Here is a 101,348-nt window from a genome sequence, read left to right on the forward strand (position 1 = left end):
ACCCGCAATAACCAGGGCGTTCAGTGCTGGCACACAAGATTTTGAGACATTTTCCTTGTGCTGACTTGGAGTTCATTTGAGGGTATGAAAACCTGGCACAGTATGAAATAGAGTAATGCCACAACCTGAAGTAATTCTTCAAATTTAAGTTAGTCAGACAGGTGATAGCCATGGTTGGTCGGCAACCACACAACCTGAAAACTAAGTTCAAGTACATAATGACAGATGATATATATATGGGCTTTTATATTGCTCACTTTGATGCATTTTCAAATGCTGCCAACATTTTAAACTTGAGTAAATCTGATCACATCACTCGCTTCGAAGCTTTCTTTGTTTGTGTGTTTTATTGCAAAGGTAAAAGATTAAGAACTGAATCTAAGTTTTACGTTACAATGGTAATACTAACAAATTAAAAGCAACAAGATTAATGGTACTCGACACACAGAGATCAAACACATCCATACACTATGGTGAGGCCCAAAGCACATGTGCTGTTAATTCTCCAGCTTGGTTGAACACGATTAAAGAGGAAAACATAAAATTGCCTCTTTGAGGAAATAAATTCAGTCATAAAAACAAAGGAATTTGCTAATGGTAGAGGTTGATGTCGAAATGCTATCTTTGTATCAGTGAGAGGTTGGAGTTTAGGTTGATGGGGGCTGAGAAATGTGCAGAGACTTGATAGTTTATACTCAGATGCCAAACTATCATCTCATCCCAACCTTGCACCTAGGCTTAATGGAACTGACGACTTGTCTCGACCCTTACGAAGACCCTGAAGAATGACTATGCACTTAGCAAGGTGGTTTTGACTCACACGCAAAGTTGGAATAACCTTTTCTGCAGCAAAAATCTCAGCGTGCAGCGTTTGTTTAGATTCATATATGACTCTGGTATTTGGTAAAGAGAACTAAAAGAGTGAGGAAACTGGTTTTATTTTTCAGTTTTAAAAGATCAAGATTATTATTCAAAGGGTTAATATTTGAAGGGTTTTCAAAAGCTCAGTGGGGTTCCTGGCCCCCAGTCTTGTTCAGCGATCTGGCACCTCGTGTTACGTGCTCCTGTTTTCCCCATTTCTCCCCGCTAACTCCATGAGGGTCTTGTGTTGATTTATCTGAGTGTTAAGCACTTGAATGTTTATGCCTTGTACCCTGGATGACACCATCTGCTACTAATCTGTATTTCCGTCGTCGTCTGCACAGAGCAGCCCAGAACAGCTCGAGACAGAGTCAAGTACAAAGACATTGATTTCCCTGTCTGGCTCTTCCTGTGTGGCTCCATCTGGATATTTCACCAATATTTACCAGTCACTCTAAAAGCTTACCATTCATGTTCATCCTTTACAGTAACCTAGCACACTGTAGTCAGAAAGAGTCACTGTAAGAGTTACTGGGACATGTGGTGCATCATTCAATCCAAAAATATGACTGTGTAATTTGTTCACCACATAAGGAGAAACACAGGCTGGCTAACTCTTCAGCCATTTCTTAAAAACGTGAAAAAATTCACAAAGAAATGTACAGTAACATGAACATGTGTATGGTAAGAGGGGAAATGTTCCACATGCAGACGCAGGGAGAAAGTGTTTGCATATTTAGTGGTTCTTTTATGTCACTGTTACTGGTGTAGGCCTACATTGATGTGCATTACTGGTGTAGTGCACAGCTCTTTTCAAATATTCATGTTGGGTGCCACACTGACAGTATGGCTCAGCTTTTGTCTGCTGATGAAGTTAATGCAAGTGGCATTGCTTTCTTTGTTTAGTTTTAGTGGCTATTACCGCCCAAACTACTGGTTTACAAGCAAACTGCTGCTGCTGGAGCTATAACATGAGTGACAGGAAAAACAGACTTAAGTAAATGTACACAATATTTCAGCAGTAAAATGCACTTTATCAAAAGTAAAAGTACTCATTATATCCTAACATACAGCAAGCAAGCAAACTATGGCGAATGGAGTGCCAAATAATTTCCAAAGCAACGGTGTGCTGTTGCTCTAAAAAAAAGGTTTCAGGGTATATATAAGAGGGTTTTCAAACAAGCAAAATGCTGCTCAACCTGTCCACTGATGCATGGAAAAAAAGGTTAGGACATCATCAATGGGAAACATAAAAAACAATCTGGCTTGTTCATGTATCGTCCAGTTGGGACTAGGTGTCATAGTGAGAGGACCCTGTATAAATACCTTGTTTTCCCACACATTCATTTATTTGCGGAGGGCATCATTGTTCCAATTAACAGGATTAACAACATTACACCTGTGCTCCCGTCGGTCAACATCATGTAAAATTTTGTTAGTTGTTAAAAGAGGAGGTAAAAAATTGTCCCATGCTCATCTTTGGGACTGTTGGTACATTGTGAGTTACAATGCTGCCTCTGTGGACTTCCATGGGATAAAATGGGCAATTGTTGCATCCATTGCTCAATTTTGTTCCTGATGCCCCGAATAATGGTCTGTCATGACCTTTATTTGGCTGATGTCATGTCTGGTCACAGCATTGAGTTAACCTAGGTGTTTAAGACACCATGTCAAAGCTCTCATCAAATAGGTTGCCTATAAGCTGAATCATTGTTATGTTGTTCCAGTCCACAATAAAACCTGGCAAAACAAACATACTCATGTCAGTGTTACACTTTAATATCCTTTAGTCAGGTTACTTCTTTCTTTAAAATAATTCACAGAACATATGCTTTGCATGTCACGTGCACAAGTCACATTTATGACAGCAATTTTTGACATGTGCACAAATATTTCTCTCCCTTGACTATGAGTTGCACTGGGTTCATGAAAACAAAAGAGCAGAGATCTGCAGAGGTCCTCTGGGGATCATTAAAATGCACGTGCCTCATGATGTATATCTGGGTTTTCTTTATGTAAAGTGCTCATGAGGGAAATTGAAGCTATCAGAGCTCAGGCCACAGGCCAGAGAGCCAGTGAACCAGCAAAAACCCTTTACAGGCAATGTCCCAGTCATGCACAGTGTGTATTTGATTTGTAGATGATGCTGAGATGCAAAATGAATGTCTAGATTGTGAGTTCTCTTTTGTATCATCCCCCAGCTTAACACTTTGCTCTGTTCAGTGCTGTCATGTATATTATGTCCTAGTACTCTGCAAAGTTGGACGCAGACTAAGATCTTCTCTCTGTCAAATTCAACGACAAAGTATTGTGAAAGAGATCAAACTTTGGACCAGATTGCGGTAAGATGTGCGGGTGTGGCTAAACTTGAAATCCTTTTATTTGCAAGTATAAACACTTCATTCTTTACTGGTGAGATCAATGCAGGGAGTGCACCCAAAGCGACCTCACACAGACAAGGAATGTGCGCGATATATCAATTTAGTTTGTGAATGTGAGCTCACTGAATCTTAGTGGAGCAGGTTAATTCATTCAAGAGAAGATACTGACTCATAAACACACACAAATTCCAGCACATTAAAATTGATAAAGAACACGGTAACATAAATTTACTCAAGGCAATTTATCACGTTCTGTTCCAGTAGAAAGTCTCTTGAGCTTGCAGGAACACTAAAGCTCACCATGACAGGGCAGACTCGACTTTGCCAGCGCATACCTATCGTTGTGGCATATAAAAACACGCACATACACATATGCATTAAGTGGTGAATGACCAAAGTATAAAGGTACCACCTCATAAATCCTAAGCAGCCTCAGCTCTGCTTTCTTTAATGTTTCACATCAGTTTTTGTGATAGGAAACCTGGCAGCTGATATTGTGCAACTTCAAAGCTATATTTTATCTGACTAAGCCGAAGCCGGTGGTGCACTGAGAACAATCTTCACAGGCAGTCTGCCTCGGTATCAATTAAAGTACGCAGTCCAAAAAGACAGAGTAAATCAAATGCAGAATATTGGACAGAGGACAAGGCAGGGATGAGTCTTCTAAAAATTCACCTCTGTCTGAGGGAGTTGAGACAAGGCAGCCTATCAGTGGATTTATCATTCTATCATCAGCATCAGCGTCAGATAATGCGTCAAAAACAATATCTTTTCCTAATGGACGGAGGATGAGTGACGCTTGAAATTTCATTCCATTCCAGATAGGTAGACTTTTCCTACAGCCTCTCTTCAGACAGCTGTGGGTTAGACTATGTCGGCACTGATAATGGCAGCGTAGTAGGAAATAGTAGGAGTTGGGGTTTTTTTTCTGAGCAGGAAACGGAGAAAATCGTGTCTCGATCTATAAACATTTAAGAAAATAAAGTGGTTGCCAATGAAATGTCCTCAGTATTAATTTGTTTTTAAGTGTGGAATTGTACTCATTAAGATGAAAAAGTCTGAAAGCATACATGATGTAATCTCCAGTAGTTACTATCGCACATAAACTTTTTGGTTTTTGAGGTGATCCAAAAGAAAAAGATGAAGTGTCAGTTTATTGTATTTAATTAGTTAAATGTATAATTTTTAGGATAAATCCCTTTTATAATCTCATTTTTAAAAACATGTCCAAAAACTTTCACTCACAAGAACATACAAAGCAACACAAAAAATCAGAGAAACTATTATAGATGACATTAAGATTGGTTTAGAAAAAATTCCTAAGAAGTAAAGTTCATATCTTTAATGAAAGTTCTGAAGCATGTCTTTCTCTGACATTAAATTCAAAAGTAGGTCACAGATCACTGACACAGAACACAAATACCAAAATAAACTTTTATATAATATTGATACAATATATATAATATGATCAATGTGTGGTTTAAAAGTAGGTCCAGTGTCCATTCATGGAGAGATGGAGAGATGTAAAGTCGTTATAAACTAAAACCAGACATTTGGATTTGGAGTTGAGGTTCTGTCTCATAGAAAAGAACATTGTGTAAGACTTATAGATTTATTTTTAGTGAGTTAGCTAATGGCAAAGTTTATAGAGTATTAACTGTTAATTAAAAGTGACACAGCAAAATCTTTTAAATATGAAATATATAATGGTTTCATTGTGTACATCATAGTATAGAACAGTGTAATAGTAACTAATAACAATCAGGAAAAATAGGAGACCATAAATATAAATAGAAGTGGTCCGAAAGTTGTGCCTTGAGGCACACATCATTTACTTCCAACAGGCCTAAAAATCAGACGCACAGCTATTTACCACATATATCACCTAGAAAACAAATATTTTACATCAAATCATTTCAACAGACATGTAACAATGACATAACAGTTTTTTTTAAATAAGTGACATACATGTGGCCCCTTTTAATCTTAAATTTCACAGTGTCAGAGTCCTACTTTTTTTATTCCATTCTCTTACAATTGAATAGTTTATGCTAGCCGACATGTTGTTGTGACTGTGGGAGCAAAGACTAAATGTACAGCTCAAACAATGTGGACGGGTGTGTCAGTCTGAACAGTAGTAGCATCTGCGTGTCTGGCAGCCAGAGAGGTTGCACCCAGTTGATGTCATAGCTCTGTTTTCTGATCTGTTAAGTATTGGTCACAGCCAATGATATAGAAGTACATCTGTTCCACACACTGAACAAACAAAATCTAATGCTTGACCATCCAAAATATGGACAGATGGATGGGAATAACTGCCGATAAAATCGTTCTTGGCAAATAGAGCCATTATTATCTGTAATTGAGGACATATTGCATCGCAGTAATGTGGTTTAATGAACATGTTGAAAGATATTCAGTCAATCCGCTGATATCCCTTTGAATCTCAGTTAAAAGAAAAGCACGCTAATGATGTACATGCTGAAAGGAACAAAGATGAGCTGAAAAGGGTGGCTCCTTTTAACAATTTGAAACACAAAAGTAGAGGAACATAACAAGAAAAACAAAACCTCTTTAAACTTGAATCTATTTTTGATCTTTTTTTAACCAACAGCTGAAACCAAAACCTTTACTTTCTCCTTTCCTAGTAAAATCCTAGCCAGGGGGTTGGAACTGCTTTAATGAAACCTGCATGGTCATTTCAGCAGCCTGCTGTAATTACGCACTCATGCTGGGGACGCTATGCGCAGCAGCACTGGTGTCATGAGACAGACGGACCCCACTGCTAGACTGAAAGAGTCTCAGCTTCCCATCCAAGGTCCCAGTCAGCAGCTAGGAAAGACAAAATTACATCACATTCAGCTTTTACTCCCAAGAACTGTGTCACATATCACTGCTCTTTTACGACTCTCTATTTACAAGACCAAGTTACATAACAGCACACCTGTTTCCCAAAAGAAGATTAGCATCACCGAGGTCAAGATCCATACCATGTTTCATGTAAAAATTCTTGATTTTCCATACCTGCCCTATGTCACAAAAACATGAAGCCTCCTGGCCTGAACTCTGTTATATAACTTTGTTTAATAGAAGTGGAGATTGCCAGAGCTAGTTGTTGTGAGTCAACTGTTTACACATTAATACGGCACCCACATATCAATAAACTAACATCAACCCACACCCTGCACACCCATTTAAACAAACACATGTGCAAACAAACACACACACACACACACACACACACACACACACACACACACACACACACACACGCACACGCACACACGCACGCACGCACGCACGCACACAACACAAACCAACATGTGGATGCAGTACACAGACAAGCACATGTGTACATAATCACTTCTTTGCTATATTTCTTAGCAGGACAGGAGGATTATCTCATCGGTTTCTATCAGCCAGTAGAGCAGATGAGGGTGAGGGAGCATTACCTCAACACTCTGACAGCCAATCAGCAGCAATAGCAATAGGAAACCCTTCATTTGGGGTACAAAATGAGGCCCATGATACATATTCATATCAGCAGCTGCTCAAAGTAGAAAAAATGATATGATGGAACAATCATAATTCAAGACAGTTGTTCACAAATGGCTCAGTTTTCACTTCATTTTCAGGCATACGTGACGTGTAAGACCAGGACGTGTGACAAACCATTTTAAATCTATTTCATACCACTTCAAGCCAAGGTTATTAGTATAACACTTAATCCAATTTAAAGTCTTAAAGGGCTTTACAAATCCTGCACGATGAAAAAATAAATACATATACAAACAAACCAACAACTTGCAAACTACACAACTACATGGGAATGCTTGGATGAACGTCCAGATCTGCTGTGGAGCATCGATGTCATTTATGGTGATTTCAGAGATTTTTAGGTGCTTGTTAAGACAGAGTATCTTTTTAAAGTATACTAACAGCAGGAATCTTGGAAAACAACGATTTGCCAAGCAGTGATAAAAACCACATTTGCAACAACAATAGTCCAACATTTTTTCCCATGTACTAAAAGCTGTTTTATGCAGGAGAAATCATCTTTTACCAGCAAGCAGATGCCTGTGCTGGGAAAGGGAGTCTGAGGATGACTCAAGCAGACAATGACTAAACTGGGGTGGATTTAATCTTCTTTTGATGGGTGATCTTTGCAGCTCAATAGACACAGAGGATTTTCACGTGTGTGTGGAGCCCAAAAGACAAATGAATTTCAGCAAAAAGGCAGCCAAGTGAGCACAAACACATTACACCTACATAAGCATGTGTTGTACCGGTGTTTTTTTGCGTATAAAAATGTTTGAGGCTCTCCCACAAAACAGTTTGACAGCTCATTTAACTCTATTTTTCAAGAAGTCTCCTTTCTCCATGACCTTAATCGACAATAGCCAAGCTGTCTGGGTCCTGCCCCTGGGCTGCTAAAATAGCCACTTAAAACTTAAGAGGGTCAGGGAGCAGCTCCATTAGCAACCACAGCTCTCTTCATCAACTGCCAGCCAAAACTATTAGACTGTAATCGCCTGAGCATTGCAATCCTCCGCGTAAGCATACAGTGTAGAGCTGAGGCTAAATTACAGATTTTTTTTATAAAGGTGATAACAACATTAATGTCATTTTAACTTCATGCTTGCAGCAAACATTTGCAATCCAACACATTCCATCTCTGCAACCTTCAACCTTTGTTCAGCGAGGCTGAAACAAGTGAAGCTGATGAGGACTGAGGGGTTTGGGCGACCTTCAGGGTCAGAAGTCAGACGTTCTTGCGAGCTGATTCACCGTCAACATGTAGCATGGGGTCATGCCGGGCCATCACAAGTGAGTTATCTTTCCTCAACGTCCCTTCTAGGAAACAGTTTTCATAGGTTTCTCTGTTTAAAGATTTATTTTGAATGTCAGATGTCCTTATGCAATCCTGTCTCCACTGATAAATAGGTTTTGAAGTCATTTACAAGTACATGTTTTTCACATTAAATAAAAAAAACAAAAAAAACATTCGACCTTTAAGAGCCTCAAAGACAGGTCATGCATGAGCAATGCTGACAATGTGGGCTGTATAATGTTTTATGATCTTTTTGTTTATTTGTTTTTCTTTTTACTATATTGAAAGCTCATTGAAAACCTTTTAGGAAAACTGAGATCGTAAATCAGATTGGCAATTTGCATGGCGTGTCACGCACATTACATAATCTAAGTTACTGTCAGGCATACTGGCTCAATGCTATGGAAAAAAGACCACAAATCAATAGTTCAAAGCCAGAATAAAATATCGTGATTAAGACTGCAATGTGGGTTGGTTTTTCAGTGGTGAACACTGTGTGTTAAATATTGGCACTTGTGGAGATAGAAAGAGTCCAACTGCAGAAGCTGGTATGAACAATAACTGAAGCTTTGAAAATACAAGGAGCAATGTGTTTTTCCTCCCAAAGGATATCATTAATCAGCTGTAAAGGGCAGACTTCACAAATGCCAACACAACAGGGTGTTCTGTACTGTACATGCTGAGAGGAGGTGAAACATCCACATCAGAGAGGGGAAAATGAGCCACCAGTCAGCAGGGGCATCTGTTTGATGAGCTTTGAAGCACATGAATTGTCAGTGAAAGAAATATGATGTCTCTTGCTAGGGGTAATACTAAAGGCAGTGAATTAGGTAAATGATCTCATGGAGATCTTTTTACCTGTAGAATAAGCTTGCATTCATAGTATTAATATACAAAGTTCTATATAAACCTTCATTCCAGCTAAGTTTTATTTTTGTTGCTGTTAAGCCTCACTCCCTGAAGTTTATTATAATTATCTCTTATTTCTGTATTAACACTAGGGCTGCCCCTTGAAACTCAGAGATTCTTATCATCACTCGGAGACCCTCAGTCAACTAAGATTGCTTCAAGTTGTGCAGTCTTTCTTTCATTTTTTTCTGTACAGTGTACTTCTGGGGTAGTTTTTTAGTTCCCAGATTTTGCTGCTCTTGACTTTCATACTACTCTTTCATACAATGAGCTGTGGACATGCAGACAAAAGAGAAGAAGAGAGGAGAGACCTTCTGCTTAGAAGTTGTGAATTTACAGCTCACAGCAACTTAATATGATACAGCCTCTGGCTTTTGTTTGTTAGCTTGTGTCAGCAAAAAAATGTTGCACATTAACGGCCGGTTGGTAGTGCACTTAGCTTGTTTACCATATTACGTGAGTACCACTGTCACACTAAAATGTCCCCGGGAGCCCCATTCAAACTTAGAACTTTGTATGGACAACAAAACAAATGGTCAAATATTTGTATTTAACAGCCAAATGCAATTGGAATGGCATAAGTCTGAGTGCCCTGCCCTGATTAATACTCAGGGGACTGGTGGTAGTCAAAATTGGTATACAGTATTGGCATATTGGTAATATAATGTTGGCTTTTATCTGGTTTATTGCTACTGATGGCATTTAAAACTATCCAAATAATGGAATTAACAGTAGATTTATATCTATCAAGCTCAGACTTCCTCTCTGTTCATCCATCTGTCTCTGACAGTCTCAGTAGATCTCTAATTTACAAAGCTCCGGACAGGCCCATCTGGGTGAATGTTAGAAGGCAAAGAAACACAGATACAATCTGCCTCACAGCATTCCACGTGTTTGCTCCAGAAGCTGCATGTGGAATTTCTCTCTTGAAGAAAAATGCAGGGAACACTCAAAAAATAAAAAGAATAAAACGAATAGTGAATGTTTATTAAGGCTGACACAATTACAGAACAGTGTGTTATTCCAATATGACAGTGTTGGAGCATTAGCCCTGTCAATATCTTAGCAATTTTAAAAGTAGGTTTAAGGCCATCACAAAAACGGTTACATAATGAGTGGGAAATACTGCATTTCCAAGCTTACACAGTATTCTCTTGAATCCATGTTTTTACATTAAATTTCTCATATGGTAGCTTCTGGTTAGAAAAAAAAAACAACAACTTTGTTCTCTGTGTGTGAACAGTTTCACATTTTGGGCAATATGATTTTTTGCTTTTTTGGCATGAGTTAAATGAGAAGATTCTTAACTCTCTCAGGATACATATGTAGCTGGAGCAAGTTTACTGACAGATGGCCAGTTTGCTGACCTTAGCATAAGACAGGATCCAGGGGGAACAGCTAGTCTGGTACTCTCCAAAGGTAACAAAATCTTATCAACAAGTTATATCCCAGGTGTTAAATCCTAAATCCTACCCCCCTTTTCCCCCAAAAGAAGCACTCCAGCATTTGGGGAAATATAATTTTTTGTAAACAGATATCTGCAAATGTATGCAGAATCTGCAACAGTACAAAATTTAGAGGTTAGAAACTTGACCTGCACCTGCTGAAATGACCTGTGCATGAAAGAAAAAGTCTGGCCCAGATATCTACTGGCCACACCAGATCCCCCAAAATATTGTCAGTTGACCCCAGAGGCTTGTTATCGTCAGACTATGGGTTCTGAGACTGGGGAAGTACAGTACGCTTTTTTTGCTGTCTTACTCAAAGCAAGTTGAGAAACCAGACTCAGACGAGAATTCTTTAGTGCACCAAAATTGGCGACTAGCAAATGTATCAGAGTGGTGTCGTTAGCATATTTTATTCGATATCTATATTCTATATATTTTGTTTGCTCCCTTGTGATAATCTGGCAACCTGACTGAGGGATAATGAATACAACTGGCAGTCATGGTGTTAGTTGTTGTGAAACAAAAAAAATATGCTAAGATGGGTTATTGGTTGATAGAGAAAGGGAGCTTCAGGGTCCAGTTAACATGAAAAAAACTGCACTCTGCCATGTTTGCCATCAAAACTTTTATAAGTGATTTTTTAACTGATGCAAACTTTGCCCTCTGTACTGACAAGTCTGCTCTGCACTTGAGGTTTCTGGTTTCTTAGCCAGTGTTGTCTTGTTCCATTCCCCTGTTAATTTGTGTCTTTCACATTAGACAGCATTTTGCTTTCATATTAGTGCCATACAGACATTGCGGCCCTCAGAAGAAAAATGTAGCCTGTGGTGACATTGAAGATACAACTCAGTATAGTCAAGGTCAGACATTTTAGGGGACATAAACAGAAAAACACATTTAAAGTAGAGGGGGACTTTTAACATCCCTCTTGCGAATTTGCAAATGGACCCAAACTCTTTATTTCCATACTTCCTGTTCATTGCCTTCCAGCTGTGTTGAACGCAGGCCAGGTGGTTTCAGAGAGGCTGTCTCAGCTCAGTCTGTATCTCACTCTAATGTGACATTCTGGAGCAGACAGCAGAGTCCACCTCTTTATTTGCTGTCTGGCCACTACAGTAAGAACAGAGCATTTTGCTCTCTGGGGTCAGGCGAGGCGGAAACGAAAAGATAGAATATTTTTTTTAAAAAAAGGACAAAAGGGTGTGATTAGCTTTTTTATATGCCAAATGGTCACAAATAAAAAGATACAGTAAAAGGTCTTGTGGGACGCCAGCTGCATTTTTTGCCTGCCTGCAAAAAGCAAGGATGACACATGCTGACATATGGAGACAAGAGTAGCACTGAGTTTGAAAGCCAGAGAGATGATTCACTCATTGTTCATCTTCTTATTTGGGGAGGCAGAACATGTTAACTTTTAGAGACAGCTGCTTGTGTCACTGAGCGGTCACAGTCCTGCGCTAACTCCAACACATGAAGTGCAAATGAGGTCTAAAGTATTTTAGGGAAAGAGTTCAGAAACTGCTCACTTTAATCAAAAGATTGAAACTGAAAACATTGTTTAACATTTCTTATTTCATCCTGATCCTATTTTTTCCTATTTGCATGAGGCATTGTATCCTTGCTTTTGAACAAAAATAGTGCACTTACTTTTTAAACTCAGCTTTTTAACTTAGTTCTTTGGGTTTATTTAATTTTTAATCTAACCTTTCTTCTGATTTTATTGTTTTTGCGTAAAGAGAGACTGACAATTAAGAATTTCATTGTATTGTGTAAACCACCATGTTTTTACTGTGCATATGACAACAAAACTTATATATAAAAATCTTAAATAAAAATACTGAAGAGCATTGGATGCTGTTTCTTTTATAGCCCCTTCCAACAAACACACACATATGCATTTAAAACTTGACCAGATTTGTCAGAGGGCAGCAGTGTCTTTAGGACGGAGGGGGGTTTACTGACTTGCTCATGGATAGTTTTGCGAAACAAACACACTTGTTAAACGACAGGGAACCTTCTTCAGCATAATTTAAGTTGTTTTCAACCACAAGTACTTATTAATTAGATATTTTTATGCCCAAACCATTTTTTATTTAGTAGATTTTGTTGTTGTTTAAAATATAAAAACATGGAAAATCTTAGTTGTTTAATTGGTTCTTTTTGTCATTTTAGCCAGCATCTAGTCAACTGAAATTACATACTAAGATGATGACATATTGCAAATTCATGACCATTAACTGATTCAGCCAACACTGAAGCTCAAGTATGCTTAAAGCACTGCCTCAAACAAGCACACCTGGTTTAGGATTACTCAAATCAAAACCCTATTTTTATTTGATGGTTCTGGCTTGTAAAAATCTCTTACTGCACGTCCTGTTCATATCTAGCCTGTCTCCCACTGCTTAAAGTTACAACTTTTACAAATTTTCCAATTCCTACAGTATGAGTCAAGTCCATAAAAGGCTTACACAACATACAGAGACTTTTAAACCAATGTAAAGACTAGTTCTCTCTTTTCCCTTAAAGCCATTGTAACTTTTCATTACAGAGTAACTAAATTGTCTCCTCTTTTGTCACTTTTCATTAATATTCACTTGTTTTACAGTTTAGACCCTAGAACTTTTCTTTATGGTCTCCTAGTTTAAAAATCACTTCTTATTCTGGTCTAATGACAAAGGAAAAGGAGTCAATTACTTTTTTTCTCAGGTTTCACAGTAGTTTATAAAAAACTGAATAGACAGAGTAATTTCAGTTAAAAGGGGATATAAGTCAGCATTACTTTTTCCAAAAATTGCTAGCTGTGAAGTTTAAATGTCAAATGTCACCAATCAAAACTCTAAGGAATGAAGAAAAAATAATAATAAATGGAAAATGAATGTAAGTAACAACAGTAAGGGGTTTCAACAAATAAAAAATTCAATTTTCCAATCTAATTAAATTGTATTTATAAAGTCCAATATCAGAAATCACAATTTGCCTCAAAGGGCTTTACAGCGTACGACATTCCTCTGAGCAAGGACTCAGAGCAAATAAGGAAAAACCCTTTGAGGAAGAAAAAATATATATTTATATAATAGTTTTGTCAGTTTTGTCATCTCACTAAAAGAGAGGAACCTCCACTGCTCCTTAAGAAAACAATTTCATTATAAGCTCACCTTTGGAAAATACTACAAAGACATTTCCACCGCTGATGTGGAACAACATAATTGGAGCTATCTGCAACTTGGTATGATGCAGTACAGAAATCTAGGTAACCCAAATAGAGAACAGGCCCATGAAGTCTGTTTCTCTAGTCTGACCCAGTAACCTGCTTCTCTGAAATTACTGTTGATTCGCCTCTGGCTACAGCATTTTTCTTTACCTTTACCCACATGATCATAAAGCTTTAGAATTCCTAGAATCATCGGAGGAAGTAGCTTCAGATATAGTCTTGCCATTGTCTTGTTTCCTGCCGCTACTCACATTGAAAACAGTTTATTGTGTTTAACCAGCAAAGACAAAATCTTACAATACAACAATCTTAAAATAAAATACTTTGCATAAAAATACTTTGCAAGTAAAATTTGCAAGTCTGCTTTTATGGTAGCACATGTAGGTCCAACACAGGGGAGCTTACAAAACTTTACAGAGGTATGCCATGTGAAATCCCACAAGGTTTTACAAGACAACAAAGTGAAGCGACAGTAAAAGTTGGGATCTTTCATTACAGACTAAAGTACAGGAATAGTCCTGCGGGAATAAACCCTGGAGGTAGATCTGCCTGCATGATGGTCTTTTAAGTATTAGGATGGAAAACATGAGTGAAAAATGAGTGGAAAATATGCATTGCATTATCTGTCTGTGCCTTGCATCGGAGGGTTCTCACAGCAGTAAATATGGAGAACATCTGGCCCTCGAATGGGGCTAAGAAGTAAGGTGAGCACAGGTTGGGGACACTTTTTGCCAGTATTTTTTATGTCTTGCTAAGGACAAAGCACAGGCTCAGGAAATACAGCAAAGTTACCATTATGATATCTCCTGTCCTTGGTCGCAGTTAACTGTAAGACTAACCAGCCATTTCCAAGGACTTTTTGATCTTCTGATCATTTCTCATTTACAGATCTCTTTTTTGGCCACGAACAGAAAAAAAAGAAAGATAGATATGCATCTAGTCCATTTAGACTCTAGATCAACTGGATCAAGGTTAACTAGAAGCAGCCACACAAAGCTGAGCCAGGCACTCAATATATCAGCAGAAGTCAACTGTCTGAGGAATAGGAAAGAAACACATTTCAGTTAATGTGAAAAAAGAGCATTCTGCAACTCGTTGAACCATCAGTGTGCTTTATCTCAAGCTAACAGGACCATACCATGTTCAGCAACATAAATCTGCAGCAATGCACGACGCATTAACCAAGTTTCACTAGCTCTTTACTGTATTGTTCCCATTTAACAAATTTTCTAAACTAAGTCAACGAATTGGCAAATCTTCAAACCTGCACAATTTATCCTGCCCTGCTGATCCATTGTTCTTATATGTATTTCAGTTTTACAGGATGTCAAATTAATATTAAAATTGTAATTATAATCAAAATAATACATCTTGACCATTTGCACCGAGTAATTGAAGCTACCAGTTGTAATACCATTAATTAAACTATACAAATGTAATGACAATCATATAACTGCTATTAAAAGTGAAACAAAATGTTTATGGGAGGAGATTTTAAAGAATTTTGGTATAGATGTTATGTGTCAGAAGTAGAGATTTCTGTCTTAAAGCATTCCGTCTGCATGACAAGTGAGAAAACTGTAATAAATATTCTGGAAAATGCTATTAAATGGACCTTGAGATGGGATTGTTTTCTTAGACTCCTGTTTGTAAGGTAAAGACTGAGCAGAAGAATGAAGGATGGACTTCCAATCCTAAATTTAAGCACAGACAAGAAGTCATAAAAGTGCTATGGATGGACATTTACTCAGCTAACGTGAAAAGATCCATCACCATGACAACTGAGCAAACTCTCTTCACTACTGAAGACCATGTGATACAGCTGAAAGCTAATTCGTAGACCTCAGGTTGGGATTGTTTGTCAAACCATCCTGAAATTAACCTGACAAAGTTCTGTCTAAAACTAAGATTTATTTTTAGTCAGTACTGCATAGTTCCACTGTCGGTCTGAGTTTGATTGAGAGGGTTGCAGGAGGAACAGGGAAGCTGTCTCTCCCAATCCACTTGTATACTCTTTGTGGCTCTGCATATTTGTATGGTGGCAGGCATATGAAAATGAGGAAGCACATTCTCTAGTTTGAAAAATGGCCCAAGAGCCAGAAAATTCTAATTTATGCTAGGAGATAAACAGGGAGACCTTGGTTCTGGTAAGATGGAGGCAAGTTTACCATAGCTCATTTGCACATAGTACCAACATTGTTGTGATATAAAGCTGGTTAAAATCTGCCAAGTATCCCTTTTTCATGGGCACAGAATTTGAATCTTTCAATTTCATACAGTTTTATCTCAATTTGCTATGAATCTCAGAAGTCTTTCTTCCTCCATGAGCTCCTGAGAGTGATAAAATAGGCCGCGGTGAATGTTTTTTTTCCGTCACTGATCAAGAACAGCCCTTTCCCTTCGGGTGAACAGACAAAAAGGTAGCTGTGCAGTGGTGAATGCACATGCGTGTGCAGCTGTGTGCTAATTGCATTCAGAAAATTGCTTGACAAACACTGGAGCAGAAAGTTAATTCAATAAACTGCAGCAGTACTGCTTACTGGCTAGTGTGACAAGGCAAGTTTATTTCAAGGGCAACAATTTCTGTGCTTACAGTTAAAATTTGAATGAGTCAGACAACTACAGTTCCAAAGTAAACACAAAGCTTAAAGAAATAGGAAATGTATATTGAGACCCAGCCGCGGATAAGCGGAGGACAATGGATGGATGGATGGATGTATATTGAGAGCACGAGGTTCACTAAACTATCCTAAGGTTTTTTGGTTTTTATTTTGGGTGGGAGGTGGGGGGTGGGTGGTGGATGGGGGAGGGGTTGTAACGATTCAATGGCTCTCACTTTGTCAATATGTGTCAACACAACATAAATCCTATCCTTTTAGCATGGTTTGCTTTTCAGGAAAATTTCTCAGGGCTCTTTATTTAGCAGCAGACCCTTTGGAGCCCTCCATTTTTTTCATACATTTGTGAATTTTACGACCTCAATCTGGTCAAATCTTGGCAGGTTCACATTGTAGGTGATGGTTACTGACACAAAATAGAAACAAGTGATGTCCTGAATACTGAAAAAGATCTACTTGATACGTGATATTACTCTAAAGAGAAAAGAAATTAGACTGAAAGGAAGGTTTTGAAATTTGAACATTTTTAAAGAAATATGGCCAGATTTCCATGAGGAAATAATTTGTCAAAGTATTTTACTGCAACTAAGTGTTCACATTTGTGTCCTAATTTATCATTATAAAATTTCAATTTTATATAGCATTAACTTCAACAATCACTTAACACCTATTGTAGACAATACAAAAATGTTTCAGTCAATATTGCCAATGCATTTCTGCTTTGTCTGCATGTCCTATCAAACATAACAATTTGCAAAGGTTCGGATGGGAAGAAAGCAAGCTCTGACTGATGAAGTGTGTCTTTAAACTCTGCAGATTACTGTAATTCAGCCAGTAAATGGCCATGGATCAAACTTTCCACTTTCAAACCTGGAAATCTGAATGTATCATTGTGCTGCAAAAAGTTTAACTGAATAGGGTTACACAGATGGATATGCAGATTTAAGACATGGCCTCAAGTCCAAAAGACAGACAGCTAGAAGTCTCATGAGACGTCCAGCAGAGGTTATGATATTATATTTTAAAAAGGCTTCTTTTGCAAATCCATTTGCTTTGAACAGTTTCAAAGGAAAATCATTAAGTGGACCATAAAATATCTCCATAGGGAATGTTGGGCTGTTAGAAATGCTCTGGAGATTTTAAAAGGACACTGGTATAAAGTAGAGCTGTAAACCTTGATTTCTTCTTTTCCTGTAATGGCAATTCAAGATAGACAAATGTCTTTGTCTTCTATTAAGCTTTACTTTATGTAATTTTTGGCGAGAATCCTTACAGTCCCTGAATTTCTGGATATTTACCAGTTTAGGCTCAGACATATTTTTGCTTTGAACGTAGGTGGACATTTGCAAGCATGCGGACGCAGGTCTGTTTATAGTACAATTAATTGCCCTCACAAGCAGGTTGTAGGGCTCTGAGGAGAGCATACCATCCTTGAAGTGGCAACATCAGGTGAAATTGAAACTAAGAAGACCCTGCTGGGTTGAAAGTGAATGTCCATTGAATATCTAACTTAAATGTAACATGACCGCGGTGTGGCGGCTCTGCAGAATTTTGGACTGGATTAGTGTGTCGATAAACAGACTGGATTATCCGTAGTCAGTGCGCTCATTGTGAATATAGTCTGCACAGTCCAAATAATACATAGGGGTCCATGTTAGACATATAGGAGTCCATGCGGGCCCTTGAGAACTTTGGCAGAGGACAAGATTAACGTCACACGGACCAACGTGGACCCTCAGGGACATGCAGATGTGGAAACAATGAATTAGCCTTTAGATTGACAACAGACCAAGATCAAGATCAATCATTGTGGGTACAACATAAACAAAGGGGTCACAAACTGAAGCATTCAAATATTTCTACATAGGCGTTCACACAGTGCCATCAATAAAATTTGCAGTGCAACATTTTTTTGTTGCATAACATTAAACAACAATGGCTTCAGTTAGAATTTGTTTAAACAGTCAACAGAAGAGCTGGAAAGCAGCTCCTGGACTGAACAAGCGTAACCTTGTATATATCTTTTGTCAACTGTGGGACTGTGCAGCCAATCTGGAACAACCCTGCAGGCTGCCAGTCATAGACGAGGATCAGCACAGTGCACAAAGCAAGTCACCAGATCCCACAGGGTTATGGCACGATAGAGCAGTAGTCATTATCTGATTGGACTGTAAACTGGCCACCACTGGTTAAACCCACAGAGCGATTTGGGGGATATTCATTTTAAATGAAAATGGTATTGGTCCAGGAAGCTAACATTAACAAAAACACATTGTCTCGGTAGTGTTTGTAGATGCCAGTAGCATTTTTGGTTGGGGTTTATACACATTGAGAGTGTTTGTCAGCAACTTCCATATGGGGTCCTATAGGGTACTTAAAAACAAAGAAACACTCTCTGCAAAGCACATACACGATTACATACAAATGCTGATCCCAAAACTACAAAATGTTGAGCTTCTTATTATTTCAAGCTCAACCGTTATATTGAATTCTCTCCTGGCTACTAGTAGAAAATCTGTGATGTTACTGATATACAAGTTTACCTACCCTGAACTTTGGGATAGTCTCAATGAGCCCTGCTATGTGACCTCAGCCTGAGGATATCATTCCTTCATTACCATCTCTTGGAGTGCAGAGCAAGTAGAGATGGTATTATTTGTTGGAGATATTGGAGATGGAGATTTTTGTTAACGTTTAGAAAGTGCTCTGTGTATTTGTCCTGTATTCTGAATACTGTGCTCACTTTGGAAATCTGTATTTTACAACATTTCTCAGGTGAAATTAACTTAAAATACACATCTTCACTAAAACTCCTCGAATAAGACTTGAGAGTTGAAGCAATGTCTCAGACTCAAGATGACATGACCTTTGACTGACACTGCTTTTCACTGTGACCTCTTATCTTTACTTTAGAAACTGTTGTCTTCCACACCATTTCAAGATGCTTGAGATAAAGATTAAACTGATGTGCATACACAATAAGGAGAAGAATGGAGGATGAACACATATTAACACTGTTGCCTGTGTATGTGTGTCCCCTGGGGTGTTGCAGAGATAACACAGGTCAACATCTATAAAGTAAAAACAGTCTCTAGTTTTGCTTCAGCTGTCTAATATCTGATCTCAATAAGTCAAAGAAGAACATTTACTGAAACTGTGAGAAATATTTACTCTGTTTAATAGCTTACAGGGATGTAGAGAAATAATGCTTTATCTAAGGTGATGAGATCTTTCAGTTCTTGGGAGTCAGGGCAATGATTGCAACAACAGCACTACAAAGACAAAAGGAAAAAGCCAGTTCTTACCTCTGGTGTGGCAGGGTTGAAAATCACACTGAGCACCGTGTCTGAGTGTTTCTGAAGTTTGTGGAGGTACCTGCTGCTACGGACATCATACACATAGGCCTGAAATGAGTGAGATGGACTACATAAACAAAAGCAGGCATGAAATGTAAACAACATGACTGCAACAGACTGAATAAGATGCATACGTGGTACAACTGCATGGAGAGTCCATGAAAAGACACAAGCAGATGTGAACAGATGCAGATTTTCTTTAGGGATCGTTTCAAGTTCGAGGGAAAACTTTCTGCTAATCCTGACTGAGTGTGAGCTCACACACATGCAAATGTTGCTTAATTCATATGCAATCAGTGTGTGTGCTGCTTAAATTTAATACTGCCACATCCATTAGATTCTGGGGGGAATAATACTCAGTCTGGACACCTTCATTTTTCACATCATAGTTTTCTACAAATAATTTGATTGACATTTTCTAAATCATCACCAAAAGTTCAGAGTTTGAGACTGAGACAGTGAGACGTGGCTCTTGTTGGTATCAGTAATCAGACATGTAATACTGTGCCATAATCAGTTATCCCAGCTGCTGGACTAAAGATGTCCAACAGATGACTCCGGAGATTGGTTCAACCGTGTATCTAATAATGAATCTTTAAATAAATAAATAGAAAATAAATAAATAAAAAAACAGAGGCCAGGTTTTAAACTTTATACTTTCTGAGTGATAAATCAAAACAGTGAATATATATAATACATACGATAAGTATCTTAAGTTGCCATCAACTCAAATACTACAAATGCCTTTTTTGTTTTTCTTTGCTTGTTTTTCCGATGCTGTTTGGCTCATAACAGAGAGCCTGCTAACTACGACTGCTAATGCGAATATGTTAAAAGTCCTTTCTAGAGCCAGTGTTTGGTTTATCCGTTCAGGGCAGATTCGTGGACAATGAACCACTCCCTATGTAGATATAAACAGCTCATTCTAAGGTAACAAAAACACAACAATTTGTATTTTCATGGGGATTATACACTAAAGAAAATTACTGTATATCCCCCTAAATCATACAGACTGAACATCTAAGGCAACACTAAAAAGAAATGAGAGTTTTTCCCTTCACTTTCTTGCTGAAAGTCTTAAGTGAGTTGAATCCGGCACCCGGCATCACTGATGGGTGTGCTTAGAAGTTTGCTCTATTGCACCTGTAACCACACCCAACAATAATGCCATAATGTGCTGACACATCCTGGAGTACACTTCTACATTCCAGCAGCAAGGTGAGAAGTTCAACAACTGAAGAGCAAAAACAAGATCTTTTTAGCTCTTATCGTGTGGCTCTTTAAATGGTGAAAAAGATGGTACAAATAAAAAATCTAAAACATGAAAAAACACTCATAGCACTCAAATACTGAGCACCCTTTAAATCAAGTGGCCACTGAGACCGATTTACAATCCCAATGAACCCTTGTGGATAGAACTGTTATTCTCTGCTTTGAGTAAAAGCCTCACTTATCAGCCCTTTACCTGTGGTGTAGGTGTAGATTTTCCACTTGGTCTTGGGTACACAAAATGTCATTTGCATACTGCTTGTTAACATCTTCTAAAGATCCTAGAATCAACACTAAATTGAAATCTTATAATAGATATTCAATGTGTTATCAGCTTGTTAGCACAGTATTTTTCTCTACATACGATCAGTGAGTTTTAAGACCCATTTGTTTGCTTCAGTGCCATGAGCACAGATAAAAACAGATGTGGGGATGTTTGTTACCAGACGACAACTCATCAGATTCCTGCAGCTGTTTTGTATTAAGTTTCCCTGAAAAACGCTTCAAATAAGCTCTGTCAAATGGTCCACGGGTAGAGTGTCTCCTGTCCAAGGCATATGACGTGTGTGGTGCCTAACAGGGCATTAGATACTTGGAAGAAAGACGTTCTTTCAGGAATGCTTAAATATCACACGGATCTGCAGATATATCAGATTATATAAACTGTAACTGAAGCGCAGAGCAGATGCAATAGTGTCTGGGGTTTGAAAACTGAATCTAAATACTGAGCATAAGTCTTTTAAAAATGTAAAAAGGAATACTGTTATCTTCTAAATAATCAATTTCATGTCAGATGATAAGAGGGGAAATCAAAACTGGTGAAAATAATACATATTGTAACTGGACGTACAACAGGTTAATATTGACCACAGTGAAATCATATTCCACTTAGATTGTTTTTGGCCTTATGTTTTTGGAAAATGTGTAATATGATCTAGGGAGTCTTTTTAAAGTATTCAGATTCTTTTTTTCCATGATTGCTTTTTGATATATTAAGACAAGTACAAATGTGTCTGGCTTATGGAAGTCTCAGGGCAGCTACAAATAAATACTGTGAAGCTCACTACCATATACTCTCCCAATTTCCAAGAAGCGTTGGAAATGTCCGATCTCAACAGAGATGCTTTCAAATGTCCGTGCCGTGCTGAGTCCCCATAATTAATAATAACTAGCAGCATGCATATATTATTCCACTGCTTTCAACAAGCACGTACACCAGAAAAAAAGAGAGATGGATAAGGAAAAGGGAGGCAGTCTTCTGAAAACGTTTTGAAAGTGAGTATAAGGCACAGTCTGGAAAAGCAATTAAACAGTTCTGCCTCTACATGAATGTCGAATTTGACTTCTATGGAAAAAGGCTCAAGTCCAAATAAAAATCTCTGAGTCAACCACAAGCAGTCCTTAAGTCACCTTAAATGGAGGTGAAATGGATAAAGATATGCTGTTATTTTCATTGCTGTTTTGCCCTTCAACTTCACAAAGTCAAGCCAGATATTAACAATCTACAGTTTATATGAAATCATTTATTGCAGTAAGTCAGAACACTACATTCATGTCTGAATCATGCTCTGAACTTATTACAGTTTATAGGTGGCTTTGATAAGCAGACTTCTTTATTGTTTTATCTCATCATTTGATTTCACAGAAATGAAAAAATGGCTGATTATCATAGTAAGCTCATCAAATTAGAGAGAGAGAGACAGATGTACAAACACAGCATAAATAAAAGAGTAATAAAAGAGTATTTCAGAGTATTCCAACTTACACAGTTATCCTCTGAACCTGAGGCAATGAACCGGCCACATGGTGAGATGGCTGAAGAGCATGGATGGCAGCGGTTTACATGGTTCTCATAACGCCGTACACACCTGAGGATGAGATGCACACAATGGTAAGAAATAAATAAGGCTCATTAGCTGTGTTTACATTACAGGGCTTATGCTCAATTCCAATTATTTCCCTAGAGTGAACCAAAGTGAATCAAATATGACATCAGTGTAAATGGATCTCTGATCTGAAACATCTCACATGCAGCAACTTGCAAGCTAAACTTTATTTTTTCCCAATTATGTCATTATGTCACTTCAAATTTTGCGAAACAAGCATTTGTGGAAAAGTGGATGACATAGTGGTGCAAGCTTTATCTCCCAAATGATCACCATAGGAGGAAGGTCTGATACTTAGACGTGCTTCTGTTTGGGAGAGTGTGAGGCGAATTTTCGGAGAATGGACCTTCGGAGCAATGGGGATTTGTTTTGGGAAAAAAAGGGATTTCTGTGTCCACTAAAAAAAAAATTTAAAAAAATTGCTTGTAATGTGAACGCAACCATAAATGAACTCAAACCAACGTGATGTGAAGGAAAGACTGAATATTTGTCAGGTGATGTCATAATGCAATCTTAGTATTGCTGGGTCGCTGTGGGATTAAATCAATAATCACAATTTCTGTCTTATTTAATTGCAACGGTCATATTTAGAGCAAATAATATATTTACTTTATATAATACAATACAATTTATTCCATTGGAAATCATTTTACCTGAACCTTGCTAAGAATGTGAGATAGACAGGAACATCTTTATTATAAACAATATTATAATCTAAAAAACAATGCTTGAGAGGCGAGATATCTTTTGTATGGGCATGAACTGCATTTCATACACGAGTGCAGCCATTTTTTGTGATCTGTTGTGATGTTAGATGAAAATGCAAAACATTTTTGTATACAAAACTCTGATAGAAATAACTAAGGAACAGAATGCCACCCTTCATACCAACATATAAACCAGCCGAGGACAAGGACTTGAGCATGACTCAAGCAAAACACAAGAAAGAGAAGGCAGTAGATGACGAATGGCCCCCTCGTGCAACTCCTGTGCTGTTTCTTTTGGTTAGCAACAGCATGTAATGTCTTTACAATGCTACTAACAGCTAGCTCAGCCAGGTTTTCTATATGGGCTGGCATGTTGGCAAGGCTTTGACAGGATATGGTGAGAGCATGTCTTTGACATTCACATGCTAATGTCATTAAGCTGGACTGAAAGTAGGTCATATTCACTGGTGATCATAAAGACCTTTGGATATACAGTGAGCAGGTTCAGTAAAAGCAAGCAATAAAAACATACTTTACGAAGCATATGATGTTGATTTTTGTTAAGACTGTGTCAGAGAGGTGTTGATTCAACTCAGTGGCAAATGTAATGTATTCACTAGCATTACTGTATTTTCTGTAAGCTGTTTCTCTTTTTTTTCCCAGTATATTGTCATCTGACTGTCAGCTGACTACACTAACTGCCCATACAGCCCGCAGTAAAGTCACAAAGTCTTGTTGGCTGCAACTTAACACCTTGTGATATTTAGCTGGTTCAGCCAGCAACCTCGAGTGTTTTGACAATGCTGTAAAAGGGGCCACCTGAGGGAAAAGAAAAAAAAGAAAAACATTGCTGGAGGGGTCTGGATGCAAGACAACCCATAGCCTTGACTGTAGAGATGACTGACTTGTGTTAAAGGGACAGATCACCATAAAATCAAAACTACATATTTTTCCTCTCATTTGTAGTAATCTAGAATGTTTTGGTGTGAGTTGCTGAGTCATAGATTTTAATAATGCCTAGATACCGGACAAAAGATGGTGCTTATTTATTCCAACGGAGTTGCTCGCCTGGCGCATGTGCCAAAAAAAATTTTCTTGCCTCCTGGTTTACTTCTGCAGTATGCTGCCCACTGAAAATGCACAGTAGTGTTTCTCCCGCTGGGCCCACCTGCGAGTTCCTGCTTGGCTCATAGACTTCACATTGTGATGACATAAAAGACTTTTAAGTCGCTTTTCTCAAATCAAGGAAAGTTTTACAAATAAAAAACCACCACTGATCAAAAATTTTGAATAGAAGGTTTTATAACTGACCTTGTTTGCAGGTCGAGTTATCCTGACAACAGTTTTACAGATGTGTCTTTTATAACTGTAGGGAAAATGCTTTTTAGGCTGCTGGGGTTAGTACCATGAGTGGCCACAGGAAAAAATTGGCTGCAAGGCGGGTTTCCTGTAGGCCTGTGGCAAGTGTTGGAAATATGGGCCATAGAGATGTCTGCTTTCTCTTGAATTTAATGGAACTAGATGGCACTTGGATTGCGGTGCTCAAAGACATACATTTGAAAAAGTCGACCACAATGTGTCTTTCTAGAAATCATGACAAGGTTATTCAAGAAAATCCACAGATATTGTTGAGAGCAGTATTACTGTATGTAGGAACTATTTTCTTTTGATCTAACCTGCCAAGTCTTTTACCACTCAGAAGGAAGCATGTATCTACTGCTAGTTCACCTAGCAACACTGAGGTAGCTAACATTACGGCTCAGCCAAGAAGGATGCCATTAATGTTTAAATCTTGCACTGTCACAATCAAGATCATATCATCCATGAGTAGATGCACTCTTCTGTCTGAACTGTCATACAGTTGGCAGGTTTAGTTCTGTACAAAAAAAAACAGTTACTGCATGAAAATGCTCACAGCAAGGTCTGTGGATTATTATGGAGTGCCAAAGTCATGATTTCTGGTAAGAGACATTACTGTTGAGCTGTTTAAAAGAATTGTTTTGGCACTTTGTGGATCACAAGCCAAGTGCCATCTAGTTCCATTATATTAGAGAGAAAGCAGTCATCTCCACAGCTGATATCTCCAATGCTTGGCAACTCACACCAAAACAATCTAGACTGATAAATCGCACTAAAGTTAATAGGAAAATATGTATTTTTGATTGGGATGAACTTCTTTTAAGCCCTCTTCAAGAAGATACAAAACCTGAAAAAGTAAAAGGTTTTTGATGTTTCAAACAGTTAAATGTTGTAAATTTTTCTAAATTTGTCCAGGTTAATTTGAATTCTAGAGTAATATTTCAATGTATACTGAAATGGATGAGAATAATCTGTTTCTAAATCCCCTTCAGTACATCTGGACATTCTGCTCTTTGGCAGAGCTGACACAACCTGTCAATATCACACTGATAAGAAGCAGATTAACAAGTTAAAATAAACCCTCATCTGGTTTTCTAGGTCAGAATGTGGATTTAATGTTTTGACTGAAAGAGCGGAGATGCTTGGCTGAATCCCCCCCCCCACCCCCACCCACCCACACACACACACACACACACACGCACATTCTCTGTGTTGTGTGAGTGATGACTATCCGGCATTTGCCTGATGACTAACACAGACTGCACTGGAGGGTCTGATCTCCTTGAGTGGGAGCCTATACGGTTACTGAATCCACCTGGGTATTCAGTGTCAGTCATCAAGGTAATCAGCAGGCTAATCATAGCTCTCTATTTGCAGCCAACATATTTCACCCAATTTAACTGTGTCAGTGCAAACCAGGTGAAAGCATGCTTTTTTTGCACTATTTAATATAGTTTGATATACATGGATTATTGATCTATTTAGTCACAGCATTAATTTACCAGATGATTCCACATCTGTTGTGTCTATCTTTAAAATCAGTATCTGAGTTGTGCTGATTGTAAACTATGATAAATACTGCAGTGTAGACCCCTTAAGTCAAGCCTTGCACACTTAAACACATCATTTGGAAATACAAGGGGTGAGTGAAGAAATAAACTTTAAACCAACCCAGCGGCTGAAATTGCTTATAAAACTCTATCTTAAAGTGTTAAAAACTTTCATAAACCATGGCCCTCATTTAATATTTGTTGGATACACATGGGTATCAAGCGTGTTTGTGCTTCTGTCTGAAAAGGAAGGAAGGCGCAAAAAGTGCTGGGGATTCTCATATGACAGAGCAAATTAAGATTGAGTTTCAGAAGTTTCCACTGAGTGAAATGTACATTTCCCACTGTGGTTTTTCTGGGAGTTCTCTAGTTTGATTGAAGGCGGAATACAAAATTAACCCAGATTTTAACCCAACTTAGACTCCCTGTCAATGGAGATGTATGTCTAATAGGAACCAATAACTGCACTGTACATTGGCCATGACCATACAATTTAGCCATGGGTAAATAAAAAAACTTAAGATTTTACCCAGTCATTTATTAACAGTGTTTATGGACAAGCACGATAAAGTCATGAAATAACTTTGTTAATGACTCAGATTGTAAAACAATTTATTATATTTTTCTTGATAAAATGGCAGATGTCAAATTACACAAGACTGCTTCTTTAATCAGACAGGTTTTGTCAGAGAATGTCTGATCTCATTTGAATTTACTGTCTGCTTGCCAGCCACATTCCTTATATACTTATGTTTAACTTTAACTGAGGAAAAGGCATTACGTTACATTTCAACTCAGTTTGCCCCTAGTTGGATTCCATTCATTACAACAGCTAAAAATATCTTTATATATCTTTACATATCTCAACGTGTGTGTCCTGGAAGTTCATTAAGATATCTATTGATATGCCTGATAATACTGTGAGGAGATTCTGATGAAAATAAAAAAGACTTAACTACTTCCATTAGCTATAAGCCTCACTGAAAGCAAATTTTAAGTAATCAGTTCATTTTGAGGAGATGTAGCTCTTTTTGTGGTTATCTACAGAAATGGAGACATGAGGTTTATCAAAAGAGGAATATCAAATTAAAAGGGCCAACAAATTGAAAAACTGGTTCCACATTATTGTTTTCATACATGCATATGTTTCACCTCAAAGGAACTGCATCTGCTGAGGGCTGCTTAATGACAGCTCTAAGAACCAGAAGTTGACCTGGAAACCAGGCACAAATATTTATCAGATAGCAATAATGTTTTGATTGAGCCTGGGATGCGGAGTTAAACATGGGAGCAGTCTCAGACATGAAAGAATGAAATACTCAAAAATGCCTTCTAGCGAGCCAAAGAGAACATTTTGAAATCCAAGAGCCTTCTTGAATTATCTGCCTTATATGGATCTGCTAAGAAAGGGCCAAAGAAAAATATTCTCAGTTACGTACTTTGGAAATTGAACAATTGCAGATTCAATCAACTGAGGAATGTTTGTGTAAGAAAAAAATGTTGATGTAATTGGAATATAAGGTAATTTTGCACTCTCAGGAAAAGCAAAGAAAGCAATATTGGTTTCTTAAGCGTGCTTGAATGATTATTGCTTTTCAGTAATTTCAACAGATCTAATGAAGCAACCCTTTAGCCAGTGTGACACAAGAGTAAAGAGAGCATAAAAAATAAAGTTGGGAATATATGACATAACAGTTTTGTTAAACTACAGTTGGTTTCTTTTATGAAATAACTTTTTGTCATATTTGCTGACAATGTCCACACCATAATGCATGAAACAGATCTGTAAGAAAACATCTTGCTTCTCACCCTCGTAGTGCGTCTAATGGCCTGCACAAGAATCTTCCATAGCTCTTGAAAAACAATAAATCAGAGCCAAGGAGTCTCTAACACAGCTGTCAATCGTGTCAATCACTGTTGGTGAAGTGTAGTCAAACTGTCAAACTACGCAGAACTAAATGAGGGTAGTTATACGCACATCACATAGGTGTAAGGCTATCAAAAAGCAGCGTACATGAGGAAAAAGGTAACGACAGCACACTTATTCCATGCAACTCAAGTTCATTGAAGATGTTTCAATCCTACTTGGATCTTTGTCAGGTCAAATGTTTGAACTAAGCAGAACTGGTCAAATATGAATCAAGATTCAGTTACTGTTTTGCCTATTTCTTGCCTCAGATATTTTCAGAAACATTTCAGATTTGTGCTGTTTTGCTGTAAAATGAGAAGTTTGACGCGGTTGATTGGCAGTGTTTCTGAATACATTTGAGGTGAGAAATACAGGCAATGCAGCAACAGAATCTTGACTGATATTTAATCAGTGCTGCCTAGTTTGATATTTTGACTGCAATTCACAAGCAGTGATTCCAATGATTGTCAGCTGCAGTAGAGACTCCTCTGTTCTGATTGGTTGTTTTTGCTCTTGTACAGTGGATTCTTGCAAATGCCTTAAGAAGCACTTCAAGGAGGAGTCTCGTGTACTACTGTATGGATATGATGACAGTTTCAGCAAATAGGACAAAAAGATTTTTTTATAAAAGAAACCAACTACAGCTTTAAGGTCACACATTACAGTAAATGTAATAGGTTCAACTTTGTGTCAGAGGAAAAAAAAATACAGATATCACATGAACACCTTGATGCTGGCCTGTTATAGAGGTTTCATTCAGTTGTTAGAAATATCTAGTTGAATTCATGCCAAAACACTGTTATTTCAAAATGAAAAATGATGATGGATTTTAGAATTGTATGCCAGTTGTTCCAGATAGCACTATTAGCCAAGTGTCCAAAATGTCAAGAAAAGCTCTAATGTTGTTCTCAGGGGTTTTGAACATAATTTTCCTTATGAAAAGCTGGAAGAAACTGAACTAGGTCAGGAGTATTTTGTAAATGTGAATCTACGGACATGACAGCTTAAGTGCACTTTTCCTGCTTGATTTTCAAATCAAACACATTCACATAAACACTGATTAAAAATCCAATAGACTAGACGATATTCAACCAACCTCAGTGTGCGGAGGTCCCAAATCTTCACACCATCTGTGACTGCGCTGGTGAGGAAGAGGTTGTATGAATCTGGCGCTTGTGTGCTGAACATGGAGCCCTGTGAATTTTACACACACACACACACACACACACACACACACACACACACACACACACACACACACACACACACACACACACACACACACACACAAAAGACTAGTCAGCAAATGCTTGACTGAAATAGGTTGTAAATCAGCTTCTCTTATTGTCCAGTTCTGGAAAAGTTTGTTGCTGTATATCCTGTAACGGCAAATACTATTTGTATTATTATTCCAGGTAACATTATCACTGCCTAAAAGTATAAGGTGACATTTATAATCACAATGGGGATGGAGAGAAACCTGAAGTGGAAGCATTCTTGTAAATTTGTCTTGTGTGTCACTTTCCATCTTTTATGCACCACACCGCAGATATGCTTCAGTTATAAATATACAGTTTCCATTGCACATCTATGCATTCATTCCATATATGACTTTCACACTAAGTTATCATATGATACATAGTAGTGTGTGTGTGTGTGTGTGTGTGTGTGTGTGTGTGTGTGAGTGAGTGAGTGATAGAGTGAGAGTGAGAGAGAGAGAAAGAGAGAGAGAGAGAGCAGTGGTGGGGGTGTTTTTTGTTTAGATTTCCATTAACAGTGTGAGAACGGGAGTCTGAGAGGGCATTTCCAGTTCCATTTTCCGAGAAGTCCTCTGCTCTGATGAGTTCCAGGTGAATTTTGCAGAAGAGGCGATGGAAATTTGAAGTGGGAAAAGCTGCTTCACATGCTGCAGTTCCTGATGTTTAGTCCGCCTCGGGACGAGAAAGCGAGAGGGGAGGGAAGAGTGATGTTGTGTGTGCAGTCTCCAGGCAGGGGCAATCCCTCTGATCCGCAGGTATTAACCCTGCAGCATCCAAAGGCCTTTGGGCACCCAGACGGAGGACCCCACATTGACGCAATAGCCAAGCTGAAACAACACACCGCAGGCTTTCCACAGTGTATGGCACACAATAGCTGGCGTGACAAAGTCCAGGCACCTCTGGGTCGAAGGAATACAGTCAGCTGTGCGTAAGAGTTCTTCGCAGTTGAATGGGTTGATGCATTTAATCCATGCCACTAATGCAGTGTGTCCAACTAATCCAGGCTGGCCTGAGTGTCAAGTATGCATGGGTCAACAAGCAGAAAGTCAATACGCCAGAGTCACAGGGTACAAGCCTCTCTCTCCTGCACAAATACATACCCCTCTGTATCCCACAAGGTTATATAAGCCTCTGTAAGATCCCCATATTTATTATCAAAATTAATAGCTTTGTTGCTATTGCAAAGCTGGCAAACATTCATATGACTACATATAGTCATGGATGGATGCAAATGATGTATGTAGATGTTTGTAGCAAAACCAGGGCTTTCAATCAACTGTAAAAAGTAATGCAATAGCTGCACACAAATGTAAATAATATGCAGAAAAAACCCAGACTTAAATGCATGAATTTATGAACGATATTTAGAGTTTCACTTTGATTGATGCAGCATTACATTCCTCATAGCACTATAATGGATGTGAATACAGGCCCAAGCTGTCTACTTGTTAGACACCAGCAAATTGGGCCCACATTGGTCCAAGACAGAGATGTGGGAGTAAGGCCACATAAACCCAAACTGCATCATGGAACAGCATTACTTCAAGGCCGCCATCCAGCATGAAATCTCCTCTTGCCATCTCCTATGGCAGTCTTAATCCTGATGCACCAAGGATTTACATTCAAGCACTCAAGATGAATGATACCGATGATGGCACGTCCTGTCTGTCTGTCATGGAAACTTTTAGGTAACCATGACAATCTTTTTAACCATGACCTTCTTCGTTCACACCACAAACTAACACTTTTATTCCCTCAAAGACGATCTGTGCCTTATGTAACTCAGGCAACACTCATAGATGTCTTATGTAAGACGATAACAACTGCCAAATAGTAGACCCTTCAAGAGTAAGATGGAAGATCTACCAATTGATGCCAAGCCAAGCAAATTCTTTGCCGTGTGGGTCGGGTCTAAAGTCACTCAGTCTGCCTGTGGATTGATGAGATGCGTTTGCCTCTATCCATTCACAAAGGTTACTGGTTAGAGGCAAATTTGACAAAAACTCAAAAGCACAAGAAACTTAAATTTGTGACTCATAATAAAATAGAAGTTTGTCTTTCAATAATAAAATTTTTCAAAGAAAATGGCCTATTTTCAGGATGTGCATGGTTTAAGGCAACTTTTAGAGAATAAAATGAGGAAACAGTGAAACATACATTATGTTGTAATGCAATTAATATGAAATAATTTTGCATTTTAAGACTCACACACAATGAAATTGCTTATTTATGTTAAAGGTAAAAGCTGAAGTTGCAGACTGTGTCTAAAAACAATAGATATTTTGAATTTTAACCAAATATTTTTCGCATCAGTCACAATAGGGGTAAACCTTGCTCAGTGGTTCCTAGTTTTACTTTCCTCTCTCTTCTGAGAAATTTAGCATAGAGATCACATATTGAATAAATTTCAGATATGCTGTATTCATGTAATTCCCATGTGCTGCCTTCATATATCACTTCTTTATTAAAATGGTCCCATAGTCATTATTCAACTTGTTCAAGCTATTGGCTAATGCTTGAAGTGATGAATGTAAGTACTGAATTTGAGTAAAACTGCCTTTAGCTTTTGTGCTGCACACACTTGGAGCAAAACATAAAACTTAATAATTTAACCTATAAGTCATTTAAAACCATGAAAATGACTCCACTTTAGAATGCACCTGTAGTTGTTTGTTTCTTTTTTTGTTAAATAATTTCAGTTTTATTTGGTTTTAGCTGTGTTCCTAACATAATTTTAATAAGGGCATGCTCTCAATGATTCCCCATGATTTAAATAACGACTGAATTAATTATTGACTATAACATTATATTGCAAATAAAGATAACATACTGTAATATATACACAATGGAAATTTAAATACTCATTTGGGCAGTCAGAACATGTAAATGGCCTCACCTTGTTCTGTGTAATGCAGTGAACAGCTCTGCTGTGGGCGTCCGGCAGTGCTGAGGCAATTGTGCCCTTGTTCATGTCAAATACTTGAATGGACCGATCCGAACCACACACCAAAACGATGTCTGAGACAGCTTTTAAGAAAAGTTATGACATTTATTATGTACCTCCTGTACACGAACTGTGAGCTATCTAAGTATTATAATGTCAAGTGTTCAAAATCATTATTCTAGGACATTTTTCTATGGGGCAAGCATTCCAAGGTATAAAAAAAAAAAAACAGTATATACTAATGCAAAGAATGTCAACTGTCCGTCAATCTTCATGGACCAGCAGCACTAAAAGCTACTGCTGAGCTGAGTATGTGGCTAAATACATCAGTTTGCTTTCTTGCAAACAGCTTTTATCAATCCATGCCGTGATGCAAAAGTATGATGCTTTTAAATGTCAGAGGTTGTCTGGCAAGTTTGCCAAAGGTTGTATTTAGCCTTTTAGTCTCAGGTTCAAACGATATCTGACTCCACTCGGAGAAAAGATTTTTTGAAAGAAATGAGTAATATAAAATATATATTTACTGTATTTCATAACAAAATACATTTTCATAAAGTAATTCCTATTAATTTTATGTTAATGTTGTAGATTCTAGTATATCAATACCACTGAGAGAGAGTCTCCTTTAGAATGTTTACTTCTTAAAAAAATCTTAGTGTTGTCTTTCATGATACACCCTTAATTTCAATAGAAAATCCAGACTTGAAATTTCAAAACTTTTTTCTGCTGTAATTACTATCTATCTATTTTCCACTTTCAAGCTCTGTGGAGCAAAGTGTCTCCTGACAGGATCTCACTCATCTCGACGCAGCTCACTTGGTGGATTTATGGGACAGTAAATGCATTGTAAACCCTAAAAAGGGGCTGGAATGCAGACATGCCTGAAAAATTAAAGACACCTAAATGATTTACAGGTAAAGTCTACAGTGGAAGCCCTGGAGCAACACGTGTTCACTTTCCCCTCCACAGCATCAGTGCAGTCAGAGCACAAACTATAACACTTCTGCTGCAAGAGCAATAACAAGAAGAAAAAGGATACAAGAGAAGAAATCATTGACTGCAGACAGGGCAGTGATGTCTGTTGCTGATGTTGTCGTAAAGCATCTTGCCAATTTGACGACACTCCGTTGCTGATATCTAAAAAGAAAACAAGAAGCTGCATCATGTTCAAAACAAATTAAAGTAAAAATTTAACATAATCAAGTTGCACACCTTCATCTCTCTATAAGCTAAACAGCTGTAGGTGAGAATTCACTACCCTTTGCGACTGATTTTGGATTATGATTTTCGGAGGAAAAAGATGAAACTATGAAAGATGAATAAGCAGCATGCACAGTTAAAATAGGATATGGAGAGCCTTTATTGTGATTTCCCTGGCCTTCAGAATAAGCCCTGACAGCTCACAGTACACAGTCAGGCAATTTGAGTGGTAATTGTCAAAAGTGTGTGGTAGCAGCTAAATAAAGCCAGACCCTCAAAAAAATCAGTAACAAAGCTTAGCAACAAAGCCTGCTTCCTGACGTGTGTTAAATAAGATTAATGATTTGGTCTAAATTCCCATTTTCATCTGAAGTGCAATGTTGATACAACGGATTTATTTGCATCAGTAGTAGTATTATTACAGGAGCTGGGTGACTGGAGGTGAAAAGTGGGAGACGATTGGTTTAAATTTCTTAAAAATGTCCTGCAAGTGTTGGTAATGTTTTCCTCAGAAAGGCACTTAACCCTGCATGTGTCAGTGTAACTAACTGAAGGCCAACAAGAGTGTGTTTCTGTGCAGTTTTTAGATTTGACTTTATGCATTTGTGATTGTATAAGACAATTTGATATTTTTGCATGTTATGGTTCTTCTCTAACAAAAAAACTAAATAGAGAAACTGTAGTTGTCTGGTAACAATCTGCGAGGCCAGTATCATGCCCAGCAGTCAATATAGCAAATTGATATTACACAATTGTATTCCTTATCCCTTGTGTTTCTATAGTCTAAGAGTAAATTTTGAAATTCATGAACTAAAGTGTTAATACTGTGGGTCAATGACTGACTTGAGGCTTTGCCAATTAAGATTACTGATTCCCAGTTTCTACATTGTCAAAAAACACTAGGAAAATAAACTTAATTTCTGCTGTCAGGAGTGTTAGTTCAGTTCAGATTCAGCTTTGACACAAAAGAGAAAAATGAACCTTTGTCTTACTTTTCTTTAAATAGTGTAATACATTTTTGTAATGGAACAATAAATGACATGCATAAGTAAAACCAATTCAAAACCCATATATGCCTCATTAATGAGTGTGCATGCTAAACTGGTTTAGAATAATGCCTTGTAATTACCTTCTGATGTCATCACGTGTGGTGTCTACATGATAAAGGTACAAGTATAGAGACGGTCCAGATGCCAGAAGAAGAAATTTGTCGAGGTAGTAAAACTGAGCACTTCTTAAGGGTTTGGAGAACATACTGTCACCCTGAGGGAGGAAAGAAATAAAAATAATGCTGAATTTTACGCAATAAGAAGAATAACTAAAAATGATAAATGTTATCAATGTCTTTTCTTATGTATTTTTTTTAATTATTGGGAATATTATTGTACTCCATATTGCGTAAAAGTGATTTAAAGCAAAGTCACGGCTGAATTCTTAAAGCAATAAAAAGCTGTGCTGTGGTAGCATATGCTGTGCACCTCTATAACTTTTTAATTCACTAGCAATGATACATGCAACACCCTCAATTATGGAGAGATAATCTGAACATACCGTCCGTGTTATTCCATTACACCCAGAAACCCATCAATGGTAGACCATATAAGTATTGAATGTTTTCTCTCACAACAACCAACATCTCTTCATTTGTGTCACTTTCATAAAAAGTTTTTACATCACATGGAAAAGAGGTCTAAGAGAAGGAGGAAGGAGAGAGCTGACAACAAAAGCATCTATAGGGCATTTGCATTTCTGTCCTTCACTCCCAAACAGCATAATGAGAATCTATCAAGGTAAAAGACAACAAATGGGCAGACCGTATTTTCTTCTCTGTCACGGTTTGTAGATGAACTAATCAACCAACTGTCTGACCTCTTAAGACTTACATTGATAGTAAACTTTAAGAATACTACACGGTTATTTGAGGCTGTTTCTTTCTAGAGTTTTAAATTATAACTGTTCAAAGCTACTTGTAATTCTGGCTCACCCCAACAGAACTCTTGTCCCTGAAAAGACTTCCATTGGTTGCCAAGTTGTTTCACAAGAACACCAAGCAGTCAAAGGCTGCAGACCCGGCCAAGCTCAAAACAATCTCACTGAGTGGAGCAAAGCAGGGATGGTTAGCATCAACTACGGGGAGACCCCAGATTTTGTTTGCACTTGGCATCAGAGAGCGGACACACTTCTGACTGTCCCATTACATGTGATACCCGATGAAGTAAGTAAGGGTCTGCATATGATCAGACTTTTGGATGCTCTGAGTCCAGCAGATGCTTTGAATGACAAAGTCCCCGTGTTTGAGCCAAGAGACACACAGTTTCATCATCCCAATTAATTTCACTCTCTCTTTTTTAATTCCATGAGGATATTTCTAATAGAAAAGGAAAAAGTGAATTAAGCAAGTTTAATATCACTATGTCAAATGCACACTTTCAACATTACACAGAAATCCCCATACAGAAGCTCTGTTACAAAGGTGCGCCTGCCTCTGATGCGTAAGAGACAAAACAAATTTGAGAAATTCATCCTAGTATCTCGTACCTGCATTAGGCCTCTATGTAATACAGTGCACTCTTTCCATCACCCTTAATACACTATGCATCAATTAATACCCTATATAACTTAATCCCAGAATCTAAATCTGAGACATTATACCCTGAAAACATGCTCTTGAGAACAACATAATATGGACACAGTAGCTACTGTTTCACTGTCATTCAAGTGTGGCATTGTTGCCTCATTTCCAACCCTGCAATTACTGTAGGTGCAAAATCCTTTCAGCAATCACAGCCGTCTTTGAAGACAGGAGTGAGAGAGTAAAGTGTGTACAGCATGTGTCAGCTGTTATTGTGTTATAATTCTAAACCAATTTGAGTTTCAGACCTTCAAAGTGAGGACATTTTTGCAATATGAGGTCACTCTGGCTGGTCCTCATTTCACTGTTTTTCATGGTTAGGATTAAGAATAATGAGTGACTAAAGGTTTGGTTGGACTGAATGAAATCCATAAAAAAGCAAAACAATAAATAAATAAATAAAAACATGGTACAAGTGTGTGTTGGTGAATGCATGGGACATTTACCATGATAATGGCAGGCTCTGGGCTGCCATGGGTCCAGATTCGTAGCGACTGGTCCTCTGACGCACTCAACCACCACTGTCTGTTTAGGCTCCAGCTCAAACTGCTCACTGGCTTGTCATGCCCTGCTTATAAAAAGAGAGGTTTGAAATTAACCTGGAAACAGCGTGTGGCTGCAACATTTACTTTTATGGTACTGTTCAGAGAGACATGCAGAGGGAAGAGAAGAGACACTTGGTGACCTACTGGTCACCTCAACTTCTGTCCTCTTATCTCTGCTGCCCCCATGTGGAGGCTGTGTTCCCGCTGAAACAGAGGCTTGACGTGAATGGATATCCTTTCTTTGCCTGGGTGGCAGACAGAATCGCCAGCTCTGAGTAATACTTAAGTTTTCAATACTGTGTAAAACAGTGAGGAATTACATTAGTTCAAACCTAGTTGGTCTCAAAAGACAATGTGTCCTTTTCATCTTTCTTTTCCTGTCATCACCTCGGTTTTAACTGTCTGACAAAAACAGAGACAGCATGTACCAAACTCCTCTGTTGGAATATAACCAAACTATGCTTTTTCGGGTAAAAGACAACTCAAAATCAACAATTTTGACAGTGATGGCTGAGTAAGTGAATATTTGGATTTTCATGGAGTCTTTCATCTCAAGCCATGGATCCATTTCAAAGTATGTTAATAAGATAATAAATCCAAAAAAGATTACCTTAATCTGAGCTAAAGGTGAAGTTCTTAGTATTGACATCGTCCTTGTTTCTATAAAACATCAGGGGTAAGATCTTAACCTTGGATGGCTCTAAAATGTGAGCAGAACTTGTGAGGAGTCAATTAATAAAGCTGTATAATACAAAAAAAACCCACCAAGAATAGTGCAGAAAATGAATCATTCTTTTCCTGAAAGAACGCCAACATTTATATGCACTGCTGACAAAAACACTGAGGCAAATAATGTATGACCCAGAGGTTTTTAAGACATGGATACTACTTCACGCACCTGTATAGACAGAGGGACTGCCAGTAAGGGAGGACTTGTACAATAGCACTGAGCTGTCGCCAAGACCACACAGGATTTGTTTTCCGTCACCTGGGAGAGACAAGGACACACAATAATTTTATTAGGATTTTTCAGTCGACAGTCAATTTATTATTAACAAAAATAGGGGGTAACAGAGGGGGGTGGGGTTAGTCTAAAACAGGAACATGTATCCTAAATACAATATAATTCTCTTACAAAAACAATGAACTGATCTTAAGTTATTGCCAATCATACTTCATAAATGATTGTCTTCTTTCTAGTAGGGGGTCGACAAAACTAGATGCAGTGTATAACTCTTTTTCTGTTAGCTTTGCAGTGCTTCAAACTCTGTTACTGCTCATAAAATATTCAAAGTGAGGCTCCAACAGGTCTTTGCAATCCAGATAAATGTAAAAGGCCTTCATTCAATGTCCTCATGTTGTAGTATCATGGAGGACCCGCCTACAGTCCTAACACATTATCACGGGACGGAGCTGAGTGTACAACTGAGGGCTCACATGAATTTCAAGTTTACACAGACCTTATCAGGTTCTAGGACTTATTTAAATATATTATTATATAGTGTTTTATGGACAGTATTGCAGCAGCCAGATTGTCTCACCTGAATACTGAAGGCAGTGGACTGGTTTGTTAGCAATGCTCAGATGAATGTGTGCAACAGTAGGCGCTGCACTGTCTGCTGGATAATCTTTGAGGAGTAAACCTCTAAATGGCAAAAAAGTTTTTAATATCAACAATTACATTTTAAAACTTTCTCAGCATTTTATAATAAATGATGGCACAGCTTACCTATTTTTGTTGGCCTTTTTAGAAGAAGGATTCTTCTGGGTATTTGTTTTAGGAGAAAACATAATCCTTCTGAAAAGCAAAAACAAAACATCAGTCCTCATTTCATACTGATACTGATTTTGGATTTGGTTCATTGAACTTCATTTTTCTTAATAACAGAAAAAGGAAAAATAAACATTCCACTCACTTTCACATTAATGTTGCTATTTTCCCTCATCCAATTTTTGGACATGGCAATACATTGTAATTTGATTTTTTTATTCGGCAAAAACTTACTCTGTGAACTTACCTTGGGGCAGTGTTATATCCAGATGACTTCACTTTCGAGTGGAAGACCAGAGGCTGCTCCTTTATTCCTCCTTTGTAAAAAGATAAGGTCCATTAGACACAGACTGACAAACACTACTTGCAATATGAACAAGCATAAATAAACAGTATGTATGTCTGAAAGAAAGAAAAAAGATATTATTAAGACAGAGTCCTATTTACAAATGAGATGCTACAATATGAGTCAAAGGTTGAAAGATGAAAAGACTCTTGTTCATTATTTTCCATATTTAGGATACAGCTACTTATTATACTGCGGTTGCTTTTCGTGGATTATTCTAGGAAAGGAAGATACAATATTTTTGGGTGACCACTTTGTGCTGTGAGCATTAAGTGCATAAGCCACAAACTGTGGGATGGTTCATTCTGCTCCCTGTTCGCTGTCAGTGCCTTTACTATATTACAATGAGCTCACTTTTTCCACAACCATTAAAATGTGTGAGGCTTTCCAAAAGCTGTTCTCCTGTCAAATACAGGCAAAGCAAAAAAAAGTCACATAATCTCTGAGTGGCAATTTAGGACTTAAGTTGCATCAGAAAAAAATATACTGATTTGGTTTACAGTGTTGACTCTGACTCAACACTAGTTAATCATCTATGCAGAAATTTCCCCAAGACCTATTCATCAATGGATGTAGCTGACCACCAAAACTACAAACCACAAGTAAACATGGACAGGTTAACTGTGTCACTGAGCTGTTAAGATAAAGCTCTTTAATTTCTCTCCATTGATTTTGAAGATGAAGTTGAAAAGCGCAGATTTATTGGTACTGTAGTGCGATCCCGTCCTGCAGATCTTTGTTTACAGCAGTAGTTTATGTTATATGACATTTAAACTAATCTGCATAGCTTTTTGAAAAGGAAACTCCTGATGGGTGAATCCCTGATGACAGTCAATAACCACAAGCAAACCTACAGTTAATACCTTCATATCAAGTTAGAAATAGACAGTAGTTTTAATTTGCTAATACATCACAGCTAAACAGGCTCACTTCAGAGTCAGCATGTTTCCCAACACAATGATGAATTTAATACAAGAGAAACCAACCAGTAAAAATAAGAAGAAGCACATCTGGATTTCTTTTAAATCATCTCTTATCTTAGTGTGTTTCATCTTTGATCAGCAGTGCCAATGTTCACTCCAGTTTTGGCTTTAAGGGTATTTTCCTCTTAGGTACACTCGACAACCTCTGAACAATTAATCTGTTCCCTTCTCCTTGGAGTTTGAAGTGAAATGTGAGTTTGTTTAGGTACATGTTGTTTCTTTATCTATTCAGCCCCGAAGGATAATTCTGTTTTTGTCATGCAGTGTTGCTTTTGTGAAGGCAATAATCTCATGTCTTTACTTAGCTCAGTTTAAGATTTTTTCCATGAAGCTGCTTTCATTGTTAGATTAGCCTTTCCTGATGCATCTGTTGCTGCTGTTCTTTGTTCATTATTATTGTTTTTGCTATCTTTATGTATTGACTGTCTCATCTGGTTTTTGTAAAGTGTCCTTGGGTAACTTTAAAGGCACTTTTGAATAAAACACATCATTATTAAATGTATTATTGCAGCATGTGTTTATTAAATTTAAATGCAAGAGTTTTCGGTGAACTTGGTATTTGACTTAGGTTTAATTGGTATTGTATGCCATCAAGGGGTCATGCCCATGTTCCCTCAGCCCTATGTTCCCTCATTCTTAGGAAAGAAAAATCCATCCAAATAGGCCCTTTGTTCCCTCAGACTTTGTTCTTCCTCATAAATGTGAAAAGACGGATGAGCCAGAGATAGGAATATATTGTTTGTTGCTCTGATGGACATATGTCCTTTTTGATCTGTAACTTCTGGCAGAAAAGAAAAATGATGCGCAAAGTGGGAAATGTAGGCTTTGGGTGGGTATAACTGGACTACGGAAAGGCAAGCAACTGCTGACTATGGGCGCCCTAGGCCTACTTCTGGACTATGAATTAGCCTGTCCTGGCTCAGCGTATTATAGATTAGAGAAATCTTCTCTTTCTGATGGTTATTTGTTTGTCCTCAGTTTGGAGGAGTGCTTTGGATGGAGGCCTGAAAGGAGGGGAGGGGATTTTATTGGTTGCATATTTCAAAATTTTTTCCTACGTTTAATTAGGGTGGAAATGAGTCAGTTGTTCCTTGGCCCCATGACAAACCTAATGTCAAAGTTGTGTGAAACCGATGAGAAGTTATGCACCTTTTTGTGATAGACCTCACCCACTGCGATGCCCCCTTTTTGTCAGTCAGAGTGGAAAGTTAATCAGTTGTTCCTTTTCCCATAAAAAACTTTTTGTCAAAGTTTTGTGGCATAGCATGAAACTGATCAGAAGTTATGCACCTTTTTGTGATAGACCTCACCCACTGCGATGCCCCCTTTTTGTCAGTCAGAGTGGAAAGTTAATCAGTTGTTCCTTTTCCCATAAAAAACTTTTTGTCAAAGTTTTGTGGCATAGCATGAAACTGATCAGAAGTTATGCACCTTTTTGTGATAGACCTCACCCACTGCGATGCCCCCTTTTTGTCAGTCAGAGTGGAAAGTTAATCCCCCTCCCCTTTGGTCAATTTAGCACGTGACAAACTTTTACACAAAGTTTTTAGTAAATCTGTCCATAAATTTATGAAATATGTGACATGCCATGCCCATTGCCACTCTCCTTTTGGCAAATATGCGTGGAATTTTAATAAACAAAGACAGGGGCGAAACCACTGTTTAAGTGGAGGTACTGATCTGAGGGAACATAGGGCTAAGGGAACACCGGGACGGAGGGAACATAGGGTTGAGGAAACTTAGGGTGAGGAAACATAGGGCTGAAGGAGTATGGACATGCTTCTGCTATCAATAAGCAAAGACAGTATAAAAAAGTAACAAATGAGCAGTTGCTTTTTTAGCTTGAGAATCAAAGGTCTTGTGACAATGGTCACTCACGTGTAGCACCATGCCTCCACTGTGTTGTGTGTGAGGTGGCGTACTGCAAGTATTTTTTGATCCAGAACAGATTACATGCAGGAAACTCAGGCTTTTAGGGCCAGAAATCTAATTACCTGGCAACACAATTACTTGGCATTGCGCAAAAGCCCTATTAACCTCCTGCTGATATGTAATGGTCATTTCATTTAATGGGGCAGTAAAAATCTCATAATTTACGCTGACTTTACACTCAACACTATTGAAGCAAAGTGAGATTTAGACAAATTTCCAAGTCAAATCATTTCTGCATAAAATCACAGCGGTTCCTTTTACAGCTCTCATTATGTAAGACTTCAGCCTTAACTGTCTCAGCCATTACAGCACAATAGTTTCATAATATTGATATTCAACAGTCTAGCTCAAAACATTAGGATGTTTAGCTTCTGATGTAATGACCAAAGCAGCCATAAATTATTAATGTTACAGTTAAGTTTTATTTGCTCCATTCAGATCTGTACCTGTTGGACTTAAAAAAATAAGTGTTTGTGAGGATGTTAGGATTAACAAGGCTTAAAATACACATCACCTTTTTGGTTTCTATGACTTTAAGAAGTGACAGCGATAAGTTTTATTGTTTGGGTTGTCTGCATTAAAAGGGACAAAGCTCAGGCCAGGTCTGGAGTTTATTCTAAAATAAACCACTACCTCTTGTTCTTAGTCAGAGAACAGGGGATAGGAAAACTCAGACCTCCCTCTAAATTCACTGTTGAATGTGGCCCAAGAAAAAGAAATAATCTAAGCTTCTAAAAATGTAAAAACCATAGCAGGTAGGTATATACGTCTATAAGATATTGTTTTGACTGTAACCAGAGTCTCTGGTATGAGTTATTGCCTTACTGACCTGTGAAAAGTGGGTCACACAGTAGGAGAAAGGAGCCATAGTAGATGTACTGTAAAAAGGTATCAGAGGCATGGTAACTGAAGACCGAGAGAATTTAGGGATATGGAGCCAAACTAAGGGTCTGACAGCAATAGAAATCATGTAGCACCTGAAGAATATGCTGGCCATGTGGAACATGTGTGAAGCATACAGGGTGGAAATGTACAGAGAGGTCGAAGTATGAACTATTACATGTAGCAATGTGAATAAAATACTAACCACAATATTTAATAGAGAGCTAGATGTGAACTAAATTCAATTTAGCGACCGTTTTACTTTTGCATTCTTAGACTGCTAATTTATTTCTCTTCCATCTGCCATTCAGTCTTTAAATGCACACTAACTCTCAATTTCTTGCCATCATTGTCTGTGGCTGGTAATTGAACTGATTACATTTATTCAATTGCAAAGCCACACAACTTTTTGTTAGCCAATTATCTTACTGTTCTTTGAAAATTATCTTTTTGCATTTAGTACATTCATACTGCAGTTATGCACACCCTCCATCTTCCCATCACCACCTAGCCTTTGCAGATTCATCAGCCTCCAAGTCTTAGCAGAGTCACCAGCCGCCACCACCAGCATCTAAACTACATGGGAGCATTTAAATTGCTGCAGTGAAATGACAAAGTCTTCCTGTAGAGTCTAAGTACCAAGGTCTTTCTGTCAAATCTTAATCATTGCATATCATCTGTTAATCTGTACACCTGTAATCTGTATTAAACAGTTGTCTTTACTTAATTCACCTGTCTCTCCTAATCAAATAAATGTAAGGTGCCTTCTAATTGCAGTTTTAAGAAGTTCTATACAAATGCATTATGATTACTATTATTATTATTATCATTGATATTGGATTAGTCAAGGCCTCACAGTTCCCCCATGTATCACAGATTGCTTTGCCCATCTCTCTCTTCAAAGTGTCTCCCCTTTTCCCCCTTTTAAAATTTTTGACCTTGGTAACATCTCAAGTTTCAGAAAAAAATGAAATGTTCGTGTCAAATTCATCTGTATTTTTCCTGGATACTGTTATTACTGATTTATTTTGAGTAACTAAAACTGTCTTGATTCGATCGCTTTCTATGGAAAAGTGAGATACATTTAAAGTAAGTTCTGCACATGCAATCAAGGCCATTCATTGCCAATTGCTGCTTTAGTAGTCCCCTGATATCAAACTATAAAACAACCCAATCTGGGCAACAGCATTTGAGACAACTGACATCATGCACAATGTAATGGCAGCTGATTATCATCCTATCAAGAAGCCAAGAGTCCAGATTTCCTTCATGATTATGTATCGTGGCAGCGTCACGTGACAACAGATATCTAATCTGTGCTTAAAAAAAAAGCTCTGTCATACTTGTGCCAGACATACAATGGAAGAATATTTTCCTTTCCAAGAATCACAGAGGTTTATGGTGTAATTTGTACAGAATTGTGCAAATATCCTTAAGAATATAGAGATGCACGGCGGCAGCATGGTGGGTTGCACTGGTCCGTAAATGTCTGTGGTTTTCGGTCTGACGCTGCAGTCACGCAGCACCTCTGAACTCCCCTGAAGACCCCCTACATGGTCTGGCACTCAGCTCCCTTCACTCCAGCTGCGGGGAGCCCGGCTAATACTGGCTTTCTCAGCAGTAGCTCTCTGTGAGAGCAACATGGAAACCACAGTATACTGTACTGTAGGTCTGCAGCAGAATAGTTTCAAGTTGCCAGATCTTAATGATACACCAAAGAACCACAAAAAGGCTTACTTTACCTAGCAGTCCACTACTGCAAAAAGCAACCCGACAACACACTGAGATAATCAATTTATCCATCTAAATATGTTGAGTTCTTACTGCTACTGCTGCTTATTTGAAGAACCAGTCAACGTAAATGAAAAATGAAGGAAACTTAATCATGAATGCCACGTCCATGGGTGAATTATGAGGCAATGGGCCCCTGTGCAGAGAAGCAAAGGCCCAACCATGTCGCCTACAAAGACAAGACACAGAGAGTTTGTGGTAGTTTTTTGTCTTTTTGTGTCTCTTTGTAGTCGTTATATCTTTGGGATATTTTTGTGTCTTTTTTGTCATCATTTTGCGGGTTTTTTTGTGGGGGTTTTTTGTCTCTTTGTGGTCGTTTTGCCTCTTTTTGCCATTATTTTGTGTCTCTTTGCAGTTCATTTGCATCTTTTTGTGGTCATCTTGAGTCTCTCCTGGTCAGCACATGATAATTTCAGTGACATTTTGCAAATGGAGGACGGGGGGCTGGCACTTTGGGCCCCTGGGCCTGTGGTCCGTAGGCCAGTTCAGTAATCCATCCAAAGCCAAATCAGAAACTCCCACAATGCAAAGCAAGGAATCTTTTCCATCCTCTACACTTACAGATAATGAGGAGGTTCTCAGCAGCTTCTGTAACAGCCAAACAGACTTTCTGTAAACCTACAATAAGTACACTTAAAGAGAATTGTCTGCGTCCAAGCAAAATAGACAACGAGCCAGACATGGAGTGAACTATAAAATGGATCATACTTTTAAAGCCCAAAGTCATCAAACAGCAGTAGCACCCTTTTTATTTTATGTGTGTGAGCCTTAAGTGAGAGGGGAGTGTGTGTTCTGTTGCTGACCTTTCTTTTTGGGATGCTCTGGCTCCCTCCTCTTCAACTGAGCATTAAGAGGAGATTCATGCAGTGGAGGAGAACTAAAAACAAGGGAGGGGTGAGATGGGGAAAAGGAGTTACTGGAAATGAAGGAGGGAGGCATTTTCCAGCCTGTAGATTATTTGTCCTTCTAATTCTCAGTACCATGATACTGATGACTCATGAAAAACGAGATGGCAAAAATGGTTATAATATGCTTAGTTAATATGGAAATGCAAGCGTTAGAGGGAGTTACAGGCAGACACCAACTGAGAAAGAAACAACACTTATTCTATAAGAGAATCTCCTCTGGGAGAAAGCAACAAAAGTCTACGACTGCACTGTTTTTGAAAATTATAACAAGCCGACATGATTGTTCTCCGACTCATAAATTGTAAATTTGTTAAAGTAGAAAAACACATAATGTTGATGAAATTATCAGTATTTATTGGTGCTGGTGGATTTTGCTAAATAATCATTTATGATGGTACAGGTAATACCAGAATGAATTTCATTCCTTCCCCAGAGGCCAATTTTGAAATGTTGGCATTTGTAAAGCGGTGTTATTGTGGGAGTAATAAGTATGATTTTCTGGATTAAGGAGTACATCCAGTTCGGACAGCTTTATTAAAACGGATTTAAAAGCTTAGACATATAAAAAATGTTCACAGAGTTAAGTCATTCACTGAGCAGAGCAGTTCCTGGCTGGAACTAAATGATTACGTGAGCTACAGAAAAGCAGTTGTTACTTGTGCCTTTTGTGGATGCTTGCATTATATGGAGTGTACTACTGCCACTGAATAAACAAACGACAGAATAACTGAATAACGTTTACAATACAAGTAGTTGAGAAAATACCAATATGCACCACTGTAGTGTTACCAAATATTTTCCTTTAATTTTAAGTTTACCTTGGGAACACCAAAAAGCCTTCACCACAAGCCCAGGTCCTCCCAAGGTCACACAGAGGTAACTCCAACAAGACCACACACGGAGTAAACAAAGAGCTCACTAAAAACACCATCTGTGTAACAAGAAATTTGAGAATGAAATAATATAAAAACAATTATAAAATTCCATAATTACACAAAAAAGCCAAATAAAAAATAAACTTATATGAATAATGTTGAGGAAGCTGGAGATAATGGTAAAAAAGGGATTTTAAGCTGCATTGCATAACTGCTTTTCTGTAAGAACAGAAAAACTAGGCATTGTAAACTATTAACTAAAAATTGATATTGAAATTGGTTTTTTTTTGAGGATACAGTACCAAAACATATCATATTGTGATACTCAAGTCTATATGTTCTTACAACCCTAATTATAGTGAAAATGATTTTTTTAAATTAATTTCATTGTTACACTTTTTTTTCCTAATCATAATCTGAAAGGATACACCCAAAATAAAAAAAGTAGCCAGTCCTGCAAGGTCTTCAGTAAGGAATGAGGCTTATCGAGATATTGCTGGAATTACTTACAGAGTTATTCCGCCCTGGAGAGATTGACCATGACCCAGCCATTGTGATGCTCAAGTTGGGGTAATCTAGAAGAATGAACATCAGTTATGAGTCTGGCATCAGGAAATACCTGTTTAAGTTTGAAATCAATCTGTGTGTCCTACAGAATTTCTGCTAAAGTAATAGAGTAGAATAATGGTGCACAAGTTGTGCATAAATGCTTTCACATATTACAGCAGCACAGTAGCAATCAGAGAGGTCACGACCAGCAGCCTACCTTTGAAATATAACACTGTTAGGAGTTCTGAGGTAGCCAGATCAACCACATACAGGCCATCTGAGCTTCCAATACAAAACCAGCTGCTGTCCCTGCAGGGGCCCACAAAGAAAAGTATGGGAAAACAGTGTTACAGGAGTTCCCTTAAATACAAATTTTTCAGATCATTTGAGGAAAGACAATGTAATTACATACTAAAGAAAAACATACTGATGTGATGGAGTGGCTGGCATGCAGTCACCATAGGTTTTTATTCAAGTTTCCTTTGACTTCATGTAGTCTAAACTATGTACACCCAGCAAGATGGAAACTACTGCCAGGCAGAGGAGAAAGCTGAGTCTGAGGAATCCTTTTAATCCACTTCCTGTACTGAGCTGCATGCTGGGGCTATAATATTGTTAGACAAATTCTACATTTTAGTGCATCATTATTTTCATGCTGAGCATGTGCTTCTGTACAGGAGGGAGACAATTAGAGCCATTGTGTGTGGAAATTTATGTGATTATTGCACCATTCAAATTGTTGTGTTTATGTTTACAGAGGAGGGTTCACTGCTGTAAGCTACCATGTCTTTCTTGATTCTACAACTGGGGGGCACCAAAGCCTGAAGGCTTTATTCTACACACATAATGGCTTTAACATACCAATCTTAGCAATAAATCTGTTTGTATTTTGGCTGAATGTGCGTTAAATGTTCGCATGACTAGGAACCACACAAAAGAATTTGACATGGCGAACGCTCAGGTGAAATTATCATGTTACTTAATTAAGAATTTTAGTTTTATCCAACAAATAAATAAATGTTTTAAAAACAATGACTTATTTGAAGTATTATGGCAATTTTAGTCACTAAAAATCCTTTATTTTATCTTTTGTCCTTCATTTCATAAGTAAACAGGCTTCTGTGTGGTGTAAGGCCAGTAACTCTTCCAGCTGCATCTTTATCCTAAAATGCACCTGAGCAAAACAGTTTTATCTGTTAAAGCCCATCAAAGGAATCCAGTAAAATATTTTCATGAATGATTTCATGCACTAGATGAATTAGATTAAGGAAAGCCTCTGTTTGGGTCAAGAGTAAAGATGATGTAGATACTGCTCTGAGATCATATGCTTTGATTAGAGCAATAAGGAAACACTGTCCATTTCATTCCAGTGGTCCACAAAATACACTGACAGTTATGTCTGTGCTTTTTAAGTACCTGCTTCCTGTCATAACATCAAATATTTTAACAGCCTGAAACAGTTTATGCTATGAGCCTGCAAAGTTTCCTGTGATGTGCAAAGTTTCCTGTGACATTTTCTGTGACTGTGTGAACACGTGCAGCAAGCCACCCATAAAGATGTGGCGTTTAGTAAAGGGATGTTTTCCAGGCTTTGGTGACAGAATGACATCTATGAATTGTTAATGGCAGAAATGTGCAGCTTTGTGTGTTGCTTTTTCATGACAACTGTGTTTGCATTGCTTTTGTAATATTTTCCTGGATCACATACAACTTTTACCTTGTGGAAATAAGAACAAAATTACGCCCCTGAGAGTGGCCACAGTGTTGACAGTATCATGTCTTGCTTCAACATTAAGATTCCTTGTCACAAATGACGTAAAACAGCCCTTCTTCCTGGTCAAGTCACATAATAGGGTTCATTAATCATTTTGGAGCACTTGAGAGTGAGGTCTCTATGCTGATACTATGAAGACCACCTTGGACCATGTGATTTTCCCCTATGCATCCATCCATCCATTGTGTAACTGCTTATTTGGGCCTGCCAATTTAAAGGAAATGTTCCTGGAAATCAGACAACATGAAGAAGTAGTCGCCTTTAGCATCAGGTTGCACTGAGTCAGGAACCTCCTGTGGTGACCTGGCCCAAAAATCATATAAATATTTCACATTTTTTATGAATGCTATGAAGATTATTCACTTACTTTTCAAGCTCAATACTGGTGCCAGTGAATGAGGTACATAAAGCCATTTCAAGGACAGGTTTTGAAGTCTCCATTTTATCTACAGCTGATTGTTCTGCTGACCCTGGAGGAAAATATCAAAATACCAAAATAGTAGTGTAAAAGTAATAGTAAAATTAATGTTATCATGTAACATTACCTTGGAAATACAAAAGTGTGTGAGTTGACTATTTGGTTAATTGAAGATGGAAACAGCGTCAGACAATTCTGATATCAGGCAAACGATTAGTCAAGCTCGCCTGAAATGGAGATCAATCCGGAGAGCTCTGCTGTTGTTACCTTTCAATGCACGTAGTTTTAAATTCTAAATAATAACTGCATACCTTTTAGATTCTAAAATGCAATATTATACCCATGATAAAAAAAATACGTATAAACTATTCCAGTTATTACTATTTTTCGACTGGTCATCAGTCACTTGAATGCACTGTCATTTGTTACTGTGGCTTCTGTGAGATGTTAATGAGCTGTTGTGGTTCTGTCATTGTGACAAATCTTTGGCTGTGCAGAGGATTGTGGGTCAGAATAGCCAGAAAAGCATTCTGTCTTACATACTGCGAGATGTGACTGAATGGCAGTTGCATCTTCTGGTATTTGTGGCATATGCATTTGACATACTATGCACTAGTACATACTAAATCTTTTTCTGGCATACTATAAAGTATGGTAGCGTGGAGATTTGAACACATAGAGCATCACTGTTTGTTTGATAGACCAGTAACATCACCTGCTTGATGGCTCACAGTCTGTTGGTGCATTTGATGTCTTTTTTCCATCTTCTGGAGGTCCATTTTGGTCACCAGGTCACAATTGTGGTCATCACGGAGAGAAAAGCACCACAGCTAAACCAAGCAGGTACAGGTGTGTTACACACATGTGGAATACCAGTCTCTGATAGTGATTACAAGCTGTTCAGGGCTGTGTGCATCAGTTACTCACCTGTCCGTCAGATGAGCCAGTGATTAAGTGCCTGTTCTCCTCCAAAAAGAACACACTGAGCAGCGGATACGCTGAAGAATTCGAGAGAAAGAATATGACACATTAGGCACTTTGCTAGGCCCTGGACATCTCTACAACAGCCACAATGCAAAACACGCTATTAATATGTTTTAATATATATATGTTTATATATGTTTTAATGTTTTATTTCTTAATCATTAAGTTCAAACAACTTGTAGTTAAGCCTTACCATTGTTGAAAGATAAGCTTTAACATTTATATTTTGATGTTTGCAGCTAATCTATACACTAACAGATCCTGATTTTAAATAGATGCCACTTAATCTACCACCTCTGTTATATAAAGTTAACAGAAAGACTTGGGCCTTTGAATGTCAAATGTTGTGGACAGGGAGACTGATTTACTTTAACAAGATTTTTAATAGTAGCATCATACCTGAAAGCACAAAAGACTGGTAGCAAACAGCTTCAGTTTGTAAATTCCACACCTGAAAAAAGACATGGAAATGTCCTGTTTAGTTGTTCAAACCCAATTACAGTGTGTGCAAGTAATATTTGGCATTTAGTACAAATAAAAAGTGTGATCGTTTTTGACTCCGTCATTTGTGATTCTTAATTTAGTACCTTAAAAGTGCGGTCCTCTGATGTGGTGACAAGAATGTCTTTGTTCCAAGGACAGAACTCTGCAGATGTTAAAGGTCCAAGGTGGCTGGTCAAGGTAGAGATCACATCCTGTCTCTGATGAGGAAAACAACAATAAAACTTGGATAATATTAAGTTACCTGTGATGGCTACCAAGCCACCATGGAGAAACTATTTTACACATCTTTTGATAAAGATGTGTCATAACGTAGATCCAATAAATCATAGTGAAGTGAAACAAAGTGCAAAGTATTTAAGTATTTGTAATTCTTGTACGCAATAAAAAGTTACAATTTAAGCCAACATATAAGCCCCAAAAGTATTCAGAAACTTATAATGTGCATCATCTTGTACCTTTGAGCAAAGAATATATACAGTTGCTCCTGAGCATGCTGCCACTCGTTCATCAGAGAAACAGAATGAAAGATGGACGACTTCACCCAATAAAGTCCCGATAACAGTTCCAGCTGCAACTTTACCTGCAAACAAATGAATTAATCTGTTCATATTCAAATAAAGTTCACGATAATAGTAAACATGAGTGACCTATCTGGCAATATTTCGGCAGGTTTGTTAAGATTTTCACTCAGGAAAATGATTTTAATCAAACTACAGCATACGTGATATGTGCCGCAAGGATGCTCTGTAACAAAGCAGAGAAAACAACCGACCAAACTCTTTATTACGGCGCACTGCACACACACTGAACAATTTCCTCACCCTCCTGTGTTCTCTTCTGGCACAGTTCAATATCCCAGACAATGATATAGTCAGCAGAGGCAGAGCAGAGGAGAACAGGTCCACTTCGTTTTCCAAAGGTCATGGCACTGATCTCACCATGGTGGCCAGTTAGCAGCAGAGGCTGTGAAAAAAAACACTCATAAACAGTAGCCTACATTATAACAAGGTCATTCTATTTATAGCTCCTCGACCATACATTAGGTCAATAAGAAATAGGCAGACTGAGATTTTCTTTTTCCATCTTAAAAGAAATCAACATAAATTACATTGCAAGGTCAACATAGCAAGGTGCTATGTTATCTTCCAAAATTGTGGCCAATTTCTACAAATATTAAGAGTACTTTATTTAATTTTATTCAGTATTTTTAAAATGTGTTTCATATGACATATACAGAATATTGAGCCTACATACAAAATGAATAATTGATGTTAAAAACAATGTGAAAAAAATCATATTCACATAACACATGGGGACTAATATTACTTAACCTAACATTAACTCTCCAGTGTTGGAGGAAGTATTACCCTTTTCGTAAATAAAATGAATCATAACACACTGTGAAAATACTTTGTTAAGGGTAAAAGTCCTGCATTGAAAATGTTACTTAAATAAAACACGTATGTTCGAGAACATGAACTTTAAGTATTAAAGTAAAAGTACCAGATGCAGACAAATCTAGAAAAATAAATTAACAAACAAACAAAAACAAAACCCAAAATGATTAAAAATTCAAAAATTAGAAAACAAGTTAAATGATTATCAAAGAATACCTGTAGTTGCCAAATGATTGCCCCAGGGATGACGTTTTAGGGCTTATTACTGGGGTTCTCTATCAATCAAATATCAATCAACTACTGATTAATTTACTAATTGTTTCAGTTGAGCTTGTAACTGGTGGTGGTGTAATTTATCATGAAATGAAAAACATATTTTATAAAAGTCTTTTAATTTTTATGCATAAAGAAAATCTTATTTTTTTAACAGTAACTTAAGTTTTCAGACATATGTAATGAAGTAAAAAGTGTAAATGTAGAAAAGTGGAAGTATAAAGTGGCATGAGAAGAATAGACTTAACTAAAGTACAAGTGCCTCGAATTAATACCTTAGTAAATGTACTTGGTTACATTGCACCACTGTAGCTAACGTTAACTCAGCAAACATGAGTCACTGTTTTACTTGCAATTTAGCTAGCTAGCTAGCTAATGACATTTTTAATAAAAAATAATACTTGGAGAGATGTTTGTGTACACAAGCAATAAAAACAAACCTGCTGTTTTACTTCCATGGTATTGTAAATCAGCATTTCCTTGCCATGAAGAGGTAGACCACAGTAAGAGTGACAACATGCGAGCTGTCGGTGTGACAGGAGTCCATCACAAGTTAAACTGAGCTTTTCAGTCACCATCTTTGCTGCTGTCAGGTAAAGAAAACACAAAACAAAACCGTTAGTGTAGTGTTTTGCCGCCAGAAAAAAAAATAGCGCTAGCAAATTCCCGTCATGTGTGGTCGAGGAATCATCTTTTAACACTAGCTGTACAGGTACTTTTGTTTGTAACGTTTGCTGGACGCAGAAGTTTCAGGTGGACAAATGGAGGTTGCTAAGACACCGACACTAACCTATATCAATTTCCGTTACAACAGATTGTCTATTGCAAAGCGACGTTTTACACATAAGTGGAAAAACTAACCTTGGTAATTTAAATTTGCGCTGCCTCTCAACTTGTTTCCTTAATACGATAAGCATAAACGCTTCGGGTATTATAAAAAAAATCAGAACACTTCACTTTACTGCAAGACTGTATAGAGGCAGCCTAGAAACTCGGGTTATATGTATTCGTCTCTGAGCACCGGTCAATTGTTTTACCTCAGTGGTACTTGGAAGTATGGTCAGAGTGAGACTTCTTCTCTGATACAATCATACTCTTGTACTGCTGCATTTCAACACAAGATGGCGATCACTGCTCACCTGTAGTACCCATGGATGTATTATAAGACTGTATATAAAGTCTGTGGTAGTACCTGTGAAGTGGTGGGTTGCCTTCCATACCGTAGGAGGCAATGAGCAACTTGAGAAAAAAATGACTAAAAAATCTCAAGAAATTTGTAAAAAGGTGAAATAAAATTACCTAAAAATTATTTTTTTTAAAAATAAAGAAATAAAATAACAGAAAATAATAGAAAAACAGTTCAAAACAAATACATAAGGAAATGGCCTGGAAAAGGTACTATCATAATATCTATCAACAACGATCACAATAATGATAATAATAGTAGTAGTAGTAGTAATAATAAAATAATAATAATAATAATAATAATAATAATAATAATAATAATAATAATCTCTAACAACTTTTTAAAGTATGTTATCAAAATATTATAATTAATCTCTAACAACTTTTTAAAGTATGTTTCATAATTATATAGTTTCCCTCTAACCTTGTCTTCTTTCCCTAGACATTTTTCAGGATTTTTAAAAAAATAATTTCTACATCCAATTTTTTGCTATCTGTGCAACATAATTGCCAAGTTGCTCATCCCGTTTTCCTTGGTTTTGAAAGAAATCGCACCAATATGCTCAGGGTGTTGTATTGCTTGTGAAAGGCATCTTAGAGCAGTAAAGGAAAACTAATGCCATTGAAGTATTAAAAGAAAATCGTGAGAATGTGATTTGTGATTAAACTGGGGTTAGCAGTCATGGTTAGGCTAACACTAACAGTCAGTCAATAATTACTTATCTCCAGTAAAATGCCTGAAAATAAGATGTGTTACTAAATAACTGATACTTTGCAATGAGTATTTCCGGCCTGAACAAACAGCAAATTAACGTCACTGTAGTACAAAAGGCATCAGAGGACACGAGGTCTTGCGTCCTAAGTGGATTTTAAGTCATCCTGTTTAAAGGATAAGCAGTTATAAAAAGAATGAATGAAGAGGGGAATGCTGGGAAGTGTAGTTCACCCAGCAGTTAGCGGATGTGACGGATGTGTTGTGTAGCTTGTAGCTGGGTGTCGTCTGCCGTCTGCTTTGCTGTAGTTGGATGAATCAGTCGACGTTGACAGTCCTTGGGATATGACTGTGCGCTTGTAGTAGAGAGCTAACTTTAGCTAGACCGTTAGCTGGTTGTCAGGTTTTTAGGATTAGCCGAAAGAGAGGAATTCGAGTGCCAACGCGGTTTCTGGATATAGTCGGGGCTTTTTTCGTTAGCCTTAACACGTTTTAAAGATGGTACCGGTAATGTTAACATTTCAAGGAAGCTAACTTAACTTACGCTAGATGGCTAGCTAGCGTTTCTTCAACTTGTGAATCCCATAACTTAGTCACTGTGTGGGCCATTAACAGCCTTACCGTTTCTTTAGAGAGGGTAGCTAGCTGGGGAGTTGCTAACCGTTATATTAGCCAAGTAGCATAACAACGTGCACCGACAACCCGAAGTTAAACGGAGTTAACGTTCCCATTTGCTAGCATAATTAAGCTAGCCGGTTGGGATTGTAATATGAAAAAGGCGCAGTCAGACAAACTGGGGTTTGTTCCTCAAAAAGACATCGTATACAACAAACTTCTGCCGTACGCGGATAGGCTAGATGATGAATCCAATGATCTTTTGAGTAAAATAAAGGGAAACTTGTGCCGAGCTGTTCAGCTCAAAGAGATATGGCCCGGTGTGCTGTTTTGGACGAGGAAACTTTCCACGTAAGTAGTTAATCTTTGGTATCTTCACGAAACATTACTGTACAAAGTGATTTCTTCATTTCTGACTTCGAGCCTGTTGAAGTAATTAAACTTTACCGTAACACGAGTCATTGTGTAACATTTCTTTGTGTATTTATGTATTTGGCTGTAGGGCAACATTAAAATTATAATATTTGCTAGGCTAACGGTTTGTTCTTGTCAAAACTAATGTTTCACACTTAGATTAACGACAAGCTCTGGATTTCTTCTGTAAAAACCCAATGTCATTGTTTTTGTTGTGTTTTAATAGCATAACGTTAGAAAGTTATGTTTTTACGGAGTAAGTGTTATCTAAGTCTGGAAACTACAAACTGGCCTGTGTATCTGATTAAGGGCGGGTTGGTTTCATAATCGGGGTAATAGAAGTCAAATACACAGCCTGACCCAGGCAGTGCAGTGCAATAACAGGCTGTTGCATATGCCATTGAAAATGTCAAATCCGGAACAAAAGCATAACAGTAGGATTCTGTTGATCTTGTGTTTTCTCATTGAGTCAGGTGACAACACCAGGTATCCCAAAATAGAAATAACAAATTGTAATTTAATGGATTTATGATTTCCCCCATGATATTTCTTCAATGAATTACTGCCAGCTGATACGCAATGTCATGTTTGTACAGAAGATCAGTTATCTGATGGGTGTTTACTGTTTATCAGAAAAGCCATACTTGTTTATCATAACTTTACTAAAGACAGTAACTTAAAGTACTATATGTTACCCTGCCATAGCATTTATCTTTCAGTTTCTCAGTCATGTGTCACATTGTGCCAGAAGAAATATTGTCAATATGACAGTGGATTACTCCGAGTGCTGTTACATTTTGTTGTACTTGGTTGCCGGGCTGTCTTTAATCCCTTTCAGTCCCCAATGCTGGCGCACTGCTCTGTCCAAGAGTGAGTCACTGCCGGCTCAGAGAGATGGAAAGTTTAGCCTACTGTGGGGTTGACCCAGATTCTGCTCAGTGGCATTTTGGTATTTTAAAAATGATGTAAACATTTTGCAACGGTCACTTTCAAAGGTCTTAATAATGCTTATTCATCTCTCTAAAATTGACCTGTTTGCTTAAAAATTGGATGTCTGTGTTTGTTATAATACTCTTTTTCTTTTATTTCACACATGAGAGAACAAAAACACCTTATGTTTGTGTTGATAATGATGCTCACAGGGGCGCTGACCAATTATTATGCATGTCGAAACTGGAGCAATTATCCCTAAATCTGTTCTTGATATTTAGGTACATGAGACTGTATGGGCGGAAGTTCAGCAAAGAAGACCATGTGCTGTTCATCAAGTTGCTCTACGAGCTAGTGACCATTCCCAAACTGGAGATCAGCATGATGCAGGGCCTCGCACGGCTTCTTATCAACCTCCTCAAGTAAGAATGGGCCCCATCTGTTCTACTCAACGATTTGTACACATGTTAAACACACAGTTATTTAACACATACACAACGTGACTAATGTTGAAATTGAACAGTTAAAGGTAATATTGACTGTTTTTTGTTTTTTTCGAGAGTTAAGTTGCTGCAACTTTACCACTAATAATAAAATGTGTGATATTATAGACTTTTTCATAGAATAAGGCTTTATGATGAGCTAGTTTCTGTGTGTTTATTCTTATCTTTTTGCATGTCTTATTCATCTAACAGGAAAAGGGAACTTCTGTCGAGGGAGGACCTTGAGTTGAGATGGAGACCACTGTACGAGCTGCATGACAGGATTCTTTTCTCCAAGACAGAGCATCTGGGCCTCAACTGGTTTCCCAAGTATGCCTCTGTTCGTTACGGTTGCTGTTGACATAATTCGTTTTTTAGAAGCTTGCTTGGTCATAGAATTTTCAGAAATGCTATTGACTTATCCAACAAGGAAGGCACATTCACTCTATTTAAGTTGCACATATTTGTTGGTTGTGTGGTACATCAAATAATGTTTAGAAGCCACATTCAGAAATGAAAGTGTTTTCATTTTACTTTACTTAAGTTACATCCCATTTAAGTTGCCAGTTGTCATCAAACTCTAGCAGAATCTCTGGAGTGTTTTTTTCCCCCTGCAAATTCAATTTCTCAGATTTTGTTAATAGTAAAGTTAAAAAAAATAGGAGAAAAAAATGTATAAAACAGAACAATCATTTTAAAATCAATCAATCAAAGCTAATGTCGATATGAGAAAGACAGAAATCACCGATTGAAGTTTGTAAGATTTAATAAGAGGCGCAGTGTGTAAGATTTGGGGGGATTAAGTGGTATCCAACAGTGAGGATTGCCAATTGCGACCAGCTGAAACTTCTCCAGGTTAGAACTACTTTAGTCTCATTGTTCAGGAGGTTTTTACTGGGAGCCAAATTATCCACAGAGGTCTCTTCCTCTCCAAAACAAATGCACCCAGCGATTTCCCTGATAAAACCATAAATTAAAGCAGTTTCATGCTATAGTTCAGTGTTTCTTCAACGCTGTTAAGCTGGGCGCAGACAGGTCGCTAGCCCAACACCTGCTAATTTGTGCTTACCTTTTTTTCCTCTGATAACTTAAGATCCAGGTGTTGAGGAGGTATTTACCAGGAGATAATTTTTCCTCAGAGGTCTCTTCCTCTCCAAAACAAATGCATCAAATTATTTAAACCAGTAAAAACGCTTAATTAAAGCAGTTTCATGTCAAAACAATAATTATTTTTCTGACGCTCTCATCGCAGAGGGGCTGCTAACTGTGGTGGCTGATACCAAAATGCCAGTATCCTTATCTAAAGCCTGGATTGGTTTTGTCCATCCTGGGGTACTGTAGAAAAAATGGCAGAACAACATGGCAATCTCCAAAGATGAGGATTCACACCCTATGTAGATATAAACACACATAATCATTCTAAGGCAACAAAAACACAACAATTCTTATTATATATAAGAAAACATACGTTTTATATTATATTTCATTTCTGCTGATATATCCCCCTACATCCTACACACTGCACCTTTAAGACTGTAACTAAGCACAAACAGGAATTAGCCCCTTGTTAAGGTTAACATGAGTAACCCATACAATGCTAAAAACTTCAAACAAAGGCACATCCGTTTTAACACGGGTTAACTGCCTTTTCATTCATATTGTAAAGTCCTGTTCAAAATGTACCGAATGTTTTTATTTAATTTATCCACTACCAGTGACTTAGAATTTTAGATAGAATAGCTTCTATAATATTTTGAAAGTCAATCAGTGTTAAAACATGGTAGAAGGACGTTGTTCACTTTGTTAATTCTGTGTTTTGACAACTCGGCCTCAATGAAATTTACACACAAAATATTTATTTACTGTAGATATGTATTTCAAGGGAAATGCTTCTTTTTCTGATTTTGTTTTAACTGTGTTTACTTTATGGGTTTTTGGTAGTTTAAATTAAAATGTAACTGTGTTTGCGTAACTCAACCAGTTGTTGAAGAACAAGAGATTATTTTTTACGGCACAAACCTTTCATAACTGTACTTTTTTTCTTTCTTTTTTTTTAAACAAGCAATATCCACCGTGACATATAGTTTTTGGGAGAAGTTTAAATGTTGGTTACCTCATGCCTCACCCTTAGAAATTCCCTATGAAGTAGCAAGCAGTGCGAGGTGCTCTTTTATGGTGCTATGGGAACATTGTATGGTTGTCACATAAACGCCTTGCTATCACACTTTTTGTTACAGCTGATGAAAGCAAGCTGCTTTGGCCGATTGCCAGCTCGCCTCTTTTCAAAACTATACTAATGCATAAAAAGCACGATACTCTGATCACATAAATTGTAAGCTGATGCATAGTATGTTCATATTTTGTAGTGATTGGCACTTTTTTGTGTCCTGAATGTGTTCTTTATGCCTTTGTCTCTTTTCACATTCAGTTCTCCACGGCCGCGTTCATCCTCTAAACTCGTAATGCTAAAATTGGTTCAGAGGTGGTAAGGACAATACTTCTTTTTGTGTTTTACTTTGAATTCATCCTTTGAGGCACTTTTATGTTTTTGTTTTTGTTTTTTTTTTATACATTGCATGTGAAAACAAAAACTGGACACCCCATATGCAGCTGGTGAAGGAGTAAAAATCAAGACTTAAGCAATGTTAACATTTCACTCATACTGGAGACTGTCGCACTGCAGCTAACAAGATTTTTTTTTTTTCCCCACCCTTCTCCTATTCCCCATATCAACCATGAGAGAGTGATAATAGACTGTGGGTTGTTTCTTTCTATCTATTTTGGATTATGTGGCAGTAATATACTGTTGTAACAAAATGATGACAAGCATATTAGAAACTAAAGTGTATGATTTTTATCATATGTAGTATTTATTATTCATAAGATCAGCATTGGCATTGGTATTTGTGATTTGTCAACAAATAAATATCCAAGGTTTTTGCAGTTACTTACTTAGTTACTTAGCTTTGAAGTTAGCCATACCTGCACTACTACACAGCATTTTTAGAAATCATGGAGGAGTGAAAGCTCTTGTCACGTTTCGTCCCTTCCTGGAATGTGTTAGGGTGAACGTGAGGGTTCAGATACAAAGGTCACATAGTGTTGTCTGGGGTCCCTCCTGCTTAAGTGACTGAGCACTTTGTAATGGGACACTCAGCGACACTGGGTTTGACTAGTTCTTGTAGTTTTCGGATTCACAGTGCATGAGTTTAACCCTGGTTTGAGGCCTGTGTGCTGTGGGCTTACAGTGCTACACTTTAGGGCTTGACCCATGCATTTAGATAGTTGTAGTTTGGTTGCAGAGTTAAGTGTCACTTATAATTCTGCTGTTTTTAGAGGTATAAATATGGAGTATGTCAGATACAAAGAGACTTGAAGGATGTGGAGATAAGTGACCAGTTGTTGAGTGGGATTGGCAGGGCATTTCCAACAAGGCATGGCTTGAGCTTGCATGCAAGCAGGTCGGTGGGATTGTGGGTGGGGAGCTCAAAAGCTGTGGTTATATCGGTCCCGAGCTTTCAACACTGTTATGTGACTACACAGTCCTGCGTTTGCAGTCTATATGTGAAGATAATCATTCCAGGAACATGTCATGTTTAAGACATTTTATTATTAGTTGTAAATCTAAAACCAGCTCTAAGTTGTGGTGATGGAGTTCAACGTGACATGCTATGAATGAACAGTTAGTGACACAATTAACATATATATGTGTATATTAACACGAGTCCAGACAGGAAGGTGAACCACTATTGGCAACAATTAGTGCGTCTATTTTCAGTGAAGTGATAACAGTCCGTTAATGATGTTCTATCACGATTTCCTCCCTACACACACTAGATCCTAAGATTCTGTCGTTCACTGTACACCAATCAGGCTGGCGTGTAAACAAGTTTCTGTGTGCATGCAATCAAAGTCAAGTTGCATTGGTGTGAAGATTGTTTAACATCAGTCTGTCAGTGTGTTTTTTTTGGGCATGCCTTGATGTTCCTCTGTCATTTTGTTTATTACAGCTCCGTGGAAAGTGTGCTGAAAACACTTGTGAAAAGCTGCAGACCGTAAGTACATCTTAATCTTTTATCCTGTACGTGTCTATGAATATTTGTTCTTTTTGAATTTACGTTTCCTGGGAGTAATAATAAGGTACGGGGAATATAGTTTCTTCTAATTAGAGGCCTTGAAAAGTCTTAAAGTAACTTAAGTTGATTTTTAAAAACAAAGACTTTGCTGAATTGCTTCATCATTCCAAAGCTTTGCTGTCACCAGCAGGTCCCTGATTGTTTTTACCCTGGTTGTGCACGCGCAGATGTCTATGGTTAGCCCTTAGGACTCGTCTCTCAGTTTACACTTAGGCAGATAATCCTATTACCTCATCTAATTCTGTCTTGTGTGAGGGTTTCCTGCCACTATGCAAAGGGAGAGTGATTTGTGGTCAGCTGCTGAGACGCTGTGGATCAGTGGTCAGGCAAAGGGAAGTGGCCTTGTGTGGGAAGTGACAGTTTTTTTTTTCCAAGCCCTCCAGTGGATGAAGAATCGCTGAGGAGGCTATGTGACTCGAAATAACCTGCAGCATTTACACAAGCACGCTATGGACCGTAAAAATCCCCCCTGTAGGACTGTGATCCCAGTGGAACCACGAGATTTACCCTGACAGCTAAAAATGTGCCAGGTGTATGACTTGTAATCTCCCATTTGGGGAACACTGCACTTCAGCACTGAAATTTCAGTAGCTGCTGGTTCATGTGTATTTCAGTCTCCTGTCTCTAATGTGAGCATAAGAGTTGTTATCTTTTGCTTTGAAACTATAACATAAGGTCTTTTTACTTTTCTATGAATGTATAGTAGGTTCTTGTATGACAGTTAAGTTTGTTTGTCTATCTCCAGCATCTCATGTGTGTGTTCAGGTGTGTGAGGATGTGATTTGTAAAGAGCCTAAGAGGCTTGTGCAACTTTGCAGCGCTCTCTAAGCTGCTCTTCTTTTTGGGATGTCTCAAGTCTCCATATATACCCATTCACAAGCTGGTGAATGATATTAATAACATTCTTGTCATCACCTTTCCTTGGCTTAATTTAACAAAAAATAAAAATCTAATTGTTATTTTCTTTGTGTTCATAAAGATACTTTTCAGAGTCTGCTACTCAGGAGATGCTGGATGAGTGGAGACCACTCCTCTGTCCCTTTGATGTCACCATGCAAAGAGCAATCAGCTACTTTGAGCTCTTTCTACCCACGACTCTGCCTCCAGAGCTGCACCACAAGGGGTTCAAGTAAGAAACTTCTCATCCTCTCCTGCATGTGGTTGAGATCCAAGATATCCCTCCAGTCTGAGGGCAGTTCAGCTAGTTAGCCTTGAGATCCGGTAAAAAATAGCTTGGCTTCAGAGATGAATGAATGAGGAGCAGTGAATCGGGCGTTTATAAAGGCAGGGGGTCACGACTCAGACGTCATGACTGCCAGCAGCTCGTAGCTGGCGTAATGAAAAATGTGCTTCTGTGAATATGTGAGGGAGTTTCACATAGTGAGACATTCAAAAACGGCTATAAAAGAGAACCAACATCCAGTTCCAGTTTCCTATGTGAAAATATGAAACCCACATTGATTCCTATGACTGAGTCTCGGTATTTAAAAATGAATAAAACACATTTTTGTATTCATTACCATATTGTCTGTTTTTTCATTCCTCCTACATCTTCACACCATGGTGTAGAGATGTGGTGAGTGATTGCTCTGGTCTCTTAATACTGGCGGAGCATCCCTTAAATGTCACAGCCTACGTAATGCCTTAACAATGTTGTAGAGTGCTAACCAGACACGTCGTATCATGGCCACTGTTTATCCTTCTTAGAAATACAATTCCATGAGGAGAACAAAGCAATTTATTTTCCAAGATCATGACAGTTACTTCAGTGTACTTTTCAGATCTAAACCCAGTAGAGCCCCTTCGGGATTAACAGCAGCTTGCTGCAGGAACGCTGTGCCAAAACTGTGCGCTGTTACATGGAAAGAAATCCTAAAAATGCAGGGGTTTCTGGAGTCAGGGAGAGTGCTAACTTTGATGACTTTTTGTTATATGAGTACATAATTTGCTAATCAGTTTCTTGTAAAGGTGTATTATAGTACTACGAATTTCCTTTGAGTGTTTCAAATTTAGGTGGATTTGGTTGTGTCTAGCGTTGAGGTCCGCAGATTGCAACAAGCTAAAACTTCTTCTAGCAAGAGTTCTTCAATGTAATTTTCAGGAGTTTTTTACTGTGAGCCAAACTATCCACAGACCTGGTGATTTATTCGGGCAAAAACACTGAATAAGGCTGTTTCACTTGTAGGCTGTTTTTCCGATGCTGTTTGGCTTGTTGTGAAGGGTCTTACTACTCACTACTATGACCGATGTGAAAAGGTGAATGTCCCTGTCTAGAGCCAGTGTTTGGTGTGTCCATTCTGGGTTACTGTAGAAACATGGTAGGGCACCGTGGCGATCTCTGACGAACCAAACGAAGAAACCCAACACTGGCCCTAGAAAGGACCATTTGATCCTTACGTTAGCCTCTGGAGTTCACAGCGCCTCTGCGGCGAGAGCGTCAGAAAACCATTGATTTCTTTTTTGTTTTTACTGGTTTAAATCACCGGGTCTGTTTGTTTTGGAGTGGAAGAGACCTCTGCAGATGATTCGGTTCCTGGTAAATACCTCCTGGAATAACGAACACTGAAGGAATCGTATTCTAGAGAAGTTTCAGCTGGTTATGATCTGCAGTCCAGAAATCTTACATACTGTTCCTTTAGGTTAGTCATGCATTTGTGTTAGGGAACTTTTTTCCCTTTAATGCTAGCACAACAAACCTTATTTTTATTAAAACTTCCTTTTGCCACCTGTCTGTAAAAATGACACAAGGTAGTACTTTGTTAGGGTTGTCTTCTGCTTTTGTGACCAGTTGTTTGTCTGACAGGTTGTGGTTTGACGAGTTGATCACCTTATGGTTGTCTGTGCAAAATCTTCCAAGCTGGGAAGTGGTGAGTGACTTTTTTTAAAATGATATCTGAAAGTACAATAATTTATCTGTCAACCCAGTGTAACATGTTTTCCCCCGTGTTTGCAGCATCTGATCAATCTCTTTGCTCGTTTGGCCAATGACAACATTGGCTACATTGATTGGGACCCATACATCCCAAAGGTTTGTGTTTTTTTCTCCCCCACAACACACTTTATAGTTTAATACTTGTTTGTTTTGAATTTTGTGGCACATGCTCTCGTGTGTGACCTGACCTTTATGACTTGGACTCACAGTGTGTATTTCATAGCCATTGCTGCTTGTCAGAGAAACAAACTATCACGTTTCCTTGTTGCCCTTGCTCTTGGTCACTGATGAGAAGTGACTTGCATCATGTTTGTGTTGCAACACGGTGAATGTTTTGATCCATTTAGTAACTGTTACTGATAAACATCCACTGTCACAATCAAACATCATGGACTTAAAAAAAAAAAACAAGTACTTTCAAACATTCAGACATGGAATATTGGATCCTGATCGTTTTTGTTTTTCACATTTTAGATTTTCACAAGAATTTTGAGGAGTTTGAATCTCCCTGTCGGGACCAGTCAGATGATGGTACCTCGATATATCACCAATGCCTACGACATCAGCCATGTGGTGCTTTGGGTCTCATCTCTCCTGGTTAGTACATTGTTCATGAATTATATGTTTGGTAAATAATTGCAGGCACAGTAAGTGTAAAGGTTATCGTTATATTGACCCCTACTGTGTCTATTTCAGGGAGGACCAAGTAAGCAAGCTCAAGCACAGCTCAGTGGCCTTTTCAACAGTATTACATCGTTCTTCCACCCATCAAACCATGGCCGCTGGTTGGTGAGTGACTTCTGACTCTTTTTTAATGTCTGCGGAGAAGAAGAAAGGATAGGGACGGCCTCAATACACAGTTCATGATAAATTCTGTGTTGTGGAGCAGCAGTTCAATATAACTGATTTTTTTAGTGAACTAATAGGATCAGTGGGTAAGATGTCTACTTTTCTTTTGTATATAAATTAGAGGTTGACTGATTTATTGGTTGGGCTGATAAATAGTTTTTGGAAGAACATGCTGATGGTTGTGCAGACTCCGCCTCTTATGGGGGCGTGTAACTGACATCACCGACCGGAGCTGAAGAGGGGAGAGTTGTGTTAAATGGAGCGAAAAGGAGCTGATCAGTGGGTACAGCACCAGAGAAATCAGTTCCCTTCTGCTCTGTGACTGTGTACTTACATGAAGTTTTGCCTGGACAGTAACAGCAGCCACAGTCTGCAAGTGCGTGACTAAGTGAATGCTACCACTTCCTGTTTTAAATAAAGCCCAGATATCAGCCAGTGAATCAGCTATTGGCTTTTTTCCCTGTTCCAAAGTTTCGCTATTATATCAGCCTTTAAAGAGCCAATATATGTTAACCTTTAATACAAATAGTACAAAAATAGTTGAGAAATATAGCCCCTAGAAATGTGGTTTCACATCTAAGTTATTTCTCTGTAGAATTAAATACTCATGACTTAATAAGCAACAATCAAAGTTACAGTTTGAAGCAACTAACAGTCTTTTGTGAAGAAATAACTGGGCTTCTCTGCGTCATCACAACTGTGTGGGTGTGGACTGATGAGATTTTATCGACAGCAGCAGCAACATAGGCAAACAACCCCTCAACTGTCATTACATTTTGATTCAAATGTAGCTCAACTTTGATTGGTGCATGGAAGTAGTTGACATCATCTTACCAGCTAAGGCCCACCATCTTCAAACTAATGAGCAGGGCACAGAGAAAAAATCCTGCAGAGTGAGAATTGTCATAAACAGCTGAAATCTATAGGAAACATGAGTCATGGTGGTTCGACTGCTCCGGGGGAGTTTAGATACATCACTCATCTTGTTCCAACTATAATTCTATCAACGTGTTAACACTGCATACCATACCATGGCACTCGGCAGCAGCACCTCACAGTGACCGAGTGCGCAGTCACTCGTCATCCTTTTTCTAGGAAGCTTCCTGAATGTATCAACGTCAGATGTAACAAGAGGACATGTGAGCAAGATGGCTGCAATGCTATTAAAGGTCACTGGCAGTGTGGCCAAATGCCTTTCTGTTTTGAGGATCCCCCTCAACTAGATCTGAAGCACCACAAGCAGCAGACTGTCCTCATACATAAACCTTTATTTTTGGCAGGGGGGATGAGTTTGTGTGTAATCTAGGCTGCTGCTTGGATACACGTGAGAGGGTCAGCCGCTGAGCGGTGGCTTTATTGCATGTAAACAGTGTTTTGCAATCAACAAGAGTAAAGTCCTACTGAGGTCAGGTCATGATATGTCGGTCAAGACTTATCAAAGCCTCAGCTTTGGCGCCCACAGGAGGAAAAGTTGAAATTGTAACTTAAATGTTACTCTTAAAAAAAATGAGTGTTCTTCCTTTCTCAGAGAAATTGGGTTACTTTCATTAAACTCAAGTGATTTCACTGTGCTAAAGTGATTCTGTAATTTGCACACACATATAAGACAAGTAGATAGAGGTGTGTGTATGTATGTGTATGTACATATAGATAGATAGATATCCCCTAAATTTAACCAGGTAAAGACAACTATCTCCAGGTGCTCGATACACCCTGAAGTTCTCCATTTGTCCAGACTACACAGAGGCACAGTGTCCACCTGTGTGTCACCCCTTTGTCATGTGTCTGTCTTTCTGTCCTCATGCTCAGATGAAGCTCATGAAGCTGCTCCAACGTCTCCCAGCCAGCGTGGTACGGCGGCTGCATCGAGAGCGCTACAGAAAGCCCACGTGGCTGACGCCGATACCAGACAGTCACAAGCTCACAGAGGAGGATATCACAGAATTTGTGGAGAGTATGATGCAGCCGGTTCTGCTTGCCATGTTCAGCAAGACGGGCAGTCTTGATGCAGCCCAAGCTCTGCAAAACCTAGCTCTAATGAGGCCCGAGCTAGTCATTCCCCCCGTGCTGGAGAAGTAAGTCTGTACTGAACTAGAGAATCTCAGGGATAAACATTTGATCCATGTTCTGCTTCTTAAAATCTGGAGCACTGTTGCTAGTTTTTTCCGCTTCAGATAAGAGACAAGGCCACATTTTGAAACGGACACAAAGGGCTGATTGTTCTCTGTCTCTACCACAGAACATACCCTGCTCTGGAGACTCTAATAGAGCCCCACCAGCTGACCGCCACTCTGAGCTGCATGATTGGTGTGGCACGGAGCCTAGTGTCAGGTGGACAGCGCTTTCCTGAGGGGCCCACTCACATGCTGCCCCTGCTCATGAGGGCTCTGCCAGGCGTCGACCCAAACGACTTTAGCAAGTGCATGGTGAGGACCAGTGTTATTCACGTCTACTTCTCACATTAGACTGTATTTCTGATGATTTTGTTTTGGTTAAACTTCTTAAATCTGACACAAACATTATTACTTTTCCCACAGATCACATTCCAATTTATTGCTACGTTCGTGACTCTTGTGCCTTTGGTGGACTGTTCGTCTGCCCTTCATGAAAGAACTGACTTGACAGAGGTGACCGGTTATTATTGTTTTCCTTGCCTTATCAGTAAATTAATGCAAGGTGTCAAATGATGCTTGGTTATAGCTATTTCATGTTTTCTGTATGACTTTCAGGTGGAAAGAGAGATGTGCTCGGCCTCAGCTGAGTTTGAAGACTTTGTGCTTCAGTTCATGGACAGGTATGTGGAGTTGTGATAAAAAAACATTAGAAAGACAAGTCATTCATCAGCAGCAGTTGCTTCAGGAAAGGTGTTAATATAGGAAACATTCTCTAAGTCAACTTATTAACAATATCTTCAATAAGGTACTGGTCAAAAATGCAATAGATAAAACTGAGTTTAGCTGAACGACAAATTGGAAAAATGCTCCTTAAAACATTGTCAGAATAAGAAGAATAAGCCATAAAAAGTACTACTGTGTAAAACTTAATAGGATTACACATGAATATGACTCAAATACACCAATAGTTTTTCAAGGAGGAGTGTCATATCTGTCACAGGGTAAAATCAAAGTTTTGGCTTTCAAATCAGGTTTTAGATATATAGATTGAATAAATAACAATTCAGTGTAATAGATGCAAAGTGAAACATGACTCCATCTTAAAGATACGCCTTTTATCTGTGTCACCATTTCAGTCTAAGCTCACTTCCTTCCTAAAGATTTAAACTATACTTGCAGCCTAGTGCCTGACAGATGATGGTAAACAGCCCAAGAAACAGACAGTGAGCATATTTACTGATATTGTCTTATATCGATTGCAGGCCACTGAATTGAATCCAACTGACATCCTGTTGTGGCAGACTTTGTGATATCTGTAAATATAATTTCATATTTCAAAGAATCTGTATAAAATTGCATTGTTATGACATCTGTGATTTACATTTCTAATATTAACAGACATGGATATGACCAGTGGCTTTCAAATTGTGGTTTCAACCTATTAAGAGGTGTTTCAGGTGTATGATAGAGTGGTTGATGGGAATACAAAAATGTACATAATATGTATCAATTGTTGACACATTTATAAGTACATGTTACATTTATGACCAACAGTTTTTCCGCTGAATCTTTTTTTTTTTTCTTATTTGCACAGATGCTTTGCCCTGATAGACAGCAGCACTTTGGAACAAACTCGCGAGGAAACAGAAACAGAGAAAATGACTCATTTAGAGAGTCTGGTGGAGCTTGGCCTGTCCTCCACCTTCAGCACCATCCTCACACAGTGCTCCTTGGACATCTTCAAGGTTAAGACTTTTTACACACTTCATATAACTCATTCCATTTTTTGTCATTCTCCCATTTATTGTGTAGCAATAAATTTGAACACATTTGTCACATTGTTTTAACAGGTGGCTCTGGAAAAGGTGTTCAACTTTGCAACCACAAACATCTTTGAGACTCGTGTGTCTGGAAGAATGGTGGCTGACATGTGCAGAGCTGCTTCCAAAGTGAGTCTTGTCCATTCAGACTCTTCACACAGGCCCAAAGCATAAACTTCTGTAGCTTATTAGCTTACTTTCTTCATCCTCCCTTTGCTTTTGTTTTCAGTGTCACCCTGCAGAGTCACTCAAGTTGTTTGTGCCACACTGCTGCAATGCCATAAATCAAATCGCTGTCAGTAAGTGCTCACCAACCAGGAATAAGCATTTCTATAAGCGAAGGTTTTCAAATTTGTGACTTTGATGAGTCTTTGTCATATGCCTGATACACACTTTTTTTAAACAGATGAGGAAGTGTTGAATGAGGAGGAGCTTGACAAAGAGTTGTTGTGGAATCTCCAGCTACTGTCTGAGGTGATTTAGACCACTCAGTTCCCGGATTTACCAACAGCTCCTATATATATCTATTTCTGTACTTCACTATATTTTCTCCTCTTTGCCATGTGCACCTCAGGTGACCCGGGTGGATGGTGACAAGGTCCTGCCGTATCGCTCTAACTTGGTCCAGATTTTGCAGTTGACGCTCCACCTCAAGTGTAAGCAGGGCTACACACTAGCTTGCAACCTGCTTCACCACATCCTCCGCTCCTCAGCCCTCACCTACCCCACAGAGTACTGCAGTGTGCCAGGTGGCTTCCACCAACCAATCAGTGACTACTTACCCATCAAGGTATGATTATTGATTGGATTTACATTTCAGAGGCTTACACAGTCACAGACATTTGTCCTTTAACCCGAAAAGCCGTACAACTCTCTTTGGCACTCACCATGACCTGATTTGATTAATTGTCCAGTCCTCTCTTTAGATAGTTAGTTAGTGAAGACAACCTGTAATTTGATCCCATTAAGTTGCTTCCTTGGTGGAGGCATGGATAGTGGATCACTTTGCTGGATTACTGTCTCCTTCACAGCAAGAAAAACAAGGTGTCTCACTTATAGTGCTGGGTAATATAGCAGTAGTATATTGATAATGTAATATGAGACAAGATATTGTCTTGGATTTTGGATATCACAATTTTTTCCCCTAGTTTTAAAGCCTCTATTACAGTATTGGTGCAATTTTTGGAATTTACCAGACTGCTATAGCTCCTCTATTATTTGCCTTTACCCACTTCGACATTTTATCCATATTACCTATAATTATTTACCAGAAATCTCATTGTGTTAATATTTTGGGAAAGTGCCAATAGTCGCAATATTGATATTGAGGTAATCAAATATTGGGATATTTGATTTTCTCCATATCGCCCAGACTCACTCACTTGTGGTTACCAAAGTCGCTGGTCCTATTTGCTTACCACAAGTGATCTGAAAATATTTATAATGAATATTTGAGTTGTACCACAAAAAAGAAAAATGGTTCTCTTTTATTAGGTAGTATTAATGTAGCCTGACATTTTAACCTCACTAGTTACTGTGGAAAAAAAAAAAGATGAGCTTTGCTCATTATCTTTGTCCCATGCAGGACTGGGGTCGGCCAGGGGACCTGTGGAATTTGGATATCCGGTGGCACGTGCCCAGTGTTGAGGAGACCTCCTTTGCATTCTACTTACTGGACCTGATCCTCCAGCCCGAACTCCAGCGCCTTCAGAGATTTGCACAGGGAGAGCAAGAAATGACCAGGTATGGAGGAACAAGTCTTCACCTGTATTAGTAGACCGGATTCAGTCTTTTTTTAAAATTTTGTTTGACTCTGTGACGCTTGTATACACTGTATAGTGATTCCTGTTTATTTTATGTTTTTCAGAGACGACGTCCTACAGAGCCTGACAATTATTCAGCACTGCCTCCTAGGGGCTGGTAGTCTGATGCCTCCACTGAAAGGAGAGCCCATCCCTGAACTGTGAGTAGTTCCATTCAATTACTAAAATCTCTTCTGACCACAAAAACCCCAAGAAGTCATTATTGGTGGTCAAATGTCAGTTTGTTAGTCTCCTTTAGGGAAACAGTTAGCGCATGTGCTGTTTTCTCCCAGAAAGAGGGACAAAGGAATTTGTTGATGTTATTATTGATTAGAAAGTAGACTCAGTAAAAGCACTTAAATGCCCTCATGATGGCCCATATTCCATGACACTACATGGATCAATGGCTTATCGGAAATTCATCTTTAGATACTGAAAAAAAGAGAAATCCCCATTGAATGTTTAAGTTACTCATATATTTAGAATCGTGTGGTTGCATTTTGTTGACTTGGCTTCCAACTTGCTTTTTCTACCAGGGTCCTTAGTATGGTGAATCTAGATGAGACCAGCCTCTACACTGGAGTGGAGTACGGTAAGTACCTTTCAAGAACTGGTTGATGATTTAAAAAAAAAATGTTTTACACACAATTTGTGTAACTTATCCGGGTTTATTAGAGTATAATCTGACACTGTAATATTATCTCAACCTGTAGATGAATCCAGAGAGAACTACAGAGACGCTATCTGTCGAGTAATGAGACAGTTGCTGCGTAAGTGTTCACTTATACTCAGACACATTTCTAACCAAGCCTTAGTCACAGTGATCTTAACAACATACTGTAGGTTACTGTCCTGCCATCTGAGTTCCTTCACTTCTTCCAACAGATTATATCCTGGAGCACTCTGAAGATGACACCAAGTCTCTTTTCTCCATCATCAAGGTACGCAGTGATGATGATGATGATGATGGCCTGTATACTCTTATTTGTTTGTGGTGAATGAAAGGAGTCGCCAGGTTATCGGCCTGGCCAGTTATCAGGGCCATTATTTGGCATTTTGCCTATTAACTCTATCGTTGTTTTATTTTAATGTTCGCTGATAAAATTAATGAATGAAAAAGTGTGCGTATTACACTTAACCAACACCAGGGAATGCAATCTACAATCCATGCAAAGAAAGTGTCTGCATGGGAGGAACTTTTACTTAGTAAAACCTCAAGGAGCAATTTTTATTCATTCATTTTTTTTAATTTAAATTTTCACTTAACCTAATTTTTGAAAAAAGTTGCTGGAAACATCTATATATGATGTTGAAAGTTTCAGTTTTGATTAAACATTTGCTAAAGGCATTTAAACAAAGTATTGATTTGGAGTTTGTTATATTCCAAATTCTAAATTTCAATTTAAACATTTTCATTATTATTATAAATGCACATCGGTTCCAAATATCAGTTAAGGGTCTCATCAATCACTAATAATTGGTATCGGGCCGGACCTGGAAAACCAATATTGGTCGACCCGTTGAACCATATGCCAATATCAGGGTTCAGTCTGTAGAGCTAATCTGGCCTGTTGCATTTTGCCACCCTCTGCAAGCATGGCAGGCTGATAAGTTTGGCTCATGTCTACAAAACTAATGTTTATATATACAGATCCTTCAGACAAATCATACTCTCGCATGCTACCTTTTGGAAAGCCACAGTGGAGCAGTGCGTGTAAGTTATTACACGCTGCGTGGGACATTGTGTAGGTGTAGGTCATCACTGAATTTATTTGAATCACATTTGCCGTCTTGAATCGCTCAGAGTCTACACAGACAGTTGGCAGTAGCTAATGCATTGATCCAGTCGCCCAACACTAATCAATATCTTTGTCTGCGATACCTTTCAGATTATCAGCGACCTGTTGCACTTCAAAGGTTCCCACAAACATGAGTTTGACTCCCGCTGGAAGAGCTTCAACCTTGTGAAGAAATCAATGGAAAACAGAGTAAGAAATTACATTACAGTACATTTTCTTGTACCTCTGTAACCTTTGTTCTGTTGTTATCCTGGGAAGGGTTAAAACCACACAGTCTCTCCCAAATAGTATACATTAGATGCATTAGTGATATTGATTAGGGGTGTAACAGTTCTAAGACCAACCAACCGCAACACAAGACATCCACAGACGTCCACAGAATTCAATTCATAAACCCAGAAGTATTTTTCCCTGTTTTTCTTATTCGCTCGCCACCCCTACTGAAAAATTAGGTATGAAACGAACCAAGGATTTGGAGAATCGTTAAACCCCTTATACTAATATCACATCCCATCATTAAAACTGGCAGTTGGAAATTCATAGTGTGTAATGCCTTGCCGTTGTACTTGCAGCTTCACGGCAGAAAGCAGCACATCAGGGCTCTGCTGATAGACAGAGTCATGCTCCAGCATGAGGTAAGTCCTTAAAAGAGAAATCCCCCTGATGTGTATCATTGCATTTTACCATTTATAACTTTGAGTCTTTTGTTTTATTAGCTACGAAAGCTGACAGTGGAAGGTTGTCAGTACAGGAGCATTCACCAGGAGCTGATGAGAGATCTGTTGAGGCTTTCCACAAGCACCTACAGTCAAGTGAGTCCCACAGGACACTCTGCAACCATGCATTATCTACATCAGTGCTTCTTAAACTTTTTTTCTGTAATCTACTCCCTTTGAAATGTTTTTTTCAGCCAAGTACCCCTTGACCAAAGCAAAACTTTTTTGGTAGAAAAAAATAGGTATAACACAGTGCTCTGTTTGATTTATTAAACAACATTGTAACTGGAAAACACTTTCAAATTTGGGGGGTTCAACTCATGGACGTAAACGCCGTTAAAACATAATCTTCTGCATACGGACAGTATTTTGTCGGTTCTGGTTTCGCCTTCTTTATCACTTGTCTCTCTGGGTTTTCAGCATGCTTTAAACTCGACTCCATTGTTTGTGTCTTGGCATCCTTGACTATCCTGGTTTGGGCAGAGTCAGCGTTTTTCTTAAGGATATTGAAATTGAACATTGAGTATAAAATTCAGTTTATGAAATGACTGTTATTTTTTAAAACACATTTTTTATAAATCTCACATACCCCCTGGAGTACCTCTGCATTCCCCCAGGGGTACACATACCCCCATTTGAGAAACAGTGATCTACATCATATTAAAACATTTCAGTCAGGTTCCTGTTTTGTTTAATTTTGTTTTGTTTTGAATGGCAGATTAGTCGATACAATTCACCTATCAGAAATGTGTAAATACATGTGTGTTCTTAATACACGTGAAGTAAACAGTACCATAACTGAGATTTGTTATGACCTTGCAGGTACGCAGCAGAGCTCAAAATGTGTTGTACACTGCACTGGGAACCTACAATTTCTGCTGCAGAGATCTGATCCCCCATGTCCTTCAGTTTCTCAACCCGGACAACGGCAGCATCACACAGCAGCAGTTCAAAGTATGACAGTCCTCTCTGGAACATCTGTGGCTTGTATATCATCCTCAAGTATTTATATTTTCTCATTAATATTCTGTGTATGTCTCCAGGGTGCCTTGTACTGTCTTCTTGGGAATCACAGTGGAGTGTGCCTGGCCAATTTGCACGACTGGGAGTGCATTGCTCTGACATGGCCCGCCATCGTCCGCTCTGGCCTCAGTTCAGCCATGTCTCTGGAGAAGCCCTCCATTGTGCGACTCTTTGATGACCTTGCAGACAAAGTCCATCGCCAGTATGAGACCATCGGCGTCGACTTCTCTGTAAGAAGAACACTTTCACACATAGACCACAGAATAAGAAAAGCAACTGTGATATCTGCTTACCTATAATTGTAGAAGGTCATTTACTCAAATATAGATACCTTGAATTTTCAGGTTCGCTGTGAGTGACTGCAAAATCTGTATCACAGTATTGTATGATTCCTTTTTTGGAGACTGAAAATATGTAATGAAATTGTATTAATAGCAAAATATTAGGCCACGAAAACAATAAAAAATATGATATGGAGGCTCAATAAAGGGGGCCAATTGAACTCTATCAAAAATCCATTTTAAAAATGTAACGTAGAAGACAAATAATTGCTGAGTTTAGACTTTTTAATCTGCCCAAGTTCTCCCTGATATCAGACAATACGAGCTAATTCCACACAAAATTATTATTTTATTATTAGCTTATCAATATAGATGGGTCATACTGATATTGTTACGTTAGCATCAAAATAACACTGTATTCCTCTTTGCTGTTATATTTGCCCTCGAATCCACTTAAGAGAAGCTGATTGAAGCTACTTGAATTTTCTTTTCAGTACTGTGGGAAAGTTTTAGACATTGACCTTACAAACCTCACTTGCTCTGTTGCTCATAAAAAAAAAAAAACGGTCCTTGAGACGCTCTCTGGTCAGTCTCTCTTGTCTTAAATAAATGTATATATTACAGCTGATACTAGGAATATAGATATAGCCTTCAAACATCAGGGGCTGCATAGAGTCAGTTTATTAATTCCCGTCCCCACCAGCCTAGTTATAGCAAAGCTGCTAAAACAACAAGGTCATTAAGAGAGGTGTTTATGACTCCTCTCAGCCACCTTGTCCCCTTCTTAAAACAAATCAAGTCAAAGCCAGTTTCCAACAAGCCTATCACAAGAAACTGTGACACCCCACGGACTTGTTATCTTCACGACCGGACAACCTAACCCTTCTCTCATGTCAAAGGTTGCAAAGCCCCTTTCGAGTTATTCAACAAATGATTCAAGTGATTCACGCATTTTGGTAACTCTCTACCAGAAAACTAGTCACAAAATAGTAAAACACAACTTTTTCTTATTATATTGCTCTTCTTCAGCATAGCTATAAAAGCAAGAGCCAATACTTTATCAGCTCCCCCTCGTGTCTGCTCACTGTCTGAGTTGAACATATTACACCCTCTGATTGGGGATGGCTTTATGTTCAGTTCCCTCCCACACGTTTGGATGAATTATGTCTGATACTATATGTTTTATCTTTTTCTTCCCGTAAGATCCCTGCCGAGTGCAGTGCTGTGGCCAGACAACTCATGATCACAGGAAACCCTGTTCCCAAGGAGCCTGTTCCTCCAGAGGAAGAAATAGCAGAAGGTTTGAGGAGGCAGGAGCTCAAGAACTCTGAGTCTGTTGAGTAAGTTCACATCAGAAACCAAACAAAGAACCCTCAACCAAACCAGAGACCTTCACTTGAGTTCAGCATCTTAACTACTATGATATAAATTGGCTTCACTTGGAGTCTCCAGTTCTCATCATGCCCTTTTGCTCCTGCAAAATAAAACACTTAGAAACTTCAAAGTATTGAAACAACCCATCTGTTCAGATAACGTGCTTACTCTGCAACCTGAATGTGAACAAGATAGCTTTAGTTACATAACAAGTGCAAATACTGATACTGTTTTTTTTGTAGGAAGTACAAACAGCTTATTGGTGATCTGCTGGACTGCCTCAACAACAGGAACATGTAGGTCAATTTAATATTTTTGTCAACAATTCCCACTTATATTTATTTATTAGGCTGTAACGGCTACTTTGTTTGATGTTCCAGGCCTTGGAAGTTCGAACACATCGCAATTGGCTTCCTATCACTGCTGCTGAGGGATGACCACCAACTCCCACCACCTGCTGTTACGTTCTTTGTGAAAAGCCTCAACCATGACTCCCTCTATGTCCGCAAGGTGGGACACGCACAAATTATGAGACACGCAGCAGTAGTGGGGGTGGGGATCAGATCTCTGCAGCATATGATTGCATTCCTGTGAATATATATATATTTTTTTTTAACGTCTTACTTTGTCCATTAGGTGGCAATATCAGCCGTTGCAGGGATAATGAAACAAATAAAGAGGCTGCATAAGAAAGTCCCTGTCAGCCCCTCTGAGCTCTGTAAGCATCATAAGGTTTTGATTGTCTGGTGTTTGTCTGTGTGAATTATTTAAAGTTTCTGTAACTCATCTCAAAACTCTTCATCTTTGGTAGGTGGAGTGAAGGAGCTAAGTGATATTGTAGCAGGAGACCGTCTTGACAACCAGTGGCTGCAGTATAACAGCAGCAGCCTGCCACGCACACAGCAGGACTGGGATCGCTGCGTGTTTGTGGAAAAGACCCACTGGGGATACTACTGCTGGCCAAGGTTCTCATTTTATGTCGTATTTCGTTTACGTAACTGTCTTTAGCTGAGTTACTTAAATAGTTATCAGTCTTTCAACCTTGTTTTTATTCACCATCGCCTCAATTATTATTCTCCAGAAAACTGATGATGTATGCACCAGAGGAGGAGCAACCCAAACAGACCCTGACCAGAGAGGAAATGACAGAGGTTTGTGCACAATCATACACACTCCCTAGGAAAAAACATGAAAGGCATTCATTAATGAAATGCATCTATTTCAAACAGCGGGAACAGATCATCTTTGACCACTTCTCAGACCCAGTATTCATCAACCAGTTCATCGAGTTCCTCTCTCTCGAGGACCGTAAGGGAAAGGACAAGTTCAGCCCTCGCAGGTTCTGTTTGTTCAAGGTGAGATTCCCTGACAGTTGTGCTAAATGCAGAAAGCAAGTGAAGCCAACCAGTAAAGAAATTAATCTGTTACTTTCTCTTGCTCTCTTCAGGGATTGTTCCGCAACTTCAGCGATGCCTTTCTTCCCCTGCTGCGGCCACACATGGAGCGCATGGTGGCCGACTCCCACGAGAGCAAGCAGCGTTGTGTTGCAGAGATCATCTCTGGACTGATCAGAGGCTGCAAGCACTGGAGCTACTCAAAGGTACAGAACTGACTCTTTCACATAGGAAAACTCACCTGAATTTCTATCAAGTATAAATGCCATGAAAATACTACATAAAATGTTATCATGTCCTGCCTTCTGGTGATGTTTTTTCAACGTTTTGTGAGTGTCCTTACAGTAAGTAAGTGCATACGCTTGTGCTCTTTTACAGGTTGAGACCCTGTGGGAGGTTTTGTGTCCTCTGCTCCGCACCGCCTTGTCCAACATCACAATAGAAACGTACGCAGACTGGGGCACCTGCATCGCCACAGCCTGTGTAAGCTTTTGCTTGGTTATCTCCATCATATCTTCAACCTTTTGTTTTTTAAACTTGTGTCAGAATCAAAAATCTTTTATTGATCCCTTGGAGAGGGGGATTGTGGTTTGTTACAGTCGTTCTGAGGCCAAGTGTAGAGAATTATAGAAAGCGGAAATAACTACCAGCATAAAGTATGCAAAAATATAAAATAGCAATACAGTAATGATTAAAACAGTTAGCACTAGTATGTGAATATTTAAAAACTAAGAATATGTATGAGTTTGTAAAGTGTGTAAAAATCTAAAACAGAAATACAGTAATAATAAGAAACAACTACCACTAGTTTATGAATAATAAATCTAAATTATGTGCTGAGTGTGTTAAGTTTGTAAAAATGTAAAACTGTGTGCCTTATGCTCCAACACAATGTATATAACCTGTATGTAAAGTTAGAAATATAAAATATGCGTACAACAATATACAACAGATACATATGTACATAAGTAAGAACAATAAGAATATATACAATATGTGTACATGTTAAATGTAGCCTACATTCAAGAGCTGAAAAAATATTGCACATTTAATGCGCAAAGGATTGCTAGAATTGAAATTTTATCACCAATTATTGCAGTTAAGACAGTGTATAAATAATTATTGCACCTTAAAAAAAACGATTGCACATTTGAAATATAAATTATGGAATTTTAAGTCACTCATCCTTCCTCTCTTATTTGTTGTTTTTGTCTCATACAGGAGAGTAGAGACCCACGCAAGCTCTACTGGCTCTTTGAGATGCTAATGGAGTCTCCAGTCAACGGAGAGGGAGGCTCCTTTGTCGACGCTTGGTGAGTAGAAAGGCTGCCGCCTGAAGCAGATGTTCATGTGACCAACAAACTGTGATGATTGTGTTTCTTTTTCTTTCCCAGTCGCCTCTACGTGCTGCAGGGAGGCCTCGCTCAGCAGGAGTGGCGTGTTTCAGAGCTCCTCCACAGGTTGCTACAATACCTGGAACCCAAACTCACACAGGTCTACAAGAATGTACGGGAACGCATTGGCAGGTGAGGTCCCATTTACACCCCTAGATAATGTGAATGTACCTTTTGTCATTGTTTATTTTTTAAAACTTTGGTTTTTTTGCTTCTCATCTTATCCTCTCTGATCTGTTTTCCTTTCAGTGTGCTCACGTACATCTTCATGATTGATGTCAGCTTGCCATACACTCAGCCAACCACCTCCCCACGCATCGCGGACTTCACAGAGCGAATTCTGTTGCAGCTGAAGCCTCTAACGGAGGGCGATGAGGAGATCCAGAACCACGTGACTGAGGAGAATGAGGTGGGAGAGCAGGATGAGAGAACACAAGCCATCAAGTTACTCAAAACAGGTGGGTCTGGGATCTGTCACCATTAATCCGCACGCTGTCACAATGAACGCCAGTTATTCTAGGAATGATTTAAACAATTAGGAGATAACTTTAAGCCGAAAAAATCCTCCTGTCTTTATATGTTTGCAGTGCTGAAGTGGCTGATTGCGAGTGCTGGTCGCTCCTTCTCTACTGCTGTCCCAGAACAGCTAAGGTTGCTCCCCCTGCTCTTCAAGGTGACTCACTCACGCATTAAGTCATAGGTTCAATCAGATAGCGTCATCACTGCTAACTTAAAAATATGGCGCTTAATGTATACCATAGACAAATAATGCTACTTAATCTATAGCAGAGATGAGAGTCTCAAGTCTCAAGTCTATGAACTTAAGTCCTGATTCAAGTCTTGAGTCCTACAGTTTGAGTTTTGACCTCTAAACAAGTCATCATGTGCTCTTGACCAAATGTAATGCCATTTTAACAACTCAATAAAAAGAAATTTATGAAATCATTGAAGGTCATAAAAGATTTGTATTATATACCATATATTACACGTTTCATGTTAAGCCCCTGTTTATACCAAACAGGGACTAAAAATGACTCCCGCCTTCCCGTTAACCTATCCCTGTCCTCTGCTCCAGATCGCTCCAGTTGAGAATGATGACAGTTACGATGAGCTGAAGCGGGACGCAAAGACATGTCTGTCTCTGATGTCCCAGGGACTCCTTTACTCAGAACAGATCCCCATGGTCCTCAGTGCCCTGCAGGAGGTGAGTCATCTGGCAGCTGCAGCTGTTATTCCACTTTTCACCTGCAACACATGTGACTGGACTTTTTTTTTTTACAGTCCCTCACATCTTATAACCTATAAGGTTACCAAGCAAAAAGATGAAAGGTTTAAACGGAATTGCAAGTGAATGAGATTTTTGAGTCCCTGCTGAACATTCACTCTATAAATGACAATAAATGAGAGAAGCTGAAAAAAGGTAACTGTGGCAGTATTCTGGAGGATTTTCTGGCAATTTTTCAGATGCTCAGCCAGCAACAGCAACATCTAAACCATAAAAAAAGACAAATACTTACATAATACCCAAAGTCTATTCACTAACAACTAGAAACTGAACATTAGGAAGCTGTGAATTTATATAACACATGCAGAGATTGACTTTTTCATGCTCACAAAGTCTAATTTAATTGCATTTGATATTTGGTATACATTTTCAAAGTAAAGAGGAGCTTGATTACAAAATCCAGGGCATGATCAGTTTCTCTTGTGAAACAAAATCAGAGTGTCTTACTGATGTGGGTTTATTGTGTGTTGCAGATTGCTGGCAGCAGCTCCTGGCACGCTCGCTACACGGTGCTCACATACCTCCAGATCATGGTTTTCTACAACCTGTTCACCTTCATGAGTGACCAGAAAGCTGTGAATGATGTGCGGGCGCTGGTGATTCGTCTGCTTGAGGATGAGCAGCTGGAGGTAAAAGATTCACAGCTGTTTAACATTAAAATAATGAAAAATGTAAAGGTGAAACATGTAGTCAGTCAGGCATAACCCCCACTCGAAGAAGGTTTGAAGATGAACAAACATACGGCATTCTGATTATATAATAATCGTCAAGCTATCGGCCAATCCATGCTTGTTTATGCAAGCGGGCAGTCTCACTGTCTTTCAGCTTCACTGTAGTGATTCAGCACTCTCTTCCCGGCTCTCTGCTCTCGCAGCCCCCCCCCCCCAGTCCTCTTGCTGTTGCTATGGAAACCACCGGCTGCAGTAATCTGTTGCTATGGAGATAACGTTCAGATTGAAGGAGGATGAGAGGGAGAGGGATGGAGTAGAGACAAAGGAGGAGTGGGGGATGGATGGAAGAAGCCATTTTTATTTACCCTCTTAAACTAATCTAAGCCTGATTTTATATATCTTCTTTAAATTACACTTTAATTGCTCTTATTTCTACAGGATCGCCTATGTTAGACAAATACATATGTTGACAGATTTTGATGAGCTGACACAGGTACATTTTTTTTCCAGCTTTGAATCAACTATCACATTTCTCTCTGTTTAAATTGAGGGTGTTTAGGAACCAGTGTGGCACAAAGCCCCAAGCTTAGCTCATCAGGAATCTACCTCAATTTAAACAGAGAGAAATGTGATAGTTGATTCAAAGCTGGAAAAAAAATGTACCTAAGAGGAAAGCCGTAACCTTAAAAGCCTTTCCTCTGGAGAATGCTGCTCAAAGATCAGCAAAAAAACATTTAAAAGTTTCCCTTTCCCTTTGAAAAGAGACATGAGATGTGCAACAGACCATTTTAACAACAGTATGAAGACGCATCTCCACACACATATCTTCCCCCAGTCCCCAGCTGGCTGCTATTTCCATCCAGCTGGCCAGTGTACACACTAGTGGAACACCCTGTCTAATGACATTGTTGCTATGGTGCATCTTATATAGTGCAGCGTAGAGGTTGTCAGAATGGCGCTGGGGCTTGTGTGGGTATGGGCAGCTGAAAGACCAAACAGGAATGCTACATTAGTAGGACTATGCTGTGATGGCCAAAATATATCAGTCAATTTCTGACATGTAATCAAATACAGGACAGTTACAGTGAAATGTAATCTTGTTTATGCTTTGGCATTGATCATAATGTGAAGAAGGTACATAATGTTTTTTTTGGGGGGGGGGGGGGGGGGCTTTCCTGTCTTTAAGAAGCTGTACCGGGCTGAGTTTTACAGCTAGAATGAGGATCCTGGTATCATGTTGAAATGGAAGACCTAAAAGTCTTGTCATGCTAGCTCCTCAGGGAGGGGGCTAAATAATACACCAAAATTCGCCTAAATTTTGGCAATGGAAAAATGGCATGGCCATTTCACTTGACCTCTGAGCTCAAATTATGTGAATGAAAATGGGTTCTGTGGGTACCCATGAGTCTCCCCTTTACAGACATGCTCACTTTATACTAGTCTTATGTACATTTTTGCTGTCATCTGATTCCTAATCAAGACAGTCTGGTAAGAATTGCTTTACCCTGTCAATATGGACACCATAACTGTTCTTCAAAGCAAAAATAATGGAATTGGAAACATGCGATTAAAACAATTTGATAAAACGCAATAAACTAGAAATTCTGCAATTAAACTCATTTTTAAAAATGAATCGTTTGACAGCCCTAGTTTAAATGAAAAGGTCCCATAATGTGTATTATTGGGAATGGGTGAGGGGTCATTGTGGCCTGAGGGTAGAAACTCCTCCTGAGCCTCTCAGTGCTGGCCCAGTATATCTGGTCCTCAACAGAAAAGACCACTATCCAGGTGGTTGGGATCTTTAATGATTCTCCTGTCCTTATTTCTGCGGCACCTGTTGCAAACATCGTTTAAACAAGATAGAGCAGCGCCTAGAGCTTTTGGTTTCTCGAAATGATTTAAACGTAGTTTTTACCACAGTTGCTTCTGTGGTTTTACAAATCCACCAAACATTCAGTGAATCCATTGACGTCATCGGTGACAGTGATGGTGGTGTCCAGGAACGTACTCCAGACTGGATGAACTTAGAGATCACTTGTGATTGAATGATTCACACACAGAGGACCCAAGCTCCACTGTCTTTGGATGACTCAGCCATGACCTGGTTCTCTTTCCAGCACTTTAAATTCTACAGTTTATGGAATTAACATGACAAAAAGTGGTCTATGAAGTATCCAATTTACAGACTATGTGAGTAATGTCTACTTGAGCTTGTCAATCACTTCCTTGTTCCTGTTAGGACATTTTTTATGTTAATTACTGTCCAGCAAGTTCCAGAATAATCTGCTATTTAATATATGTACTTTGAAATTCAACTTTCCCTTCTCCTCTTTCTACCTTTTGTTTCCTAGGTGAGAGAAATGGCTGCCACTACACTCAGCGGCTTCCTTCAGTGCAATTTCTTGTCCATGGACGGCCCCATGCAGGCACATTTTGAGGCTCTCTGCAAGACTTGCTTGCCTAAAAAGAGGAAGAGGGACCTGGGCTCCATAGTGGACACTATACCCTCCGCTGGTAAGAAACTTGTCTAAAAAATGTGATGACACACTCAGTGTGATGTTGTCTTTCATTTAAATGGGATCCTGTTGTATTATTGTAGACCTGGTGCGGCGCCATGCAGGTGTTCTCGGGTTGAGCGCTTGTATTCTCTCCAGCCCATATGATGTGCCCACCTGGATGCCCCAACTGTTGATGGACCTGAGTGCTCACCTCAATGACACACAACCCATTGAGGTATGTGGTCTTTATTACCTGATACTGTTGCAGCGGGATTATTTTCCAACCAAATCTCCCTAATTGCCCTAGTTTTTATTGTTTATTTGCTGGTGTGTGTGTGTGTGTGTGTGTGTGTGCATTCACTGAATAAGAAATGAAAAAAATATCAATCATTTGTGTTTGTGTCCATCCAGATGACTGTGAAGAAAACTCTGTCAAACTTCCGGCGGACTCACCATGACAACTGGCAACAACATAAGCAGCAGTTCACGGACGACCAGCTGCTGGTCCTCACTGATTTGCTGGTCTCCCCCTGTTACTATGCCTAAAACCTGGTAAAGGATTTTAACTTCACACTGTTCTTAAAACATAAATATTACTGAATGTGCTCCCAGCCACATCCAAAAGCCATTTAACTTGATTATTATTCATTACTGAATGCAGTCAAACAAAGGCCCTTTTTACACCGTTTGTTCAAGGTAAAATATTGCGTCTTAATGCCGCATTGACGTTCTGTAAGCTGCCATGTGAGGTAGTAACACAGAGAAATGGCGATTGTACAAAAAGGACAGCTGGCAGGAAGGACCGGGGCAGTACTGGTGTGAGTTTTTATGTGTGCAAGCCACTGTGGGAGATTTAAAAAGTAGCCAGATATATTTAGCGGCTAAATCAAGGAAAAACAGTGGAGCTAATGTTTGCAAATTGGAAAAAAAATAAAAAAGAAAGAAATTTGGGAGCTCCTTCCCTTCTGAGCATAGGACAAGTTCAGCCTCCATATAACGAAGGCGGTATGCCTTCGTTATTATTTAGAAAGCACCGCTGACTCGTTTGTTTTATGTCACACTAGAGACTCACGCTCTTGTGTTACATGTCAAACTCGTCATGCCTCTTATGATTCCGCAATGCTGGCATGCTGTCTAAAAATCATACATTGGAGTAGAATGATGCTGCCATTTGTTTGGTTCTGTGTAAAAATGAAGCTCAAAGAATGGACCTAAGTGTGATCTCTGTGTAGAAAGCGCTAAAGGGAGAACAACCCTTGAGCCACCTTTTAACATTAATGTCTGTTTTTTATTTACTTTTATCAGTATGGGACAAACCCAGACTCTACAGACACCAGCCTGCATTGGGGAGGAGGCTCTGGTTCACAGCATCACCTTGAAGAAGAGTGGCACACAAAGCAACTTGAGTTGTGGCACAAAGGATTGAAAAGTTGTGTATTCATGTATTTAGCTCATTTACATTTCTACTATACTTAATATTTAAGGATCAATCATAGCAGGGATGAATGACCTGCAGTTTGTAACATTATTGTACAGTTTTATTTCTTCTTTTTTGGTTTGTTTGTGTGCATGTGCACGGGTGTATGTGTGTGTGTGCGTGTTTATGGGATGCTTGAAGACATCAGCCAGTGTCCCACACATTTCTCAGGATTCTATCCCAAGTATCAACTCTGAGCCAACACCATGTCCAGCGTAGGATATACTCTTTACTGTCTCCCGATAGTGAAGTGTTTGCTACAAGCCACAAAGAACTGACTCTTGAACAATGGTTTCTTTAATTTAGACTTAAACCTGCAACACACAATGTTTGTGTGGCTGTTTGATCTATTATGATTATATGCATCATGAATGTGTATATCATGGTATAACAAATATGCACAAACATATTTATTTATTTATTTGAACTTTTTGAAGTGCTGCAATTTTTTTTTTTCATAGAAAGTATTTGAGTATAAATAGATGAGCTTATAGCAAAGGAGCCTGTTGGTTCATCTGCACTTGCAAAGAAAGGGAGAGGGCAAGCTCCCCACTGCTGTGCTGTGTGATGCGTTTGCTGTGAGGACCTGAGAACAGTTTGATTACCATTTCATTGTCTCACTGTAAGAAAATAACCAAACCGCCTGTCCATAATTGTGACCTCTTCCCTCTTATCCCCTGGTATCATTTACCTTTTTTTTTTCTAAAAACCCATTGAGATGAAGTGAATTGACTTTTGTTTGCTTTCCCCTGATGACTTGAAATCAGCCCAAGCATTGAAGCATTTAGTACCTCACTTGTGTATAGTGTAGTGCCAAAACTGCAGTGATTTTTTTTAGATGTACTGTTTGCTTATTGAAAGAGATGTCAATAAACTGTTTGTAACAAAAAAATGGTATGTGATGCTTTTATGTTAATGAAAGTAGTGGTAAGGGTAAGGGACTCTTGTTATTTATGGGGCATAGCACTGGGGAGAGAGTTATGTTTTTTGACTTGGCTTATGAGAGGAACAAAATTATTTAAATGGTTGTATTTTATATTTATCTTAAATAACCTAAAAAAATAAACCAACAAGTGGGTAAAGGTATGTTTTAAAAATCTATAAAATCACATCATTTATCTAGGGTTCCCACAGTTGTGGAAAACCTGAAAAAGGTTCATAATCACATTTTCCAGGCCTGTAAAAGTGCTAAAATAAGTAAAAAATCATTGAAATTTTTGGAAAAGTCATGGAATTTGGTAGTGTGTAAGAGCTGCCAACAAATTATAGCTCTGATATGTGTTGCTGTGTGACTTTCTGTTCACCAGTGTGATGTTTCTTCATATTCTCCAGCTATCTTGTATTAGTTTGGATCTGATTTTGATTGAAAAATGCTGGGCAAATGGGTCAAGAAAAGTTATATTATGGGTCCTTGAAATGTCATGGAAAAGTTCTGAAATTTTGTCCATTAAATTGTGATGAAACCCTTTTTATCATAGCCAGAAACTGTGAAATATGCTTATGGTGAAGGGAAAATCATGCTTTTTCCTCCAGTCACTCAGGCTGGCTCAAGAAAAAGGCTCAAGAAAAAAATATTTGAAGCTTTTGGGAGGGCCATGGTATATTTTTTAAAAAAAGCCAATCTCCCTATTCTCGTATACGTTAAGTACAGTCCCTTACAGACCACATGCTGAGAGAATATCTATCTTTCCAAGGAAGGCATCGAAAAGCAGAGGGAAAATAACTAAAATTATTCATAAATATGTTTCATTTTGCGAAATTATATATAGGCCTATATTCAAAAATCGGTGTGAACTTATCACCCAATCCATATTAAATACCATACGACCACCTTTTTTTTTTTGGTAAAAGCTCCATTATCTTGCCATGTTGAAAAAATCCGTTTGCTGCGGTGGTGTGTGAGAAGATGGTGTAACGGTCTAATTCAGATCTTTTAAATTTGTTATGAAACTTGACAAAAACGGTGTCTCTCACCGATAAATGATTATAAAAAAGGAGAGGTAAGGTGAGTCTTTATGGATGGGGCACTTGAATGCAGTGGTTATGCTCATGCCCAGATACGTAGGCAGTGACTTCATACTCATTTTTCAGCGCACGTCCAGCGGCCGTCGCTCCTGTGTAAGAATGGATACATCGCCAAGAAAATATGCGATTATCTATTTTCGATGTTAACAAATAACGCAGACATGTACGAATTTTATGTCAGTGCTTGTTAATGGATTGCTCTGCTTCGGATGATCTGCTGTTGTAATGCGATTTTTTCCCCTTCAAAGCCGCGGTGCGATCGCTTACTATCATATTGCTTTAAAATCAAGATGGGCTGGAGCAAATGATGATGATGATGGACGCACGATCGCTTACAGATGGTAGGTAATATTTTCACATTTTCTCATTTTGTAGATTATTCAAACCATTTAACAGCTTGACATGTAGATTCGTTTGGAAAACAGTGATGTAGGCTTCATATATTGCCTCTGAATTTCAGCAGTCGCTGTGTGTGTGCGTTGTGGGAGAGGGGGGAGTGAGGTATAATTGGCCAAATGCAGTGGTGCATAGCTACAGCCTACTGTAGCTTACATGTAGTGCATCACAGCTTATTAATAAAAATGTACCCATTTACATTCTATAACTTTGCAGTGTTTCCTTTATAAACCTATTTTATGTGATTTACTGTACAACATAACAGCTAATATATGACTCTGTATCCTTTGTAGCACTCTACCAAGGTGGCAGCAATGGCGCAAGCAGCAGATACTGTGATCATCGTGTACTCCGTCCATATAAGAGGAAATTTGCTGACATTGATGACTGTGGTATAAATTGTTAATAATACAATGAACATCACTGTTACACCATCAGACCTGGTGGACATGCCAAGACAGCAGAACTTCAATGGCACCCTGGGCATGACCCCATCAGGCTGGGCTGTGATCCATACCGCTACCCTGACCTTTTGCTCCCTCCTCCTCATCTTCATCTTCTGCTTGGGCTCCTACGGCAACCTCGTGGTGTTCCTGTCCTTTTTCGACCCGGTGTTTCGCAAGTTCCGCACCAACTTTGACTTCATGATCCTCAACTTGTCCTTCTGCGACTTGTTCATCTGCTGTGTGACTGCTCCCATGTTTGCATTGGTGCTCTTTTTGGATGCTGGTGGAGGGGATGGTGTGTCGAAGAGTTTCTGCTTCGCCTTCCACTTGACCAGCTCGGGCTTCATCATCATGTCCCTGGAGACGGTGGCTGTCATCGCTTTGCACAGGCTGCGCATGGTTCTGGGGCAGCAGCCGAACCGTACCGCCTCCTTCCCCTGCACGCTGGCCCTCACTGCCCTGCTGTGGACGTCCAGCTTCACCATGGCAGCTCTGCTTACCATGCGAGCGTACCCACGTAGAGATGGACCCTGCTTGCCTCACTTTGGCCTGGGAGGTGGACAGGCTAGGGTTGTGTTGTACGTCTACCTTGCTGACTTTGCGTTTTGTGTAGCTGTGGTGTCAGTGTCCTATCTGATGATTGCTCAGACTTTGAGGAAGAATGCACAAGTGAGGAAGTGTCCCGTCATCACTGTAGATGCAACATGCCCTCCACCCCCACCACCTCTCATTGCAGCTGGCTTTGAGAGCATGCAGTGTGCTGTTCAAGGCCCCTCTCTGTACCGTAACCAGACTTATAACAAGCTGCAGAACGTTCAGACACACTCTTACGTCAACAAAACCAACCAGCCTCTGGTTCCAGGCGCCGCCCAAGGAGCCACCTGCTGTCAGATGGTGTCGACAGTCAACTTGGCCACAGCTAAAGACTCTAAGGCTGTTGTCACCTGTGTTGTTATAGTGTTCTCTGTGCTTCTTTGCTGCTTGCCGATGGGAGTTTCACTGGCACAGGATGTTTTGTCGCCAGAAAGTAGCTTTGCACATTACCAGTTTGAACTTTGCGGCTTTGTGCTGATTTTTCTCAAGTCGGGCATCAATCCTTTTGTGTACTCACGTAACAGCGCAGGCCTTCGCCGTCGCGTGCTGTGCTGCATGCAGTGGGCGGCGCTGGGCTTTCTCTGTTGCAAGCAAAAGACTCGTCTGCATGCGATGGGGAAGGGAAGCCTGGAAGTCAATCGCAATAAATCCTCCCATCATGAAACCAACTCAGCCTATGTACTGTCACCCAAGCCGCAGAGGAGGCTGGTAGACCAGGCTTGCGGACCGAGTCACTCCAGAGATTGTGCTGGCAGTCCAAGAGCCACAGGTGCTCGCAAACCTCGCCCCCCGAGCACCTCGACACCTATCAACACCCGTATCGAGCCCTATTACAGTATATACAACAGCAGTCCCTCTGCAGGGCCCAGCTCCCCTACCAGCCTGCAGCCCGTCAGCTCTCAGACATTTGCCTTTGCCAAATCTTATGTAGCCATGCACTACCACACTCACCAAGACGCACTGCAAGACTTTGAAAGCACCTCAGTGCACCAGATTCCCATTCCCTCAGTCTAACCACAGAGCTGCTGGACAAAAAGGTTTGGACAATCTTGCCATGGCTTTAAATCAAATGTGAATCAAAAGAGGAAGATGAAAAGCCCATTTTATGTATTTGGAATCTGTATTAACCTTTTGTTCTCTTCTACAGTGGAAATACATGTTCATTTTCTTGAGTGGACAAATTAAAGAATCAGTATTATGAGCCTTGTCATGAAACTAAGAACAAGCAATAGATTTGTTATGAAAGTGTCTGTTCTTTTACAGATATTGCATTTTCACATAAATCTGCCCCTGTGTTGTGCACGCATGTGCCATTATAACCTAAGGCTCGGTAGATTTTCATTGCGGCCAAAGACTGCAGTTGCTCAATCACTGCTGTTTCATATCTGGCTGAAGTTGCTGAGCACTGATATAAGCTGCTGTAGTGTTGGGCTACTCTGAAGTCTGCACAGGCCTGCACATGGCTGTCGATGGCATGTGGTTGCACTTTGATGAACTTATGCTTCTTGAGAGAAATGTATTTGTGAACCTCATACATTTATCAACAATAAATGTTTGGCAAGTGCAGTGGACCTGTGCTTTCACTTCTTATTAACCAGAGCTAAAACAATGAATCAATCGACAGAAACATATATTATAACTGATTAATCGTTACTTTCATTTTTCGAGCAAAAACGCCAAACTTTTACTGGTTACACCCTTTAAATGTGAGCACTTGGTTGTTTTCTTTGTCATATATGATAGTAAACTAGTAAATATGTTTTGGTTTTACTGTCAGTCAGACTAAAAACATTGGAAGATGTCACCTTAGGCTCTTGTAAAATATACTGGGCATTTCCACTATTTTCTGGCATTTCTTAGACATTCATGCAAAATGTAATGTGTGTTTTTACTATTTTCTCATATTTTTTAGACCAAAACATCAAGAAAACTATGGCAGATTAACACATAATGAAAATGATCCTTTGTTGCAGCCTTTGTTTGATTATTGGTGGCTGTGTCAGTTGCTAATGAAAATTAGAATGATAGTTGCTTAACAGTATTTCAGGCCTCATGTAAGCTGCGGTTAAATAAATGTCATTGCAGTGATGTTAAAGGATAACACCACCTAAATTAAGAATTTCAATGGCCAAGGAAAGTTCAATCAATATTCGTGAACATGATCTATTCTCTCTCAAAACCAGAAACTGTCACAACCAGCCTGAGGTGACTCCTGTGTGTCTGCGTGAGTTTGATTTTTTTTTTTTTCCTTCTCACTTTTGTGTGTTTGGTGTGTGCCTGTTGTGTTTTGGTTTTATCTCTCCCTTGTTCTCCCCCCACTCCTTGTCTGCGCTCATCACTCTACACACCTGGTGGCACTCATCAATCTACACACCTGCCTGCAATCAAGCCTGCAACTTACAAGAGAGCCAGCTCTACAATCATTCCCTGTCGGATTGCTGCAGACACTAGTCCAGCTCTGCTTGTGGTCTTTCCCTATTTTTTCCTGCTTCCCTGTTTTTTTGTTTTGTTTTGTTTTGTTTTTTTGCTGAGACCTATTTTTGTGATCTCTGCCAGCTATTGTGTCCACACCTCCAGCCACTAAAGAAAATCACAAAAAAACTAATCGGCCCTCACCTCAACCAGTCATGCTGTCCATCAATCTCCTGCACAGATCACTATTGTAATAAAGAACTTTTTTTTTAAACATCCATTTTTGTCTGCTTTTGGGTCCTTAGTCCCAAGTGTGACATAAAACCAGAGAGGTGAGTCTCAGCTTGTGATGTCATGATGCTTGAAGTCTGGAGCTGCTTCATAAGCAAATCATACCAGACTGATTTTATGGGCCTGAAGAGTCCCTGTTTTCTTTTTTATGTCTAAATGAACTTTATTCTATTGTAGTGTTCTCAGTTCTGAAACAGAAAATATATATTCATTTACTGTTTGAATTAACATTTTAAATCTCATAACTACCACTATATTATTTTCTTTTGATACATGAATTTAATTGTCTGAGCTACAAATCAGAGCATTTTAGATTATGCACACATCCAGGAGCGCCTGCATAGCATTCTTTACATTATACCCTGAAGTTATAGATGAAGCTTGCCAGTCTACTATTTATTTTAAAACTAATTATGGATGAGATCAGGATTACAAATAACTGCAGTGGTTACTGCTCTGCATCTTGGTGTACATCTGACTGCAAATTGTGATGAATCTATTACAGATCAGTTTTATTCTTGTTAAATGAAAAAAGAAAGGTTTTCATCAGTGGATAGATTATACTGCATTTGGAGCATCAGCACACTCTGGTGGCTGTTAGTGTAACCTACTATAATATGTCTGTCTGTGGAAGATTTGTCTTCTCAATGTTCTTTGTAGGAGGGAAATAACATTATTTTACATATGCATCTCATGGTTTGGTCAGATGCCTCTTTTTAAACAAAACTCAGGTCATCTGATGAAAAGCAAGAAAAATACTACATTAAAATTCTGTTTTTTGTAAGGGCATCCAAATTTAGAAAACATGACTAACAAGTTTTTGAGGCTTATCCCAGTTATGATCTTAATATGTTGTTAACATGAGCACAGAAAAAATAAGGATATTCATATTCCCAGTGTACTTCGAAGTTTCTTTTAGAGTACTTCAGCTATCATATTCGGGTTTCTCATCAATGGAATATGGTGTTTACATGCTCAAATACATTAACAGGATACTCCAAAAAGTTGATCATAAACATGTAATTCATGTCCATGGAAATGTATTGCCAACAGCTTTGGTCCTAGTTTACTTCCTGTTAGCGACCAAGGAAACGATATTTAGACACATTTAGAATGCTTAAGTTGTCCTGTTGAAATTTGTTATAGTGTAGTAGCTTACAAGGAACATATACGGGTATGTATAGTTTCCTTCTCTTGAATGATAAAGCAACACCACCAATGAGGTTTCATGTTTCAGTTTTATTCTTTGCTGCAAATGCATTGGCTTGTATCCCCTGCGATACAGCAGTGATCAGGCTCCCAGTGTGCATCTTCATAGAAACCACAGAATACCTCTTACAGGAACCCACAGACATCCTGCACATCCAACAAACTTATAGGAAATTTCAGTCAACCACTCACTTTTTGTTGCTATTCCACAGCACTCTCTACTGCATAAGTTACACTCATCCCGTAAATTGACACAATATGCACACACACAGCTGCAAAAACATTTTCACACTTGCTTGTTGCATATCTACAAGTACAAAGTGCCAGAGTCAAGCAACTAATCATTTTCACCACACACACACATGCACGCACACAAATAAACCTTAAAGACAATAAAACCACCATGAATGATGTGATTCCCCTGATGATTACGAATCCCCTGATTCATCACTCCTTTGTTTGCAATTAATCAACACAAGGTGAAGCATAGATATGGAGAACAGGCGACAAATCCTCTGCCTTGTGGAGTGGTGCGTCTGCACTAATTCGCTGTTTTCACAAAGTCTGAGCTAGTCTGCTGGATCAGGCTGTGATGTAGCATAGCTCCTTGCACAGGTCAGGGCTGAGCTGAGGCTGCGCTCCTGTGCTACATAAAGTCAAGCCTCAGGATCAAGTTTAACCTCCATTTTGGCTTTTAGCGCAGTGTCATGGGCGTCTCTCTTCCTTCACCAAACAGACTTCTGTTTCATGATAAATGTTCTCTCTCTTTAAGTGCACCTTCCTCTGTCCGTCCTCTTTTTGTCCTTCATGCGCAGTTGCTGTCATGCAATCTTTGTCAGTTTAACTGGAGATTGACAGAAGTCCATGTTCATCAGCAGTGTCGAGAATCCTGCATATAACCGGAGACTCAACCTAGGAAAAAAAAAACAACAAAAAAAACTGATCACCTTGAATGTGGAGCCAATCATTCTAAGCTGACGTCCTGTCTGCATACAGCAGAGCTGCAACGGTTAATTATTATTATTACTATTATTCGCCAACTAATTAGATGATTGATTAACCATTTTGAGTGTATTTTTAAGAAAAAAAAGTAAAAATTCTCTGATTCAAGCTTCTTAATGTGACTGTTTTCTGGTTCTTTACTCCTGTATGACACTAAACTGAATATCTTTGGGTTGTGGACAAAACAAGACATTCGAGCATATTATCTCAGGCTTTGGGAAGCACTGATCAACATTTTTCTTTCTTTCTTTCTTTCTTTTTTTTCCTGTCATTTTACAGACCAAACAACTACCCAATTAATTAAGAAAATAATCCACAGATTAATCAACAATGAATGACTAACATTCGCTATAAGGTGTGGGAGCTGTACCACGGCTAGAATGATGGTCTCCTGTTGTTATGTTGTAAGAAAAAAATATTTGATAGACAGACAGACAGACCTGAAAACTACTTTAACTTGAGCAACATTCTTCTCTAATGCCCTCTTTAGGCAGAGAAACAAGTAACAAGTAAAGAAATACTACAGAAACTAGACTAAATTTCCATTAAAATAGCATTATTAAGAAACTGTGTGCTTCTCTTGTTTAGGTTTGGTTTGAACCTGATACAGCATGCGCTTCTTTTTCAGTGACTGTGACTCAGTGGTTACTAGAAAACTTACCCCAAGGATGTACTGACAAGTCTGAGGCTCCAGCATATAGACAGTGACAGCATGGGGAGACTCAGACTCCTTACATCTGACAGGAAGAAAAGAAATGAGACGGGTGAATCAACTCGGAAACGTCGGGGGTATTGTTTTACTCATGTGTGGACTCGGGCCAGTGACACTGAGCTGGTGCTATAGTCGCTCCTCCGCCAATGACTGTTCACTCACTTGAGCTTGACAATGACCTGTCTGGGCTTCCCTGTCAGATCACACACGTCCCCATGGCCGTAAAAGTGGGAAACCAACCTGTCATGGATCGGACAGAATGAACAGAAAGAAAAATCAACAACAATATAAGTTTATATTGCATCCAGATGAGGCTTGAAAAATATGAATGGCTCACTTGACTTTCTGCACTCCGTCATCTTTGAGCTGGTAGGATCGGGCGACGTTTTTCTTGGCCCACTCTGTGTGCTCCAAGGCGTTCCAGTTCCCGACAACCACAATGTTCTTTCCTTGTTCTTTATCCTGCAGCACCAAGGAACATCTTCATTACTGTACAACTGCAATCTCATGCACCTACCAATCTTATATGCATTGTTAAATAAATTCTGCAATATTTTCTGTAAACTAACTTTTAAGTATTTTGAAGTAATGCTGAAACTATTACTCAATATATCGATTAGCAGAAAACCCTTACCTCATGGTACTGATGGACATGCTTTCCATAACAGAATTCATACTTCCACCACCCGACCCCCTGAAACACACATTAAGGTGATTATATGTCACTGATTGGTTTATTAAACTCTGCTCAGGTGATAGAGATGAAGCTTGCCTCACCCCGTGCAGACAGTACGAGCCACTGAGGAACTCCTTGATAAGCTGGTCATCTGTCAGGCGAGAGATGTGAGTGGTGCCGACTGTGACCTGAGTTTGCCCTCCGACAGTCATGGGTTTGTGAGTGGACGTGAAGGCCTCCTCCCTCACTGGTGACGTCTCCTCCTGTAACACGTCAATGATATAAATGAGCCAGGCGTTGTCGGTACATGCAGTGCCCATGTTTCCCCTCTGTCACATTTCTGTCTAACCTCTCTGGTCTCGGAAGCTGCGCTGAAAGGTGGTTTAAGCTGCTCCTCTTGCTCCTTATCCAACTGGGCGAGCCGCAGAGGACGCAGAGGAGAGCCCGCCAGAGCCTGGCAGAAAATGGCGTTCACTGGGGAGGACTTGAACCTGTAAGGAATATATGGCAAGAGTAGAAAAAGATGAGGAAAATGCACACATGACACACACATGCTTCTACTACTAAGATATATTCCTACCTACCTGTATTTTGGGTGTGCACACAGCAGCGGTGTCAACACCACCACCTCATATTCACAGGTCGTGACCTCAGCGACAGACAAGATCTCATGCTTGGCCTCCGGGTGACAGACATATAGCACAGACGTGGAGCGAGCCTCGTTTTGTTTCAGCACACAAGGAGTCCCGTTTCCCATTTCCAATGAGAAGTAGGGAGTCAGCTGGCCTTCGATATTCTTAGTGGGCACCTGGACACCAACAGAAGGAGTGGAGGAAACAGAAAAGAGGCGACAAATGTGGGACTTGACAGCTGGCTTTGCAAATGTGGCTGAATATCCAAGTTTCATTTTCAAGTTTCATTATACTTACTTCAGTTTCAGCTGTTGATTTGACATTTTCTGCCTCCTCAACTTTATCTGAAATGTAAAAATAAGCAATAATAAGCACAATAAGAAAAGGCTAATTTTCAAAACCAAATAACACAGAGAAATAATAACATCATAAAATTACATTAACCCTTTGGAACCTGAGCAATCTGGCTTGATTTACAAAAAAAGAAAAAAAATGCAAGAAAATTACCTAAAAATTAGTTTTAATGGGGAAGTAAAAAAGGAAGTGACTTAAAAAAACTGCTTAAAAATTATAACAATTCTTTCAAAATAATTTTAAATACATAATTATGATTATTAGAAACACAATGCTCTGGACATTTCCCCTAGCTTTAAAAAAAAAAAGTTTTATTATAATTTTCTTAATCTACTAATTTCTTGCAATTTGTGAGACATTTTTCTCCAAGTTGCTAACTGCCTTTTACTATATGCTTTGGGGGGAAAAATCAAACCAGTTTGCTTAGGGTCGAAAGGTTTAAATACTTGTGAAATGTGTCTGAATGCAGCAAAAGAAAAGTGATGTCAATCTAAAGGGTTAATAAATTCACCTGTCTCTGCTGACTGGCTCTTCTGTGCCACATTCCCCAGGAAGTATTCTTGAACATTAATCTTCTGTGAAAACACACATGGTTACCCTCTGTGCGTACTGCACTAAGTGCTCATTTGTCATTCTTCTAAAAATGATTTTTGCTCAAAACACTGACCTGGCCAGTCTCCTTCTCTTCGTGATATTGTCTTATATGCTTTCCATGGCATACTTCATATGTCCAGTAAGACTCAATCTGTGATTTTGACAAGCCAACATCAAGTTTAGAGTAATGCATGAGTCCATTCACCAAACAGCATCATTATCTACAGTTTAGTTATGCTCTGCTAATGTAGCGTGAACTACCCCTGATCACAGTTTCAGCGTCTCTGTAGAAAGCGTTAGGGAAATCAGATGGAAATAAAAGTGAAACTTGAGAAGTCTCACCCTGTAAGAGCAGCTGCTTCGTTTGAATAGTGGCTCCAGCAGTTCACCCGGACTGGGCCCGCTGTACTCCTTTTCATCGTCCTATGTCAACAAAACACGCCAGACAAATGCATTAAGGGTAAGGGAGATAAGGAGCTGCCTCAGTGAGGACAAGAGCAATAAAAAAAGAAAAGACGAGCGCAACATAGATTAGCCACATACAGTTCAGTTCTATGGTCACCTGTCCTAAGAGACGCTAACATTTAGGGTATAAAATTGAAATCTAACCTTTTTGTCCTGCTAACAGCAGCCAATTAGACATTTATTATCTTCTTCCAATTATGAAGATTTTTCATACTGTTAAGTTAATAGTTATCAACTTACTGTTCTTGTGCCCCTTTATAATTTAACCGTCTTTAAGCTGTCTCCATGTGCCAGCGTCTACAGGAGCTGTTTTGTGTTAATATTACATTGTTTGGATGTCGGAGGGTTTGGATGCAATGCTGAGAGCTGAAATCAGTCCATGTTGCATGGACACAGTTGAGTCATTAATCAAAATGTGTTTCTTCTTATGTTGTTTTAACTCTGCTTGAATCTATTTTTTCCTTGTTTCGATTTCTTTATTAACTCGGTGGCTGCTTTTGTTATGGCTAATTGTATTCCTCTTATAATTAGTGTATGCAGATGAATTTTAGGAGAAACACCAGTAATAGTAGTTATACCTATAACATTGGCAGTAATAAAAGCGTTAGCCACTTTTAACAGTAGTAATATTAGCAGTTAGCCTGATCCGAGACCACTCTAAATAATGAAATTAAAGGAATAATGAAGTGAAACAAAGTAACTGTCTGGCTGTGGAAACAACAAAGAAGAATGCAACGTAAACCAGGAAGAAACTTTCACTATAATACATCCATGGTAACACCGTTGCATTGACCTAGTGGGATAAAGTTTATCCTGAAATGTTAATAGCTTGTCTCATACTATCTGTAATGGGTTTATGATTATTATTTGTGTAAGCAAGAAAAATGCTCATGTCTTACCTCATCTCCAGTTGCCAGAGAAGGCAGGAGACATTTATACTTCTCCTTCTCTGTAGTGGTCATGATAACAAAATCATCTTCCTTGTAAAGTACACCTGAAGTTGGCTGAAATCCACAGACACACCGTGTTATTTAAACTGTAATGTAGTGGTATGAAAGAAAGAGCAAACTAACTGAGGCTCACTTCTAACAGTAATATCCCCTCAACCCTAAAAATCAGTGTTTCTAAAGGAGGACACATACCAGTGTGACCTCAGCGCCTGGCCAGTTGATTTTGAAAGGTATTTCGTCAGTAAAGGAGGGATACCCCCCTCTGTTTGCAGAGACGCCGCTGCAGACCTCCAGCAGCCCCCCGACGAACACCATCAGCAGCCCGGCTGTCATGTCTCCTGTCCGGCTGCTGAGCTCCTACAGCCCGCGCCTACTGCCAGATAACAACCCGCTCTAATCTCACTAACTGCGGCCTGACTGATGAGCTAAAAGCTGCTACAAAGTCCGAGGAAGTCCGCTTTTGACAGACGTTAGATATGACTGTATGAGACCACGGATGTCAATACAGCACAAAATACAGGAAGTGAACTGTTTACTTGCCACGTCGTGTTCCGCCTCTGTTTGGAGCTGAAACTACAACAGCGCCCTCTAATGGCGACACCAGGTATTACACGAGATTTTTGACACTGGAAACAAAAATTAAAAACTTAATTAGCTAGGTATAATGCTTCAAAACCTGGGCTGCGTTCAGCCGCAATAAATCTACCAAAATGTTTATTTAAACAGAAACAGTGGTGGATTGAACACCCCGTTGAGTTGCAGGGGTAGTTCAAGGGCTTTAATGGTCGAGCAATCAAAGCAAGTGTGAAATGTGCACAAAACCAAGCAATTTGATTGGTCAAGAGACAACAGCGGAGTGCTTGAACATTAAATTAATGATCGCTCTAATATCAGCACAAAAGCACCAGGACTTTTAACTCTTCATGTATCATTCTGCTTTACAGTTTTTCTAAACCATTAATTAAGTAAACATTAGCGGTCAGTAGTTATTTAATTTGACTGTAGACTGCAGTTTAACAGACTGCTTTGGACGCCTGTTGTATGTCCCTCCGGAGTTGCCATATGGTAACAAAAAAAGTTGTGGGGGAAACTTCCAGTCTTTTTTCAGAGCTCTTACAAGGACAGCAGTCCCTGTTGGAGCTGTCACATTGTCTTCCGTATGTTTATTGTTTTATTAGTTATCCAGTTAGGCGGACCCAGGACGCTCGGTTACTTTGGCGGCAGCGGTGTTCTTCAACAAGCCGCTGTGAGGGCTTTTCTGTGGAGGCGGCTGTTAGCCGTGCTGTTGTTTTTAGCTTAGCTGCCTTAGTATAGCTAGCTGGCAAACCAGTGTGGTGCTTCAAGACTATCCTATGAAGATGTGACACTGAGACGGGATGTAGGACCGACACTCGCCTGGCAGGGACTTTAAGGCTGACCCGTCCTCTCCCCTCACCTGGAGACAGGAGCCTGAGTTTCGTCAGCTGGTGGACACTGCAGCTCTGCTCTAGTCAAGATTCCTCCTACTGGCCTCGGTAAGTCAAGGGGGGCATACAATATACAACAGTCTTATTTCACTGGAAACACACAAATAATTGTACATGATACTCAGCAGCTGCCCTGTGGGTAACATGTAGACCTAACTAACACAAAGTAGCTAGTTAGTTTGCGGAAATATATGTTGATGTATTGCTAGGCAACAGCTGTCACTCCCAGCTGTTATGGAACCATTTGTGTTAGCAGAGGTAAAAAAAAAAAATCATAAGATAAACAAACAAATCATAATCTGTTGTCAAAAACAAATCTTTTCTCTTAACTCACATTGCAAACTAGCACTGTGTCCACCAGTGAAAATGGCATTATCTATTATGAGTGCAGACAGTTACCAGGACTTTTTTTTTTTTTTTTTTTTTACAGTGTACTGGTCAACTCAGTCACACACCATAAAGAGCCTGTGTGTGTGTGTGTTACTATGCATGAAAGTTTTGCCTCGTGCGTGGACAGAGGTGTGCTGGAGACTATGGTTTGACCATTGGACAAATATTTGATGACTGGCCGAGTACATCACCGGCTGATTTTTGTCATTTTATTTTGCTTTCACCTCCGATTTGTATGAAAGCGGCTGCTAATGTCAGCTGAGAGACAGAGGGGCAGCAGGGAAATAAAGCCTTTGGACCACATTTCACATTTTACTGGTTGTTAAACTAACTTTGGCTGTCTGGAAACTCACTGGAGACCTTCAGGATCACAGAGATTGACAAGGTATACCAACTAATCAGGCTGAGAGGGCAGATGATCTTAGATTGAGTATTTTTGTCATCTAATGCTGTTTTTTTCTGCCAACTAAGTCATAGCTAATGGCTGTGGTGGTGATACACAGCTTCCAGGTACTGTATAGTAAAGCATGTTTTGTTGCTGATAATGCAGTAGTCGTTTTATGTTGAATAGTCAAGTAAGTTGTATCAGATGCTTTTACTTCAAAGCGGTGTGGGAGAAGCCCACCTGCCGACGTGCCGGGCAGGTTTGGGGACTATTTCCGGGTTGAGCTGTGTACATGTGGGAACAGTAACAAGGGCTGCAGAGGATGGGAAACTGAGAAGAACACTAATCAATGAGCACTAATCACAAAAATGTTGCTCAAATCCACAGAAAAATAATTTCATCTCTCGTTGAGTATCTCAAAATTTTCTATAATAACTGCTACAGGGAATACAACAAAAAATTGTTAAATTATGGGATTTTTCCATTCATAAAGCTTAAATGAGAGAACGGGACACTTAAGTGTTCATGGGTGGTAAAATATATAATATAAAAAAAGTAAATACAGTACAATACATTGTAATGTCTGTAAATTACAAGCCAGTATAAAATTATATGTGAAGTTTGAACAGCAGGTTATTCCAGATTTCATGAGCCATGAAGGAAAAAGAAATAATTTTATGGTTGAAGATAGATAACCAAACGGGCCAAGTGTCAGCAGCCCCCCCTGACCTTGACCTGCAAAATGTCACTCAAATTAAAACATACCGCCCTATAAGAGACTCAAAATGACCTGAGAGTGATGTAAAGGAACTGCAAAGACACACAAAAAATATTTAAAAGGGGCAAAACAACCTAAGACCAGACACAAAACAAAAAACAATAACAAAATAGACAAAACCACCACAAATTCTGTGTGTTTTGCTCCTATGTAGAGAAGGTGGTGTAGATTTTTACATATCTGTTCCTAGGGGCTTATTGTCTCATAACCAGTCATGGTATGATCTGTAATGATGCTTGTGAACATAAACAGAGCTATTATCCAACTCAAAATACATACTAATACACAAGGCAACTGGATGCAGGCCTACAGATCACCAAAATGAAAGCAATTTATGGCATCTCACTGTTTTGCAAAAGGGCTACAAACATAGCACCATGTGCTAAACTGAAAAAAAGGTCAGTGATGTGAATATATCAGGGATCTTTTTAGGAAGCAAATTTACTTCTCCCGTTATCATAAGTGAAACAACATTTTCCTAATGTCTTGCTAGACCTAACCACATCCTCATATGCTGAGAATAGCACTCATAAAGCCGCTATTGAACGCAGACCACAGCTCGCCTGAAGCATTTGGCTCCTGAGTTAAAATGCTTGACAGAGGTTTCCAGATCACGTAGGCACCAAAACAAAAGCTGGTTGCCTCATCTCTGCCTCCAAGTGGCTGGATTTGGAAGTAAGGGTCTCTCACAGTTATTTTATTGTATGGACTCGATGCAGAACTGAGGGCAGTATGACACAGTGTGTGATAGATTCTGTAAAGAAGCTGATTTACTGAGAATTTCCTGAGACTTATATACAGGCCATGACAGCACAGTTCTGCGCCAAACATGCAGTGTCCTTACTCTTTTCTCCTGCGACTCTGTTGATTCAGCAGTGCTGTGTGCTGAATGAAAATAAATAATCCTGCCCACCTGAACAGCTCACATGGAAACAGCTCTCAGTTAACAGGAAATTTAAAGCATGGTCCTTGAAAATGTGTGGTGTTGCATTTCACTGTCAAGGGGGAAAATGTGGAGAGTGCCTTGGACTGATGGAGCGTGATCCTGAGACGGGTGTTTTATTCCACCTGTTGGTGGAGCTGTTGATATGAGAATGTGCAGCGCAGGAGGAAGGAGAGAGATTTTAGCAGAGATTTTGAGACAAAGAGTGAGAGGATTAGGAGGAGAAAGGGATATGGCGGAACAGGGAAGGATACAAGCGAGAGAACATCCCACTAGATCATCCACCCTCTGCAACCACTCCCCTCTTACATGCATACAGCTTCGACTCACACATCTGCTGTGTACGCACAACATATGGATGTAAATATTCATGTGCACACTACTCTGTATGTGATAGATAGATAGACGGATAGATTTAATATCCATGGTATCTATAATTTTGCAATTTGATTGTGATGTATTC

General features: G+C 39.0%; 4 protein-coding genes across 4 annotated transcripts; 2 read left to right on the forward strand and 2 right to left on the reverse strand.

Moving 5' to 3' along the window:
• Nucleotides 1–5,960: 5,960 nt before the first annotated feature.
• wdr27 (WD repeat domain 27) lies at nt 5,961–52,840 on the reverse strand. The gene is made up of 24 exons (XM_042502783.1): nt 52,703–52,840; nt 51,414–51,555; nt 51,048–51,172; nt 50,676–50,789; nt 50,488–50,539; nt 50,032–50,102; nt 49,820–49,934; nt 49,054–49,156; nt 47,130–47,221; nt 46,874–46,938; nt 46,307–46,419; nt 45,384–45,457; nt 38,894–38,963; nt 38,605–38,673; nt 38,417–38,520; nt 37,774–37,863; nt 36,777–36,898; nt 34,828–34,961; nt 33,538–33,635; nt 32,451–32,572; nt 29,392–29,489; nt 22,650–22,752; nt 19,565–19,663; nt 5,961–6,074 (listed from the first exon to the last, which is right to left on the reverse strand). The coding sequence occupies exons 1-24, from the start codon at nt 52,838–52,840 to the stop codon at nt 5,961–5,963; spliced, it is 2,427 nt and encodes an 808-aa protein (XP_042358717.1).
• Nucleotides 52,841–54,465: 1,625 nt separating this feature from the next.
• psme4a (proteasome activator subunit 4a) lies at nt 54,466–85,057 on the forward strand. Its single transcript, XM_042501665.1, has 48 exons — nt 54,466–55,125; nt 56,400–56,540; nt 56,814–56,930; nt 59,029–59,085; nt 60,611–60,655; nt 61,716–61,865; nt 63,540–63,603; nt 63,690–63,764; nt 64,143–64,265; nt 64,365–64,457; nt 66,327–66,592; nt 66,757–66,943; nt 67,055–67,144; nt 67,247–67,311; nt 68,226–68,376; nt 68,482–68,580; nt 68,681–68,750; nt 68,858–68,925; nt 69,026–69,241; nt 70,037–70,194; nt 70,319–70,414; nt 70,790–70,845; nt 70,967–71,023; nt 71,139–71,194; nt 72,143–72,241; nt 72,625–72,687; nt 72,769–72,864; nt 73,591–73,722; nt 73,812–74,021; nt 75,276–75,412; nt 75,689–75,742; nt 75,827–75,956; nt 76,083–76,164; nt 76,258–76,411; nt 76,528–76,597; nt 76,676–76,801; nt 76,894–77,046; nt 77,219–77,323; nt 78,062–78,153; nt 78,235–78,366; nt 78,484–78,692; nt 78,822–78,907; nt 79,310–79,438; nt 79,993–80,148; nt 82,542–82,704; nt 82,790–82,923; nt 83,100–83,240; nt 83,994–85,057. Exons 1-47 carry the CDS (start codon nt 54,929–54,931, stop codon nt 83,232–83,234), a joined length of 5,544 nt encoding a protein of 1,847 aa, XP_042357599.1. The 5' UTR covers nt 54,466–54,928; the 3' UTR covers nt 83,235–83,240; nt 83,994–85,057.
• A 1,858-nt stretch (nt 85,058–86,915) lies between these two features.
• On the forward strand, nt 86,916–88,909 carry gpr75 (G protein-coupled receptor 75). Its single transcript, XM_042502774.1, has one exon. The coding sequence runs from the start codon at nt 87,000–87,002 to the stop codon at nt 88,638–88,640; it is 1,641 nt and encodes a 546-aa protein (XP_042358708.1). The 5' UTR covers nt 86,916–86,999; the 3' UTR covers nt 88,641–88,909.
• A 2,639-nt stretch (nt 88,910–91,548) lies between these two features.
• erlec1 (endoplasmic reticulum lectin 1) lies at nt 91,549–97,433 on the reverse strand. Its single transcript, XM_042502079.1, has 14 exons — nt 97,116–97,433; nt 96,873–96,977; nt 95,851–95,931; nt 95,582–95,659; nt 95,426–95,489; nt 94,858–94,904; nt 94,513–94,736; nt 94,278–94,419; nt 94,030–94,191; nt 93,887–93,946; nt 93,590–93,714; nt 93,415–93,492; nt 93,202–93,277; nt 91,549–92,450 (listed from the first exon to the last, which is right to left on the reverse strand). Exons 1-14 carry the CDS (start codon nt 97,254–97,256, stop codon nt 92,379–92,381), a joined length of 1,455 nt encoding a protein of 484 aa, XP_042358013.1. The 5' UTR covers nt 97,257–97,433; the 3' UTR covers nt 91,549–92,378.
• Nucleotides 97,434–101,348: the final 3,915 nt, after the last annotated feature.

The sequence above is a fragment of the Plectropomus leopardus genome, chromosome 15 (genome assembly GCF_008729295.1).
Source record: "Plectropomus leopardus isolate mb chromosome 15, YSFRI_Pleo_2.0, whole genome shotgun sequence".
In the NCBI taxonomy this organism is placed as follows: Eukaryota; Metazoa; Chordata; class Actinopteri; order Perciformes; family Serranidae; genus Plectropomus; species Plectropomus leopardus.

Coding starts and splice junctions, on each gene's coding strand:
- psme4a (XM_042501665.1), top strand. CDS start 54,929: ATGAAAAAGGCGCAGTCAGACAAACTGGGGTTTGTTCCTCAAAAAGAC. Junction 56,931..59,028: donor GGCCTCAACTGGTTTCCCAA/GTATGCCTCTGT, acceptor TTTCACATTCAG/TTCTCCACGGCCGCGTTCAT. Junction 64,458..66,326: donor CAAACCATGGCCGCTGGTTG/GTGAGTGACTTC, acceptor CCTCATGCTCAG/ATGAAGCTCATGAAGCTGCT.
- gpr75 (XM_042502774.1), top strand. CDS start 87,000: ATGAACATCACTGTTACACCATCAGACCTGGTGGACATGCCAAGACAG.
- wdr27 (XM_042502783.1), bottom strand. CDS start 52,840: ATGGTGACTGAAAAGCTCAGTTTAACTTGTGATGGACTCCTGTCACAC. Junction 50,540..50,675: donor CAGAGGACCGCACTTTTAAG/GTACTAAATTAA, acceptor GTCTTTTTTCAG/GTGTGGAATTTACAAACTGA. Junction 38,521..38,604: donor AAAAAGGCCAACAAAAATAG/GTAAGCTGTGCC, acceptor TTTGCCATTTAG/AGGTTTACTCCTCAAAGATT.
- erlec1 (XM_042502079.1), bottom strand. CDS start 97,256: ATGACAGCCGGGCTGCTGATGGTGTTCGTCGGGGGGCTGCTGGAGGTC. Junction 94,420..94,512: donor TGTGCACACCCAAAATACAG/GTAGGTAGGAAT, acceptor TATTCCTTACAG/GTTCAAGTCCTCCCCAGTGA. Junction 93,947..94,029: donor GCTCGTACTGTCTGCACGGG/GTGAGGCAAGCT, acceptor TGTGTGTTTCAG/GGGGTCGGGTGGTGGAAGTA.